Genomic DNA, 125,944 nt, shown 5'->3' with positions numbered 1-125,944 from the left:
AACCTTTGACCACTAACCTTGCTTTGTTCCTTATGATTGTTGCATGTTCATCTTTCTTGTTCCGGAACACCCATTTCAGCCCTATCACCTTCTGGTGCTTTGGTTTGGGTTCCAAGTGCCATACCTTGTTTCTTTTGAATTCATTTAATTCTTCTTGCATGGCTATGATCCAGTCAGCATCCTCCAGAGCCTCAGTGTGATTTCTTGGCTCAAATATGGAGAGGAACGCGTGGAATGCGCAAAAGTTCCTTAGTTGTGCCCTTGTCTGAGTTCCTTTTCTGATGTCACTCACAATGAGTTCCATTGGGTGGGACTTTTGATGCTTCCAAGGTTTAGGTTGAAATTGAGCTACTGGTGTTGTGGCATTTTCGTCAGTTCCTTCTATGACCTGAGTTTCCTGTTGGTCATTGTGGGGTTCCTCTGGTGTTGTTTCTGGATCTTCTTGGTTTTCTGCTTGTTCCTCTAGTACGGGAACTTCTTGATTTTGTTGAGCAGTTCCTCTGGCTGTGTGTTTGCTTGGTTGGAACTCCTCATCATTTTCTGCAGCACGAGATAAACCAATCTCGAAAAATTCTTGTTCCTGTACTGTATCAGTTTTGTTAGATTCATCAAATATTATATGTACACTTTCCTCAACACACATAGATCTTTTGTTATAAACTCTATAAGCCTTGCTATTCAAGGCATATCCTAGGAACACTGCCTCATCGCTTCTTTCATCAAACTTCCCCAAGTTCCTTTTTCCATTGTTGTGGACAAAACATTTGCTACCAAAGGCTCTAAAGTAAGAGATGTTGGGTTTTATACCTTTTAGTAGCTCATAGGGGGTTTTGTTTAGGATTGCTCGAATCATAACTCTATTTATAATATAACAAGCAGTATTGACTGCTTCAGCCCAGAAGTTCCTAGGCAGGGAACTGGCTATTAACATGGTTCTTGCCATGTCCTCTAAGGTTCTATTTTTCCTCTCAACAACTCCATTTTGTTGTGGAGTTCTGGGAGCTGAGAAATTGTGGTCCATACCTTGTTCCTTGCAGTATTCATCGAATTTGTAATTTTCAAATTCTGTTCCATGATCTGATCTTATATGGATCAGTTGATGACCTGTGGTTTTCTGAATTTTCTTTGAAAATGTAACAAACTCATCAAACGTTTCATCCTTGCTTGTTAGAAATATGACCCAAGTAAAGCGAGAGTAATCATCAACAATAACTAATACATATTTTTTCCCACTTCTGCTTTGAATTCTCATTGGTCCACATAAGTCCATATGGATGAGTTCCAATGGTTTTGTGGTGCTTACCAATTTCTTAGATTTAAAGGAACTTCGGACATGCTTGCCTTTTGCACATGCATCACACACTTTATCAGTTAGGAACTTGATTGAGGGGAGTCCTCGAACCAGTTCCTTTGATCTTAGTTTGTCAAGCAGAGAGAAACTAGCATGTCCAAACCTCCTGTGCCATAGTAGGGAATTTTCTTCAAGGGCACTGAGGCAGGTTAGATTGTTCCTGGGAACTGTATTGAGATCCACAGAATATGTGTTCCCTTTACGAGTTCCTTCCAAAATAACCTTCCCAGTGTTATTGTTTATGATTTGACAGTTTTCAGAAGTAAAACTTACAGAGTTTCCTTTGTCACAGAATTGAGAGATGCTTAGTAGACTGTGCATCAAACCCTCGACTAAAAATACATTTTCAATGGCGTAGGAACTTGACCTTCCAACTTTTCCAATTCCAACAATTTCTCCTTTCATGTTGTCTCCAAAGGTCACAGTTCCTCCATTGTAGGCTTCTAGTGAGAGGAATTTAGATTTGTCTCCTGTCATGTGTTTGGAACACCCGCTGTCGAGATACCACGAGTTGTTCCCCTTCACTAGAATCTGTAAAGAGATCAAAGGTTAGTTACAGGAACTCGGGTTTCCTCGAGTTCCTTTTCAACTATAACTTCAGACTTCTTGACCCATTTTTGCTTTACATAATTTATGTTTCTTTGATCCTGTTCCTTCATCTTGGAACACTCAGTACTTATATGACTTCCACTTCCACATGAGAAACAGACTTTTACACTAGGAAGATCCACATACTTTTTCTTATGACTAGTTTTATGGTTAAAGCCCAATCCTTCTGTTTTCTTAGATTGAGCATTCTCAATCCATTTGGGAGGAACTTTAGGTGGTTGTCTCTGTGCCCTGGCCATGGATAGTTCCCTTTCCAGTTTCTCTTTTTGTTCCTTTGTGGTGATCAGATCTTTGTTTAAATTTTCTAAGTCGATGTTAAAAACTCCCATGTTGATCTCCAAGGATTTTGTAGGATCTAAACTTAGATTAAACATCTTATATTGACTGAGTTGAGCTTGTAGAAGGATGTTTTCATTTCTAATTTTTTCGAATGACTCATTAATAGAGGTATTTCTATCTAGTAATTCAAAGAACCTGCCTTGGACATCAGATCTAATATTGTTCAGATAATTTATGTGGTCTTTACTGAGTTCCAAGGCTCTATCACTTTGTGCTTTTAATATACTTAGCTTTTTGTAATCATCTAGAGTTTCTAGCAACAGTTCAATTAGTTTTGACTTTGAGAGACACTGAAGAGTGGAGGAACTTACTTCTTCTGATGGAACTTGATCAGTTCCTTCTGTTCTAGCCATAAGGCAGAGATTTGCAGTTTCTTCATTTGGTTGTTCCTCATCGTCTTCTGAGTCTGTTGCTTCGCCCCATGCAGCTATCATGGCCTTCTTGAAGTTTGGTCTGTTGAAGGTAGACTTGTTAAAGCGATCTTTGACCTGTTCCTTCCCTTTTCCTCTGGTCTTGTCGTTCTCCCACAGAGGGCATTCACGAATTTGATGATCAGTTTCTCCACATTTGAAGCAACCTTGCTCAGTTTTGGAACTAGTGATTTTCTTGGCAAAGTTCCTTCCTTTCTGGTTTCCTGGTTTGAAGTTCCTATAGAGCTTTCTCATTCTTCTGACCAGCATGGCAGCCTCTTCTTCATCTGGTTCAGATTCATCGAGTTCCTCAGCCTTTAGAGCAAGTCCTCGACTTCTTGAGCTCTCAGGAACAGCAGCTCCAAGATGCAATTCGTGTGTCATCAAGGAACCAGCAAGTTGTTCAATGTTGAACTTGGTAAAGTCCTTGGTCTCAAACAGTGCAGTGACCTTTGTTCTCCAACGATCATCTTGTGGCATGCTTCTTAGTATTTTTCTTACCTGTTCATCTGTGGGAATGATTCTACCAAGAGAAACTAATTCATTGGTTATGTTAGTAAATCTAGTGAACATTTCTTGAATAGTTTCTTTTGGAAGCATTTCAAATCTTTCATATTTAGACATCAAAAGGTCAATTTTGGAACGCTTAACTTCATTAGTTCCTTCGTGGGTTACTTGAAGTAGTTCCCAAATCTGTTTTGCGTTCTTGCACCCCATGACTCTGTTGTGTTCATGAGGTCCAAGCCCACAATGCAAGATTTTTACAGCCATGGCATTCATCTCATATTTATCAAAGTCTTCTTTAGAAAATTCAGACATTGGTTTAGGAACTACCTCGTTTTCAGCATTGGTCTTTGTTACCTCGAAGTCTCCAACTTCAATTACACGCCAAACTTGGTAATTTTCAGCTTTGATGAATATCTCCATTCTATTCTTCCAGTATGAGTAGAACTTGCCATTGAACATAGGTGGCCTTTGTGTCGAGTAACCTTCTTCCAGTTTCTCTTGTGAGTTCATACTTTCAGGAACTTGACTCAAACAGGGTTTCCTGTGTTTTAGTGAGTACTGGCTCTGATACCAACTGTTATTCCAGTAGGAACACGCACAAGAGGGGGGGGGTGAATTGTAATTAGAACTTTGATAAAGTTTCTTGCGGAACTTAAGAAACAATCAAGGAACTGAGAATAGAGAAGACAATAACAACAATTGTGAAAACTTCTTGACACTAATCAAGAAGAGAATTCTTTTATTATAGTAATGCCTCGATTACAATAATCTCTCCAACACAAGTTCCTCTCAAACTTGTGTTCCTCACAGTAATCTACTCTGATTACAGCTCTTTCACTTCTCTCTCTCAGACTTAAACTCTAAGTCTCAACAAGATAACTCTATCCTTACTAATACCAAATACAATTCGTGTTTGGATAACTCTAGATATTAATGATGCTTTGGTGTATATATGTCACTTAGGAACTTAGGATTAACTAGGACACAAACTGTTTTTAGAAAAATCTTTGACAATGCGTTTTTAGGAAAGCAAGAACTCTTAGAAAGTTTGTGTATTTTTTTTCAGAAAACTTCTTGGCGTTATATAGAGTTTTGTCCTTAGGGTTTGTTCCCTTCAAAAACTCAACTGCCAACAACTGACACTTTGATTTTCACGTCCCTAGACTTGAGGAACAAGGGGAGACCACTTCCCACACAACTTCCTCAACTGCTGGACGTGTTTAAGACTATGTCAATCACTGAAAAATGTTTATTTATTTTGTCAAAATATTTAGGAGAAGTTTTAGGAAGATAAAAACTGTTTTTATTTAAGTAACAGAATGTGATGAAAATCTTATTTTTATTAAACAGGAAAAGATATTTTATTTAAAGTATTTTCCTTAAAACTGTGTTGCTTGATATTTTGACAAAAACACACGAGTAATCCAAGTTCCTCTAGTTCCTTATATACTACTTAACATATTAACATATTACATATAATCTAAGCAAGATAAACTACCTAGACATATATGTCTTTCCTTTGGTGAGGCATTCAACTCTGAAGCTTCACTTGTTCCAGCTCAGGAACATTAATGAGTTCCTCTTATGTTTAAATAGGAACTCGTGGCCATGAGTCTGTAATAGTTCTTGTGAATATTCGGAACTCTTGTTATGTAACTGTGTTGCTCCTCTTGTAACTTCAAACTGGAACAAATACAACTTCCAGCTCTAGAACTCCAGTGACTGTTCCAAGTGTACATCAGGAACTTCACCATCTGATTCAAGTTCCTATCCTAATAGAAACTTGGGCATTTACCTGTTCAAAGTCATTTAGCAACCATAATCAGGAAGTTTGCAATATGTGTGTGTCATCAACCAAAACTTAGGAACAACACTAAAGTTACATGAATAGAATTCAATTGGGAATTATTCTGCAAAAGAATTTATCATGTATGATATAATATGAGGATCGCCAAAAACGTATCGTATGGCTTTAGGCATAACGAACATATACCAATCTCTATTGATCTAAGTGAAGATCAACTAGATTGAGATCAAGAATACTTATGGTACTTGAAAAGGTACATAGGAATAGTTCTTGATTCAAGGAAATAAAGATATGCTAAATATTGATGCTACACGCATAAACACTGGCAAAGGATCAAGCAAGACCCTTAGGAGTTAACCATTGATAAGGACGAGCTATAAAGCATCGTGTTTTGAAAATGGCAACATGGATTGGAGACCATGAGTTGTTGCGTGGGAAATTAAAATAATAATTTCTATGTTCTAAGATATAGTTGGAGAGTCTTCCACATATCTGTGAACTGCTTGGATAAGTAGATCCAAACAAAGCATCACTAGCAACCTATACAGTTGAAGTAAAAGTAATTATTGCCTAAGAAGCAATAAAATAGAGTTGTTTATATGAGTTCTTCATTGAACTTGGGAAGATCACATGTCTGTTGACTTAATGTTTCTTCATTGCAAAATGCGTAGAACCACTAATGTAGCAAGAAAGACTAGATCACAAAATAAACATACTCAAAAATTCTTATCATCATATCTCGAAGAACATTCGATGAAAAGGATGTTAAGATTGGCAAAGCGTGATAACTAAACCTATGCAACAAGTGAGAAGCAACACTCACGTTGTAGCACTGAAAATCAAGCATAGCTTTGAATTCCATGAACTGTTTTAGAAGATGGGTTTGAGGCCCATGGTTGTAAAACAATGGGGTTGAACATTTATCATATATGAAATGTATTTTCATATTCCATTTAATCTTGGTTTAGTATTAAATGATGAGTCCCTTCAATTTGACAATATATTCAAGATAGACTGTCAGGACCAGTCCTGTGACTAAGAAATGTCTATCAAGTGAACTTGAATGTCAAAGGTTGAAAGTGGTCCCTAGTCGGAGTTTTCTATAAAATTGGACGCATAGAAAACGTTAGACGACTAGAATGCAAGATGACTAGTAGTTCTGTTTCTTGAACTATGTGGACATGGCAAAGTCATAATCATTTGCATAGATACTTACTTTGGGAAGACTAGTATCGGACAAGACCTATGAAACTTTACTGTAAGAGATGAAAATCTGTCATAAGTAAATTTCATTAAAATTATTAGACACTAAATCCTCAATACCTGCGTGATTTGAGATTACTTGTTTGAGAACTAGTTGCTTTGACGTTGACCAACCGTCGCACCGTAAAAGGAGGCTATAAAGGCAACCCTCAGGTAATCACCTATCAAACGAAGTCTAATCTCAAGATCGCAAGATTGGGATTGTCCTCCCATAAATCGGGATGAGATGCTTAAAAGTTGTACAAGGCCACTCGGAGAGCTAGAAATTGTGAAATGCATGGCCGTGCTCGGATGAATCATAGGCTATGATTATCTGTTTATTTGATCAGTTGAACTCTGAAACCGAGGAACACCTCTGGACATAATAAGGATGACAACTCTTACCTTATGTTCAAGAGCAAGCATCGAGCGACAAAGGAATTAGGAAATGCACACTTGTCCCTAAGGACAAGTGGGAGACTGAAGGAAATAGTGCCCTTGGTCCAAGTATGCATATAATATTAAGTCTAATAAATGCGGTTCAGTATTAATTAACAAGTTAATAATTCAGTGAGATCAAGTGAGCTGAATGCCTGACTAGAGGCCGCTTCAGTTCAAGTGGAATTAATTATATTAATCCACGGCTTACTCTTGACTGAACCCGTAGGGTCACACAAATAGTACGTAAACGGATCAAGTATTTAATGGCATTAAATACTCCATCTATGGATATTCGGAATCGACGGATCTTGGTTTCAGTGGGAGCTGAGATCGTCACAGGCAAGAAATGAATACTCCGGAAACGATGATATTGCCGGAAATGGAAATATGGATCGTATCGGAAATATAAATATTATCCAAGTCGTAGATGTTGCCGGAAACGGAAACATGGTATGTATCGGAAAATATTATCGGAAATGGAAATATTGCCGGAATCGGAAATATTGCCGGAAACGGAAATATTGTCAGAATCGGAAATATTATCGGAATCGGAAAATAATTCCGGAAACGGAAATATTAAATATTTGTTCGAAACGGAAATTAATTCCGGAATCGGAAATATTAAATGTTGTTCGTATCGGAAATGAATTCCGGAATCAGGAATTTAATCGGAAGCGTATCGTACGAATTAGCATCGGACGAGGCTCGCTAGACGAAGGCCCAGCACGAAGCCAGGCCATCGCCCAGCGAGCCGCATGCAGCAACACACGCCTCGACCAGGCCCAGCGCAAGGCCAGGCCCAGCCAAGGGCGCGCGGGCGCGCAGCACCGCACATGGGCTGTGCGCTTGTCGTGGGCCGCAAGGCCTGCGCGGGTGCACGGCTTGTACGATGCGTGTGCGGGAAATCCTAATCCTATTAGGATTCGTGCGAAGATTAAAATCCTAATCCTATTAGATTTGCTTTGTTATTTAGAGTCCTAATAAAGTTCTAATTAACAAATCCACATCCTAGTAGGATTACAATTCCTTTTCCATACCTCTATAAATAAGGGCCTAGGGTCATTTTTTTGTATATACGATTCAAGTATTCAAAGTGATTTTTGAGAGCAAAAATTCAGTCATATAATTTCCTATAATAGCCGAAAATTCTAAGTACCTTAAGGGCGATCCTAGTTGGTGAAGCTTAAGGCGGATCCGGACGTGCTGTGGACTATCTACGGAGGGACGACATTTGGAGTCCTAAAGACTTGTTCTTGTTCGGTTCGGGCGCAGCTAGGGAAGGCACGCAACAAAGTGTATGCATCTAAACTATGCTAAATGATTATGTGTAAATAATATGCTTTCCTGGCTTTATGGTTTTTCCGCATGATTTATGAATTGTCATATGTATCATAACCTAACATGAACATGTGGTATTAAAAGTTGGACATGATGCATCAAAAGTTGAACATATTGAACATATTAAAAGTATGAATCAAAATATGCAATCATTGAACATTAAACATTAGAACATGTTGAATTCAAAGTTGAACATATTAAATTAAAAGTTGCACATGAGTATGAAAAACAACATGCAATCATTGAACATAAAAATAATTGAACATGATGAATTAAAAGTTTAATTTCATGTATTAAACATTGAATTAAAAAGTACTTAACATTATTGGTTAAATGTTGAATACCTGTAAGAAAGGCAATGGTCCTTTGAAAAATCCTGTCTTGTTCTGTTTCCAGTCTTCCACTGTAGTATCCAAACTCGATAGGACATATTCACACCAATCCAAATTTCTGATCTCATTACGATCCATCATGGATAGCAGAAATCTGTAGTTTGCTTGTGTACTTTGACTGGACTTCATGAATATATTCACTGCAACCACTAAGAAGTCAGTCATGAAGTTATCATGCGGTTCACAACCTATGAATCCAACTTCTGTTGTGTATCGCTTGATTATCTTTGAAACACTAGGTACTCCAGTTCTGATATTCCAGGTTCTCCTCCATTCTGTGAGAAATTTTTTGTATTCCTTGGTATCATGGTCAAACTTGGACTCAATGATTCTGCGACCACCCATATGAAGACCGTACACAATGTGTACATCATCCACCTCCAATCGGATTGTGTTACCACGCGGTAAGTACAGTGTTGAAGAATTTTCTTCATACTGATCAAGAAGCCAATAACAAAATGCCTGCATTCATATTTAAAATTTAAATAAGTTTTGAACATATTTCTTTATATATTGAACATGCTACATTAAGAATATTAACATCAACCTAAACAAAACTGTGTTTTTTACTTTTTAACATTTTTAAAAACTAAAAATTACCTAATCATTTTGGGGCAGATTAACAGTGAGCAATGGTCCTAACCCGATTTCTTGAATAGCGTTTCTTTGATTTTCGGTTAGTTTAGGAACCCATTCCATGAAAGCTGTATGATTAACCCTCACCCCTGTCTTTTTGATATCCTTTTTCTTCTGATCCTCCTCCTTGCCAGCTTTACGAACTGGAGTTTCTGTCTTTTGTATGACTTGTTTTTGTGTATTCCTTTTCTTTGACGGGTTATTGTCATCGTCTCTATCACTATCAGAATGTTCTGACAACTGTGTAATGTTGACATCCTCATCATCTTCATCATCATCTTCAGATGAGGTCACATTCTCACTTCCCTCCCTATCATTTTCTTCAGGCTCCATATCATTCTCCATATCATTTGCAGATGTTCTTGTCATTCTCTTTTCGAAAGAGAAATTCGTCACATTTTTCTCCTTTTGCTTCCTATTAGCAATACGCTTTCTTTTCGATGGAGGTTCATCTTCAACTTCAGCCTGCTTTGCTTTCTCCTTCTCTATCCTTGCAACCTCCAATTCAGCCTTCTTCTTTTCGGCTGCCAATTCAGCTTTCTTTTTTTCTGCTGCCAATTTTGCAGCTTCCCTCTCGGCCTTCCTTCTTTCAGCTAACTCTTTTAAAGCTAATTTCTTTCTTTCAGCTTCTTCTTTCGCAGCTAATTTTTTTGCTTCGGCAACTTCCTTTCTCTTTTTATCAGCTTCCTCTTTTTCAGCTTTTTTCCTTTCAGTTTCCGCTTTTTTCCTTTCAGCTTCCTCTTTCTTCTTAATATCAGCTTCCTCTTTCTTCTTCCTCTCAGCTTCCTTTATCAACCTCTCATCTTCCTCTTTTTTCTTCCTCTCATCTTCTTGTTTTCTTTTTCTTTCAGCTTCTTCTTCAGCTATAGCAGCCTCTCTCATCTTCTCCATTTCAAAATTATCTTTTTTCTTTTGTTGCTGCTTCTTTATTTTTAATGCTATTGCTTCTGGACTTGCCATTTCATTCCTACACCACATATGGTGAATATGAACATTAGTTTTTGGAAGTTGAACATAGGTTGTAGTAAGTTGAACATAGGTTGTACTAGGTTATTATAGGTTTAACATTGTTATCAAATTGTTGAACATGAACCCTAAAAAACTGAATACCACAATTTATCCAACAAATATAGTTATTATTTACAAATTGATCAATATTTTTTAAAATATGAACATGAGATTTTAAAAGTTGAACATGAGTTTTGATAACAATGATCCTTTAAAAACATTTGAACTTGAGATTTCAAACATTGAACATGATCCTTTAGAAACTGAACATCCCAAAACTAAAGACAATAACAATAGAATATTTATTCAGAACGTAATAAGATCAAATTATTACCTTCCAGGGGACATACTTATCCTGCGATTATTATGCTGAATATGCTTTTGTGTTTAGAAAACTTCAATACATTACGCAGAATCCTTGTCCTAGCAGCATGCATACCATCGTCATTGTCTTCCTCCTGAACCGTAGCAGCTTGAACCACAGCAGCTTGAACCGGAGCAGCTTGAACCGGAGCAGTTTGAACTGGATCAATAACTTTTTCAGCTGGAGCTTTTACTGTGAATGTGATTTTGGACTTTTTCTGATTCTTTGGTTGAGGGTTCCTATATAAACAACAACTTTTTAAAATTATAAACCATATAGGAACAAAATTCCTGTATTCATATTTTAAAAAAATTAACGTTTTGAACATGATTCATTGTATGTTGAACATTATAAGTTAAGAATTTGAACATCAACCTAAACAAAAGTGAATAGCACACTGAACAATTTTAAACATCAATTGAACATTACTGATAATATATTGAACACGATGAATTAGGAAATGAACATATAAAATGCATGAAATCAAAAAAGCAGCAACTCCAACAACAACACCACAAACCACAACAACATTTGATAATATTTATATTCTAATTATAAAAGTGAATATAAACAGTTACATACGCATCATTCACGGTTTCCTCCGTATATGATTCATTTATGTTTTTCAGCAGTATTGGATCCACCACTTTTGAAGTTGTTGCAGGTTCTCGTTGCTTTCTCTTCTGTAGGATTGCTAATGGAATATGTTCTTCTGCATCGATCATCCTGAGGCTGCAAATATAACTATTAGCTTCTTATAATGATCAACTGCCAAACAGTTTTGAACATAAAAATTCACTCACGTTTCAGAATCAGATTCATCTGCTGTCACTGGTTTCACAGAATTCAACGGTTTTGGATTTCTGCACAGACAAATCAAACCAAAAAAAAATTTACAACATATTTGAACATGTTATTTCATAATTTGAACAAGTTGTTTTACATTTTGAACATGTTGTTTCATATTTTGAACATGAATATTTCAAAAGGTAATCTAACCAAATTTTTTATTATATCCTATTTGAACAAGTTATTTGACATTTTTAACATTATGTTTCACATTTTGAACATCAATATTTCAACAGCTAATATAACCAAAAAATTTATTATAATCTATTTGAACAAGTTGTTTGACATTTTGAACATTTTGTTTCACATTTTGAACATGTTGTTTCATATTTTGAACACGAATATTTGAACAGCTAATTAAACCAAAAATATTATTATAACCTATTTGAACATGATGTCTCACATTTTCAACATTTTTTTTCATATTTTGAACATGAATATTTCATGCTTCCACACGCTCTAGATCAATGATAATATTTAGACAGGGACACTTCAGATCTTATAGTAAATGATAATGAACATTTGGTCCAAAACTATGAACATGGTCAATTTCAAAACGTAAATTCACATACAACTTCTAAATTGAGTAAAAAATGTTTAGAACGCTTAAATTCACTTACAACACAGCATCTGCAGTACTCGATTCCACTCGATTGTTCTTTTTTCTGGAAAATGCAAAAAATTATGAACAAAAATCAAATTAAAAATGTTCAAACGCGAAAAATTATGAAAAAAAATCAAATTAAAATCTGGAAAACGCGATAAATTATGTACATTACTTACTTTTGCGTTTTTCCTCTATTAAATGTAATTTTTGTTCTACTGAGCTTCACTTCATCACGGATATCCATTTTAGGGTTTCGAATTTTCCGAAACTGCCTCAATGTTCAGTTTTGTCACTGAATTGCGCTTTTGAACTGCAACTCGAGGTTTTATAGAGCGAAATCGACTGTTTGAAGTGAGAGAGTGGGCGGTTTGATGAGAGAGAGTGGGAGGTTTGATGAGAGAGAAAATGGCGTGATGTTGAGGAGAGAGAAAATGTCGAATTCTCTTCCAAATGACGTCAGGAGCAGTTTTATACGTGTTGCTGGTAAGAAGCATGTGCTTCGCGCGTGCCAATTAAATGATGAAACGACGCTGTATTGTTGCATATGCATATATAGATAGGTGGATACCTATCTATATATTAATAATTACACTCTGAATAATCAAATGAGCCCAAACCTTAAAGTTGGACTTTTTACAACGAAACCCATTGGCCCAACTTCCTGCCAAAAGAGTAATAATTAATGGCTTCATACCTATCCAGCCAGTAATAACTGCATACGCACACAAACGACGCGTATCATTGGCTTTTTTGCTCTAAACGCAAAACCCGCAGCAAATCCACAAGCTCTCTCTCTCATCTTTCAAGTTGATTTTTCATTGAAACACCGTCAAATTTATGAGATTTCTCTCTCATGACCGACCAAATTGTGATTAAATCATCATCTACGGCGATAAATCGCCATCAACCAGTCCTCAATCAAACCCTAACTCCGTCGCAATAACCTCCGTCAAAGTCTTCATCAAAATGTTGGAGAAGTCGGCGGCGAAAGATGATGATGAAAAAGAGGAGAAATCATGGAGTTCTTGGAGGAGATAAGGTGGGGAGATCTGGTGGGAGCGAGGTATACTATAAGGCTGGGTTTGTTGATGGATTGACAGATAAACATCGAAAGGAGTTTAAGATGATCAAGATTTCAGTTGAATGTTTATTCATTCTTTTGATAAAGGAGTTTTCTTTTTCTATAATTTTTTTTGGGGTTAAAAGTTTTTTCTATTCATAATTTATAAGGCCCTCCCTTAGTAATTTCTGAATATTGATTCAGAATTTGTTATGTTCAGTTTATAATTCATCATGTTCAACTTATAAAAGATGATGTTCAATGTTCAATGTTCAATGTTCAATGTTCAATTTATAACACAAAAAATTCAACTTTATAAAACTATGATATGTTCATAAATAAGAACACTTTTGTGTGATGTTCAGTTTCTCAAGTCTTATGTTCAAATTATACCGAATTATGTTCAACTAGTTAAAAATATTATGATTTTCCGGTAGGAAGGAAAAGGTTAGTTTGAGGCAATTTATGTGTTATATTTTTATCATTATAGCACATACGATTCACCTTATGTTCAATGTATTAGATCATATGTTCATTTAATCATTACATATGTTCAATAATGAACTTTGAACTAACCATTCTCCAATCTAAACAGAAATACAATGAAACTTAAACGCCAAGTACTTAAGAAAGTGACGTAAGATATTACTCGTAAATAAGATGTTCAAATGTATTACATATTGATATTCGACGAATAAAATATCTATAATCGTTATATCAAACTATTTATCAAAAATGGCCATAATCTCATCATAGAGCGATACACGAACATCAAGAGAAGTAGACAATCCCGCTATTGAGAGTACCTTCAAAAGGAACCACATGAAATTAATAAAGATAATGGATAATATATTAAGACAAAAAAAATCTTCAAATATACCTTATTAGCATAATTTAGAGCATACATCGAATATATTACTTTCTTTTTCTTAGATTGAGATCCAAATCCACCCTAAAATGTACTAAAACACAAATTGAAGTGAAATGTTCAAAACATGACACACAATGTTCATAATTAAGACAATACATGTTCAAATACTTACACAAAATATTACAAAGGATTAACAACACCCGGTAATGCTCTCTTACCACATATTTCTTTCTAGATATTACAAAAATAGAAATGTTCAGTTTCTCAAGTGTAATTTTCTTGACCACTATTACTTCTTTGCATACTGTTAAAAACAAAGGTAAAAAGGATGTTCAGTTATAATTGTACATTGTACATATATTAACATCACATGTTTATTATCTGAAAATAAAATAGGTTTATACTAATAACTTAATAGCAACAACAAAAATGTTCACATATAATATAATAATGTTCATACCTTAACACTTTATGTTCAAAGACGAATAAAATTAGTTTCGTATAAATTTAAAACAAAGGCATTCATGTTCAGAATATAAGTGATTCATGTTCAGAATATAAGTGAGATATGTTCAGAATTATTGTAAACAGATTTTACCTAAAACATGCCTGGCCATCCACAACTTCTACTTCCTCAATATCCATCATCTTCGCATCATCACTATTTCCAAAACTCACCTCTTCATTACTCCTAAACAAGAACAAGAGAACACATCAAACATCAGACACATTTCAATCCCCAATTTCGTCCTCCGCCACAAAACCCAACCTCAACAATGCATAATTATGATAGGAATCTCATATTAACAACAAAAATAAAAAGGAAAATCAAAAAATTATCCCCAAAACAAGATAATCTAGGAAATGATTACAAACCAGGGGCAATTTAACGAAGCACAGTTAAACACCCATCATTATAAACTAAAATCATATTAAAAAAAAGGGTAATAGCAATACTAAGAAAACAAAATGCGGATTTACTCCACTTAATTAGCTAGAAATTAAAGTTTTCAGACTAGCAAATTGAATAAGAAGAGAAGATTAAAAGGAAAATTAGCGAAAAGATAAACGGAACTGAACAAAAATACCTTGGGGTGATTAATTGCTGCAAAATTATCATAAACAAATCTGAAAAGGGAAGAGGAGAGGGGATGATTTGAAAACAAGCTTGATAAAAGAGAAAAGGGAAAAAAAAAGAACACGGAGTCAGGCGCTAAAAAAGGAAGGGGAAATTGCCTCTAAAACTGCATAAACGGCGTCGTTGAAGGTAGTATGCACGCTGAGCTGCGTGCATACCTATCCAGCCAAAAATTTAGGGCCAAAAGAGTACTGTATTTTTTATATTCTCAAAACCAAATCCGTACCTTTCCAAGAAAACCGGAAATCCGACAACGCCGCCAAAACCACCGTAAAAACGACGACAATTGAATAACCATCAATCAGAAACCACCGTCGTGGCATCGTTTAGCGCCTTCTGTTTTTATTAAAACGAAGAAAAAACTTTCCATTTTTTTTCCATCTATCCCTCAAAAGATCTTTCCGAGGAGAGAGTAAATGGCGGCACTTCTCCCTCTTCCTTCAACTGCAGCAGCAACGGTGGTTAAGTCATCTAGAATTTCTGGAAATTCCGCCATTTTCAGCTCCTTGATTCCTTTACGCCGCTTCAATTCATTCTCCTCCTTCAATTCCACTCATCCTTCTTCTCCTCGGTTGATTTCTAGGTAAAACAAATTTCTTCAGAACTATCAATTTTGCATTTCATTTCTGTAAATTTAAGTGGATATTTTTGGTGTTAAATTGAATTTGTGATTGTTTCTTGTCGTATTGTTTGTTCTGGTGTTTTAATTTTGTTATTGATTATAAAAGATAAATTTGAATATTCTATTGTGAATATTTGTCCGAAACTTCAGTTGAAATGTTAATGTAAAGCAGATGTTTCGTATGGAATTGCTTCCGGATTGTTTGTTGTGACCTATTTTTTTTTATTGTGTTGCAATTTTTTTCATTTATTTTAAAGGATCAGCTTAAAAATGTTCACAATAGGCTAAAACTGTTAGGCGGAATTGTGATTAACTTTCGTAGTTTCCATTATAAGGTTTTGATTTCTTCATTTTGATGATGGTAATTGCGACAATAAGAGGAATTTTTTTAAAAGGAAATATATCATGAATGCTACTAGTGAGTGATGCAGATCAGGAAGTTATCTTTACTGGTTTTGTTGGTTTGCTTTTCCTCATGTGTATATTTTTTTTGGTCTTGTGGCATGGTTGGTCGCTTGTTTGCTACTTTTGTTGGAGTAAGTGTTTTTCTTGGGATGTCTGTTGGTACTGATTTATTGAAGAAGGAATGACTTAGGTTCCCTAGTCAGTTATAGCTCTTTCAGTTTGATAACTAGTCTGAGAGGACTTCGCCGAATTGCTTCATTTAGGAAGGACCTGGTACCAGGTTGAAAGCAGTAGCTCTTGGTGCTATAGTTATAGCTTAACCGTGAATCAGGTTCATTGGTTTCTAAGTGAAGGTTCAAACAAGGATTATATTTGACATATTACACTTTCTGATATGAAATTCGTTATGCTTGGTTGTGTTTTAATTAGTTTGAGATATTTGGCACAATTTGTCTTTAGTTTTGTTCCCCACTGTCTGGAGTTCCTGATCTTAGAACTTATATTAGGTTTGTGGCAAGTCAGGTTAGGAATTCCCAACTCCCTGACACGATCCTCATCGAAACATCTTCCCATTCATTGAGCTGCCCAATCTTTCAATTAGAAACACAAGCTCTCATGGACTGGTCCATTGCCAAAAAAATCCTTGTTCGTTTTTTTTTTAACTAAAGGATTCACGCTGTAAGCCACTTAATTATCTGATTTGTGAGATTAATGGTTTATTAACCCATCTTCGATGTGCTGGCGTCTTGTTTTGTCTTTACAGTCCCCGCCACTCTGGCTCCTCGTCTTTCTTATCTGTGTGCAGTGTTAACAATATGTGAAATGTTGTTTTGATCAATGTACTCAATACTGGAGGGGTGTATTTTCGATAACTTATTTCACCTGGCTCCTCGTCTTGTTTTTTTTCCTTAAAGTTTCTGGAGGGGTGTATTTTCGATAACTTATTTCACCTGTCGTGTAGCTTCCTCCCACCTTTTTTTTTCTCCTATAACATGGTAGTTTTGATATCACTAGCAAGTTTATTCAATTCCGAGTCCAAGCAACAATTTTGCAAGATGATAAGGAGAAAGTAGAAGTGGAGGAGTCATTTCAACCAAAGACCTTAGCAGATGACAAAGGGAAAGGAAACGGAGAAGCAATGCCGTTGGGGGACTCAACAGAGTCAACACCCAATGGTTTTGAGAGATGGGTCATCAAGGTAGAGCAGTCTATCAATATCACCCTCACGGTATTCTTCTTACCCTGTTAATTTCTTTATCTAACTACCATTTTATTCAAGAGATTTTGTAGTTGTTTTGCAACTGTTCTTTTCTGCTTGTTTATATTTATGTTACTGCCGTTTGAGTACAAAGTTCTCTAGCGCCTATGGTCTTTAATTTTCTTGGATATGTTGACATTTGACAGCCTTGCCCAAATGTTTTTAAGTACTAGTGTACAACTTTTGCTGAGAGGAAAAGGATAGTAAGTGATAACTCACTGATACGAAACCTTGCTGGATTTATTCTATGTTGTAGGCCCTATGGGTGCATATAACAGCAATGAATAGACATTATGTTGCATACTAAATGTCCAAATATGTATCCACTTCAGTTGTTCTCATTATAAATATAATGGTTGTCAAATGTCAACTGATATACATTCATGCTAATAATGCACAGCGTTAACATTATTACTTAGAATCAACCTCCCTGTTTCCTTAGTCTGTGTTTCACAATTAGTGTGACACCTTTGAACATCTTTTCTTGTTATAGTATTTTGGATCTTTAAATAGTTGGAGGAGACAGTTCAAACATTTTAATGTTGTAACTCAAATTCGTTAATTGTTGCAGGACTCAGTGATAACTATACTAGATAGTTTGTATCGTGACAGAAACTATGCAAGGTTCTTTGTCCTGGAAACCGTTGCCAGAGTTCCATATTTTGGTGAGGCTTTTTGTTACTTTGCGTAATTGTTACTGTATTGTTTTTGTGCCAAGAGATTTAGGATTTCTACATCTTTTGAAACTGAGAAGTCAATTATTAGGAGTGTGTAACTTGCTAGCTCATTGTTTTTTTAGTGTTGAATGATGAATAAATATGGAAGTCACTTTGCCATTGACTTTTTTTTTTTTGAGAACTCGCTTGACCATTGCTAGCATATGTTGAAGATAATAATTAATACCCCTGACATATTTTTGCAAAGCAATGATAGAAATATTGAGAATGTCTTCTCATATGAAGTTCTTCTGCCAAGAGGAGAACATGCCTAAAATACCTAGCCATGTATGCACAGACTAATAAAAATAGGTGGAGAGGCAGAGTTGTGACATAGCACTACAAGGAGGGAGCAAAGAAGTGAAGAACTAAATCTGTTTTTGAGATTTCATTATCCTATTAATAGGATCCCAGCCTTCAGGCCTCTTTTTAAATATTCTTTTTCACTTATTTTTAGAAGTTGATGATGAGGTCAATTATATAATATTTTCCAGAATTTCTACATTGCCTTGAAGCTGTTGTTTTACATTAATGGAAGATATGATTCTTTGTCCTTCTCCTGATTACTGACATGGGTGTAGAAACACTTTTTAACTGTTACAACTCATAAGTCATCTTTCTAACTGTAAAAACTACAATTACAATTCTCTATTTGATGTAAAAAATGACTGTTCTTGTCAGCATTTATATCTGTGCTGCATTTGTATGAGAGCTTTGGCTGGTGGAGAAGAGCTGATTACTTGAAAGTCCATTTTGCTGAGAGCTGGAACGAGATGCACCATCTTCTGATCATGGAGGTAGGCGCTTTCTGGGATTTTTCTTGCTTAGACTCACAGTTATTGGCTGTTAGTTCGTACATCTGCTATCCTTCTTATCTTCACTTCTAAATTAGTGCACTGGTCTGTGGGTACATGATCTAGCTTTTATGTTAAACTTTGGGGTTAACTACTAAAAATTTGAAAGAGACAGGTAGGAGGTATTGTGGGCCTTTGTGGCAGTCTCACAGTCAGGCTTTTGTTTCACTTCCTTCCCGGAAATAATCTGATCTAGTAATCTGTATCATCTTTATATAGTGTAGTGTGGACTTTGTTTTTGGATATCGAAAAGTTATCTTGAATGTCTTTATGCTATTTATCACCCCAAGTGGTTGGTGTTACTAAATAAAGGTGTTACATAAACGGCCTGGACTCCTGAAGCTGTCTGTCCAGTTCCAATCATTAAGGTAGTTGGTGAGATTATGTGGGAGCACGATAAAGCTTCTCAGTCAGTCAGTCATATCAATTTTGTGCATAATAACTGATCCATGAAGCTCAGTTCTGTCTTTAGATGAGTTCTTATCCTTATACTTAACCTCATTTTTGCAAGGATAGTTGTACTACAATGATTTGCTAGGTGACTGAACTACAAACTTGGATGAAAATAGGGGAGGAGGTTTAGGTGGAAAAAGCTAAAATTTTGAAGATGATGCAGAGGACATGCTAGTGTCATCTCTATTTCCTATGGGAACTGAGAGATTGGTTATTGTCTTAATAGCTTTATCAGCTTAGTCGATATCTTTTAATTGGAATTTATTCTTATCTGGAAATCGTCCTTGTTAATGGGTTGTCTTATGTTATTGCAGGAATTAGGGGGAAATGCTTTATGGTTTGACCGTTTTCTTGCTCAGCATATTGCGGTCTTTTATTATTTTATGACGGTTTTCATGTATGCAATCAGTCCGAGAATGGCTTGTAAGTATTGATGTCCTTGCACGCTGCTGCTTTTTTGTTCATGTATCAATCTCACTGTGACTTCTTGTTGGTTCTTCATAATTGGTGGCTGTGGTGATAAGCTTAGGGGCTAAGGGCTCAGAGATTTTACTATATCTCCTAAAAAGTACTTCTTTCTGAATGTGAAAGAATTTCAACTAAAATATGAGTATAAGTTTGGACATATATTTGAAAGTTGATTTTTGTAACAACTTATGCATCCAATTTTGATATACTATGCAGATCATTTCTCTGAATGTGTCGAAAATCATGCATTTGAAACTTATGACAAGTTTATCAAGGCCCAAGGAGGTGAGTTTGTTACTTTGCGTTTCAAGTTTTGGTTGTTGCGAACTTGTGATGATTGTTTTCTGCTTTTTCCCTTGTGCCTATACCTTATTATCCATCTGTGTTATTTGATGATTTCAAAATTTGTAATGATGACACCATGAACAACCTTGTTTACTCATTTACTCCCTTCATTTATACACAAAACCATGAGTTTTTATATTTTTGAAGCTGATGTTATCCTCATTCTCCTCATGTTCTATATAGATGAACTAAAAAAGCTGCCTGCACCGGATGTGGCTGTGAAATACTACACTGGAGGTGACTTGTACTTGTTCGGTAAGTTAGTTGATTCCATATCGCTTGAGTTGGCCAAAAAATTAATAGTTTATTGATAATTGAAGCTGTTTTTATACTCAGATGAATTTCAAACCTCCAGAGTTCCCTGTACCCGTAGGCCAATAATAGGTAACTTTTGGATTTGCCTCTTTTCTTGCATTACACTTGTCTTTCAACAACTATTTCTATTGCATTTTTTCAAAACGTATAAAAACTGGTTGGTCAAGTTATCGTAAAGGCATTAAACATGTGACCATGACCACCGTGTACCCTTGTCCATTTATTAAATTTTGAACATTTATCATTTGTGTATGTGTATCGTTCAGATTAGCATTTTTTGTGTTAGACTCTTAGATCTATTTCAAGTTTGAAGCCGGTATCAAGGTCATAACTTTTATGTATATGAGTGGAAAGTACAAATACTACTGCATGTTCATCAATGAAATGGGAAAAACTTGTTTTAGATTTTCTAAAAATTAATAAATTTCAACATTTTTCTGCATCCATTGTCAATCTCTTGGCAACTGCACTTGTTGGATTGGAATCTCCTTCATATCTTGTACTTGTATAATTAGAGGTAAAATATGGGTGTTGAGCCTGGTACAAAGTGCAAAATTTAGCTAGACAAACTCTATTGAAAGGGAATTCATTGCAAGCCATTCCTTTTTAACATATTTACTAGGAGTAACACTGTACGGGGCAAAATTTAGCTAGAGAAACTCTATTGAAAGGGAATTCATCGTAAGCCATTCCTTTTTAAAATATTTACTAGGAGTAACACTGTACGGGGTTTTCTTTTGAAAATGATAAATGTTGTCTTAAGGGTTAGAGTGAGTTTATCCCCAGACTCACCAGTCACCACCAATCTTCAGACTCTGCCACATCAGCTTTCCACTAACTTTTTTATTATTCAGACTCACATAAAACTCTCCTTGTTTTTACACATTATCCTCAGACTCACCTAACTCCTAAAATAATATTTTATGTATATTTTTTTGGGTACGTTTTCTAAATTATATTGAAATTATGTTTTCTTATATACAACAAAGTATATACATGGGATGTCGGAAGTGGATTCGACACTAACGGGTATAATGAAAGGATGATCGATATTTTGACTAGTATGAGTAGATTGAGAATTTGATATTTGGAGAAATTGGGGTAAATTTTTCACTTGCTCGTTTCTCATATTCTGGGATTGATTTTTTATTTTTTGAATAAAAATATAATTAGTTCTTTTTGGGTGAAATAAGATAAATTAAGTTTGAAGCAAAAGTGAATAAAAATATAATTAGTTTTTCTTGGGTGAAATAAGATAAATTAAGTTTGATGATGTGGCATGATTTGATTGGGGGGAGAAAAAAGTTGGGTGTTAAATGAGTCTTTAGTGAGTCTTGGATTTTCAAACTCACTTCAAGACTTGGTGTAGTCTTTTACCACATTATCCCAAGACTTAGACTCGAGACTCACCTCAATACTCCCTTCAAGACTAGGGATAAACTCACCCTTATGGATAGGAAAGTAGGAAACTCAAATTAGAAATACCAAGTGATTAAATTGTACCAAACGAAGCATATTTGTCATAAAATTCCAACCTCATTCCATTTTGGGAATTATGTATAATGCTTGTGGATTCTTTGTAGCCTGGGGGTTATGTTTACGAAAATTCTTAGGAATCTATAACCTTGAAGATTTTCAAACTTGAATATGTTGCTGCAATATATGCCTATTGGTGTGTCTTCCTTACCTTAACGGGGAAAAAAATTGGTGGTTGTGTTTCCATAGTCTATGTCACCTGAAATTTTGACTAGAGCGAATTTTCTGCATTCCAGCCTGCTTATAATACGGTATACTAAACATCCATGATTATGATTTGCCAAAAAAAAAAAACGACATCGATGATTATGTGTAGTCTAATTAGTGGCTGTCGTTGCAGAAAACTTGTATGATGTGTTCCTAAATATCAGAGATGATGAAGCTGAACATTGCAAGACAATGAAAGCTTGTCAGACTCATGGGAACCTCCGCTCTCCTCACTCGTCTATAGAAGATATTGATGATTCGGAATGCGTTGTGTCTCAAGATTGTGAAGGTGTAGTTGATTGTATAAAGAAATCAGTTGCTACTTCTCCTGCAAAAAGTAAGTAATACATGACACAAGATAATATACATATAATCATATATACCAGAAATCAATACAGTGGTAACTTAATGCAATAAAAAAGTATATTTTGTTGGAAAGGTTACTTGTAGATGTAGCGAAGTGCTATAGACTTTGCTGTTCCTACTTCTTACCCTGGATGCTTACCTTTTGTAAATACTAAATAGCTGTTGCAGTTTTTGTAATTAGGGTCGAATCTATAAATGTTCAAACACACTAAGAATGTTAATATGCTGCAGTTTTTAATGAGAAGTTGACCATATTGTCAGTTATGAGCTTATGAGTATTGACTGTTGAGCATATATATGCAGCACTTGAAGAATGATTTAAAGTATAATTAGATAAAGTCCTCCTTGCCGTTACTAGGGGAATCCTTGTAAGTTTCCTCTCCTCCGCTTGGGTTTGCATCAGAACCTTATCGTGTGTTCACTGCCTTGGTTTGCATTTTAATACCGGCCTATTATATCTCACCTAGGTGTTGGTTGATTTTCCATTAAACTTACTAGTTATGATAACTTGTGCATGTTGTCGTGTTATAATCGGTGTCCCAGTTTTAATTGGGTTTGTCATATAGCGTAAGGATTGAATCGATTACGCAGTATTATCTAGGTATTTTGGTAAATTTATTTGTCAAGCAGTATTGATACAGGTCCTGCTATGAGATTTAGACTCAACACATACATATTGGCATATTGCCAATCAATGTTAGATATATTTTCCTTTTCCCCTTTTTTTCTGGAGTTCTTTTAAACCTCCTGGAGGTTGTAGTTTTCTAGAGGAACTTTTGTGTGTGGCTGCTGTGTTAATGTGATGCAGGACAAAGTATTTATCAGATAAGGGATCATCTGTTATGTTGAAGGGCTTTCCCTGGACCACATGAGCAGATATTTTCAGCTGCTTCTGTAAATGTTTCTTGTGGGCTCAAATAAATAGAGAGGTAGTACAAAGTTTAGAGAGAATGCCAACAGATTTTCATTGATTCGACGATAATGGTAGTTGTGAGATTATGGTCCATTATGAATGGCGTTTGTTGGCCAGTCGCACTGATGCAGATGGTTCACGGTGTACTTTTAGCTGAACTGTCTGAGCTCTTCTTTTTTCGATTTTTCTTTGAATTTCTTTTATGAATTTCTTCTTGGTAAGTTCAATTATACTAGTTGAGAAGTCATTTCATCCATAACCAAAGATTTATTTTAAACCAAATCCTGTTAAAATAGCAGAGGGAAACAAGATTAGTTTGTGAGAAGTTTCTGTATAAGTGGGTGCACAAAACTAGTGGAGGGAGCGAGAGTAACTAAACCTTTTAAGGATATTGTGTGGATTTACCTACTTAAGAATTAAAGGTAAACACCAACTTTGGGTTGATTTACCCTTGTCGAGACTTGAACTCGAGACCGACTTTCTGATACCACAAGATAGTTGCCGACTAATAAGTTATCATAAGTCCCCAACTGTAAACCGCGGTATAGTGGGCCATTAGATGATGCTTGATTGATGATGCAGATGTAATGATAATGCGACTGTGTTTTTGGAGCTAAAAGAAGGTATTTTGTATTGCACTTTAACCTAATTTCATTTTTCTAAGTGTCAAGCTGACTAGTAATGTTTCCTCGATTTCGTCCAATATTGTACATGGAAAGGAATTAAAATTTTCCTGTATTGAGAAAGGATCTGCTAATGTACGTTTACAACTTTATAGAATGCATAATTTGAAGTTGACAAACATCATACTTTTGTACTAGACTTGATCGATTATGAGGTTTGGTCGTACATTTCTGCCATGAAATGTGACCTTGGCTTGAAGCTTCATGTCGAAGTTGACTTTTTCCTTTAAAATGAATCGACCCAAAATCAGTTGTATATATACGTAATACATTTTTAATTGCGAGAATTGACAATTTTCAAATGACATATTAAAGCAATGTAGAGGACCATGAGATCCATGCTCTATTATGAAATGACTAGTTTTTTATGCATGCGATGTGTGCTTGTCGTTTTAAAATGCACATACTGGCATGCAATAGTACTTAATTGGTTAATTACTTACGGAGTACTCCATTTTTTTTTCTTTTAGCCAATTTAAGCTATTCTGTAATTTGGCCTTGTATATTTTGGTAATCGTAATTGATTAAGTTTTTCTCCCCTTAATATGTTCTACTGTTCTACACGTTATTTTATTATGTAACATAATTTGGTTAGTAGATTCAATTATTTGTGAGCGAGAGTAATATAGATTTTTGTATAAGGGAAACTAAAAGGTCATTTACCATAATGATCTAATGAGTTCCCTTATATAATAGACATTGACGTGTGTTGTGCTATTTAGCTACATACGGTGTATGGAAGTACTCATAGCATGTACCACTTTAATGTGGTTAAGGCATTTTTGAAATATTGTCACCTAAATCTGTAATACTAGTATGATTTAGCAGTATATGCATAAGCTGATAACGAAGAGGTTGAACCACTCCTGGCTAATGCATAATCTTACATTTCTGTGCGAGATTTGTGGCCTATCATCTTGCATGTCAAATTAGTAATTCACCACTTTCCTTTTAATGTCGACCAATGATATTACTTGTATCATAGGTGGTTGGATCTCGTTGATGGGAAGATAATTACTCTTATTTCATGCTTGTCTTGTCCATTCAATCATTAATGTATTCATGAATAAGTTAATAACAACATAATTATGCCCTTTTATTTTTTTTTTCCGCCCCCAAAATTAAATTTATGGTTCCGCTTTTAATAACAACTGGGAAAAAAATCCTCGATATTTAGGTCATGTAAAACATATTACATGCACCCAGGTGCACGGTGCACCTTCTTACATTTTTTTCTTACATGTGAAGAGAAAATGTGATGAAGACCATCAATAGGCATAAAAATACCTAATAATTTTAATAGGTCATGTTCCTTTAGAGTTAATTTTACTATTTTTTAGTTCAATGCAGTTCCATTCAACCCAGTCCAGTCAATGTACATTAAATAAGTCTAATTCAATTCATTTCAACTCCATTCAATTAGCTATCCAGCTTAGCCAAATCTTGTACTCCTCCCGTTTCTTTAGGTACCATTTTCCCAAAAGTCGTGTTTTTCAATGTATTCATTTCTACTTTATTTTATTTTTGGCAATCATTTTTAACGATCTTACCCCTTTCTTTCACAATAATTACACTTTTTCATCATCTCTCACCTATTTTACCCATTAATTTATTAAATATTTCTTACGTTTCCACATTTATTTTACATCCAAACACCACTCCTAGAAACAATAGCGCAATTTAGATTATACACCCGGGTGCACAATGTTCACTGTGCACTCCGATGAACATTTATTTAATATCTAATAAACATGAAGAATGATTTTAAAGTACGCGCACATGTGAATCATTTCAATATATATATTCTCTGGATTTAAACTATATGTTCATTTACTGCACGTCTTTTGTGTATGACAATATGTTTTTTGAATTTGAACTATATGTTCATTACTTCATTTAAAAATAGGTGCATAATGAGCATTATGCACATGAGTGCATAAACCATATTTTATACTACGCGATTTAGAAATGAGAACCTAAAAATAAAAAATAAAAGAGTAAAAAAAAATAGGGTGTTAACTTAAGTTTCCTAATTTCTTACCCGAACTACTCCCTCCGTCTCTTTTTATTTTTTACGTTTGCCATTTTGCACGTTTATTAACGACTAATTAATATACATTGAGATTCCTCTGTTTTTTATTTAAATAAGAAAAATTATGTTTATTTATAATGTTTTTTACTTTTATCAAAATTATGATATTGGGAATATGAGAAAAATTTAATGTCCTAATAGAAAGGTGTGAGAAATTAACTAACCAATGAATTTAATTGGTTAAAAAATCATTTGACATAAATTTTAATAAAATATTAAATCATTAATGTGATGATATAAAAGGAAATGTAAAGAACATTTTGAAACAACAAAAAAGACAACGTAAAAAATAAAAAGAGACGGAGGGAGTAATAAATACACCAAATAAGACTATAAAAATTTGAAAAGAAAAAAGAAACTATCTGGAAAAGTCCATCTTCCTCCCACCCCAAAAAAATCTTCGATCATTCAATATAGTTCAAGGACAAAGCCACCCGCCATAATAACGTGGTCCGTTTCTACCCTCATATTCCCACTCTCTCTCTCCTTTCTTCTCTGACACGTCAACCATCTTTCACACTCTTCTTCTCAGGCTTTCTCCCCCTAAATTCTGCAACACTCTCTCTCTCTCTCCTCACTCCACCTTCGAAGAAATCAACAATGCCGGAAATCTCCATTGGAGAAGGAGCTCTTGTTCCTTACATGAAGTCCGATTCTCCGCCGAATGAGACACCAGATGGCGGTGGAGAATCCGTTTCCGGCGACAAGGATTTTCTATGCCCTATTTGCATGCAGATTATCAAGGACGCTTTTCTCACTGCTTGCGGCCATAGCTACTGCTATATGTGTATCTTCACTCATCTTCGCAACAAGAATGATTGCCCTTGCTGTTCTCGTTTTCTCACTCCTAAGCTTATTTTTCCTAATTTTGCCCTCAATAAGGTTCGTCTTTGCGTTATTTTCTCTGCTTTCCGTGTCTAATTTTTCTTTTTTGTCTTCTGAATTCCATTGTTTATCGGTGCATTGTCTCTTGACTGTTAAGGTTTTGAGTTCGTTTAATATTTGACGGAAAAATGCGCTGATAATTCTTAGAATTTTGTTGTTTAGAATTTTACTTTTTTGGCATTGGACTGCTATTCTCTAGGTTTTAGGCACGGAATTGCGATTATTTTGTGAGATTTGGATGTATTTGGGAGAAATGTGTTATGATTTTGATTGTTGTTTAAATTAATTTTGAGCTTTGTTCTTGGCTGTTGAAGAGATTTTTTGGAATTTTCGGTGTCGGATCTGTTTTCCTTGTGTAGAATTTGCATGGTTGAGTAAGATTTGTGTTGTTGACTGTGTTATTCTGATCCGATTTGAGACCTTTGGGACATAATGTTGGACATTGGAGTATTAAATTGGGTACTGAGACAGTTCCAGGTCAAAGGAATAAAATTACAGAATATTTCTTTCACTTTTTGTTTCCGCTTCTTTGAGGGGTAGGGGAAATCAAAACTTTTGGTGCATGTCTTATTTTTGTGGAATGTATGTGGTTGTGGACTTTGTGGGACTTACTTTTGCAGAAACATGGTTTTAAATAATTCTGTATGTGTCTTTAGGGGGATACTGCCCCGAGCTTTCTCCTTGTCTTATGTGAATTAAAGTAGTTAAAGCCTCAATTCTATGTAATGTTATGTTGGACAGATCAAAATGTCAATGTTGACTTGTATTTTATGGAATTATGGTACAAATGACCGTTTCTTTCGCTTCTTTTGAGAGTCTGCTATAGTAACAATGGACTTAACTCAAATGTCTGGGTGAACTGTCCTATACTTACGATATGTAGAAGAATACTGCGAAGTCTCTGCCTTTCCCCCTTCAAGGTTCTATGTTGAACAGTGCATTTGCAATTGCAGAATTAACTATTTAATTCCCCACTCCTCACGTAGCGCTTTATAGGTGCGAGGCGTGTGGAGACTAGTGGGTAACGAATGTAATGTTAGTGTATATTCTTGCATCAATATGTTGTGGATCAAACAATGTGCACTTTGTTTCTACTCTTGCCCCCTCTCTTCAATTTGGTAGTATTGTTAACACTGGATCCTTGAGCAAGGCTGGATGTTATACTGAGTAGTGTATTTAGATTAGGAAATTTGGAGGGCATTGGAGGGGAGCAAGAGTGAGGGAACAATTTTCACTTATTTGAATGTGGAATGGTAAGAGGGAAGGAAAGGGAATCGGAGGGTTCCATTTTCCTTTCTCGTTTAAGAGACGATATCTTTTCACTGCTGGAGAATATTTTAAAGGAAAATGCAAGCACACCCCTTCCTTCCCCTCGCGTCCATTTTCTTTCCTTCAATGATTACTAACCAAACATACTGCTAGTATTTAATGTTGAAAATCTATCTGTAACCAACAATGTGTCTCATTCCTGCAGATATTGAAGAAGATGTCTAATTATCAATTTGGAAAAAGTGCCTCTTTGAGTGAACAACTTCGCCGAACTCTGCAGCAGGTTAGTTGACTTCCGTAAGAAATAGCTGCAAACTGTTGTCATCTCACCCCATCTCCAGGGTATATAGTTGACTTTATCATATTGTGTTAGGAAGTTATCATTTATCTTTATGTCCTTACCCAGAGAGCTTCTAAAATGAGTATGTTTCTGGTCATATGTATGATAAATTCCTAAAAGGAATACATAAAGACAATTCACTAACGTAATCCTACAATTAAATAAGTGATATGCAGAATGCAACCCCATCTAGAAAATTGCACTCCACTTCTAGCTTTTCAATATTTTAGACTCATAATCCTATATTGCTTTTGTAGGGAGAGTACAAAAATGGAAGATTTCACCACAAATTAATGTAATCAATTATAAAAAAAATGTTTTCATCGACAACACAAAACATAGGCAAAAAGAACTTTGTACGGAATACCCTTATTTCCGTATAGTATTGGTCTTCTGACTTGTATTGGTCTGGTTTCCTAAAAAAATCAAAATGTTGAGAGTGAAGTGCAATTTCTCTTGCTGGCAATATATTTTTCATATCTTCAAAGGTTGGGATAATATTAATGCAATTTGCCAAATTCTGTTGCTCTCATTTTTGTACTTAATGTTTTAATTGGGAACTTGTGGAGAAACCCTTTCGTAGGCATTATTTTTCTTTATTTTCCTTTTAGGTAAAGAGCTTCACTATTATTTGCTGTTATGTTAAATACTAGATGTTGTTAAGGTCCCGTAAGGAACTTTAAGTTGTTGCCGCAGAAGCTGTTTGGTAATATGTGCTTGAATATACCTATACTACCTCCGTAGATGCACCTCCGTAGATGCTGAAGATAACATACTAGAGTTGTTTGGTGTTAGGTGTAGAAGCAATCCCAGATTGACAGAGATTTCCTCTAGTTCAGTTGGCTTCTCCTTTTTGTGGTCTTGTTTATTTTTATTTTCTTCAAATTTTGTAAAGACTTAACAAAAGATAGTTGTGGAAGATTTGCATATCATCGCAATGAACATGTTCCAAAACTGTAATTTTCAATTGCTGTTGGTAATTAGATCATGAAGCTGGTGATTTCGCAATTAGGCATGTAACCAATGTATAAATTTCATAGTTATGAAGTGGATTCGTAGCAGTTGTCTTGGCATATATTCTTTTTTGTGATTAAAATTTTCTACACGACCCTTCTTTTTGTGGCAATTTGGAATTACTTATTAGTTACAACCGTTGTCAGAAACTCCGTGGAGTTGGATGGGTTAATAGTGATTTATCGCTTTTTAAATTGGAGTTCACTCTTTGAATAATCTATAATCTGTAGACAGGGTTGTGACGTGTCTGTGAAGGATCTTGACTGCCTTTTGTCTCTACTCGGGGAAAAGAAGAGAAAGATGGAGCAAGAAGAAGCTGAGACAAATTTGCAAGTTCTTCTTGAGTTTTTGGTTTGCTTAAGAAAAGGAAAGTTGGAAGAGCTTAGTCAGGTGTGCTTAACTAAACTGAATTTTTTAGTGTGGTGTTTGATATACCAAATCTCTTGTTAGAGCTAGTGCTTTGTAGGTGAAACATCCTAATATTGTGTTAATACAAATATACAATTGAAGTTGGGTTAAAGTTGTGTAGGAAATGATTTCCACCATAATAAAATCTGGTTATGGCCTTTAATCTATAGCATGTATTGCACAAGAAACTAGTAAGTCATCTTAGTAAACTCCGTGTTATTCTGTTAATGATGTAAATCATTATTGGAATTCTCTTCTTTTTCTTTTCCCATTGATCTCTCTCCTTGTTCTCTACCGATGTACTCCATACTACTTAATCATTTATGTGTACTGATAGAATAAAATCTTTCTTTATTTTTTAAAAAAGGTCAATTGCGTATACGATAATAAAGTGTCTTAACTTACTGATTGTGCCATTATGGAAAGAAAATACAATGAAATGTTTTTTACACTCTTTCGTGACAGGGTGGGTTACAGTTAGTGCCTCTATTGATATTGTTTCTTCATAGGGTGTCTTTTAATTACGACGACAAAGCCCAAAGAAAGTTAAATGTTACCTAAATTGCTGAATTTTTAACTAAAATATTCTTTATTTCTTTTAATGTCCAAGTAATTAGACCTGTAGCATCACCCAGAAAAAAATGTTCCTTTCTAAGCTTATTCAATGTACTATATCTAATGCTAAGGCTCGACTAACCATCCTTCTCTTCATCACTTGTGAGTTGCATTCATTAAGCTTCAACTCTATGGATGGATAATAATTTTAACAGTATCTTGTGGTGTTTGTAATTATAGATACAAAATGATCTCCAGTACATCAAAGAGGATATAGATGCTGTTCAAAAGCACAAAACAGAATTGTGGAATGTAAACAAGAGTCGTACAGTTAGATTGAGAATGAGAGGGGATGACTTTGACACAAAAGGTTCTGGTCATACGATACTGAGGCCCATGGTTGATGGTTCTGGTACACAAGTGACGATTTCAGGAAGTTTACCATGTGGAGAAGTCAATGTAGGTGCTCCAGTCTCTCAAGAATGTTTGGAAAATGATGTTCGTGCAGGCTCAAAATTGCAGCAGCAGGCTCCAACAGAAAAATATAAAGCAAGAAAACGGCAGGTCGAGGCGCAGGTTTGCAACTTAGACATTCTGAATAACTCAATTGTTTATATGCATTAGATTGTATTCAAACAAGTATGGGAGCATTGCTATTACACAGTTTACATGTGACAGTTGTGATGGTTTGTTGAAGAAGTCGGGTTTTACTGATCAGCCTACTTCCACAATCCACATTCAGCTGTCATGGATATCATGAACTCATGATGCATGTTAGGTCTTGCAACTTCTTAGCGCATGTTCAGTAGTTAACTTTAGTCCCTTTAATCCACCTGAAGTCTGTGCTTATATGAAAGATGAATGTCAGAAATAGTATTATAGCTGCATTATGAAGTTAGGCTTAGTGATTATTAATCAATTAGGTCGAACAGCTGAGTAAAATAAAGCTTCATTGTAATGTAGAGCAATTAAGAACCAAAATGTCTTCATGTGTAATCAATTATTTTCTGCAGTTCACTGACCTGCAAGAATGTTACCTGCAAAAAAGGAGACACCGGGCAAAACAAAAACAAGCAGCAGAAGGGCGGAATCTGAATAATATGAATAACCTAGGCTATCATGCTGGACTTGAAGATTTCTGGTCTGTGCTCACTTCCTGTACTCGATACAGGTATATACCTTATCTGCTATCTGCAATCATTGCTTTAAGCTCTCAATCTCTCATAGTTGGTTTATTACACTGTTATCTGTTTTTTTTTTCTTCTTTTACATAGCCAATTGAAGGCTATTTCAGAGTTGAGGCTTGGCAATGTTTTTCACTCAGCCAATATTATTTCCAGGTTGGTCGATTTCTTCAATTTGAACTTCTTTTTTAATCCGTAATTCTTTGGACTGATATAGACATACTCTTGTGCGTTCTATGTCTCCGAAACACATATATTTTAAATGCTATTTTGATAATTATAATTGTTGGCAGGCTCACTTGGACCTGTATGTACGTTAAGCATGAATTGTATATTTTCTTTGATTAAGGTCACTGGCCACTAAGCTAGAAGCTGCTTCTGTTCCAGGACTTGCACTTCACAATGCCATATTTTTTCTGGCTTTACAGTATAATCTGCTAGAGATGTATTCTAAATATTTATCTTATACTCCGATGTTATGAGTTGAGTTACTGATAGGCGTGCTGTAGTCGCACCATTATGCTTCAGAGTGTGTAGCTTCTTATGGAAACTTCTGTGTAAGACATGAGATTGGATGCTTTCTCTCTCCCTTTAGCTAATAAACTATCAATATTTTCTTCTTTATCTGTCCTTTCATTCTATCTATCTGCATGTCTATGTGTTAGCTAAAGAAGCAGTATGTTCGTTCTGTATAATTTTTGTCTTGATAAATTCTAACCATCCTGAAAGTAAATAGTTTGTTGTGTATGGTTTTCCACTGAAACTTCCTTCACTGTGGTGGTAGAGAGGTCTGGACCATAATGTTTTTTCTGTCAGTAGAACTCGCTTTGACATCAGCATCAAGCTGCCCATTCTTCCGTTTTGGTTGTTATTTCATGCTATTCTTATGTACAACATTTTTTATTACTTGATTGCCTCTTTACAAATTTTGATTTGTGCTTTTCCATTTGCAGCATAGAATTTGATAGAGACCATGAATTGTTTGCAACTGCCGGTGTCTCCAAGCGGATTAAAGTTTTCGAATTTTCCTCTGTAAGGCATTTTATGCTCAAGGGAAGGATGTGCACTACTTCGAGTAATGTGCTATTTGTTTTGTTAGCAACATTGTGTTCCCAGATCACTATTTTCCATTATACTCCCTCTGTGCCTAAAAGATTACCCTTATTCCTCTTTGGAGTGGCCCTTAAGTTTGCCCATACCTTTAATGGTAAACTTTCCCACTTGCTCTCTCTCTCTATCTCTCTCCTCTTGGCCCCACTTTACCATCTCATACACACATTTTACACTCAACTCCGTCTTCCGAACATCTCCACCCGCAAAAATAAAGAAAAAAAAGAAAGAAAAGGAACAAGTGTTGAAAGGGAATGTGGGTGGCTTTGTTCCTGTGCACACATCTTACCACTTGTTTTTATTGTAGTTTTGCCTTGACATGCTCATTTTCATAAGATCTGTTTCTGTAACAAACCCGGCTTTGCTGCATTCATTTGGAAGTTCATTTTGAGTTGGACTATTATTGCTCACCTGTAGGTGCTTTAACTTGAGTGCTGAAACTAGGAATTAATTGATCTGCAGGTGGTTGAGGAGCCAGCAGAAGTGCACTGTGCTGTTGTTGACATTGCTACACGATCCAAACTAAGTTGTTTGAGTTGGAATAAGTATACAAAACATTATATTGCTAGCAGTGACTATGAGGGGATTGTAACTGTTTGGGATGTTGCTACTAATCAGGTGGTACCAATAGTAATCATATGATGTTCTGTTCCATCAAGTTTTCTATATTCTTAGGGTACTGGTTATTGGTGTACTTTGACTTATGTGAATTATGTTAATTTCCGTTGTTAGAGTGTTGGAGAATACGAGGAGCATGAAAAACGGGCTTGGAGTGTGGATTTTTCGCGCACTGAACCTTCGCTGTTGGTATCTGGCGGGGATGACTGCAAGGTATTTGGAGCTTATCTGCTTTTAAGCTATAGTTTTCTAGGAAAAGTGGTGGGAGTTTATCTAACCTAAAGGTCATATGACTCGTATATATTCTCTTTCAGGTCGAAGTGAATTTTGTACATCCTACTTTACATCTAATAAATTAAATTGCTATATTATATTATATGAGCTTTTGGACCTGTCTCTTCAGTCCCTCAGTCAGTGACATTCTGTATCATGGTGAGGTTGTCATCGATGAACACCCACCTTTTCTTAAAGTTATAAGGGGTGAGGCTGCATATTATTTACCACCAGGCACCAGTCGAACCCACCTGCAGTGAGATCTTTATTGAGTGATGATGGTTAAAGTTTTTAAGTCTTGCATACCTTATTGCCTTATTGGGAATCCCATGGGGACAAGATCTAAGATACGCTGAGTTAGATGCTTGCATATCTTTCAGAGGCAATTACCATGGTAAATGGAATATTCTAAACCACTGAATCTAAGCTCATTTTGGGTGTTTGTCAACAGGTTAAAGTTTGGTGCACCAAACAGGAAAAGAGTGCTCTTAATATCGACTTGAATGCAAATATATGTTCCGTGAAGTGTAATCCTGGATCTAGCATGCATGTGGCGGTATGTATCCCTTCTGTGCATATCTGATTTTGTAATTGTTGAATGTCTCTGAGATATACATATGCGATTATGTGTTTCTTCTAGTTTATTTCAATGAATCTCTAGGATAATCTATTCTGAAGTGCTCCCTCCATTTGGAATTAGTAATCACATGCTTAAGATATCCGAAAAAGTAGTCATCTTTTTATAATACGCAGTATAGTGTTAGTTTATGTTTAATAAGCTACCAGTACCACTTTAATTAAGTGACGGAATGATAGGAGAAGATAGAAATATTTCAACTATGATAAATGGTTTTCTTTGTTAAATCATTTCATATCCTTGGTTAATTCCAGAGGGAGTGAGTATTATTGTATTTGTCTTCTTCATGCTTTTATTTCGTCAGTTTGACCTTAGATGCTGGCTGGGTATTGTACAGGTGGGGTCTGCAGATCATAATGTTCACTACTATGACTTGAGAAACATTAGCCAGCCTGTTCACGTCTTCTCTGGTCACAGAAAAGCTGTTTCATATGTTCATTTCTTGTCTGCCAACGAGCTTGCTTCTGCATCAACTGATAGCACTTTGCGTTTGTGGGATGTCAAGGAAAATAAGCCGGTAATAACTAAAGTATATCTATTTTGTGCTAACGAGTTACACTTACTCATGGGGAAATTAGAACTTAATAAAAGCTTATTAAGTTCATTTTGCCAAAAAATACTCTGATCAATTACACTCATTTGCTTCTTTCCACTGTGTTGCTTGCAGCTACAGGTGTATAGAGGTCATACGAACGAGAAGAATTTTGTAGGCCTCACAGCTAACAGTGAATACATTTCTTGTGGCAGCGAAACAAACGAGGTGTTTGTTTATCACAAGGTAATTAATTCATATGACCCCCAAAAAAATCGTTATAACTTTAGCCATTTTGTGGGCCAATTCAATTTTCCTGTCACTTGCAGGCAATCTCAAAGCCCGTTGCTCGGTACAAGTTCAATGCATCAGAAATGCATGATGGTGACGAGGATCGGGGGTCGCACTTTATTAGTGCAGTTTGTTGGAAGAGTGATAGCCCAGTGATAATGGCTGCTAACAGTCAAGGAAACGTCAAACTATTTTCTCTAGCTGCCTAATTAAGATTAGTTACAACGGTAGATAGGACATTGAAAATCCAGTATCTGTCTTTAACCTTTTGTGTATATAAATCAGTTAGTAATTTCTCCGTTCTCAATTTGTAGAGACAGAATTTGATCACAGACAGTTTGACAGAACAATATGACGCTTTGAGGGTCGCAAGTTCTATGTTGTACACTCTTTTTATTGCTGCAATTACTTCCTCGTAAGCAATGTAGTTGTCTAATACTCCCTCCGTCCCGGAATACTTGACCTGTTTTCCTTATCGGGCCGTCCCTTAATACTTGACCTGTTTCTAAAAATGGAAATATTCTAACAATATTATATTATTTCTCACTCCACCCCTATTAACCCACCTACCCCCTACTCCATACAAAAACTAATTAAAAATTCAACCCCTACTCTCCCCCAACCCCACCTCTTAACCCACCTCCCACTAACTACATCAAAATAATACCCCACTATCAACTACTACCTATTAAATTAAATAAGTCAATTCAAGTCCCTTAAACTCTGTGTCGGTCAAACCGGGTCGAGTATTCCGGGACGGATGGAGTATAAATCAGAAATCGGTTTAATTCAAGTGGTTTCAAAACTCGCAATTTGACCTCCTTAACGGGGCCATAGAGTTTGTAAAAATCAAGAAAACCTTGAAGTATATTAAAAAGCGTTTCTAATAATGTATACGTGCCACATGGAACTCTTTTATTCACTTGAACATGTTATGTCATGGGACTTGTCATTATGCATATTGGATGTCTTACCATCTTATGTGATATTTTTTTTTGCACGCAAATATATATAACTTGAAATATCAAATTGCATAGTCTATACTAACATTTCATGTAGACACACTATTCAAAGTAGTAACTCAGGGCATCATCCAGATCAAACACTAATTATTTTTTTCTAAATAGCAGTTACATGTTAGTTGTATCATTTCTTTTTACGACATATTTTCAAACAAGTTATAATAAGACAAAAGGTCTTGCGCGCACAAGGTGTACAATAAATTTATCGTACACTAAAGTAACTTTTACCTAATTTTTTGTAACTTTTACTATGTTTTGGTTAACTTTTATATTACGAAAAAAAATAGATGGATTAACATTTTAAAAGGTTAGATGATTATTTTTTATACATTATTAATGATTTTAAATAAATTTTTTTATTAAAATGAAAAAACAATTATCAATAAAAAATAGATAACTTTTACGTATATAAGAGTAACTTTTATGTACTTTAAGTTAATTTTTACTTTGGTGTACAATATTTATTGTACACCCCTTGTAAATAAGAACTTGTGAATAAGATCTTTTACAGTCCTATAAATTTGGTCTAATATTGAAGTGAAAACCTAACTCTAATTTATTTTATTTTTTTTAATTGCTTGCTTTCCACGATTCCACCTATATATGTGAAGTCTCTGGTCATCCTGGACTTTTTCTCCTCCTCCTCTTTTAATAATCTAACACAAACCCCAGAAATCCAACCATAATAAAAGTAGAGATCGATTATCAAAAATTCTCCATGATTCATTGATTCTCTCTCTTTCTCTCTCTTCCTATCTCTTCCACCTCACAAACTTCTGCGTAACACTGTAAGTAATTAATTAATTCCACGATAATTCCTCTTCTCTTCTTGTTCGCTCAATTTTGGCGCGAAAAAATCATGAAAAACGATGATGATGATGTTTCATTCTCCTTCATCTCAACAATTAGCGGAGCTAATGGCGGTGAAGAAATCGTATATGTTCCGCCGTTAAATTTTGCAATGGTTGATCACGGTATCTTCAGGTCTGGATTTCCAGACACTTCTAATTTGCAGTTTTTGCAAACCCTAGGACTCCGATCACTCATGTTAGTTCTTCTCTCCATCTTTTTTTTTTTTTTTTTCTCCTTAGATTTATTTTATCAAAAACAAATTGAGATTTTATTGGTGTGAATTTTGTAGCTGTTTGTGTCCAGAGCCATATCCGGAGGCGATCGCAGAGTTCTTGAAAGAAAATGGGATTCATCTCTTTCAATTCGGCATAGAGATGTGCAAGGTTTGATTTTAATTTTTGGATAATAAATTTTGTTCAATTTTTAATAATTTAATAAGCTTTGAAATTTTGAATTGGTCAAATTAGTCTTAATTATTTTGAATTGATCATGAAGTCAATGGGAATATGGAGTGAGTCGAGTGACATATATTGTATGCTTGGATACCTTTTTATTCGGATTGTAAAGTTTACAAAGACAAATTCTTATAAAAGATGGTCCACCTTAATCCATATTCGCCATACCTAGTGTAAATGAAACAAAAAACATACCTTGTTAAATGACTAAAGGTTGAATTCTAACTTGGTATGAGTATGACCAGAGCATTAGAAGACCTACCGAGTGAATTTACTTCCTAGAGATGCATGTGTTTATGCCAAGAATACATGTGTTTGTGCCAAGAATAGGGACGAAAACCGTGGGTGGAAAAGAGTCCACCAATCAACTAGTAGAATGACCTACTTAGAAACTAATAACTGGAAAGTGTTGAAGTAAATAACGATTAGAATGATTGCTTAGAACAATGTAGAATGATTGAGAGGTTAACAAGAGAGTTTGAATAGTGTGTAACTTATGTCTATTAGTTGCTGATGCCTCTTCCGTTTATATAATGACTAATTTGGTTAGCAATGATAAGATAGAATATATCCCTCGACTATAAGGTGTTTGTAGAGGAATGGACTCTAGGTCATGCATATCTTCTTTGACGTATTCTCCTTTGCTTTTAAGGCTCCGTTTGGTTTGGCAGATGACAATTAACTCATGCATGACGTTAGTACAGAAAAGCAGCATAACAGCATGCCAATTGGCATCCAAGTCTTTTCAATCTTGTGGTCATATGGAAAATGAGAAAGTTGGACTCCTAAATAGTTAGATACCTTGTTTAAATTCCATGAGTATGTGCTAGGAAATTTGTAGAGTCAATGTTTTGCATTCACTTCTAATTGAACTTGCTAAGGATAACAATAGGGTAACAAAACTCTGATTATATTAGCATTTTCCTTACAGACAAGTTCCTAACCCAAAATGAGACACCTTCCTTACAGGCAATGGGTTCTGTTCCGGTATGATTTGGGAACGGTTGGAGATGTCTTGCTGGTTGAGTGCTGCTGTTATCCTGATGATATCATGCGCAGATAACAAAGATGAACTAGCCTCGAGGGTGATTCGAGGATCCCCCTCCGATGCTAAAGTCAGATATGATGAGTGATAAGTATTTTGGTTTTTGTGGAAATGATAGTGTTTTGCGTACCTTTTGTCATAAATGAAGCCCATATATATAGGCGCGGGTCGGGCGTACGGACAAATGGGTCCTACCCGATTGATAGCGACCCGTTGACCTCTTGGTTTGGTCACGTGCCTCCTCCCTACCGGCTTGTAAGAGATGCTGGTAGGGAATAATATCTGCCGTTAAGGATTATTTGCCTTTATCCTTAACAGTTTGGCGATGCTACCAGCCAGCTGGTAGCATACCCGTACAACTAGCCCCCTCAGAGTGAGCATATCTGTCTTGACTGATGTGCTTGCTCTGAAAATAGTGCTCTCCCTACAACTAGCCCCCTCAGACTGCGCGCTTTCCGCGAAATGCTGGTGTGTTTATGCGTTAAGTGCTGATTAGCTTTCTCGTAGTGAATACCACCTGTAATTTCGCTGAAACTAAGCAGATAGGGTGTCCTGCTCCCTCTTACCGATATGCTCCTTTGGGGATGCTTGGACGCTGACTAGTCCCCTTGAGATTTTGGATGCTGACTAGCCCCCTTGAGATTTTGGATGTTGACTGGCCCCCTTGAGGTTTTGGATGCTGACTAGCCCCCTTGAGATTTTGGATGCTGACTGGCCCCCTTGAGGTTTTGGAATTTTTTAGGAAGTATTTTGAATTTGTACCGCTTAAATTTATTCCACGTGTGATGCATCTGCGTGCTATGCGACGCGTGTCGCTTTATCATTTTATTTCAATGGCTGAGATTTGCTCTGTCCTTTCAACTGCCTTTAACTGTCAAATCGCCCGTTTTCCTCGATTTTTGACTATTTAACTTTCTTTTCTTAAAACGTCAAAACACTTTCGCTCTTTTCTTCAAACTTTTCTCTCTCTTTCTCAAATCTTCTCCTTTGTTCCTGTGAGTTATTTTTTCGGCGCTGTTTCTGTTGCTGACTGTGGTGCTTGCGGAAGTGTTGTACCTCGGTTCTGGGCTGCTAAATTTCCGTTGTGCGAGAAGGTATAGTCTTTTTTGTTTTTGTTTCTTCCTTCGTATAGGTTTATATTTGGGTGTAATGTCGAGTGAGCGAGATAGTGATAATGTGTTGAGTGGGGCTGGGTATGACGATGCTGACCCTGCGTCTACCTCTGAGGATGTCAATTTTGAGGATGATGATAAACCGTCTGCCTCTGACTATTTTGAGCCGTCTTACGAGGATGCTGCAAAGGAATTACAGGCTCATATGCGCAAACAGGTACGAGCCGACATTCGTCATGATTTGAATTTAGTAGATAACTGCGAAACAATCCCGGCAGTGGATGCTCCCTCTATTGCCCTTGAGTACGAACTTCGATCATGGACGCAATTTATGGACCCTGCCGGTAAAGGATATGGTGACTATGGCACTAATTTTGGCAATGTTGTTGTGTCTTTTAACCAGGATGCCGTCAGGGGTGCCCATCTAGAGGACGTGGCTGGTGGGAGCCGTCAGATGGATGAAGGGGAGGTTAGCAGTCGTGCTAACGATGCTGCGGGGTCCGATAACTCCGCCGGTAGCGGTGGGGGAGAGGATGAGGATATAGGGGATTCAATTTTGGAGTCTGATGATGATATTGGCCAGTTGTGGGATGATGGTGAAGACGTGACCTCTCTATATGAGCAGGTTTTGAGAGAAGGGGATCTGGATGTGGAACCAGATTCCGATACGGAGGAGATGAGCTACAGGGTTGAGAGTCCTCCTCCTGCTGGTAGTGCCGTTTACAAAGCTAAAATAATCAAATCTTTCCGTGATAGGGCTATCAAAGACGACCATCCGCGCTGGGCCAAAGAGTATTTGAAACTGCCCAAAGGGTACCGTCTCGTGATTCCTGCTGAGGGGAGTGTGATTTTGGATTGTCCTCCTGATCATATCGGCGTGTATGCCCATCATCTAGATTTCGGCCTCCGATTTCCTCTTCATCCTTTTATAGAGAAGGTATTCCGGGGCTTGGAATGTATGTTTGGCGCAGGTAACGCCTCAGGTAGTGAGGAATGTTGTGGCTTTTACCTGGCTGCTATCTTTTAAACAATGGCCCCAAACCATTAACCTGTTTAGGCGGCTGATTTGGTTGAAAAAGTACAAGAAGAAGTCTGGATGGTGGTCTTTTTACACCAAGGCAAGTAAAATGACAGTCAACCCCAAGCTGTCTAGCTGTAAAGATTGGGAAAAGAAGTTCTACTGGCTGAGAGTGCCTTCTGATTTCCCCATTCGGACTCGCTTTCATCTCCCCCGTCCTCATATGAACCATTACCCCATTCGGGAGTTGGGTTTCAGGGAGAAAAGGGCCCATCAGTTTGTGTCATGTTTGCATGTTGACACCGGTTTGCAGAAGTCTGTGACCGTTCCTAAATACTGGTTGCCTCCTGCTAAGTATATTTTGGGAAATGGGCCGCTGTCTGCAGTTGGCTTGTGCCACACCCATACTCTTGGTATGGTCTTGGGGCTGATAGCTATATCCCCCTCTTATATTGTTTAAAGTATGCTTTTCTTGTTTTGTATGTAATGTTGTTTGTCTGTTTTTAAAAAAAAAATTTGCTTGTTTTTTCTTACCAGGCCTGCATACTCTCAACTTTGCTATTCTTGGCTTGGGTAAAGACGGTCGCCCTACTACCAACAACCCTCCCAATCCGAAGGGTGTGTTTTCTACTCTGTCGACCTACGCGACCCAAGCCAACAAAAAGCGTGGCTCGATTCGGGAGGAGGTTGTGAGTGAGTCTCCTGCTAAGAAGACAAAGAGGTTAAGCTCCATACCAGCTCCCAAACCGCTTTCCATCCGTGCACCTACTGGAGTTGTTTTCAAAACCATTCATACTGCTCCCGATAATCCTTCTCCAAAACCTGTCTTCAAAACCGTTCATACTGCTCCTGATATGGCCGGTGGTTTTAAAAGTTTGGATTGCGGTCGCGGTGCTGCCCTTACTGGCAGGCGTCCTCGTGATCGTAACCAACCCTTCACTCGGGTGAATCGGTCTCGAGTGGATGGTACTGCGCAGCCTGCCCCTGACAAGTCTCAGCAGAAGTCTCCTGAGAAGGGTTTTGAATCAGCTGCCGATGTGAACATCGCAGGCCAAGGGGGTGATGCTGTTGCGGATGTTGAGCCGATAGCCCAACCAGACTTGATGGTTGTGGATCTTATGACTCCAACCCGCCAGAACCAAGAGCAAGAGGTAAATGACACTGATGTTGCTGGTATGGGCCAGAAGACTCCTCCTCTCATGCCTCCTACTCTTCATACTTCTTCTGGGTATGTTCGCCCTAGCTAGAGTGCTGGTACCAGCTCTGGTCTGAACATGGGTGTCTTTGTCCGTCCTGGGGAGTGGATTGAGAAGACTCCGATTTGCCTATCCCCCAAGAAGATGAAGTACTTTGAGGTTCCTCCTGGTGAGCCTGATGAACCCTGGAACCCTAAAATCGATCTTCTTCGTGGTGAGTCGATACTCACCGACGACTGCAAAGGGGGTGGTTGTATGGGTTGGAGGGCTTTGAAGGATCTGGCTACTCCTCGCGACAATCCTGCTGCTGAGATTGACGCGCCGGCTGCCCAACATATGAATGATATGCTCAAGGTATGCAATCGGTGTTATTTTTATGGTATGCTTTTCGTATATATATATGGTATGCAATCGGTGCTGTTTTTAACGAACTGTCTTTTGTAGGCTTGCAACTCTGCAGTGGAGCTTGTGAAGCTGTACCTTTGCTACCAGGAGCAGAATGAGGCCCTGCAGAAGAGGCAAGCTGATTTGGACCAACAATTGGGTGATACCAAACGTGATCTGGATCAGAAATCCTCTGAGCTGGAGAGGTTGAAAAAGCGAAACAAAGAGCTGGAGAGTGTTGCGAGCCAGTTGACTGCAGAGGAGATTAAGAATAAAGAGTTGTCTGAGAAGCTGCAGGAGGCAGATGAAAATGCCAAGACTGCCTACAGAACCGGTGCTCGAGATGGTGCCTTGCGTTTCACCCGTAGTCAGACTTATAGCAAACGCATTACTGATAGTCACAACGGTGGCTGGTTTGCGGCTCATCGTTGTGGTGTGCATGGCATTGGTCTGACACAGGAGGATTGCCAGGATATTGAGTATGCATTCTTGGTGGAGCAGAAGCACAAGGAACCTACTGGTTGGGAGACACAGATCATTCCTGAAGAGATTATTCAAAATGCTGATCCTTTGACTCTCCCTCCCATTGAGCTGAAGGAAGAAGACTACCTGGATCCTGCCCTGCTGTCTTCCAGCACCAACCAGACGGATCATCAACAAGTTTGAAGGTGCGGGCAGTCATCACCGGTATCATCCTGTGGTTCATCTGGCGTTGCTGCTTTTAAAGATTAGGTTATTTTTTTTAAACGCACTTTTGGTATCAGCTGTTTGTGGCACTTTTTGCCCTGGGATATTTTATGCTTGTTTTTTGTAAACTTTACCTTGTGCCATTTTTAATCAGCTAACAAATGTCAGTTTTGGTGTTGGCTGTCGAATTTGCTTTATTCAGATGGTGTTGCTCTTATGTTTATGATATTGTGTTGTTTGCTTTATTTTTCCATTTTATGCTTGCCCTCATTTATGCAATTGTGCTGCTTGAATCTGGTACTTTACCCCGAGTCAGCAAGCTGATAGTAGCCTTGCTGACCTACTTTAAGGGTTTGATTCATGATATTTGACTATACATTACCCCGAGTCAGCAAGCTGATAGTAGCCTTGCTGACCTACTTTAAGGGTTTGGTTCGTATCACCCCGAGTCAGCAAGCTGATAGTAGCCTTGCTGACCTACTTTAAGGGTTTGAATCACGATTTTTGATTATACATTACCCCGAGTCAGCAAGCTGGTAGTAGCCTTGCTGACCTACTTTAAGGGTTTGATTCGTATCACCCCGAGTCAGCAAGCTGATAGTAGCCTTGCTGACCTACTTTAAGGGTTTGAATCACGATTTTTGATTATACATTACCCCGAGTCAGCAAGCTGATAGTAGCCTTGCTGACCTACTTTAAGGGTTTGATTCGTATCACCCCGAGTCAGCAAGCTGATAGTAGCCTTGCTGACCTACTTTAAGGGTTTGAATCACGATTTTTGATTATACATTACCCCGAGTCAGCAAGCTGATAGTAGCCTTGCTGACCTACTTTAAGGGTTTGATTCGTATCACCCCGAGTCAGCAAGCTGATAGTAGCCTTGCTGACCTACTTTAAGGGTTTGAATCACGATTTTTGATTATATATTACCCCGAGTCAGCAAGCTGATAGTAGCCTTGCTGACCTACTTTAAGGGTTTGATTCTTCTGCTTTGAATTCCTCGACTTTCTTTCATTTCATGGACCATAACAGGCCTGGCTCAATCGGCCTTTTTGGGTTAGTGACTACACATAAAACTTTCTAAGGACGCTGGCGTTCCATGAATTTTTTAGTGCTGTTCCACCCATATCCATCAGCCTAAAAGCTCCTGGTACGATTTCTTCCCATATCTGATAAGGCCCCTCCCAGTTTGGGGTTAACTTCCCTTGGACCTTTGCCTTGCCTGTAGCTGCAGTTCTGCGGAGCACCAGGTCTCCTACTTCAAGCTGTCTGTGTTTTACTCTTTTGTTGTAGGCATTACTTATGCGCTGCTTGTAAGCCGCCGACCTGATTTCTGCTCTGAGTCTGATTTCTGGTAGAAGATCCAGCTCCTGCTTTAACAGTTGATCGTTCTTGTTTTCTTCATAATGCTGGATCCTGAATGTAGGTAACCCTACTTCTGCTGGTATCACTGCTTCTGATCCGAAACATAGACGGAATGGGCTCTCTCCCGTTGCTTCCTTAACGGTGGTTCTATTTCCCCAAAGTATCTCTGGAACAATATCGGCCCAACCAGCCTTATAGTCGTCTAGCTTCTTTCTCATTGCTGCCAGTATCTGCTTGTTGGCAGCTTCTGCCTGTCCATTGCTTTGGGGATGAAAAACAGAAGAGTAGGCAAACTTGACTTTGTACGTACTCAAAAAACTTTGAACTGGCGAGCAATCAAACTGTACCCCATGGTCCATCACGATTGCCATCGGTAATCCGAACCTGGTGATTATATCTTTCCATATGAACTTTTTGACCTGATTTGCAGTTATCTTTGCCACCGGTTCTGCTTCTATCCATTTGGTGAAATAATCGACTGCCACTATCAGAAATTTTCTTCCACCGGATGCCGTTGTGAATGGTCCCAGAATGTCCATTCCCCACTGGGCGAACGGTATTGGATTTAGGATTGGCATGAGATCGTTTGCGGGACGATTGATGACTGCTGAAAAAACTTGACATTTTTCACATTTCTTGACGTACTCCTGTGCGTCTGTTAGCATTGTCGGCCAGTAGTATCCTTGCCTTTGGCATTTCAGTGCAAGGGTTTTTCCTCCCTGATGATTTCCACACACTCCTTCATGTATTTCTTCTATCAGTCGTGCCGATTCGTATGCTGATATGCATCGTAACAGAGGCAAGCTAAAACCCCGTTTGTAGAGTTGGCCTCTGATGATTACAAACCAGCATGAGTTTCTAATCAACCTTCTTGCTTCCGTTTTTTCTGCAGGCAGGGTTCCATCTCTCTTGTATGCCCACAAGGTGTCATACCATTCAGGTTGGCTCGTGATTACCATGACCTGATTTCCCAATACTTCAGTGCTCCTTCGATGCATGACTTCCATCATTACTGATTTTACCAGAGCACTTGAGCTGGCCAGTTTTGACAGGGAGTCTGCCAACATGTTCTCTGATCGGGGTACTAATTTTATTTCGAAGCTTTCCAACTGTGCCACTGACTGTTTAAGCTTTTCGGCGTATCGTTTCATGGATTCTTCCTTCGTTTCATATTCTCCTGAGAACTGGTTTGCTACCAGTTGTGAGTCGGTTGTAAACCTGAGCCTACGAGCACCAGCTGCCGTGCAGATCTGTATGCCAGCGATTGCGGCCTCGTATTCTGCCTCGTTGTTTGATGTCTGGAAAGAGAACTTAATAGCATACTCGAACTGGTCTCCTTCCGGTGAGGTAACTATTACCCCTGCTCCTGACCCTGATTTGGTGACCGAGCCGTCTACTGCTACTTCCCATATTCCTTCCTTTATTTCCTCCTCCTGGTATGATGCTTCGACTATGAAGTCAGACAGTGCTTGGGCCTTTATAGCCATTCTGGGCCGATATTCCATGTGAAACTCTGATAGTTCAATTGCCCATTTTAGGAGTCTACCTGATGTGTCCATTTTTTGCATTGCTTTTTCCAGTGGGTAGTTTGTGAGGACTTGGATCCCGTGTGCATCAAAGTAAGGTCTCAGCTTTCTGGCTGCAATCAATACTGCCAACCCCAATTTTTCTATCAAGGAGTACCTCGTTTCTGCTTCTTGCAGGATGTGGCTGACAAAGTACACCGGTATCTGTGTTTTATCTTTCTCTATGATCAGAACTGCTGCTACTGTGTGTTGAGAAGCAGATATGTATAGCTGCAGCGTGTCCCCTTCCTCTGGTCGAGCTATTGTGGGTAGGACTTGCAGGTGCCGTTTTACTGCCTCAAAGGCTGCTCTTTCTGTTTCTCCCCACTTGAATTTTTTGTTTTGTTTTAGCACGTTGAAAAGGGGCAACGCCCTATCTGCTGATTTGCTAATGAACCGAGTCAATGCGGCCATTCTTCCTGTTAACTTTTGCACGTCTTTTATGCAACCGGGTTCTGGTAGATTCATAATTGCATCTACCTTATCTGGATTGGCATCGATTCCCCTTTCGCTTACTAGGAAACCTAGGAACTTTCCTGATCGGACCCCGAATACACATTTCTTGGGGTTTAACTTCATCCTGAACCTCCTCAGAGTTTCGAAGGTTTCTCTCAAGTCGTCGATGTGGTCGCTGGCCAATCGGCTTTTAACTATTGAGTCATCCACATATACCTCTATGTTCCTCCCTTTCTGGGAAGCAAATACCCTATCCACCAACTTCTGGTAGGTTGCTCCCGCATTCTTCAGCCCAAATGGCATTGCCTTATAGCTGTATACCCCTGAATCTGTGATGAAGGCGGCCTTCTTTCTATCGGCTTTACACAAGCTGACTTGGTGATACCCTGAGAAGGCATCCAGGAAACTCAAAAGAGCGTGGCCACTTGTTGAATCTACCAGCCTATCGATTCGTGGCAATGGATAGCAGTCCTTGGGGCACGCCCCATTCAGATTTGTAAAGTCTACGCACATTCGCCAACTGCCATTTGACTTTTTTACCATGACTACGTTGGCCAACCATTCGGGGTAATCACAAACTTCTATGAACCCTGCTTCCAGCAGCTTTTCCACTTCTTCTTTTATTGCAGCATTTTTTTCACTGGAGAAATTTCTCTTCTTTTGCTTTACCGGCCTGACTGACTTGTCTACATTCAGACGGTGCACTATGATGTCTGGGCTGATACCGGGCATTTCATCTGCAGAGAAGGCAAAGACATCTGCATTTTCTCGTAACAGGCCGATGAGATTGACCTGCTGATCTGCCTCCATATCGGCACCTATTCGTACCGTTCTTTCTGGAACTCCTTCTACTAATTCAATTTCCCGAGTTTCTCCATCTGCAGCTGGCCTTGGGATGCAAACCGGCCTTTCATCAAAATTTTCCATGCTCAAATCGCCCCTCTTTCTTTTGGTTGGCATGTTTGCTTCTCGGGCAAGGTTGGTTTTCGGCACCATCCTTCCTGGTGCCTTTATCGCTGTCAGATAACACGATCTGGCAGTCTCCTGACTGCCATGTACCCTTTCTGTTCTTTCCAGATTTGAGAGATATATCATGGTCAAATGATATGTGGACACCACCGCCTGTGCGTCATGAATGAATGGTCGACCAATTATTACGTTATACGCTGCTGGTACTTTTATCACCAAAAAGTCGACCATTAAGTCCCTGGCTGATGATCCTCTACCTACTTGAACCGGTAGACGGATACTGCCTTCTGGATAGACGCTGGCTCCAGAGAAACCGATAACAGGATAGCTCACCCTTGTTAACTCTCCGTGATCTATGTTCAGCTGGGTGAAAGCTTCCCAGAATATGATGTTCGCAGAGCTGCCTCCATCAATCAGGCATCTCTTGACGGGGAAGTTTGCTATCTCGAGTTCCAATACCAGCGGGTCATCATGGGGATATATAATGCCGCGACAATCGTCCGAGGTGAACGTGATGACCGGTAGGGGGATTGGTTCCGGCCATTTCCTTGCGCTATGGTAGCTCACCAAATGCCTGTGCTCCTCTAGATTTCTTATTGCCCCGCTGACTGTACCTCCGTGCACGGGCCCTCCAGAGATCACCCAAACCGTGGGTCTCTTTCCCCTATCGGCCCCATCTTTGCCTGCTTCCGGTAATGACCGGATTTCTTGCCGGGATGGTGGTGCCTGTTCAATCCTACCAGTGGGCTGTGAATACCCTGGCTGAGTAGGTGTATATGGGGCATGACTATGCGAACTGCCCTGCCTGTTATTTCCTCCCTGGCCTTCCTGTCGAACCCTGTACTGGGATAGGTTATCCCCTTCTTACCAGCTCTTCGATGTTATCCTTGAGCTCTTTGCAATGCTCCGTGTAATGACCATGATCATTATGAAAAGCACAAAAGTTCTTATCGTTACCTGGGGCATCCATTGGTAACGGTTTTCTCCATGCTGCCGATTTATTTATTGCGTAGATCGTGGCTCTGGCGGTGTTCAGGGGAGTGTACATCTGGTAAGCCCCTACCGGCTGTTGTCTGTTCGGATATCCTCCTCTCTGCTGATGGCCCTCCTTTCTACCGTTATCTTTCCGGTAATTGTGTTGCTGTATGGGAACATGATCCTTCTTGGCCGATTGTACTGCCTGATTTCCCCCCATGGGTGATATTAGCATCAGCTCATCACTCCTGATATACTCATTTGCTTTTCTCAAGGCCTCCCCCAGCGAGGTAAATGACTTTCTTCCCAGGTACCTTTTGAACTCGCATTCCTGCATCCCTCTCAACAGAGCCAAGACGGCTATTTCTTGCTGTAAATCTGGTATTGTGATGGATTCGTTGTTAAAACGAGTAAGGTATTCTCTCAGTGGCTCCTTCGGCCTTTGTGAGATTGACATCAGCTCTCCAGATGTTTTCTTTCGTTCAACCTTGCTAATGAACCGCCTCACAAAGTCCTCTTGGATCTGCCGAAAACTGAATATTGATCCGGCCGGCAACTTCTTGTACCAATCGGCTGCCACCCCTGATAATGTGGTTTGGAACACTTTGCACCACATGGCATCTGAGTCAGAATACAGCATCATGTGTTGTTCGAAAGCGGTGGAGTGATTTTCGGGGTCTGTGGTTCCGTTGTATTTGCACGTCGGCATCTTTACTTTCTCCATAGGTTGCTCCAGTATACCCCTGCAGAGTGGGGAGTCTTTGGGGTGTATGGTTCGCCTCATCGGCTCCTGATGAGGTAGATATCCTTCATATCTATTCCAACCTGGCTGTGGAGACTGTACGATGTACTCTTCATGATACGGTGTCGATTCCCTACCAGCAGGAAACGACCCTTCTTGCTCTGACACCGACCCCCGGCGTCTAGTGGACCTTTCTCTGCGCCGAGAGTTATGCCTTTTCCTTCTACCCGGATTTTCACTCTGTACAAGTATTGGTTCAGGTTGTGCTGGCAGTACCACTTCATGCTCTAGGGTTTCGTAGAGGTTTCTAACCGGCATCACACCCGGGCGATTGCCGGTAACCACGATCTGATTTCCCTCCGTCCTCCTTGAGGACAGTTCAGTCATTGCTTTCATGACGGCCGACGCCGTCAGCAGCTGTTGTGGTGTGAACCTTTGGGACAACGCCGAGAGGTTGCTCTGAATCTGTGGGGGTGATGGGGAATCTTGTGCCCTTTCTTCCATGGACGTTTCGTCCTCTATGATCACGTCGTTCGGGTCTTCAAAACCTGGGGGGGCAATGCTTATCTGTGACTTGAGTGTTTTTGGGGGAGGATCGGTAAGTGGTGTGACTTGGCTGGTTGAGACAGGTAAGAGAGAAGGTTTGACTGCGGGTTGTGCTACTGATGTTGGTGTGATCACTGCTGATTGTGGGAGATTGTTGTTTTTTCTAGGTTTTTTGTTGTTGGTATCCATGATGGCTGATTTACTTGACAAGGTTGGGAGATCCCCTCCTTCTAGCGCCAATTGTTCCGGTATGATTTGGGAACGGTTGGAGATGTCTTGCTGGTTGGGTGCTGCTGTTATCCTGATGATATCCTGCGCAGATAACAAAGATGAACTAGCCTCGAGGGTGATTCGAGGATCCCCCTCCGATGCTAAAGTCAGATATGATGAGTGATAAGTATTTTGGTTTTTGTGGAAATGATAGTGTTTTGCGTACCTTTTGTCATAAATGAAGCCCATATATATAGGCGCGGGTCGGGCGTACGGACAAATGGGTCCTACCCGATTGATAGCGACCCGTTGACCTCTTGGTTTGGTCACGTGCCTCCTCCCTACCGGCTTGTAAGAGATGTTGGTAGGGAATAATATCTGCCGTTAAGGATTATTTGCCTTTATCCTTAACAGTTTGGCGATGCTACCAGCCAGCTGGTAGCATACCCGTACAGGTTCCTCAATGAAGATTTGTATGACATATATACCTTTACCTAAATAAAGCTTGTAGGTTACAAAATTGTGAGTGGAGTAGTGATTTTGAGAAAGTTTTTTGGGGTCCATGACTCCATTCATGGCCAAGCTTGCAGCTAAGTAGCATAAAATCTACCATTCTTTTGATATAGTTTTGTTTGAGTATTCTCCTAATTGAGCTGTTGAAATTTTCAAAGTTATTACAAATTGCTGAAAATGTGGAGGAATGAGAGTTTGGAAGCACCATCTCCATTGTATAAGTTACATCATCTTTGTTGCAGACTGCCACTAGAGAGTAGAGACCATTTCTGTCTCGAGCAACCTTGCATTGAATTATCAGGGACTCAAGGTTGTTTCCTTGTTGGTTTTATGATGTATAGAACTTGGTTGAAAAGTTTCGGCAGATGTAAAGAAAAGTAGAAAACTGATGGCATTTTCAGGATTTGAAGCTCTTTATGTTGTTGTTTAATCCTGGTATTAAATGCTATACGTGAGTCGGGTGTTCCTTGTTAGATTTGATATAACCAATATGCAATTCTTAATTGAGCATCAAAGTTTGAAGTGAAAATGTATATAGCACTTGAATGTTTGTCAACTTTATACAGGAACCTTTTGTGAATATTCCTGAAGAAAGGGTACGTGAAGCTCTAAAGGCTGCACTGGGTATGTTGAACATACATATTCAACTATAAATCATGATTTGCATATTACAAGTATGAAATCTTACATGTATTTTCTGACTTATATGCGACATAGATAAGAAAAATCAGCCGGTTCTTATACACTGCAAGCGTGGGAAGGTACGTACATTTATCAGTTTTTCCTATTTCCTGAACTTACATGAATGATACGGAGTACTTCGCTGCTGTTAACATTGTCCTGGACTTTGGACTTATCTATGTTATGTAAATATGTAATGTATTATGTAATTATGTATGCAGCACCGAACAGGGTGTCTTGTAGGATGCGTAAGGAAGCTGCAGAAATGGTGCCTGTCCTCAATCTTTGACGAATACCAGAGATTTGCTGGTGTCAAATCTAGGATTTCGGATCAGAGGTTTGTCGAGATGTTTGACATTTCAAACTTCAAAATGCAATTTTCATCTTCAAACTAAACATAACCTCCCATTCTTAACAATGGATAATGCATATATATACTAATCCCTCCGTATTTTAAAAAATAGACTGGTACGATTAAAATAAGATGAAGTGGTGGTAATGAGTAAATTATAGTAAAAAATGATGTGAGTAAGTGTAGGGACCACAAAAAAAAATGTTTATATAATTGGAAGTGGCGACCAAAACATGTCAAAAGGGAAAGTATATTTTTTTTTAAATATGGCAGTTTAAGGAACGTGTATCTCTTTTTAAAATACAGAAAATTCAAACTTGAGTACCAATTAAAGTAAATAAATTAATTCTGCATCCCATCACAGACTCTTTTTCTCTCTACCTTTCCTCCCAAGCAAAACCCCAAAAAAACTCTCAAAAACCTCATAAATCTTTAACAAAACTTTATTGAACATGTATGATGATGAAATATAAGGGTAAATACTGGCAAACATAAAACCAGATAAATTTATGTTGCAAAGCGGCTCCCTTAAAATCTATATTGCACAATTTAATTATACAAACAACCATGACTACTTAAATTAGTCACTGTGCCTTTCAGTATGTGCTAATTTCTATAATATGTTCAAAGTCAACTAAATAGATGGTTAAAATGAGTCATTGTAAAGTTGTATTTCCTCTTAATTTTCTACTCTTTCCCAAAGACTAAGTTTTGCAGATTAAAAAATCCAAAAACAAAAATAAGAAAAAAGAACCCTCAGCTAATCAATAGTGAAAGTTATCGATCATGGGTTTATCAGAATTAGCATGGTATAAAATTGCATCACTGGGATTTGGGAATTTATAAGATCGATAAAAATAACTAAATTTTGAAAGATCAATTCAATTTTTAAAAAAAAAAACTCAGATAAATATTGGATAAAGTTCAATTCCCCGATCTCCACAAAGGAAATCTCGTAATGAGCTGGGATTAATAAGCATTTATCATCATTGCTAATCTATTTATTTTCAATATAAAAAAAAAATTAATCAAAATAAAAGGAAAATGTTCCAGAACATGAGAAGGAAGAAGGATGAGTGTAGATTTTATTTTCAAAAATAGGAACGCATCAGCATCAGCAACATAGAAGTGTCCACAAGGAAAAGATTCAAGTTTTCCATTCGTGTCAAATTTCTGCAATGAATAAAACACCATCATTTGCGCTTTATCTTTCGTATTTTCTAAAATACAGCACAAATTACATTAATATTCAAAATAAAACAAAATAAATGTAGGCGAGTCAACAATCGAATCGTCAATTGAGAAAAAAAATGTACAAGATGACGACTGAAACGATAGCTCGTCTTTGTTTTTGCCTTCTCTTTCGATTGATTGAAGATAATTGTGAATTTATCTTCCCTCAATATAAATAAAAAGAGGCGTAAATTAACAAATCCCTCACACAAATGTTTGGACGAAGATTTTAAAGAATTAAAACAGTACCAGTACTACTACTAAGAAGGGAGATTAAAAAAAAAACGCAGATGTTGGCGCTGAGTATTGGATACAAGTTCAAAGCTTGATTTTATAGGAGGGCGGTTTGTTGGAGAAGCAGTCATATTCTAACCCTAGATTGAATTCCGTTATTTACTAATATACCCTCGTCATTTTTTATTTTCTTTTTAAATGACTAGTTGAACAACCGCGTGCGTATGTATTTTGAAAAAAATATACGGAGTATTACTTAGTATATTTCTTTTGAGTTAAATTTTTTGTTTCTTTTATGTTCCTTACTAGAGTTGGTTATAATTTATATTTTTTCAATATACGAAGTACTACTTATATTTCTTTTAAGTTAATTTTTTTTTATCTTTTAATGTTCCTTGGAGTTGGTTATGCTTTATTTTTTAAAATTTTTGTAATAATAAAACTTGTATTAGTTTTTGTACCTGATTGAAGTTGATTTTTTTTATAAGGTTTAGATTTATTATATTTAATCAATGTATATAAAAATTCTTTAATCTATTATCAAAATCTTGTTTGGTACATTTATACTCATTTCATCCCTTTTATTCTTTACATATACATATTCTCTTTTTGATGTCCCAATTTAATCTTTAAATTTAAATATTTCCTTTATTATCAAATAATTGACCATAATATTTTGTTAAAAATTGTGTCAAGTGATTATTTTAATCAATTAAATTTATTGGGGAATTTAATCGCTCACACTTTCCATTGGAACATTAAATCTCTCACAATTTCTCAATGTCGGATTTTAGATAAAAGTGATAAAAATATAAATAAACGTAATTTGTATTGTTCAAATAAAAAAAATAGAAGAAATTTCAATCCACATTAATTAGTCGTTAAATCGTGTGCATGATACCTAACGTAAAGAACAAAACGGGAAGGAAGGAGTACTACATGTATATACTTAGCGTTCAATTATCCATAGGTTTTCCAAGGGTGCATCATTTTTACAAGAATTATACATAATTTATCTATTCCCTTTGTTCTGGTTTTATTAGTCCCTCATGGAATATTAAACAAACCACTAAAAGGACACATTGCATGTGAATTAATAAAAAAAATTCACCCATGTGGGTAGGAGAGAGAAAAAATTAAGAAAATATAGGTAGGTGGAGTGTTTAATGTTGTTAAATTAGAAAATAAATGGACTACTTGCATATTTATTTGGGACGAAAAGGGAATTACAATTGTAATATAAGGATAAAAGTGAAATAATTATTGAACAAATAAGGAAATATTCTAAAAGAAACTAATAAAAAAACATCGCAATACAGAAAGAGACTAAAAAACAATAACGGAGGGTGTATTCGAATTTAAGAATATATCTTAACTTATTGAAACTTTTAGCAGTTATGAATTGAACTTAGTGAGCCCCTGTTTTATGAGGTTAACTCGATCATTTTCCAAAACTTGGCTTACTTATTTGAATTTATATTTTTTAAACCATGTTATTTCAAACTATCTAAAACTAAATTTTCTTTAGTTTAAATACTTAATCCTTTTCCCTCGAATTCTTTCATATTAGGATCAGTTCTCTTCACCTTAAAAAATAAAGTCAGTAAGCAAAATTAAGTTAATTTTATAAACGTTGTGACTGTACATTGTTGAAGTAAATCTCAAACATAAATAAAGTCTCGATGGAGAAAAAAATCAAGTATATACAAATAGGAATATAAGTAATAATCATATATTCCGTATGACTAATAAAATTAAATACCGAGAAATAACTGTATATAATTTATATTTAAATAGAATTTTTGTCTGCCCTACAACCATAATCCAATGCTTACAAAAACATTGATATTTACCATAGTTATCTTATATTTCTCCTTGTTTGTAATATAAGGACATTTTAAAAAAAACAATTAGAGTTACCCCCTTTTTTTTTGTGCCCAACCTAGTAATGCAATTAGAATAAAATCGGACCATGTAAGGTTTATATTAGCCTATCTTTGGTAAAAATAAGGGGACAAGCCCAAATTTAAAAAGAAATCTAAATAACCTTAACCATAATAAACAAAAAAGAAAATGAAAAATAAGTTGAGAAATACCTGTAGGAGTTAGGACCAATGTTTATAATATGTATGAGGTACGGAGAACATTGATATGGAATATTATACTCCCTTCGTTTTCTTTATCATATTTATCATATTGGTATGTCCTAAAAGATTGTCCCGATATCAAAAATCATCACGGGGATCATAGTTTTACTCTTACATAAGATACATTTGACTCCATGATTTTTTGTACCCATCAATTTTGTATGTCATCAATTTCACACAACTAATATTAACCGAAGAAAACAAAAGTTTGAGGAAAAACAATTAGAGACGGAGCGAGAGAGTATATTGTACTCCCTCCGTATTTTTTTATGAGTCACATGTACTACTTCCGACCAACTTTTTTTTAGGGGTCACATTTTCGTTTTTAGTAACTTTTCTACCTCACATCCTAATTTTTAATATATCTAATTTTTTATATGGACCACCTATAATAAATTTCATTTTTACTTTGACTAGTTGTTGGCCGACGCGCTATCGCGCGTCGTCCCCCAAGATAGTCAAAAATTAATAGTGTAATTATTTTTAGTAAAGTATCTCAATTATGGTTAATAAATGTTTGTTTGGAGAAAAAAAACATATAGCTTAGGAACTACCAACACTTGTATTTGTCGAGATTACATATGCTATCTTGTTCAACACTTAATACTCACGAGGATTCGAAATGATAAAGTTAAAGTAATATTATTCAAACATAATAACTAAGTTCTAAGAAATATATAGTCATTAACTTTGTATTGGGAAACACACTAATTACGTTCCATATTATATTTTCACGGATAGAAGCAAAGCTTTTTTGTTGATGGGGAATCCAATAACAAGTACTTAATCAATCCTTAAAATAGAAAGATGATGAGCAAAACTAAAAACTACTACTTCCTCTTCCTCTTCCTCACCCTTCGCGTCTTACCTACGAGTATTATTATGCATATGGTTCGTCATTTGCTTATCTTCAGAACTGTTATTCAGACTAATTTAGCCATTTATTTATTGAAATGCACTAAGAATTATACAACCATCATAAACGATATCCATAATAAGATGACAACAAGTACTTCATTAATGTTCCACTGCAAGTAGCTTTAACTTTCATTGCAAAAGAACGAACAAGATCTTACTATCAATACAATTAGCTTTCATTAAAAAAAAACTATTACAATTAGCAACTTCATATAACATCAACATTCACTTACATAAAACAGAAGATAAAAAAAACCAGAAAGGACCGGTGCTTCTTGATCACCATATCAAGTCTGCAAACTGCTTGATCACCATGTCAAGTCTGCACATTGAAATTCTTCACTTTGCCAAAAACAAAAAATTATTTCTGCAGTAAGACAATAAAATAAATTAGAAAAAAAATTATCAGGCCAACCAACCAAAAATCGCGAGAGAAGTATTTGTGATTTATGATCAAAATACACAATCAAGTATTCTAAAACATCATAATCAGTTTCCAAAAAAACCCGAGCATCGGGGTTAAACATACTCCGTATATTGTAAATTGTGAGCATAAAAAAAGTTGTCTACATCACTATCAAACATATAATGCTGAACTATTTTAACTTAATTAATGGACATAAAGAAGATTAACGAAAAGACACTTTATAAGGGCAACATTCATTTTACTGTAACCGAGCTTTTAAATGACCAATCAGTTTGACTTAAAATAATAGGCTCCACTAAAACAGTAAAAAAACCTGTAACCGAGCATTTAGATGCCACAAAAACTGAAACCGAGCATTTAGATGACAATAACATAATAAAAAGATAACAATAAGAACCAACGAATGAAGTAGATAGGACAAACCAGAGGGATTCAAAAATATATCCCAACGAAATCCATGAAAGGAACGCATGAAGTGTAGACAGAGTTGCCTGTATCAACTAAGTCCTCTGGGATGCTAATAGTACATACAAACATAACTCATGAATAAGTTGAAACTCGTTGCACGTCCAAGAAAAAAACAAAAGGAAAGAACACATGAGATAGTGATAGAACATAAAGGTACACTCATGCGCAAGCTTAAGCTCGTAGTATATCAGTTGATAGTTCATTCTTCCAGGTTTTACCTATACGGGACATAAGGCCATAATTCTTACAAGTCCATAGTCCAATATTGAGGCTGCTGAAATTTTGTCTAATTCTAAGATTGAGGCTGTTGAAACATAACATTGCCAGGGTCAAAAGTTAAAATAAAACATATTATTTGAGGCAACACGAGCTTTGGAAATCACAAAATAATTAATATTTCAACAGCCTTAATATTATTAGATAACATAGTCAGGGTCAATATTGTCCAATATTAAGGCTGTTGAAACATTGACAACTAATGTTAAAATAAAAGTTAAAATAAAACATATTATTTGGTCAATATTGTCCAATATTAGATAACATAGTCCATAGTCCAATATTAAGGCTATTGAAACATAACATTGTCAGGGTCAAAAGTTAAAATAAAACATATTATTTGAGGCAACACGAGCTTTGGAAATCACAAAATAATTCATTAAGCACTTTGAAGAGACAATAGCCTTCTCACTGTGATAAAGCGAAATTTTCAAGCAAATAAATCAACTATATTCTTCCGAATGAAGACTACAAAGTTATTCAAATTTGCAGGCATTTCTTCATCTGTTGTTAGTTGGTGGAGGGAAGGGAGATTAAAGTAAAGTATTGACTCACTGGTAATTGAAGTCAGGTACTGAAGGACATCGATTTCACGGTTATGTAAGAAGGAACATGCATTGCCATCTCCTGTAGCATTTTCTGCTGCTTAAGATATGCTTCAATCAATTTCTGCATATTTCAACAACATAATTCTTCAATTTTCTTCAATGGCTAATTGTTTAATTCTGTCAATTAGAGTGCTTAAATCGCTAATTACACACATCTACATTATTAAATTCGAAAACGTTTGTCTATGTCAACTCAAATACCCAATCAAACAAAACCCTATCTTCAAAATTGATATCATAAACCCTAAAAAACGTAATCCGCAGAGGAGAAAGGGAGAGAGTGAAGGAGAGAAACCTTGGATTGGGGAGAGCGATGAAGGAAATAATGCCCTTGGTCCAAATATGCATTCAATGTTAAGTCTAATAAATGCGGTTCAGTATTAATTAACAAGTTAATAATTCAGTGAGATCAAGTGAGCTGAATGCCTAGCTAGAGGCCGCTTCAGTTCAAGTGGAATTAATGATATTAATCCACAGCTTACTCTTGACTGAACCCGTAGGGTCACACAATTAGTACGTAAACGGATCAAGTATTTAATGGCATTAAATACTCCATCTATGGATATTCGGAATCGACGGATCTTGGTTTCAGTAGGAGCTGAGATCGTCACAGGCAAGAAATGAATACTCCGGAAACGATGATATTGCCGGAAACGGAAATATGGATCGTATCGGAAATATAAATATTATCCAAGTCGTAGATGTTGTCGGAAACGGAAACATGGTACGTATCGGAAAATATTATCGGAAACGGAAATATTAAATATTTGTTCGAAACGGAAATTGATTCCGGAATCGGAAATATTGAATATTGTTCGTATCGGAAATGAATTCCGGAATCGGGAAATTAATCGGAAGCGTATCGTACGAATTAGCATCGGACGAGGCTTGCCAGACGAAGGCCCAGCACGAAGCCGGGCCATCGCCCAGCAAGCCAGCGCGCCACAAACGCACCAGCCAAGGCTGCGCCAGGCCCACCGCAAGGCAGGCCCAGCGCGCGCCAAGGCTACGGCAGCGTGTGGGCTTGCGGCAATGGGCTGCGAACTCGCGGGCTGCGCGCGCGCGCATGGCGCCCCTCGTGGGCTGCTGTGCGTGCGTGTGTGTTTGTGTGCTACTCGAATCCTAAAGCTACCGGGATTTGTCATATGATTAAATCTAATCCTAAAAGATTTAGTTTATTTAATTAGAGTCCTAGTAGGATTATAATTAAATAAATTAGTATCCTAATAGGATTCCAAATCCTTTTCCATAACTCTATAAATAGGTGCCTAGGGTCACACATTTACATAGAGCATTTCAAGTATTCAAAGTGAGTTTTTGAGAGAAAAATTCAGTCATACAATTGCCTATAAAGTGCCGAAAATTCTAAGTACCTTAAGGGCGATTCTAGTTGGTCAATCTTAAGGCGGATCCGGACGTGCTGTGGACTATCTACGGAGGGACGACACTTGGAGTCCTAAAGACTTGTTCTTGTTCGGTTCGGGCGCAGCTAGGGAGGGCACGCAACAAAGAGTATGCATCTAAACTATGCTAAATGATTATGTGTAAATAATATGTTTTCCTGGCTTTATGGTTTTTCCGCATGATTTATGAATTGTCATATGTATCATAACCTAACAGTGGTATCACGAGCCTCTTATTATTTTCATAATCTAAAATTGCATGAACATGGTTAAATATTACAAATTTGCAAGAATTAAAAGGGGTGATTAATTTTCGTAATTGTTAATTAATTGCAAATTGCGTTTATTTAATTATACGTACGCAATTTTTCGGCAGTTTCTTCGTTACTCATCCAAATCGAGTGATTTTTGTGTCAATTCCGCATGTAAAAGGCATTCTAAAATTTTGACAAAAATAGTATTTTTCTGCCGAACCCAGAATTCTCAAATTCGAAGCCTAACTATGACTTTTCGGAGGTTTTAGTTTTTCGAATGCAAAATTTCGTAAATTTAAGATGTTAAATTAAATATTTGCGATTCTTGTTGATAAATCTGGAATTTTTGATTGACCTACTGTATATGTTTAACAAGTTTGAATGCCTAGCCTTGTTAATTATGCAATCTAATTTGTAATTATGATTAATTTGTTGAAAATTAGAATAATTTAGAATTAATTTGATTTTCATAATTAATTATAATTTAATTAGATACCTATGATTAAAAACCACCATAAAAATTGTAAATTTATGTTAAATTTTAAATTTTATGACCTAGACTTGAATCCATGTTAATCGGAAATCAATTGAATAATAAATTTTCGATTTTTCGCCCTAAAATTATGAAATTAATATTATTTATTAATTTGTCATTAATTTTAAATATAAATTTTTTAAATTTTATGCGATTCGCTCATATAACTTGCACGCACAAAGCAATGGACGCTACGTGTTACCCTTAAGGGGTGTTGTATAGTGCGGGCATGTGACGACGAGCAAGGGAGCTCGTCGCCCATGCGGCACGAATGCAATGAGCAAGGCCATGGTGCACGAGCACAAGGCAGCAGCCCTGCCTTGTGTCGTGGGCTGTGAGCAATGGACGAATGGGCGAGGGCGAAAGCAAGGCACAGCAGTCGCGTGTGGGCAGCAAGCGAGCTGCGCCACAGCGCGCACTGCCTCGCGCAAGCGTGCGGAGCCTCGCGCGCAGCGAGCGCAAGCTCGCGTGCCACCAGTGCTACGCCCAGCGTCGATGCCTTGCGCAGCGAGCGAGGCTCGCAGGATCGAGCGCTGGCAAGCGCGCGCAGCGAGCAATGGCCCGCATAAAGCGAGCGCTGGCGAGCGCAGTGCAGCGAGCGATGGCTCGCGTGCATTGAGTGCTGGCGCGCGCAGCGAGCACCAGCTCGCGTGATGCCTTGCGAAGGAGAGCAGCAGCAGCGATGCGACGCAGCGCATGGGCTGCGCGCACATGGCCAGCGATGGCTGTGTGCGTGTGGCCCATGGGCGTGCGTTGCGTGGGGTTGTTGCGTTGCGATTGGATCGTTTTGGAATTTTAATTTGAAATTTCCAGTTTACGTAATTTTAATTAATTTTAAAATTAATAATTTAAATTATTTTCTTGGATTTTAATTTTGAATATTGTAATTATAATAAATTTGATTTATTCTAATTATTTTACTAAAATTAAAATCATGAATTAATTTAAATACGATTGAAATTAAATTAAACTTTTTGGATTCAATTATAAATTTATATGAGCTTTAAATTTTAATTAAATTTGTATGTTTCCGGTTAGACTAGAAATACATTTTTATGTTTAAAATTAGTAAAGCATATGAATTTATTGGTTTAAGTGGGAGCCCTTTTAGTCATAAACTCTTGATTAGGTCTACAAATCCTTAAGGTTAAAACAACTTGATTTGAATTAATAAGGACTGAATAATTGGTAGATTATTGGTGCCCTTGATTAATTGCTGCAAATGTTTACGTGATGCATAATGTGTTTTACTAACCAGCTATGTGGGCCATTCATGATAATGAATGGGTGAATGGTATATATTGTATATGTACTGTTTTGCAGGTTATGAAGTGACTAGTATGGCCCAAATAGGATAGAAAATATGGTCTGCGTACCATTAATTTGAATGTAATTGGTCTAAAGTACCAAAGTTGTTTTTCAATTCAAATATGGTCTGCGTACCATCAAATAGTTGTAATTAGTTTTAATTATAGCTTATCCTATTTGAAGAAAATGATGCCTCCCACGGAGATTTTCAAGACGAACTTTGAAGTTAAAGCTTCAAGATGAAGTCGGGCCATACTAGATCACATTTATCTTATGCATGTTTTAAGTTATTTATTGCTTTTAAATATGTCTTAAAATGCATGAGATTGTGGCTTGATTATGTTGCATGATTAAGGATTTTAGTTCACTTAAAATCTAACCAACATAGTAAGAGCCTTAAGTTCCAAACTTAAAAATTGAGTTAAAAGGTGCCATGCCAAAATATACACTTGCTTGGATATCCTTTACATCAATCTAGTAATAGTTTTCGCTCAGCGAGGTGTTACTTATTGGTCCTAAAGGGGCAAGGTACACAAATAATTGTGAGTACATGTTAGTTTTGGTGAAACTCAACGATATAAGTAAGGAGTCCTTTTATGTCGTGGCAAAATCGATAGGTTTACCTAATAAGTTCTTAGACGTACCTATCAACCAAGAATAGTTTCTAGACTATTAGCAAAAGGCTTTTGCTTACCTAAGATGTTTTAGGATTAAGTCGACAAACTGTGCTTAGTTCTTCAATGATTTTAGGATCTTGGAATCATTTTATTCACACCTGCCGGAACACATAACTTGAATAAAATGCTTAATAAACATTGAATTATGCATGTATGCTAGAATTTAAGTTTATTAAGAGAAACTGTGAATGGTTATTTATTTGTTTATTCTTTTCAATTGTAGTTTTAAATATGGCAAACAACAATTCATTCAACATTCGATCAATTCTCGAAAAGGAGAAGTTGAACGGGAAGAACTTCCTTGACTGGAAAAGGAACTTGCAAATAGTTCTTATACAGGAAGAAAAGTAGTATGTCCTAGAAGAGGCGATGCCCGAAGCCGCAGGCGACGGGGTCACTCAGGCAGCCCTCAATCGTTGGATTGATGCCAACAAGGATGTGAAATTTCTAATGCTCGCCACCATGAGTGCGGATCTGCAGAAAACGTTCATCAACTCAGATGCTTTCACAATCATCAGTGAGTTGAAGAACATGTTCCAAGATCTGGCTCGAGTCGAAAGATTCGAGACTCATAGGCAAATTCTTGAGACCAAGCTTAAGAAAGGCGAGCCCGTAAGTCCACATGTTCTCAAATGATTGGACTCATTGAGAATATGAGTCGGCTGGATCAGCAATTTTCTCAGGAAATGGTTATAGACACCATCCTCCATTCTCTTCATAGCGGGTATAATCAGTTCAAACTGAACTACAGTATGAATAGTCTGGACAAAACGCTCACTGAGCTTCACGGTATGTTGAAGACCGCTGAAAAGACGCTCAAAAGTGATAAGCAGGATGTGCTTATGGTGCGTGGGGGCAAGTTCAAGAAATCTGGAAAGAAGAGGAATGCTAAGAAAGGTGGCAACAAGGCCAGCCCAACTAAGCAAACTGGCGCCAAATCTGTAAAGAGGAAGGTCAGTCAACCCACTTCTGAATCCGAATGCTTCTACTGCAAGAAGAAGGGGCATTGGAAGAGAGATTGCTTGAAGCTAAAGGAAGATCAGAAGAACGGAACAGTCGTTCCATCTTCAGGTATTTTCGTTATAGACTGTATACTTGCTAATTCAACTTCTTGGGTATTAGATACAGGTTGTGGCTCACACTTATGTTCCAATCCACAGGGACTAAGAAGAAGTAGAAAGTTAAGCAAGGGTGAAGTCGACCTACGAGTGGGAAATGGAGCACGGATTGCTGCATTAGCTGTAGGAACTTACTATTTGTCATTGCCCTCTGGGCTAGTTTTGGAACTGGAAGAATGTTTCCATGTTCCAAGTCTTACTAAAAACATCATTTCAGTTTCTTGCTTAGATGCTAAGGGATTTTCCTTTTTAATAAAAGACAATAGTTGTTCGTTTTATTTTAAAGAGATGTTTTATGGATCTGCTAGATTAGTCAATGGACTTTATTTATTAGATCACGACAAACAAGTATATAACATAAATACCAAAAGGGCCAAAAAGGATGATTCAGATCTCACCTATCTGTGGCATTGTTGATTAGGCCATATAAACTTGAAACGCTTAGAAAGACTTCAAAAGGAAGGAATTCTAGAACCATTTGACTTAGAGGATTATGGTAAATGCGAATCATGTTTACTTGGCAAAATGACAAAGCAACCTTTCTCTAAAATTGGAGAAAGAGCAAATGAACTATTGGGTTTAATCCATACAGATGTATGTGGACCAATGAGTACAAATGCTAGAGGTGGTTTCAGCTACTTTATCACTTTCACTGATGACTTCAGTAGATATGGTTATGTCTACCTAATGAAGCATAAGTCTGAAGGAATTTCAGAGTGAAGTAGAGAATCAATTAGGCAAGAAGATTAAGGCACTGCGGTCTGATAGGGGCGGTGAATATCTGAGCTATGAATTTGATGACCATCTGAAAGAATGTGGAATTCTATCAGAATTGACTCCTCCTGGAACACCACAATGGAACGGTGTGTCGGAACGGAGGAACAGAACCTTGCTAGACATGGTCAGGTCAATGATGGGTCAGGCCAAACTTCCATTAGAATTTTGGGGACATGCACTAAATACAGTTGCACTCACTATAAATAGAGCTCCGTCTAAAGCTGTCGAAAAGACTCCATATGAATTATGGTTTGGAAAGCCTCCAAATGTGTCTTTTCTGAAGATTTGGGGATGTGAAGTATACGTCAAACGATTGATTTCAGACAAACTTCATCCAAAATCTGACAAATGTATCCTTGTGGGCTATCCAAAGGAAACAAAGGGGTATTACTTCTACAATACATCTGAGAACAAGGTGTTTGTTGCTCGAGATGGTGTCTTTTTGGAGAAAGATCACATTTCCAAAATGACAAGTGGGAGAAAAGTAGACCTCGAAGAAATTCGAGTCTAACAACAAACTCTAGAGAATGCTCAAGATGACATTCAGGATGAAACTCAGAGATCTTTAGAAGAATCTGGTGAGAATCATGGTCAAACTAGAAATGTTACCCCGCGTAGATCGCAAAGATATAGATCTCAACCGGAAAGGTACTTAGGTATTTTGACGAACGAGAGCTATGACGTTCTATTACTTGAAAGTGATGAACCTGCGACTTACAAACAAGCTATGACGAGCCCTAGCTCCAAGCAATGGCAAGAAGCCATGCAATCTGAATTAGACTCCATGTCTGAAAACCAAGTATGGGATTTGGTCGATTTGCCATATGGCTACCAAGCCATTGGAAGCAAATGGGTTTTCAAACTGAAAAAGGACAAAGATGGGAAACTTGAAGTTTTCAAAGCTAGATTGGTTGCAAAAGGTTACAGGCAAGTCCACGGTGTGGATTACGATGAAACCTTTTCACCAGTTGCAATGCTAAAGTCTATTCGGATAATGTTAGCAATCGCTGCATATTCGATTACGAAATATGGCAGATGGATGTCAAAACTGCTTTCTTAAACGGCGTTTTAACAGAAACTGTGTTTATGACACAGCCTGAAGGTTTTGAGGATCCAAAGAATGCTAAAAAGGTATGCAAGCTAAAGAAGTCAATCTACGGATTGAAGCAGGCATCCAGGAGCTGGAATATACGTTTTGATGAAGCAGTCAGTGACTTTGGTTTCATCAAGAACGCAGACGAATCTTGTGTATACAAGAAGGTCAGTGGGAGAAAAATTTCTTTCCTAGTATTATATGTCGACGACATATTACTTATCGGAAATGACATTCCTATGTTGAACTCTGTCAAGATTTGGCTTGGGAAATGTTTTTCGATGAAAGATCTAGGAGAAGCATAGTACATATTGGGAATCAAGATTTACAGAGATAGATCTAAAAGGATGATTGGACTTAGTCAAAGCACTTATATCAATAAGGTGCTTGATAGGTTCAAGATGGCGGACTCCAAGCGAGGCTACCTACCCATGTCTCATGGAATGACTCTAAGCAAGAATCAGTGCCCAAAAACACTTGATGATCGTAGACGAATGAATGGGGTTCCATATGCATCATTGATTGGTTCAATAATGTATGCTATGATATGTACACGCCCGGATGTTGCGTACGCACTCAGTGCTACGAGCAGATACCAGTCAGACCAAGGAGAGGCCACTCGGAGAATCGAAAATATTAAATATTGTACAACTTTTAAGCATCTCATCCCGATTTATGGGAGGACAATCCCAATCTTGCGATCTTGAGATTAGACTTCGTTTGATAGGTGATTACCTGAGCGTTGCCTTTATAGCCTCCTTTTACGGTGCGACGGTTGGTCAACGTCAAAGCAACCAGTTCTCAAACAAGTAATCTCAAATCACTCAGGTATTGAGGATTTAGTGTCTAATAATTTTAATGAAATTTACTTATGACAGATTTTCATCTCTTACAGTAAAGTTTCATAGGTCTTGTCCGATACTGGTCTTCCCAAAGTAAGTATCTATGCAAATGATTATGACATTGCTATGTCCACATAGTTCAAGAAACAGAACTAGTAGTCATCTTGCATTCTAATCGTCTAACGTTTTCTATGCGTCCAATTTTATAGAAAACTCCGACTAGGGACCATTTTCAACCTTTGACATTCAAGTTCACTTGATAGACATTTCTTAGTCACATGAATGGTCCTGACAGTCTATCTTGAATATATCGTCAAGTTGAAGGGACTCATCATTTAATAAACCACAAATTAAATGGAAAAATGAATTCTTTTCATTTATTGTGAATGATTAACCAATAATGTTTTACAAAGATTTAAACTCTAAAACTTTAAAACATTAAACAGAGACATCAAAGCCATTCTCCAATATGCTTGATTCCCATAGCTGCAGTGTGCGAGTTGTGCTTCGCCTGCGGCAGAGGTTTAGTTAATGGATCTGATATGTTGTCATCAGTACCAATTTTGCTTATCTCGACTTCTTTTCTTTCAACGAACTCTCGTAGAAGGTGAAATCTACGAAGTACATGCTTGACTCTCTGGTGGTGTCTAGGCTCCTTTGCCTGTGCAATAGCTCCGTTATTATCACAATACAGGGCTATTGGTCCTTTAATGGAGGGGACTACACCGAGTTCACCTATGAACTTCCTTAGCCATATAGCTTCCTTTGCTGCTTCATGTGCAGCAATGTACTCCGCTTTATTTGTAGAATCCGCAATGGTGCTTTGCTTAGCACTTTTCCAGCTTACTGCTCCTCCGTTGAGGCAGAAGACAAACCCAGACTGTGATCTGAAATCATCTTTGTCGGTTTGGAAACTTGCGTCCGTATAGCCTTTAACAATTAATTCATCATCTCCACCATAGACCAGGAAGTCATCTTTGTGCCTTTTCAGGTACTTCAGAATATTCTTGGCAGCAGTCCAATGCGCCTCTCCTGGGTCTGACTGGTATCTGCTCGTAGCACTGAGTGCGTACGCAACATCCGGGCGTGTACATATCATAGCATACATTATCGAACCAATCAATGATGCATATGGAATCCCATTCATTCGTCTACGCTCATCAAGTGTTTTTGGGCACTGAGTCTTGCTTAGAGTCATTCCATGAGACATGGGTAGGTAGCCTCGCTTGGAGTCCGCCATCTTGAACCTATCAAGCACTTTATTGATATAAGTGCTTTGACTAAGTCCAATCATCTTTTTAGATCTATCTCTGTAAATCTTGATGCCCAATATGTACTGTGCTTCTCCTAGATCTTTCATCGAAAAACATTTCCCAAGCCAAATCTTGACAGAGTTCAACATAGGAATGTCATTTCCGATAAGTAATATGTCGTCGACATATAATACTAGGAAAGCAATTTTGCTCCCACTGACCTTCTTGTATACACAAGATTCGTCTGCGTTCTTGATGAAACCAAAGTCACTGACTGCTTCATCAAAACGTATATTCCAGCTCCTGGATGCCTGCTTCAATCCGTAGATTGATTTCTTTAGCTTGCATACCTTTTTAGCATTCTTTGGATCCTCAAAACCTTCAGGCTGTGTCATAAACACAGTTTCTGTTAAAACGCCGTTTAAGAAAGCAGTTTTGACATCCATCTGCCATATTTCGTAATCGTAATATGCAACGATTGCTAACATTATCCGAATAGACTTTAGCATTGCAGCTGGTGAAAAGGTTTCATCGTAATCCACACCGTGGACTTGCCTGTAACCTTTTGCAACCAATCTAGCTTTGAAAACTTCAAGTTTCCCATCCTTGTCCTTTTTCAGTTTGAAAACCCATTTGCTTCCAATGGCTTGGTAGCCATCTGGCAAATCGACCAAATCCCATACTTGGTTTTCAGACATGGAGTCTAATTCAGATTGCATGGCTTCTTGCCATTGCTTGGAGCTAGGGCTCGTCATAGCTTGTTTGTAAGTCGCAGGTTCATCACTTTCAAGTAATAGAACGTCATAGCTTTCGTTCGTCAAAATACCTAAGTACCTTTCCGGTTGAGATCTATATCTTTGCGATCTACGCGGGGTAACATTTCTAGATTGACCATGATTCTCACCAGATTCTTCTAAAGATCTCTGAGTTTCATCCTGAATGTCATCTTGAGCATTCTCTAGAGTTTGTTGTTCGACTCGAATTTCTTCGAGGTCTACTTTTCTCCCACTTGTCATTTTGGAAATGTGATCTTTCTCCAAAAAGACACCATCTCGAGCAACAAACACCTTGTTCTCGGATGTATTGTAGAAGTAATACCCCTTTGTTTCCTTTGGATAGCCCACAAGGATACATTTGTCAGATTTTGGATGAAGTTTGTCTGAAATTAATCGTTTGACGTATACTTCACATCCCCAAATCTTAAGAAAAGACACATTTGGAGGCTTTCCAAACCATAATTCGTATGGAGTCTTTTCGACAGCTTTAGACGGAGCTCTATTTATAGTGAGTGCAGCTGTATTTAGTGCATGTCCCCAAAATTCTAATGGAAGTTCGGCCTGACCCATCATTGACCTGACCATGTCTAGCAAGGTTCTGTTCCTCCGTTCCGACACACCGTTCCATTGTGGTGTTCCAGGAGGAGTCAATTCTGATAGAATTCCACATTCTTTCAGATGGTCATCAAATTCATAGCTCAGATATTCACCGCCTCTATCAGACCGCAGTGCCTTAATCTTCTTGCCTAATTGATTCTCTATTTCACTCTGAAATTCCTTGAATTTGTCAAAGGATTCAGACTTATGCTGCATTAGGTAGACATAACCATATCTACTGAAGTCATCAGTGAAAGTGATAAAGTAGCTGAAACCACCTCTAGCATTTGTACTCATTGGTCCACATACATCTGTATAGATTAAACCCAATAGTTCATTTGCTCTTTCTCCAACTTTAGAGAAAGGTTGCTTTGTCATTTTGATGATTCGCATTTACCATAATCCTCTAAGTCAAATGGTTCTAGAATTCCTTCCTTTTGAAGTCTTTCTAAGCGTTTCAAGTTTATATGGCCTAATCGACAATGCCACAGATAGGTGAGATCTGAATCATCCTTTTTGGCCTTTTTGGTATTTATGTTATATACTTGTTTGTCGTGATCTAATAAATAAAGTCCATTGACTAATCTAGCAGATCCATAAAACATCTCTTTAAAATAAAACGAACAACTATTGTCTTTTATTAAAAAGGAAAATCCCTTAGCATCTAAGCAAGAAACTGAAATGATGTTTTTAGTAAGACTTGGACACATGGAAACACTCTTCCAGTTCCAAAACTAGCCCGGAGGGCAACGACAAATAGTAAGTTCCTACAGCTAATGCAGCAATCCGTGCTCCATTTCCCACTCGTAGGTCGACTTCACCCTTGCTTAACTTTCTACTTCTTCTTAGTCCCTGTGGATTGGAACATAAGTGTGAGCCACAACCTGTATCTAATACCCAAGAAGTTGAATTAGCAAGTATACAGTCTATAACAAAAATACCTGAAGATGGAACGACTGTTCCGTTCTTCTGATCTTCCTTTAGCTTCAAGCAATCTCTCTTCCAATGCCCCTTCTTCTTGCAGTAGAAGCATTCGGATTCAGAAGTGGGTTGACTGACCTTCCTCTTTACAGATTTGGCGCCAGTTTGCTTAGTTGGGCTGGCCTTGTTGCCACCTTTCTTAGCATTCCTCTTCTTTCCAGATTTCTTGAACTTGCCCCCACGCACCATAAGCACATCCTGCTTATCACTTTTGAGCGTCTTTTCAGCGGTCTTCAGCATACCGTGAAGCTCAGTGAGCGTTTTGTCCAGACTATTCATACTGTAGTTCAGTTTGAACTGATCATACCCGCTATGAAGAGAATGGAGGATGGTGTCTATAGCCATTTCCTGAGAAAATTGCTGATCCAGCCGACTCATATTCTCAATGAGTCCAATCATTTTGAGAACATGTGGACTTACGGGCTCGCCTTTCTTAAGCTTGGTCTCAAGAATTTGCCTATGAGTCTCGAATCTTTCGACTCGAGCCAGATCTTGGAACATGTTCTTCAACTCACTGATGATTGTGAAAGCATCTGAGTTGATGAACGTTTTCTGCAGATCCGCACTCATGGTGGCGAGCATTAGACATTTCACATCCTTGTTGGTATCAATCCAACGATTGAGGGCTGCCTGAGTGACCCCGTCGCCTGCGGCTTCGGGCATCGCCTCATCTAGGACATACTCCTTTTCTTCCTGCATAAGAACTATTTGCAAGTTCCTTTGCCAGTCAAGGAAGTTTTTCCCGTTCAACTTCTCCTTTTCGAGAATTGATCGAATGTTGAATGAATTGTTGTTTGCCATATTAAAAACTACAATTGAAAAGAATAAACAAATAAATAACCATTCACAGTTTCTCTTAATAAACTTAAATTCTAGCATACATGCATAATTCAATGTTTATTAAGCATTTTATTCAAGTTATGTGTTCCGGCAGGTGTGAATAAAATGATTCCAAGATCCTAAAATCATTGAAGAACTAAGCACAGTTTGTCGACTTAATCCTAAAACATCTTAGGTAAGCAAAAGCCTTTTGCTAATAGTCTAGAAACTATTCTTGGTTGATAGGTACGTCTAAGAACTTATTAGGTAAACCTATCGATTTTGCCACGACATAAAAGGACTCCTTACTTACATCGTTGAGTTTCACCAAAACTAACATGTACTCACAATTAATTGTGTACCTTGCCCCTTTAGGACCAATAAGTAACACCTCGCTCAGCGAAAACTATTACTAGATTGATGTAAAGGATATCCAAGCAAGTGTATATTTTGGCATGGCACCTTTTAACTCAATTTTTAAGTTTGGAACTTAAGGCTCTTACTATGTTGGTTAGATTTTAAGTGAACTAAAATCCTTAATCATGCAACATAATCAAGCCACAATCTTATGCATAATTAAGACATATTTAAAGCAATAAATAACTTAAAGCATGCATAAGATAAATGTGATCTAGTATGGCCCGACTTCATCTTGAAGCTTTAACTTCAAAGTCCGTCTCGAAAATCTCCGTGGGAGGCACCATTTTCTTCAAATAGGATAAGCTATAATTAAAACTAATTACAACTATTTGATGGTACGCAGACCATATTTGAATTGAAAAACAACTTTGGTACTTTAGACCAATTACATTCAAATTAATGGTACGCAGACCATATTTTCTATCCTATTTGGGCCATACTAGTCATTTCATAACCTGCAAAACAGTACATATACAATATATACCATTCACCCATTCATTATCATGAATGGCCCACATAGCTGGTTAGTAAAACACATTATGCACCACGTAAACATTTGCAGCAATTAATCAAGGGCACCAATAATCTACCAATTATTCAGTCCTTATTAATTCTAATCAAGTTGTTTTAACCTTAAGGATTTGTAGACCTAATCAAGAGTTTATGACTAAAAAGCGCCCCCACTTAAACCAATAAATTCATATGCTTTACTAATTTTAAACATAAAAATGTATTTCAAGTCTAACCGGAAACATACAAATTTAATTAAAATTTAAAGCTCATATAAATTTATAATTGAATCCAAAAATTTGATTTCAGTCGTATTTAAATTAATTCATGATTTTAATTTTAGTAAAATAATTAGAATAAATAAAATTTATTATAATTACAATATTCAAAATTAAAATCCAAGAAAATAATTTAAATTATTAATTTTAAAATTAATTAAAATTACGTAAACTGAAAATTTCAAATTAAACATTCAAAACGATCTAATCGCAATGCAAACACCCTACGCATCGCACGCCCATGGGCCACACGCACACAGCCATCGCTGGCCATGTGCGCGCAGCCCATGCGCTCGTCGCATAGCTGCTGCATCTACCCATCGCAAGCCATCGCACAAGCTGGTGCTCGCTGCGCGCGCGCCAGCGCTCGATGCACGCGAGCCATCGCTCGCTGTGCGCGCTCGCCAGCGCTTGCTGCGCGCGCTCCAGCGCTCGATGCACGCGAGCCATCGCTCGCTGTGCGTGAGCCATCGCTCGCTGTGCGCGAGCAATTGCTTGCTGCGCGCGATCGAAGCTGGGCGCAGCGCTCATGGCACGCGAGCTTGCGCTCGCTGCGCGCGCTTGCGCGAGGCAGTGCGCGTTGTGGCGCAGCTCGCTTGCTGCCCACACGCGACTGCCGTGCCTTGCCTTCGCCCATGCCCATTCGTCCATAGCTCGTGGCCCACGACACAAGGCAGGGCTGCTGCCTTGTGCTCGTGCACCATGCCCTTGCTCATTGCATTCGTGCCGCATGGGCGACGAGCTCCCTTGCTCGTCGTCGCATGCCCGCACTATACAACACCCCTTAAGGGTAACACGTAGCGTCCATTGCTTTGTGCGTGCAAGTTATATGAACGAATCGCATAAAATTTAAAATTTATATTTAAAATTAATGACAAATTAATAAATTAATATTAATTTCATAATTTTAGGGCGAAAAATCGAAAATTTATTATTCAATTGATTTCCGATTATCATGGATTCAAGCCTAGGTCATAAAAATTTAAAATTTATCATAAATTTACAATTTTTTTATGGTTGTTTTTAATCATAGGTTTCTAATTAAATTATAACTAATTATGAAAATCAAATTAATTCTAAATTATTCCAATTTTCAGCAAATTAATCATAATTACAAATTAGATTGCATAATTAACAAGGCTAGGCATTCAAACTTGTTAAACATATATAGTAGGTCAATCAAAAATTCAAGATTTATCAGCAAGAATCGCAAATATTTAATTTAACATTTTAAATTTACGAAATTTTGCATTCGAAAAACTAAAACCTTCGAAAAGTCATAGTTAGGCTTCGAATTTGAGAATTCTGGGTTCGGCAGAAAAATACTACTTTTGTCAAAATTTTAGAATGCCTTTTACATGCGGAATTGACACAAAAATCACTCGATTTGGATGAGTAACGAAGAAACTGCCGAAAAACTGCGTACGTATAATTAAATATACGCAATTTGCAATTAATTAACAATTACGAAAATTAATCACCCCTTTTAATTCTTGCAAATTTGTAATATTTAACCATGTTCATGCAATTTAGATTATGAAAATAATAAGAGGCTCGTGATACCACTGTTAGGTTATGATACATATGACAATTCATAAATCATGCGGAAACAACCATTAAGCCAGGAATACATATTATTTACACATAATCATATAGCATAATTTAGATGCATACTCTTTGTTGCGTGCCTTCCCTAGCTGCGCCCGAACCGAACAAGTCTTTAGGACTCCAAGTGTCGTCCCTCCGTAGATAGTCCACAGCACGTCCGGATCCGCCTTAAGATTGACCAACTAGAATCGCCCCTAAGGTACTATAAATTTTCGGCACTTTTGAGCAAGATGTGTGACTGAATTTTTCTCTCAAAAACTCACTTTGAATACTTGAATAACTCGTTATTAATTGTGAACCCAGGCCACATATTTATAGGGGTATGGAAAGAGAATTGGAATCATATTAGGATACGAATTAATTAAATTAGAATTATAATAAAACTCTTATTTAATTAATTTATCAAATAGAATTAGGAATTTAATCATTAAACGAATTCTGCACGTTTTAGGTTTCGAATGCGAACACAAACACTTACGCGAGCATGACCCGCAAGCGTGCAGGCCATGCCCGCGCACAGCCCACACGGCCGCACGGCCCACGCGAGCTACAAGCCCACGCGAGCTGCAGCAATGCTCGCAGCCCACTGCCGCAGCTGCGCGCGCTGCGTGGGCTGTGCGCGCTGCCACGGCCTGCTGGGCCTGGCCTTGCGCTGGGCCTGGCGTGGCCTTGGCTGTTCGTGTGGCGCGCTTGGCTTGCTGGGCGATGGCCTGGCTTCGTGCTGGGCCCTCGTCCGGCAGGCCTCGTCCGATGCTTATTTGTACGATACGCTTCCGATTAAATTCCCGATTCCGGAATTTATTTCCGATACGAACAATATTTAATATTTTCGATTCCGGAATTAATTTCCGTTTCGAACAAATATTTAATATTTCCGTTTCCGGAATTATTTTCCGATTCCGATAATATTTCCGATTCTGACAATATTTCCGTTTCCGGCAATATTTCCGATTCCGGCAATATTTCCATTTCCGATAATATTTCCCGATACGTACCATGTTTCCGTTTCCGGCAACATCTACGACTTGGATAATATTTATATTTCCGATACGATCCATATTTCCGTTTCCGGCAATATCATCGTTTCCGGAGTATTCATTTCTTGCATGTGACGATCTCAGCTCCCACTGAAACCAAGATCCGTCGATTCCGAATATCCATAGTTGGAGTATTTAATGCCATTAAATACTTGATCCGTTTACGTACTATTTGTGTGACCCTACGGGTTCAGTCAAGAGTAAGCTGTGGATTAATATCATTAATTCCACTTGAACTGAAGCGGCCTCTAGCTAGGCATTCAGCTCACTTGATCTCACTGAATTATTAACTTGTTAATTAATACTGAACCGCATTTATTAGACTTAACATAGAATGCATACTTGGATCAAGGGCATTATTTCCTTCACTAGAAACTGTGAAATGCATGGCCGTGCTCGGATGAATCATAGGCTATGATTATCTGTTTATTTGATCAGTTGAACTCTGAAACCGAGAAACACCTCTGGACATAATAAGGATGACAACTCTTACCTTATGTTCAAGAGCAAGCATCGAGCGACAAAGGAATTAGGAAATGCACACTTGTCCCTAAGGACAAGTGGGAGACTGAAGGAAATAATGCCCTTGGTCCAAATATGCATTCAATGTTAAGTCTAATAAATGCGGTTCAGTATTAATTAACAAGTTAATAATTCAGTGAGATCAAGTGAGCTGAATGCCTAGCTAGAGGCCGCTTCAGTTCAAGTGGAATTAATGATATTAATCCACAGCTTACTCTTGACTGAACCCGTAGGGTCACACAAATAGTACGTAAACGGATCAAATATTTAATGGCATTAAATACTCCATCTATGGATATTCGGAATCGACGGATCTTGGTTTCAGTGGGAGCTGAGATCGTCACAGGCAAGAAATGAATACTCCGGAAACGATAATATTGCCGGAAACGGAAATATGGATCGTATTGGAAATATAAATATTATCCAAGTCGTAGATGTTGCCGGAAACGGAAACATGGTACGTATCGGAAAATATTATCGAAAACGGAAATATTAAATATTTGTTCGAAACGGAAATTGATTCTGGAATCGGAAATATTGAATATTGTTCGTATCGGAAATGAATTCCGGAATGGGGAAATTAATCGGAAGCGTATCGTACGAATTAGCATCGGACGAGGTCTGCCAGACGAAGGCCCAGCACGAAGCTGGGCCATCGCCCAGCAAGCCAGCGCGCCACAAACGCACCAGCCAAGGCTGCGCCAGGCCCAGCGCGCGCCAAGGCTACGGCAGCGTGTGGGCTTGCGGCAATGGGCTGCGAGCTCGCGGGCTGCGCGCGCGCGCATGGCGCCCCTCGTGGGCTGCTGTGCGTGCGTGTGTTTTTGTGTGCTACTCGAATCCTAAAGCTATCGGGATTTGTCATATGATTAAATCTAATCCTAAAAGATTTAGTTTATTTAATTAGAGTCCTAGTAGGATTATAATTAAATAAATTAGTATCCTAATAGGATTCCAAATCCTTTTCCATAACTCTATAAATAGGTGCCTAGGGTCACACATTTACATAGAGCATTTCAAGTATTCAAAGTGAGTTTTTGAGAGCAAAATTCAGTCATACAATTGCCTATAAAGTGCCGAAAATTCTAAGTACCTTAAGGGCGATTCTAGTTGGTCAATCTTAAGGCGGATCCGGACGTGCTGTGGACTATCTACGGAGGGACGACACTTGGAGTCCTAAAGACTTGTTCTTGTTCGGTTCGGGCGCAGCTAGGGAGGGCACGCAACAAAGAGTATGCATCTAAACTATGCTAAATGATTATGTGTAAATAATATGTTTTCCTGGCTTTATGGTTTTTCCGCATGATTTATGAATTGTCATATGTATCATAACCTAACAAGCGAGGGTTTATTCGTGTAATTTATCCTACTGAACTTGAAGCAACTTGGATCTCTGTTTGCTTTCACCGCCGCATCAACCAATCAAAAGATCTAGAAGGAGAAACCCTACAAAATGCAACCGAGATCAAATTCAAGCTCAACAGATCCACAAACAGATTGCAAACACAACATTAACCTTGAAACACCAAGAAATTTCCAAAAATGAGAAAAATAACTACAATTACGAAAAACAAAAAGAGGAGAGAGAAAGAGAGACCTCGAGAGGAAGAAAAACCAGAATTCAGATTAACACTTTAATCAAAACCAAATTAAACAAATATATCGAAGAAAAAACTGGTAAATCTTCTAAAACAATTGAAAATGATGAAACTGAATAGGTTGTCAAAAGTATAGAGGCCATAGAATGAGAGGAAAAAAGTTACACTACACCTGCAGATGACCAAAGTAAACAAATTTCATTCAGAAACGACTAAGAAACGTGACATCCAGGGCAGCATACTTGAGAGTAAATTCAGATATACAAAATGTACTACTACGAGAAGTAACTGCACCAGTTTGTCAAGCCCCTTCGACAGTGTTTTCTGCTACTGCAGTATTATGTAAAAATGAAATGAGGATGACTTCAGCAAACTAAAGTTCAGGAAAGCTTTTAACATTTTCAGATTAGTAATTATCAGGTGTAACACATTTCTTACCTTTACCGAACCAACATCTTCCTTTCCATTTATATGATCTGCTACCTTTGAAGGAGGTTGTGCGAACTTGTGTAAATATATCATGAAAAATTATAGGAGAGATATCACCAATATCAATTACATAGAGACATATTAGTCGTCACCATAAAAAGAATAATACCATACAGAAGAGTATAAATGATAAAGAACCTGACCTGAGTGCCCATGCTTTCTTTTTGTCTTCTTCAAGAGTGTCTGTCTTGGTGTCTGTCTTTGTTTCTGCCTTTGTTTCTGCCTTTGTGTCTGTCTTAGCGTCTGTGTTAGTGTCAGAACCGAATCTGGCAAGACGAGCTTTCTTTTTTACTTCTTCGTCAGGTGACACAGGAAATCCAAACCTGAGCCAAGTTTCACACACCATATAAGGTTCGGAGCAGCAATGAAAGCATATAGGGTAATGGTTGATATTGGACATTTGGAACCACCAAACTGGAATAAAAAATGGAAAGGTAGGCAGCCATCCTGGAAAATATTTTGATAAACAAACCAAAGCACTGATGACAGCTTGAGCCGCACCTCTCTGCTCTAGCCTTTCTCTTCTGATCCTCAGATGTCTTAGACGCTTCTGCTCCAACATAGGCATCAGATGTCTTAGAAGCTTCTGATCCAGCACCCATGCCAAACCTGTTATGTGCAAAACAGACAAAGGCAACGAGTACAACAAAATGTCAAATAATCTCACGTTGTATCCATTTTCTTAATATTATAAAATGGTTGCTTTAGCGATAATCTTAACATAGTCTGTTGCAGCATTGGTTGCCACAAATAATAATATGAGTTCTCAAGAAACTTTGTTGGAGGCGTATTAGTCAAGAGTATAACTACTTCTTTATATATCAATTAGATATCAGGTATCTGAACAAATCCTTTTAAATTTGGAACTAATCTCATAAGTCAAAGTCTGTTCGCAATTTTGATAAGAGTCTGTTCTGATAAATTGAATCAAAGAGTACATTGGATCGTGACAATCAAAGTAAATTCAAAAGCCACCCCCCACCCCCAATCACTTAGGTGCAATACTCAAAAGTGGCAAAAATCAATTTGACATTAGAACTGATTTTATGCATTAATCTAAACTCAACCAACGGCGTACAAAAGCCATAAATTCAATAACCTGTAATTAATTTCTATGAAATCCCTAATTCTCAAAGAGAATGCTCACCAGCCGAGATTGGATCACGAAAACAACCTGAACTGGAGCCGCAAAGAATCGAACCCTATAATTGAATCATTCATCCCCACGTTGAGAAATAGCGTGAATACCACCGGAAACTACGTAGAAGACGAAAACATTTGATTAAATGACAAAAACAATCCACGAGAAATAAATAAATACAATCAACATAAGGAGGTAAATAGGAAATAGCTGCTGCAAAATCATTTCTTTTCCAAAAAGAAATTTAGGATCAAACCCTAACTTCAGATCGAGATTGACAATAATATACTCACCTCATTCGAACCCAGGGAACTGCAAAAATCAACAACAAAAATTGAATAGTTAGGATAGTTGTTGATGTTGGAGAAAGAGAGGAGAAACACTATCAGATTGCAAACACAACATTAACCTTGAAACACCAAGAAATTTTCGGAAATGAGAAAAACAATTACGAAGAACAAAAAGAGGAGAGAGAAAGAGAGACCTCGAGAGGAAGAAAAACCATAATTCAGATTAACACTTTAATCAAAACCAAATTAAACAAATATATCGAAGAAAAAACTGGTAAATCTTCTAAAACAATTGAAAATGATAACAATTTCTGAAGAGCTTACCATTCAAAGGCAGAGAATCTTCGGTAGGAGATGGGGGATGAGATTATACCAAGAAGAGAAGCAGGAGGAAAGAGAAAGGGGAAGCTCGAGCAAGCAAAAGGAAGAAGAAGAAAGACCTAGGTCAGGGCTGAACGTAAAGAAAGGGTCTGAGGCTGAAGCAACGTGGAGGAGCAAGATGGTACGACGTGTCCATATATCTGAGAAAGAGGGCAAAAACGATAAATTGGAAGAAGTTGAAGGGCATTTCAGGGTCCAGTGACATATAAATCGACATAGACATGACATTTAACACACCTATGTTTGTAATAAACGGTAAACATGGTCCCAGAGTTGATTGCATGCAGTGCTGTTGCCAGAACCCCAAGATTCATACTATGGCTTGATATGACGGATGACGGTACAACACCTTACTGCCTCATGGCACGCCTCACTCCAACGTAAAGTTCGCCATTCTCACCTCTACAATATTCAGGAAAAGGAAAAGAACAGTTCAGCCTCAAACTGTCACATATTGCAAAACACATTACAAGAGATGAAGAGAAGATAACAAACCTTAGAAAAATAAATGCATCACCAGCTACAAGTCTCTTTGAGCTAACAAACACACTCCAACCACTTTGAAGCAGATGCCTCCTGGGTTGACCTGGCATTCAAGAAATCAAGTCAGAATGGTTTTATTAACCACAAATACTATATACAAGCTAAATTACAAAATAAGTCTCACGATGCAGCTTTAAACGAGTACAAAGACTGATCTACAAATGCCAGCAACACTAAATGATCATGCTATCCATGGACAAAAGACAAAAACATCCAAGGACCCATCAATCACATATATTAGTGAATATGTGATCCTTGTTAGTTGTTACTGATGGTTCAGCTGAGTGATCTGATGATCCAAGTATCCAACAACCGTAAGATGCAACTGTAATATCCCTAATATTTTATGTCGCAAAAGTTTGTTATAATTTATTTATTCTTTGTAAAAAAAAAAAAAAAAAAAAAAAAACAAAAAAAAAAATTAGTCTTTAACATTTGAAACTAAAGTAACAAAGTTTTTCTAAATTAAGTTTCGGGACAATATTTCTTTTAAGGAGGGTAGATTATAATACCTTATATTTTTAACTTTAAGTTTCGGGAGAAAACTTCTTTTAAGGAGGGTAGATTGTAATACCCTGTATTTTTTTTGACTTTAAGTTTCGGGACGAAACTTCTTTTAAGGGGGATAGATTATAATACCCCAATATTTCATGATTTCGTAAAATATATTTTATAGCAAAAAAAAAATTAAAAATATTATTATTAAATGATTTTTCGCTTTTAGTTAGTCTTTTTTTTAATATTTTTGGAAAATTTAAAAATGCTATTTTAAATTTAGTAGGACTCTTATTATAAGTACTATATATTCCATAATTCTGTTAGCCCTAAATATTTTCTAATAGGTTTAGCCGTCCTGTGTTGTTTCTCTTGGTCGAGAGTAACTTGAGCCGTGAGAAAATAAAAACAACTTACCTCCATTATCAAAATCCTTACTTTGGGCAACAAGCAAGAAGAAACCATCCAATTCATTTTATCCAGGATCATGTGTTTAATATTCCTTAGCAAACCAAAACAAATTGTTCATCGATCACTATTGAGCAATGAGCAGCAGCAACGCCCTTTAATTTGTCTCGATCTCAATAAGTGTGGAATTGCATTTAATTATGGAATTATTATCTCGGAAGGTAATCACGCTTAGTCCCTTCCAATTACTTGTGTATATTATTAGTTGTAATCACGCTTAGTCCCTTCTAATCGTTCGTGTAAATTATTAGTTGTAATCACGCGCACTTAGCCTTCCGAATTATTCGTGTATAGTCTGTTTGTTTTCCCTACGAGTGTTTAATTGTATTAGGAGTAGTTATTATGTGAAATTATATTTTACCGATTTGATGTGTTGTGTTTTCTTTATATGTATGCTTGTATAGTAATCCCAAGTTTTTGGAGTTATTGTTGCTAATCTAGCTCTACTTGCGTGCTATCAGGAAAAATTGTTCTAGTGGCACTTTTGTTTGGCTTATTATGGTTATAGTTTACATAGATTTGTTAGGTTATTCCAAGGCAGATTAAATTTGGCTAAATAATGATTAGCGTATATATAGTACCAATGTACTAATATTTTGGGATTGATTAAGAAATTGTTATTGGTATTAGTTTTATTGACCTAGATGAGTTGAAGAGCAACTTGCATACTTATGTAAATGATATTATATGATTTTGGGATCATGTGCCATTAATGAGAAACATATATACTTTAACCCTAAATGAGTATTGAGCAGATTATGGGATAACGAGAAAAAGGTTGAGAAATTATATATTCTTGGTTAGAGGCTCGACGTTATAGACCTTAGTCCTTGGCATGTTGGTGAGGAGATGATAACCATTAGTAGAAGAGCAAGATACAATCTTTATTTTTCTTCATATCTCCAAAAGTGGGATTTGGTCCAAAAGTGGCCTTGACTCAGAGAGTCTTTCTAGTAGCTATTGAGAGTTTCAAGTTTTTATACTTGTTGGTTTATTATTCAAATTACCCATGTCCAAGGCTAGGTATAGAACAAAGAGCAAATATGGCACCTATTGGTTTAAGTAAGTTTAGTAGAGGAAAAAGATTATATCAATATATTGAGGTTCAGTTGAAAGGAAGATCTAGAGTATCTATAGGCTATGGAGCTAAGTATTCTTTTGGGACTATACTTGAAATGTAGTTTCATACTACATTGTTTAAATGAGCATTTATTATTCTATATTGGTATGTTTTTATTTCAGGTGATTACTCAGCCTTTTGCTGACGTGTGTGTTTATTTGCTATGTGTGTTTGCGGCCATGTCTTTTTCTTATGGTGGCCCTGCGACGATCCTTTTGGAATTTGTCCACTATGGTGAGCAGTCAAGATTGACTGGAGCAGATCGATCGTGAAAGATGCAATTACAAGTTGAAGGAGCTCAATATTATCGTTTAGTCTTTTATGACAGTTTAATATTTTTCAGTTGTACAGTTTAAATAGACCACTTAGTAATTGAGTTGTAATAGTTTGAGTATTGTAAGCCTTAGCACTTGACAATGTGATCAAGTGTGGCGGTGATACCTCCGATTTAGGTGTAAGCTTCCGCAAATTTATTATAAAGTATTTTATATTCTTATTTATTTCTAGTTAGTAAATCGGGGGTGTTACAGCAACTTCCTTGTTGGATTACTTGTGCTAACATTTTCAAAAAGCACAGACAATACTTGGTAACTACAGTTCTAGCTCATCGAGTAATAATACCCTCAACGAGGCAATGAGCAAAAAGAAGGAATGAAGAAAAAAGTAAAGAGAATGTAACTTTCATCTGCATAGAACTAATATTTCATCAATAACTTAACAGGAGAAAATAAAATATAAAAAATCAATGAAAGAAAAATTAAATTTGACACTTCACATGATTGGTGTAAAGAGTTACATTGCAAGAAAAGATATCAACACTAAAATGGAAGGCCTCACTCATGTGTGAAAAAATAGCTCTACAAACATCATCACGACACAAAATTGTACGGAGTACATGATAGAGAAGACTTGTAATGGAGTGAGAATTTACCCCGAAAAATATGGCTGAAACACCACTCATTTGAATGTAGATCCTTGGCCACCAACTCTTGTGTAGGTGGTTGTCGAGACATATCCTATAAAATAAAACATAGATGCATACAAATAAATTAAAATCTCAAAAAGCCAATCATCACCATGGCGCATAAGAAAACCCTATTAAGAGTATTAACACTCACCAAAGGTGGAAGGCATTTATCAGCATGTCGCCTAAGCACGGAGAACCCTCCGTGAGTACTCATGCCTGAAGCAGTCAATGTCTTACAAAAAGAGTGTACATGAAAATACGGTTGTGGAGGCGGTGGAGGTTCCTTCTCAATGGAGCTCTCTTCTCGCTACCATCAATAACAACCACAAAACTTTATAAAATAAACAACCATTTCCTCCAAAAGTCCAAACCAAACTTTCCATAAAAAGTAGCTCGCTTACTTGAGGTTGAGGAAGCCACATCACTTGTGCATACACCTCGTCGTATCTGCTTCAGCCTATATAGTTTCCATTGCAAGATAAATGCAACAATATTAAACATCCTTATTTTACTTGTATACGTTATTATATGCTCAAAACATTCCCCGAAATTACGACAAAATAAATCCCAACCTTCAATTGCACGTCGATTACACGACACAAGATCTTCCATGGAAGACTGTAATTAGGCATTTGCTTATCAGCAGCTTGATTAGTAGAAGCTTCCACCTAATTAAACCCCAAAAATTCAAAGAATTAATCAATTGCTTCAACTTTCCCCAAAATTGACCAAGTAAACTACTGTAGCAACCCAAATTGACCGGAAAAAATCCAAGAACAACAACAATTTAAACCCAGATCCACAACATCAAATTTATTCTATTCTAACAACAACAATTAAGAAGAACAAAAAGAGGAGAGATAAAGAGAGACCTCGGGAGGAAGAAAACCCATAATTCAGATTAACACTTTAATCAAAACCAAATTAAACAAATATATCGAAGAAAAAACTGGTAAATCTTCTAAAACAATTCAAAATGATAACAATTTCTGAAGAGCTTACCATTCAAAGGCAGAGAATCTTCAGTTGGAGATGGGGGATGAGATTATACCAAGAAGAGAAGCAGGAGGAAAGAGAAAGGGGAAGCTCGAGCAAGCAAAAGGAAGAAGAAGAAAGACCTAGGTCAGGGGGACGATGGACGTGATGCGCCGACGCCATGGGAGGTGGGGCGGATCTTGAGAGAGAAAAGAATGGAGGGGGAAGAGAGGCAAGGGCGAGAGGAAAGGCAATGGAAAGAGGAAAGCAGTTCTTTAAGTCGAAGGAACGTGGCATTAGGTGTGACGAAGGGCATAATCGATAATTGGTAGGAATACAAGGGCATTTTGGTCAGGGGACTATTGCATGAATAGTGAAGTTCAACTCCACACTTTTAAAAGGTTGTAGATTAAAATATTTTTCAATGATCTTTTTTCTATTTGTCTATTACTCCTTCCCCCCACTTGCTTTATTATTTTTATTAGATCTCACTCTCCTTCCTTAATACTCTTGCCGGTCAACATGTGACTTCTAATAAAATACGGATGGAGTAATTGTCATAAAAAATTGGAATAAGTTGAAATTAAATATTATTCCCCTCCCTCTCTTTTTGTTCTTTACGTTTTCCTTTTTGGGTGTCCCAAAATGTTTTTTGCATTACCTTTTATATTATCACATAAATTTGTGATAATGATTATTATAACCACTTAAATCTATTGGGTCATTTAATCTCTCACACTTTTCCATCGACACATTAAAATTTTCTCATTTATCAATATCAGAATTTTGATAAAAGTGAAAACATTATAAATAAACGTATTTTGCCTTATTTAAATAAAAAAAATGGAGGAATTGCAATGCACGTTAATTAATCGTTAAAATGCGAGAAAAGTGCCCTATTATCTTGCTTCAAATTGGTTGAGAGTTCTCGCTCTTCAGTCTTCCTTTGTTGCCAAAAGACAATTGAAATGTTGCGTCTACATTGTGATTTTATATCTACCTATTTATAGGCACTTTAATTTAAATTTGGATAACAATTAATAAAGGGACAATCAAGTACACGCTACGTGTCTTCTTACGGAGCTGGTGAGTGTAGGTAATAATAGTAATGTTAAATGTAAGCAAGGGTAAAATAGGTATTTCATATACACACACCAACAAGCATATGATATGTATCCAAGAATGAGTCAATCTTTGTCAAACACGGAGGGGCACTAACCGTAACACCCTAATAATTCCTTGCTTTTATAAAACCATTTTCCAACTTAAAATAAAGGAATTACTAAAGTATTACCGCCACCGTGATAACGGCTAAGGCTATTACCAGAATTACGCAGCGGAATTTAATGTCAACTAACTTTTAAAAACATAGTAAATTTAATATTGAGGCCTCCTACAATTTGGAACCATAATGGCCCAAAACCCAAAATATAAATAATTCAAACATTTCAAACATAATTAAAATATTAAATAAAATAGTTTCAAAGAACGAAAACATGCAACTCTCTCAATCATCCCAAGCCACATGATTTCGATCGTACTTGATCTACCAACCTGCTATATTATTCTACTCCCCAACAATGCAAATGCAAATGATGGATCATCATAGGGTCATTAAGGCAAAGGCCATGACCAGAAACACACAAAGAACGTAGTCAGCAAAAGCTGAGTACTTAAAGCATAGAGTAATGAAACTAAAGCATGCATCACTCACTAAATACTAATCAACATGCAAAAGCCATATAGTAACAAATCAGACAATCATGAGATACAAGACTCGACTCTTGACTCACAATTTAATTAGAATAAGCTTCGAACGGGCCAAAAGAATAATCCACAAAGGGAAAAGGTGATGGGAGCCAACCATACACCAAATATATAATAATAAAATCGGGCCATACCGAGTGTTGGGCCATACCGACAGAATTCCTGCGTATAATATAAATGAAACAACGTCTTGTATCATTAGTAGGAGTACGAGCTTTCCGGCAAGACTCCCCCCATTGTTCATACTCAAGGTATATACGTTCCAAGAGTTTTGAAGCTTGTTCTGGTTGCACTTTACGTTTATTAATATTTTATTAAAGGTGAACTCAAGACTCAACAATGTACATTCATACAATTAATAAACAACAACCAAAACAATCTTATTTTAATGCTTCAAGACTTGTGATCAACCAAGCAAGACTCTTGTGAAATTACTACCATGTTCCTCCTCACCAAAGTGATACTCCACATCATGCACATTAACATGAGGGTTGTGTTAGGTTATGATACATATGATATTACATAAATCATGCGGAAACAACCATTAACCCAGGATTACATATTATTTACACATAATCATATAGCATAATTTAGATGCATACTCTTTGTTGCGTGCCCTCCCTAGCTGCGCCCGAACCGAACAAGAACAAGTCTTTAGGACTCCAAGTGTCGTCCCTCCGTAGATAGTCCACAGCACGTCCGGATCCGCCTTAAGATTGACCAACTAGAATCGCCCTTAAGGTACTAGAAAATTTCGGCACTTTATGAGCAAGATGTGTGTTTTAATTTTCTCTCAAAAAACTCACTTTTGAATACTTTGAAACTTGTTATAAATTGTGAGCCCTAGCCTCATATTTATAGGGGTATGGAAAGGGAATCGAAATCCTATTCAGATACAAATTAATTAAACCTAGAATCCTACAAGAACTCTAATTTAATTAATTTATCAAATAGAATTAGGAATTTAATCATTAACCGAACTCTGCATGTTTTAGGAAACGTGCACGAACACAAACACTTGCACACACACGCACGGCAGCCACGATGGGCCCCCATGCGTGCGCGCGAGCAGCAGCCCACGCAGCGCCCGCGCGCGCTGCGCGTGCTGTGCGCGTTGTGCGCGCTGCGCAGCCTGCTGGGCCTGGCCTTGCGCTGGGCCTGGCCTTGCGCTGGGCCTGGCGTGGCTGTTTGTGCGGCGCGCTTGGCTTGCACGGCGATGGCCTGGCTTCGTGCTGGGCCTCGTCCGGCAGGCCTCGTCCGATGCTTATTCGTACGATGCGCTTCCGATTAAATTTTCCGATTCCGGAATTCATTTCCGATACGAACAATATTTAACATTTCCGATTCCGGAATTAATTTCCGTTTCGAACAAATATTTAATATTTCCGTTTCCGGAATTATTTTCCGATTCCGGTAATATTTCCGATTCTGACAATATTTCCGTTTCCGGCAATATTTCCGATTCTGGTAATATTTCCATTTCCGATAATATTTTCCGATACGTACCATGTTTCCGTTTCCGGCAACATCTACGACTTGGATAATATTTATATTTCCGATACGATCCATATTTCCGTTTCCGGCAATATCATCGTTTCCGGAGTATTCATTTCTTGCCTGTGACGATCTTAGCTCCCACTGAAACCAAGATCCGTCGGTTCCGAATATTCATAGATGGAGTATTTAATGCCATTAAATACTTGATCCGTTTACGTACTATTTGTGTGACCCTACGGGTTCAGTCAAGAGTAAGCTGTGGATTAATATCATTAATTCCACTTGAACTGAAGCGGCCTCTAGCTAGGCATTCAGCTCACTTGATCTCACTGAATTATTAACTTGTTAATTAATACTGAACCGCATTTATTAGACTTAACATAGAATGCATACTTGGACCAAGGGCATTATTTCCTTCAGTCTCCCACTTGTCCTTAGGGACAAGTGTGCATTTCCTAATTCCTTTGTCGCTCGATGCTTGCTCTTGAGCATAAGGTAAGAGTTGTCATCCTTATTATGTCCATAGGTGTTCCTCGGTTTCAGAGTTCAACTGATCAAATAAACAGATAATCATAGCCTATGATTCATCCGAGCACGGCCATGCATTTCACAGTTTCTAGCTCTCCGAGTGGCCTTGTACAACTTTTAAGCATCTCATCCCGATTTATGGGAGGACAATCCCAATCTTGCGATCTTGAGATTAGACTTCGTTTGATAGGTGATTACCTGAGCGTTGCCTTTATAGCCTCCTTTTACGGTGCGACGGTTGGTCAACGTCAAAGCAACCAGTTCTCAAACAAGTAATCTCAAATCACTCAGGTATTGAGGATTTAGTGTCTAATAATTTAATGAAATTTACTTATGACAGACTTTCATCTCTTACAGTAAAGTTTCATAGGTCTTGTCCGATACTAGTCTTCCCAAAGTAAGTATCTATGCAAATGATTATGACATTGCCATGTCCACATAGTTCAAGAAACAGAACTACTAGTCATCTTGCATTCTAATCGTCTAACGTTTTCTATGCGTCCAATTTTATAGAAAACTCCGAATAGGGACCATTTTCAACCTTTGACTTTCAAGTTCACTTGATAGACATTTCTTAGTCACAGGACTGGTCCTGACAGTCTATCTTGAATATATCGTCAAATTTGAAGGGACTCATCATTTAATACTAAACCAAGATTAAATGGAATATGAAAATACATTTCATATATGATAAATGTTCAACCCCAATGTTTTATAACCATGGGCCTCAAACCCATCTTCTAAAACAATTCATGGAATTCAAAGCTATGCTTGATTTCCAGTGCGACAATGTGAGTGTTGCTTCTCACTTGTTGCATAGGTTTAGTTATCATTCTTTGCCAATCTTAATATCCTTTTTCATCGAATGTTCTTCGAGATATGATGAATAAGATCTTTTGAGTTTGTTTATTATGCGATCTAGTCTTTCTTACTTCGATGGTGGTTTTACTCATTTTGCAATGAAGAACCATCAAGTTAGCAGACGTTTTTCTTGCTTCAAGAGTGGTTCTACGCATTTTTCAATGAAGAACCATCAAGCCAGCAGATAGGTGATCTACCCAAGTTCAGTGAAGAACTTTAAACAACCCTGTTTTATTGCTTCTTAGGCAACAATCACTTTTACTTCAACTGTATAGGTTGCTAGTGATGCTTTGTTTGGATTTACCTATCCAAGCAGTTCATAGATATGTGGAAGACTCTCCAACTATATCTTAGAACATAGAAATTAATATTTTAATTTCCCACGCAACAACTCATGGTCTCCAATCCATGTTGCCATTTCAAAACACGATGCTCTATAGCTCGTCCTTATCAATGGTTAACTCCAAAGGGTCTTGCTTGATCCTTTGCCAATGTTTATGCGTGTAGCATCAATATTTAGCATATCTTTATTTCCTTGAATCAAGAACTATTCCTATGTACTTTTGAAGGAAATAATGCCCTTGGTCCAAGTATGCATTCTATGTTAAGTCTAATAAATGCGGTTCAGTATTAATTGACAAGTTAATAATTCAGTGAGATCAAGTGAGCTGAATGCCTAGCTAGAGGCCGCTTCAGTTCAAGTGGAATTAATGATATTAATCCACAGCTGACTCTTGACTGAACCCGTAGGGTCACACAAATAGTACGTAAACGGATCAAGTATTTAATAGCATTAAATACTCCATCTATGAATATTCGGAACCGACGGATCTTGGTTTCAGTGGGAGCTAAGATCGTCACAGGCAAGAAATGAATACTCCGGAAACGATGATATTGCCGGAAACGGAAATATGGATCGTATCGGAAATATAAATATTATCCAAGTCGTAGATGTTGCCGGAAACGGAAACATGGTACGTATCGGAAAATATTATCGGAAATGGAAATATTGCCAGAATCGGAAATATTGCCGGAAACGGAAATATTGTCAGAATCGGAAATATTACCGGAATCGGAAAATAATTCCGGAAACAGAAATATTAAATATTTGTTCGAAACGGAAATTAATTCCGGAATCGGAAATATTAAATATTGTTCGTATCGGAAATGAATTCCGGAATCGGAAAATTTAATCGGAAAGCGCATCGTACGAATAAGCATCGGACGAGGCCTACCGGACGAGGCCCAGCACGAAGCCAGGCCATCGCCCAGCAAGCCAAGCCCGCCGCACAAACAGCAAGGCCAGGCCCAGCAGGCTGCGCGCAGCGCGCAGCGCGCACAGCGCGCACAGCACGCGCAGCGCACAGCGCGCACAGCGCGCGCAGCGCGCAGCGCGCGCGGGCGCTGAGTGGGCTGCTGCTCGCGCGCACGCATGAGGCCCATCGTGGCTGTCGTGCGTGTGTGTGCAAGTGTTTGTGTTCGTGCACGTTTCCTAAAACATGCAGAGTTCGGTTAATGATTAAATTCCTAATTCTAATTGATAAATTAATTAAATTAGAGTTCTTGTAGGATTCTAGGTTTGATTAATTTGTATCTGAATAGGATTTCGATTCCCTTTCCATACCGCTATAAATATGAGGCTAGGGCTCACAATTTATAACACAAGTTTCAAAGTATTCAAAGTGAGTTTTTGAGAGAAAATTCAAACACACATCTTGCTCAAATTGCCAAAATTTCTAGTACCTTAAGGGCGATTCTAGTTGGTCAATCTTAAGGCGGATCCGGACGTGCTGTGGACTATCTACGGAGGGACGACACTTGGAGTCCTAAAGACTTGTTCTTGTTCGGTTCGGGCGCAGCTAGGGAAGGCACGCAACAAAGAGTATGCATCTATTCTATGCTAAATGATTATGTGTAAATAATATGTTTTCCTGGGTATATGGTTTTTCCGCATGATTTATGAATTGTCATATGTATCATAACCTAACAGTGGTATCACGAGCCCCTTATTATTTTCATAATCTAAATTGCATGAACATGGTTAAATATTACAAATTTGCAAGAATTAAAAGGGGTGATTAATTTTCGTAATTGTTAATTAATTGCAAATTGCGTTTATTTAATTATACGTACGCAGTTTTTTCGGCAGTTTCTTCGTTACTCATCCGAATTGAGTGATTTTTGTGTCAATTCCGCATGTAAAAGGCATTCTAAAATTTTGACAATAATAGTATTTTTCTGCCGAACCCAGAATTCTCAAATTCGAAGCCTAACTATGACTTTTCGAAGGTTTTAGTTTTTCGAATGCAAAATTTCGTAAATTTAAGATGTTAAATTAAATATTTGCGATTCTTGTTGATAAATCTTGAATTTTTGATTGACCTACTGCATATGTTTAACAAGTTTGAATGCCTAGTCTTGTTAATTATGCAATCTAATTTGTAATTATGATTAATTTGTTGAAAATTAGAATAATTTAGAATTAATTTGATTTTCATAATTAATTGTAATTTAATTAGAAACCTATGATTAAAAACCACCATAAAAATTGTAAATTTATGATAAATTTTAAATTTTTATGACCTAGACTTGAATCCATATCAATCGGAAATCAATTGGATAATAAATTTTCGATTTTTCGCCCTAAAATTATGAAATTAATATTATTTATTAATTTGTCATTAATTTTTAAATATAAATTTTAAATTTTATGCGATTCGTTCATAAAACTTGCACGCACGAAGCAATGGACGCTTCGTGTTACCCTTAAGGGGTGTTGTATAATGCGGGCATGCGACGACGAGCAAGGGAGCTCGTCGCCCGTGCGGCACGAATGCAATGAGCAAGGGCGTAGTGCACGAGCACAAGGCAGCAGCCCTGCCTTGTGTCGTGTGCCACGAGCAATGAACGAATGGGCATGGGCGAACAGCGAGCCAAGGCAGTCGCGTGTGGGCAGCAAGCGAGCTGCGCCACAACGCGCGCTGCCTCGCACAAGAGCGCGCAGCCTCGCGCGCAGCGAGCGCAAGCTCGCGTGCCACGAGCGCTGCGCCCAGCATTACTCGCGCGCACAGCGAGCGATGTCGCCCGCCCAGCGAGCGATGTCGCGCCCCAGCGAGCGATGGCTCGCGCGCACAGCGAGCGATGTCGCGCGCCCAGCGAGCGATGTCGCGCGCCCAGCGAGCGATGGCTCGCGCGCCCAGCGAGCGATGTCGCGCGCCCAGCGAGCGATGTCGCGCGCGCGCACTGCGAGCGATAGCTCGCGTGCGATGAGCGCTGGCGCGCGCAGCGAGCAGCATGGTATCAGATGCGTGCGGAGGCTTGCGATAGGGAAGCAGCAGCTATGCGACGAGCGCATGGGCTGCGCGCACATGGCCAGCAGTGGCTGTGTGCGTACGGCCCATGGGCGTGCAACGCGTAGGGTGTTTGCGTTACGATTAGATCGTTTTGAATGTTTAATTTGAAAATTTCAGTTCACGTAATTTTAATTAATTTTAAAATTAATAATTTGAATTATTTTCTTGGATTTTAATTTTGAATATTATAATTATAATAAATGTTATTTATTCTAATTATTTTACTAAAATTAAAATCATGAATTAATTTAAATACGACTGAAATTAAATTAAATTTTTGGATTCAATTATAAATTGATATGAGCTTTAAATTTTAATTAAATTTGTATGTTTCCGGTTAGACTAGAAATACATTTTTATGTTTAAAATTGGTAAAGCATATGAATTTATTGGTTTAAGTGGGAGCGCTTTTTAGTCATAAACTCTTGATTAGGTCTACAAATCCTTAAGGTTAAAACAACTTGATTAGAATTAATAAGGACTGAATAATTGGTAGATTATTGGTGCCCTTGATTAATTGCTGCAAATGTTTACGTGATGCATAATGTGTTTTACTAACCAGCTATGTGGGCCATTCATGATAATGAATGGGTGAATGGTATATATTGTATATGTACTGTTTTGCAGGTTATGAAGTGACTAGTATGGCCCAAATAGGATAGAAAATATGGTCTGCGTACCATTAATTTGAATGTAATTGGTCTAAAGTACCAAAGTTATTTTTCAATTCAAATATGGTCTGCGAACCATCAAATAGTTGTAATTAATTATAGCTTATCCTATTTGAAGAAAATGGTGCCTCCCACGGAGATTTTCAAGACGGACTTTGAAGTCAAAGCTTCAAGATGAAGTCGGGCCATACTAGATCACAAATATCTTATGCATGTTTTAAGTTATTTATTGTTTTAAATATGTCTTAAAATGCATGAGATCAAAAGCTTGATTATGTTGCATGATTAAGGATTTTAGTTCACTTAAAATCTAACCAACATAGTAAGAGCCTTAAGTTCCAAACTTAAAAATTGAGTTAAAAGGTGCCATGCCAAAATATACACTTGCTTGGATATCCTTTACATCAATCTAGTAATAGTTTTCGCTCAGCGAGGTGTTACTTATTGGTCCTAAAGGGGCAAGGTACACAAATAATTGTGAGTACATGTTAGTTTTGGTGAAACTCAACGATATAAGTAAGGAGTCCTTTTATGTCGTGGCAAATTCGATAGGTTTACCTAATAAGTTCTTAGACGTACCTATCAACCAAGAATAGTTTCTAGACTATTAGCAAAAGGCTTTTGCTTACCTAAGATGTTCTAGGATTAAGTCGACAAACTGTGCTTAGTTCTTCAATGATTTTAGGATCTTGGAATCATTTTATTCACACCTGCCGGAACACATAACTTGAATAAAATGCTTAATAAACATTGAATTATGCATGTATGCTAGAATTTAAGTTTATTAAGAGAAACTGTGAATGGTTATTTATTTGTTTATTCTTTTCAATTGTAGTTTTTAATATGGCAAACAACAATCAAAACATCATCATGGGTTCTGAGCTTATGGTCAAGCTGAACCTGACAAATTTTCTTGAATGGGAAGCTAAGCTAGTTGAAATAGTCAAACTCAATGGACTTGAGTATGTACTGTCACATCCCATGCCAAGCTACTATGCCAGAGACATGACCCCTGAGAGGTTTTACGCCTGGGATGCGGATCTCAAAAAGGTTATGAGTCTCATGCTGAACAATATCCCTGATGATTGGGCTAGAAGGTTTGTAGCCTATGAACCTTTTACGCTCATCAAGAATCTGAGGGATATCTGTCGTGGAAGTACGGAGGACAGGGACCTGAACGTCCATGAGTTGATTGAATCAATGTCTGGTCTAAAGGTTAGTTCTCCCAACAGGTGTTATAGGATGGAGGTCCAAGAAACACATGTTCAGCTCCTTCGCACTAAACAAAGGGTAGGCGTCCCACTGAGGTTCCATGTGGATCTTATGTGTTCATATTTTGATCGCCTAAGTCTACTAGGAACACCAATAAGCGAAAGGATGGCAGTCTCTGTCTTGCTCAATTCACTACACAGTGGGTTTGGTCGCTTCAAGCAACTATACCTAAGTGAACCAAGAGAAGAAACAGTTGCAGAATTTATTCACCTTGTCAGAAAGGCTGAAATAGTACTGGACTGTGAAGCCAAAGATTTACTCAAGGCTAGAAAGAGACCATTCAAGAAAGGTGGAAAGTCCAAGGGCAATGCTAAATCAAAGCAGGACAAGTCCACATCAAGCTGTCTTTATTGTGATGGAATAGGCCATTACAAAAGAGAATGTCCAAAGCTAAAGGAAGATCAGAAGAACGGAACAGTCGTTCCATCTTCAGGTATTTTCGTTATAGACTGTATACTTGCTAATTCAACTTCTTGGGTATTAGATACAGGTTGTGGCTCACACTTATGTTCCAATCCACAGGGACTAAGAAGAAGTAGAAAGTTAAGCAAGGGTGAAGTCGACCTACGAGTGGGAAATGGAGCACGGATTGCTGCATTAGCTGTAGGAACTTACTATTTGTCGTTGCCCTCCGGGCTAGTTTTGGAACTGGAAGAATGTTTCCATGTTCCAAGTCTTACTAAAAACATCATTTCAGTTTCTTGCTTAGATGCTAAGGGATTTTCCTTTATAATAAAAGACAATAGTTGTTCGTTTTATTTTAAAGAGATGTTTTATGGATCTGCTAGATTAGTTAATGGACTTTATTTATTAGATCACGACAAACAAGTATATAACATAAATACCAAAAAGGCCAAAAAGGATGATTCAGATCTCACCTATCTGTGGCATTGTCGATTAGGCCATATAAACTTGAAACGCTTAGAAAGACTTCAAAGGGAAGGAATTCTAGAACCATTTGACTTAGAGGATTATGGTAAATGCGAATCATGTTTACTTGGCAAAATGACAAAGCAACCTTTCTCTAAAGTTGGAGAAAGAGCAAATGAACTATTGGGTTTAATCCATACAGATGTATGTGGACCAATGAGTACAAATGCTAGAGGTGGTTTCAGCTACTTTATCACTTTCACTGATGACTTCAGTAGGTATGGTTATGTCTACCTAATGAAGCATAAGTCTGAATCCTTTAACAAATTCAAGGAATTTCAGAGTGAAGTAGAGAATCAATTAGGCAAGAAGATCAAGGCACTGCGGTCTGATAGAGGCGGTGAATATCTGAGCTATGAATTTGATGACCATCTGAAAGAATGTGGAATTCTATCAGAATTGACTCCTCCTGGAACACCACAATGGAACGGTGTGTCGGAACGGAGGAACAGAACCTTGCTAGACATGGTCAGGTCAATGATGGGTCAGGCCGAACTTCCATTAGAATTTTGGGGACATGCACTAAATACAGCTGCACTCACTATAAATAGAGCTCCGTCTAAAGCTGTCGAAAAGACTCCATACGAATTATGGTTTGGAAAGCCTCCAAATGTGTCTTTTCTTAAGATTTGGGGATGTGAAGTATACGTCAAACGATTAATTTCAGACAAACTTCATCCAAAATCTGACAAATGTATCCTTGTGGGCTATCCAAAGGAAACAAAGGGGTATTACTTCTACAATACATCTGAGAACAAAGTGTTTGTTGCTCGAGATGGTGTCTTTTTGGAGAAGGATCACATTTCCAAAATGACAAGTGGGAGAAAAGTAGACCTCGAAGAAATTCGAGTCGAACAACAAACTCTAGAGAATGCTCAAGATGACATTCAAGATGAAACTCAGAGATCTTTAGAAGAATCTGGTGAGAATCATGGTCAATCTAGAAATGTTACCCCGCGTAGATCGCAAAGATATAGATCTCAACCGGAAAGGTACTTAGGTATTTTGACGAACGAGAGCTATGACGTTCTATTACTTGAAAGTGATGAACCTGCGACTTACAAGCAAGCTATGACGAGCCCTAGCTCCAAGCAATGGCAAGAAGCCATGCAATCTGAATTAGACTCCATGTCTGAAAACCAAGTATGGGATTTGGTCGATTTGCCAGATGGCTACCAAGCCATTGGAAGCAAATGGGTTTTCAAACTGAAAAAGGACAAGGATGGGAAACTTGAAGTTTTCAAAGCTAGATTGGTTGCAAAAGGTTACAGGCAAGTCCACGGTGTGGATTACGATGAAACCTTTTCACCAGTTGCAATGCTAAAGTCTATTCGAATAATGTTAGCAATCGCTGCATATTACGATTACGAAATATGGCAGATGGATGTCAAAACTGCTTTCTTAAACGGCGTTTTAACAGAAACTGTGTTTATGACACAGCCTGAAGGTTTTGAGGATCCAAAGAATGCTAAAAAGGTATGCAAGCTAAAGAAATCAATCTACGGATTGAAGCAGGCATCCAGGAGCTGGAATATACGTTTTGATGAAGCAGTCAGTGACTTTGGTTTCATCAAGAACGCGGACGAATCTTGTGTATACAAGAAGGTCAGTGGGAGCAAAATTGCTTTCCTAGTATTATATGTCGACGACATATTGCTTATCGGAAATGACATTTCTATGTTGAACTCTGTCAAGATTTGGCTTGGGAAATGTTTTTCGATGAAGGATCTAGGAGAAGCACAGTACATATTGGGCATCAAGATTTACAGAGATAGATCTAAAAAGATGATTGGACTTAGTCAAAGCACTTATATCAATAAGGTGCTTGATAGGTTCAAGATGGCGGACTCCAAGCGAGGCTACCTACCCATGTCTCATGGAATGACTCTAAGCAAGACTCAGTGCCCAAAAACACTTGACGAGCGTAGACGAATGAATGGGATTCCATATGCATCATTGATTGGTTCAATAATGTATGCTATGATATGTACACGCCCGGATGTTGCGTACGCACTCAGTGCTACGAGCAGATACCAGTCAGACCCAGGAGAGGCGCATTGGACTGCTGCCAAGAATATTCTGAAGTACCTGAAAAGGCACAAAGATGACTTCCTGGTCTATGGTGGAGATGATGAATTAATTGTTAAAGGCTATACGGACGCAAGTTTCCAAACCGACAAAGATGATTTCAGATCACAGTCTGGGTTTGTCTTCTGCCTCAACGGAGGAGCAGTAAGCTGGAAAAGTGCTAAGCAAAGCACCATTGCGGATTCTACAACTGAAGCGGAGTACATTGCTGCACATGAAGCAGCAAAGGAAGCTATATGGCTAAGGAAGTTCATAGGAGAACTTGGTGTAGTCCCCTCCATTAAAGGACCAATAGCCCTGTATTGTGATAATAACGGAGCTATTGCACAGGCAAAAGAGCCTAGACACCACCAGAGAGTCAAGCATGTACTTCGTAGATTTCACCTTCTACGAGAGTTCGTTGAAAGAAAAGAAGTCGAGATAAGCAAAATTGGAACTGATGACAACATATCAGATCCATTAACTAAACCTCTGCCGCAAGCGAAGCACAACTCGCACACTGCAGCTATGGGAATCAAGCATATTGGAGAATGGCTTTGATGTCTCTGTTTAATGTTTTAAAGTTTTAGAGTTTAAATCTTTGTAAAACATTATTGGTTAATCATTCACAATAAATGAAAGGAATTCATTTTTCCATTTAATTTGTGGTTTATTAAATGATGAGTCCCTTCAACTTGACGATATATTCAAGATAGACTGTCAGGACCAGTCCTGTGACTAAGAAATGTCTATCAAGTGAACTTGAATGTCAAAGGTTGAAAATGGTCCCTAATCGGAGTTTTCTATAAAATTGGACGCATAGAAAACGTTAGACGATTAGAATGCAAGATGACTAGTAGTTCTGTTTCTTGAACTATGTGGACATGGCAATGTCATAATCATTTGCATAGATACTTACTTTGGGAAGACTAGTATCGGACAAGACCTATGAAACTTTACTGTAAGAGGTGAAAATCTGTCATAAGTAAGTTTCATTAAATTATTAGACACTAAATCCTCAATACCTGAGTGATTTGAGATTACTTGTTTGAGAACTGGTTGCTTTGACGTTGACCAACCGTCGCACCGTAAAAGGAGGCTATAAAGGCAACGCTCAGGTAATCACCTATCAAACGAAGTCTAATCTCAAGATCGCAAGATTGGGATTGTCCTCCCATAAATCGGGATGAGATGCTTAAAAGTTGTACAAGGCCACTCGGAGAGCTAGAAACTGTGAAATGCATGGCCGTGCTCGGATGAATCATAGGCTATGATTATCTGTTTATTTGATCAGTTGAACTCTGAAACCGAGGAACACCTCTGGACATAATAAGGATGACAACTCTTACCTTATGTTCAAGAGCAAGCATCGAGCGACAAAGGAATTAGGAAATGCACACTTGTCCCTAAGGACAAGTGGGAGACTGAAGGAAATAATGCCCTTGGTCCAAGTATGCATTCTATGTTAAGTCTAATAAATGCGGTTCAGTATTAATTGACAAGTTAATAATTCAGTGAGATCAAGTGAGCTGAATGCCTAGCTAGAGGCCGCTTCAGTTCAAGTGGAATTAATGATATTAATCCACAGCTTACTCTTGACTGAACCCGTAGGGTCACACAAATAGTACGTAAACGGATCAAGTATTTAATAGCATTAAATACTCCATCTATGAATATTCGGAACCGACGGATCTTGGTTTCAGTGGGAGCTAAGATCGTCACAGGCAAGAAATGAATACTCCAGAAACGATGATATTGCCGGAAACGGAAATATGGATCGTATCGGAAATATAAATATTATCCAAGTCGTAGATGTTGCCGGAAACGGAAACATGGTACGTATCGGAAAATATTATCGGAAATGGAAATATTGCCAGAATCGGAAATATTGCCGGAAACGGAAATATTGTCAGAATCGGAAATATTACCGGAATCGGAAAATAATTCCGGAAACAGAAATATTAAATATTTGTTCGAAACGGAAATTAATTCCGGAATCGGAAATATTAAATATTGTTCGTATCGGAAATGAATTCCGGAATCGGAAAATTTAATCGGAAAGCGCATCGTACGAATAAGCATCGGACGAGGCCTACCGGACGAGGCCCAGCACGAAGCCAGGCCATCGCCCAGCAAGCCAAGCCCGCCGCACAAACAGCAAGGCCAGGCCCAGCAGGCTGCGCGCAGCGCGCAGCGCGCACAGCGCGCACAGCACGCGCAGCGCACAGCGCGCGCAGCGCGCAGCGCGCGCGGGCGCTGAGTGGGCTGCTGCTCGCGCGCACGCATGAGGCCCATCGTGGCTGTCGTGCGTGTGTGTGCAAGTGTTTGTGTTCGTGCACGTTTCCTAAAACATGCAGAGTTCGGTTAATGATTAAATTCCTAATTCTAATTGATAAATTAATTAAATTAGAGTTCTTGTAGGATTCTAGGTTTGATTAATTTGTATCTGAATAGGATTTCGATTCCCTTTCCATACCGCTATAAATATGAGGCTAGGGCTCACAATTTATAACACAAGTTTCAAAGTATTCAAAGTGAGTTTTTGAGAGAAAATTCAAACACACATCTTGCTCAAATTGCCGAAATTTCTAGTACCTTAAGGGCGATTCTAGTTGGTCAATCTTAAGGCGGATCCGGACGTGCTGTGGACTATCTACGGAGGGACGACACTTGGAGTCCTAAAGACTTGTTCTTGTTCGGTTCGGGCGCAGCTAGGGAAGGCACGCAACAAAGAGTATGCATCTATTCTATGCTAAATGATTATGTGTAAATAATATGTTTTCCTGGGTATATGGTTTTTCCGCATGATTTATGAATTGTCATATGTATCATAACCTAACAACTTTTTCAAGTACCATAAGTATTCTTGATCTCAACCTAGTTGATCTTCACTTAGATCAATAGAGATTGGTATATGTTCGTCATGCCTAAAGTCATACGATACGTTTTTGGCGATCCTCATATTATATCATACATGATAAATTCTTTTTCAGAATAATTCCCAATTGAATTCTATTCATGTAATTTTAGCTCATTCAATTTCAGCAGATACTGAATCCAGCTAAATTCTTTGACATATAATATAGGTTTAAGAATCTCATTTAGACTCTTTGATGTTTAACTTAGTAAATGCTTATACATAGTTCAAACATCCTTTACTTAGATTTATTCACATGGGTCGAATATCTCCAATGGAGACTTTCGTGTTTGATTTAGTAAATGCCATTACTTAATCCAAAACAATATCATAAGATCTTTGTAAATAGATCTTAATACCCAGTATGTACTAAGTTTCGCCATGGTCCATCATTGATGAATAATTTCAAATCTAAGTCATTAGCATTTGAATGTTATTTTACAATAGAGAGATATGTGTGTGATACACATAGGACCAATTAAGTTTTATGTACTCCCACTAAACTTCTTATATATCTATAAGAATCATGTACATTTTTATGAAACTAAAATACTTATTAGCTTCACTAAAATACATTTCTAATTCCCAATTGCTTGCTTAAATCTGTACTTAGATTTCATAAGCTAGCTTTCCTTTTTAAGCATTTATTTGGATCCACAAATTCTATGACATACCATGTACATATTATATTCCAACATTTGATTGAGGAATACGTTTTGTCATCCAATTGCCATATGTACCAATATGCAATCATTGCTTGAATTATAGACTTAAGCATTACGATTTTGCATGAGGTTTCAACACAATCCACGCCGTGAATTTGCTTGTAACCTTTAGCAACTAATCTAGCTTTGTGTGTGAACACAATTTCATGTTTGATGGTTTTTATCCTTAAAACAAACTTGCAACTAATAGGTGTGAAACTATTCTTGCAAATCAACAAAATTTCAATTTTGTCATCAAAACATTGAGTATGTTTTATGGCCTCTAACCATTTAAAACATTTGAGTCTATATATGGCCTCTAACCATTTTAGGGAATCTGGGTTTCGTCATAGCTTTCTTACAAGTCACAAACTCATTAATCTACATGATAATAGTTTGACTGCAAGTTGTAGGTTTCTTCACTATTTAATAGAAGAATCTCATAGTTTCATTGACCTGATCTCTATGTTTCTTTACTATCTAATAGAAGAATCTCATAGTTTCAGTGACTTGAATTCTATGCCTACTTGGGTATAGAACATCAAACATTAGAATATCAATATCCACTTAAAGTCCTTTGAATATTCTGTTCTCCTTGAAGCACTTGTAAAGTCTTCTAAGAGATGTCTATTCTTTAAAGCCACTTCTAAAGTCTTAAAGAATAAGTTCGGATTTTCTGAAGCACTTCGAAAAGCCTCCGGAATGTCCGTTTATGTTTGTTGTTCGCCTCGAAAACTTTCGAGGTCTATTTTCTCCCACTTGTCATTTTGGAAACGAATCTCCAAAAGGACATCATTTCGAGCAAACAAACATTATGTTCTCAAAAATTCGTGGTAGAAACAATACCCTTGTGTCTCATTTGAATAAATCACAATGAAACATATATCTATACTTGGGCCTTAGTTTGTCGAATGACAAACACTAAGCTCCCACTGAGTTTTACAACTCTCTAGATATATTTTATGAAAAGTTATTCTGAATTTACTTTTCAATAGCTTTGACGAATTTTGGTTTAGTTTGGTGGTAGTTGAGCATTTTGTTTTAGAAATTATAGGAAAAGTCTTTATGATTCATCATTAATCGAATCAAGTACTAATTGACTTCGATTATTCCAACTAAGATATGCCATATCTTATGGACCTAGATTGTGAAATTACACCACACAATCATTGATGATCATATTTGGTCTCAAGTAATCATCAACATGATCTAACCTAGATCTTTATGATTTCTTGCCAAGTGGATTTTATACTTCTGAATCTTTGAACTAGCCAAACAGATTCAACTTATATCACATTTGAGTAAATAAACCTATATTCACTCAAATCCATGTGAAATAATAAAGTCATAAAACCTTTCTTTAGCTTTGAACTCTATCGTCTAGGCGTTCTAACAATAGTTCATATTCTTTGTTACTTTCAACAAGTAAGACTAGCTTGTCTTAAGTTGATCTAGAAATCAACCAACTTTCAAAAGTCCATTTAAAATAGAGCTTGTGAATGTTAACTTGTTGATATGGTCTAAGCAACAATGCCAAAGATTAGTGGAACTCAAATCAAGGGTTTGATTTGAACCTAGTAAAGTTTTTATTGTTAAAGAGTTGTTTGTTTTAATCAAGCATATTGACTCATCCCGTAAATGACCATTTCATTCAAATAAACAAACAAACAAGCATTGTTTTTGTTCTTCTGAATGTGAGTCTTTCTGTGTTTGAAGCAGAAATTTAGGTATGCTGGTTATGGAACAAAATAGCCATTTAGTTCCAGCCTTTAAAACAAACTAGATGACCCTACAACTAATGTAGCATTACCATGCTTCATTTCCCACTTGTAGCCCATTAGTGTAGCCTAGCTTCCATTTTTTTTGAGTTATTACCGAAGTAAGAACCTCAAGCGGTATATGATACCAAGGAAGTTTGATTGCTAGGTCACTTCTCTTTAATCATAAACTTATAGGTAGAAACGGAATCGTAAATTCCTTTCATTTGTTCCTCGTTTTCCTATTTCTTGTACCCTTTCTTATAGTCTTAAGAATTGAATTCTTTAGTGTTGACTTTTATACTTTGTTAGACATGTCCAATGTCACCAACAAGGTTCTTTACCATTTTAATTTATGTTGAATATTTTGTTTCAACTAGATGATCTTACCAGAAGCTTCTAAAGTTCTCTAAGCATCGATCTATTCGAATGTCTAGGGACTAGACTCATTCGAGAATTAAATGGACAAAGATATTAGGTTGTTAACCATTGGTAAAGCTGAGCGTATTAAACTCAATGCTTTATGATCTCAAAACTACATTGTATTTTGAATTCACAAGCACCAATTGGTTTGCCATTCGATTTTGATATTCGAAAACAACCATAAAAGTCGCTAAAAGAAACGTACATTTTAAATTGCTCACTTTCTCTCATTTCCGTGAATCGTTCTTGGATTCACTACCAATCGAGGAAATTTACTGTTACCTTTCTAAAAGGATTTATTGCAGTGCAAGATATTTAATTATAAACAATAATTAAAACATACATTGAAGCATGCAAAGTCTAAACATTTATCATGAATAATAACTTAAAATTAAAGCAACCATGCAATTCAAACAAGTTATTAGCATTTTATTCGATTTTATTGTTCCGGCAGGTGTGAATAAAATGATTCCAAGATCCTAAAATCATTGAAGAACTAAGCACAGTTTGTCGACTTAATCCTAAAACATCTTAGGTAAGCAAAAGCCTTTTGCTAATAGTCTAGAAACTATTCTTGGTTGATAGGTACGTCTAAGAACTTATTAGGTAAACCTATCGATTTTGCCACGACATAAAAGGACTCCTTACTTATATCGTTGAGTTTCACCAAAACTAACGTGTACTCACAATTATTTGTGTACCTTTCCCCTTTAGGACCAATAAGTAACACCTCGCTGAGCGAAAACTATTACTAGATTGATGTAAAGGATATCCAAGCAAGTGTATATTTTGGCATGGCACCTTTTAACTCAATTTTTAAGTTTGGAACTTAAGGCTCTTACTATGTTGGTTAGATTTTAAGTGAACTAAAATCCTTAATCATGCAACATAATCAAGCTTTTAATCTCATGCATTTTAAGACATATTTAAAAGCAATAAATAACTTAAAACATGCATAAGATAAATGTGATCTAGTATGGCCCGACTTCATCTTGAAGCTTTGACTTCAAAGTCCGTCTTGAAAATCTCCGTGGGAGGCACCATTTTCTTCAAATAGGATAAGCTATAATTAAAACTAATTACAACTATTTGATGGTACGCAGACCATTTTTGAATTGAAAAACAACTTTGGTACTTTAGACCAATTACATTCACATTAATGGTACGCAGACCATATTTTCTATCCTATTTGGGCCATACTAGTCACTTCATAACCTGCAAAACAGTACATATACAATATATACCATTCACCCATTCATTATCATGAATGGCCCACATAGCTGGTTAGTAAAACACATTATGCATCACGTAAACATTTGCAGCAATTAATCAAGGGCACCAATAATCTACCAATTATTCAGTCCTTATTAATTCTAATCAAGTTGTTTTAACCTTAAGGATTTGTAGACCTAATCAAGAGTTTATGACTAAAAAACGCTCCCACTTAAACCAATAAATTTATATGCTTTACTAATTTTAAACATAAAAATGTATTTCTAGTCTAACCGGAAACATACAAATTTAATTAAAATTTAAAGCTCATATAAATTTATAATTGAATCCAAAAAGTTTAATTTAATTTCAGTCGTATTTAAATTAATTCATGATTTTAATTTTAGTAAAATAATTAGAATAAATAAAATTTATTATAATTACAATATTCAAAATTAAAATCCAAGAAAATAATTTAAATTATTAATTTTAAAATTAATTAAAATTACGTGAACTGAAATTTTCAAATTAAACATTCAAAACGATCTTTAATCGTAACGCAAACACCCTACGCGTTGCACGCCCATGGGCCGCACGCACACAGCCATTGCTGGCCATGTGCGCGCTGCCCATGCGCTCGTCGCATAGCTGCTGCATCCCCATCGCAAGCCTCCGCACGCATTGGTGCTCGCTGCGCGCGCCAGCGCTCATCGCACGCGAGCTATCGCTCGCATTGCGCGCGCGACATCGCTCGCTGGGCGCGCGACATCGCTTGCTGGGCGCGCGAGCCATCGCTCGCTGGGCGCGCGACATCGCTCGCTGGGCGGGCGACATCGCTCGCTGTGCGCGCGAGCAATGCTGGGCGCAGCGCTCGTGGCACGCGAGCTTGCGCTCGCTGCGCGCGAGGCTGCGCGCTCTTGTGCGAGGCAGCGCGCGTTGTGGCGCAGCTCGCTTGCTGCCCACACGCGACTGCCTTGGCTCGCCCTTCGCCCATGCCCATTCGTCCATTGCTCGTGGCACACGACACAAGGCAGGGCTGCTGCCTTGTGCTCGTGCACTACGCCCTTGCTCATTGCATTCGTGCCGCACGGGCGACGAGCTCCCTTGCTCGTCGTCGCATGCCCGCATTATACAACACCCCTTAAGGGTCACACGAAGCGTCCATTGCTTCGTGCGTGCAAGTTTTATGAACGAATCGCATAAAAATTTAAAATTTATATTTAAAATTAATGACAAATTAATAAATAATATTAATTTCATAATTTTAGGGCGAAAAATCGAAAATTTATTATCCAATTGATTTCCGATTGTTATGGATTCAAGTCTAGGTCATAAAAATTTAAAATTTATCATAAATTTACAATTTTTATGGTGGTTTTTAATCATAGGTTTCTAATTAAATTACAATTAATTATGAAAATCAAATTAATTCTAAATTATTCTAATTTTCAACAAATTAATCATAATTACAAATTAGATTGCATAATTAACAAGACTAGGCATTCAAACTTGTTAAACATATGCAGTAGGTCAATCAAAAATTCAAGATTTATCAACAAGAATCGCAAATATTTAATTTAACATCTTAAATTTACGAAATTTTGCATTCGAAAAACTAAAACCTTCGAAAAGTCATAGTTAGGCTTCGAATTTGAGAATTCTGGGTTCGGCAGAAAAATACTAGTTTTGTCAAAATTTTAGAATGCCTTTTACATGCGGAATTGACACAAAAATCACTCAATTCGGATGAGTAACGAAGAAACTGCCGAAAAACTGCGAACGTATAATTAAATAAACGCAATTTGCAATTAATTAACAATTACGAAAATTAATCACCCCTTTTAATTCTTGCAAATTTGTAATATTTAACCATGTTCATGCAATTTAGATTATGAAAAAAATAAGGGGCTCGTGATACCACTATTAGGTTATGATACATATGATATTACATAAATCATGCGGAAACAACCATTAACCCAGGATTACATATTATTTACACATAATCATATAGCATAATTTAGATGCATACTCTTTGTTGCGTGCCCTCCCTAGCTGCGCCCGAACCGAACAAGAACAAGTCTTTAGGACTCCAAGTGTCGTCCCTCCGTAGATAGTCCACAGCACGTCCGGATCCGCCTTAAGATTGACCAACTAGAATCGCCCTTAAGGTACTAGAAAATTTCGGCACTTTATGAGCAAGATGTGTGTTTTAATTTTCTCTCAAAAAACTCACTTTTGAATACTTTGAAACTTGTTATAAATTGTGAGCCCTAGCCTCATATTTATAGGGGTATGGAAAGGGAATCGAAATCCTATTCAGATACAAATTAATTAAACCTAGAATCCTACAAGAACTCTAATTTAATTAATTTATCAAATAGAATTAGGAATTTAATCATTAACCGAACTCTGCATGTTTTAGGAAACGTGCACGAACACAAACACTTGCACACACACGCACGGCAGCCACGATGGGCCCCCATGCGTGCGCGCGAGCAGCAGCCCACGCAGCGCCCGCGCGCGCTGCGCGCTGCGCGTGCTGTGCGCGTTGTGCGCGCTGCGCAGCCTGCTGGGCCTGGCCTTGCGCTGGGCCTGGCGTGGCTGTTTGTGCGGCGCGCTTGGCTTGCTGGGCGATGGCCTGGCTTCGTGCTGGGCCTCGTCCGGCAGGCCTCGTCCGATGCTTATTCGTACGATGCGCTTCCGATTAAATTTTCCGATTCCGGAATTCATTTCCGATACGAACAATATTTAACATTTCCGATTCCGGAATTAATTTCCGTTTCGAACAAATATTTAATATTTCCGTTTCCGGAATTATTTTCCGATTCCGGTAATATTTCCGATTCTGACAATATTTCCGTTTCCGGCAATATTTCCGATTCTGGTAATATTTCCATTTCCGATAATATTTTCCGATACGTACCATGTTTCCGTTTCCGGCAACATCTACGACTTGGATAATATTTATATTTCCGATACGATCCATATTTCCGTTTCCGGCAATATCATCGTTTCCGGAGTATTCATTTCTTGCCTGTGACGATCTTAGCTCCCACTGAAACCAAGATCCGTCGGTTCCGAATATTCATAGATGGAGTATTTAATGCCATTAAATACTTGATCCGTTTACGTACTATTTGTGTGACCCTACGGGTTCAGTCAAGAGTAAGCTGTGGATTAATATCATTAATTCCACTTGAACTGAAGCGGCCTCTAGCTAGGCATTCAGCTCACTTGATCTCACTGAATTATTAACTTGTTAATTAATACTGAACCGCATTTATTAGACTTAACATAGAATGCATACTTGGACCAAGGGCATTATTTCCTTCAGGTTGTGCCCTTGCACGACAAATCATAGTTCATTTCATACAAAATATTCCCAACTGAACCCTACATGTGCGGTGTCTTACGTGAGCTAACCCTTCACATGTGGTAAAATAAATAGTACGACGAGGTACAGATAAATGGCTCAAAGTATGCTAGACATCCCGTACAATAGCATACAAATAAATAATCCATCCCTTGCATGTGAATTGAACCATACATGTAGAGCTGTCAAAAATCGACCCGACCCGAAAACCGACCCGAACCCGACCCGAAAATACTGGGTCCTGAACAAGATTTTGTGACCCATAACCCGATTTTATCCGAACCCGAACAACCCGAAAAGGAATGGGTCAAAACCCGACCGAACCCGTTTTAGACCCGACCGATTGAAAATCATTGTATTTATAGTAATAAATGAGATTATGAGAAAATTTAAGCATAAAAGACACGTTGTTTTTACTATTGTTCTGTGTAATATGATTTTAATTTGAATTATACGCCATTTTATGATTGAATTTGACAAAATATAAACTTTCGTAGGAAAATTTGTTAACTTGTGCCAATATTTTGTATATTTTTCACCTAAATTAATGAAAATATAATGCGCATTTTAAAATCTTTCAACCCGTTGGGTCGACCCGAACCCGAAAGTTCTGGGTCTTGAACAAGCATTTGTAAACCCGAACCCGAAAGTGACCGACCCGATTCAACCCGAAAGTAAATTTTTACAACCCGACCCGACCGACCCGTTTGACAGGTCTGATACATGCATAAATATTGAACAACATGATTGACAATGAAATCCATACTCATAATAATTTCAACATGCTTGTTCAACAATTAACCCAACAAATCCAACATCACAAATCACATGCTCGTTCATCAAAATAAACATGATTCCACATAATGTAATTCACATCATCACCAATCATGTAATGTCATTGACAAAAGGTGTGGTCGCCCTAGACTTGTACGTACCTTGAATACCTAAGCGCTAGGCCACTTTGCAATAACGAGCACTCAACTAGAAATCACCTCCTATCATCAAAATAATGAAACTTAAATTATTTCCATGTTCATTAAATTTCCAGCAACTTTATAAAAATTAAAACTTCCTTTAGACTTTATAATTCAATCGTTTTTCAATAATAAAGTCGTCTCAATTTGCAAAATCAATCCCTAGTACAAAAACATGCTTTTTCCGCCTTTAAAATCAATAAAAATCAACACTTTAAACCTTTATTCAAATCTGAAAATATAATTGATTATCATAATTAAAATCATCACCTAATTATGCTAATCAATTGACTCATTAGGTCTAGGTTAAAACCCTAACTTGAAAATCCCAATAACACTAGTTTAATATCATAAAAATCCATGCTTTATTAAATAAACAAATCTGAAAATTCATTCTTTAATAATTAAAACAAACCTAATGAATCACAACACACAAATCCTCAAACCACGGTATTCATAACCGGTTCCCAGCATTTTAATTACTCAAAACAATATTAATATAATAATTTAAAATACGGAATTTAAATAGAATAGGTAAGGAAGAAGAGAATTATACCAATCCGGCCTATAGCACGGAACAATCACGAATTAGGGTGATTGGGCGAAAAAGGAATTGAATTACGAACACGAACAACACACACACACACACACACACACACACACACACACACACACACACACACACACACACACACACACACACACACACACACACACACACACACACACGTCGTGTGTGTGCGCGCGCGGGCGAGAGGGGCGACGAGCAGGGCTGCGCGTAGGGGCTGGCGCGAGGGCGCGAGGGCTGCAGGGGCGCGCGCTGTGCGCGAGGAGAGAGCAAGAGAAGGCGAGTGTGGGCGCTGGCGCGCGAGGGCGAGAGAGGGAGTGTGGGTGTGGCTGGCGCAAGCAACGCACACAGCAGCAACAACAACAGCACAACAACAACGCAAGGGCGCGCTGGTTGGGCTCGAGCAAGAGGGAGGGGCGAGCAACAAGGGCGAGCAGCACACGAGGCACGACCGTGCTCGTGTTGTGCGTGCGGGCGGACCGAACCAAAGAGGAGAGAGAGAGAGGAGTGTTGGGCAAGAAATCAAAAAGGGGCTTTATGAAATTTTAGGGGTTTATTTAATGATGGGGGAGTCTATTTATAGGCTCCATAATCCCTTGATGGGCTAGGCTTAGGATATTTGAGTTGGGCTTAGGAAACAAATGATTGGGCTAGCTTAGGATTTAATTTAAACTCTTTTGATTGGGCTCGTTTAATAAAACGAATTGGACTTTTTATTTAAAACCCGAAGCACATAAAAATCATTTGCAACTAATTTAATTTCCCGACTCAAGAATTAAATTCGTAATTAATTAAAATAATAAATATTCTAATTAATTAAAATACATTAAATAAATACATTTAAATATTATTTAAATGTTAATAAATCGTAAAATGCTTTATAAATATAATAAAATATATTTATAAATATTATAAAAATACGAGGTATTACAGTCTACCCTCCTTAAAAGAAGTTTCGTCCCGAAACTTGGGTTCGGAAATCAAAATTCAACTCAAAACTTGAGACTTTCTGAGACTTTCAATACGTTCATTTACAAAAGTTTTAAGTTGCTGTACTCTTTACATGATTAAACAGGACAATAATAAGTGCAAATTCAATAGAAAGCACTAAATTAAGCATAAAATAGGGGAAAACAAAGTAAAAAGCGCGAAATTCTACCGCACTCTACCCCCCTTAAAAGACACGAGTTACGACCCCGTAACTCAACTAACCTCGGGAAAAAGCTCTGGATATTTCTTTCTCATTTCCTCCTCCGCTTCCCAAGTGGCTTCCTCAGATTCTTGATTAGACCACAACACTTTGACAACTTTCACATCTTTAGTACGCGTACTACGCACTTTGCTATCAAGGATTTTGACAGGTCTTTCCTCAAAGGTTAGACTTTGGTCTAATTCTATGGTCTCCGGTTGCAACACATGCGATTTATCCGGGATATATTTCCTTAACTGAGATATGTGGAACACATTATGCACTCTATGCAAATCCATAGGCAAGGCTAGTCTATAAGCTACCTTTCCGATTCTTTCTAAGATCTCATATGGGCCTATGTACTTAGGGCTTAACTTCCCTTTCTTCCCAAATCTCATGACACCTTTCATTGGTGACACTTTGAGCAACACTTTATCACCTATGTTGAACTCTTCATCCCTACGTTTCAAGTCTACATAACTCTTTTGGCGATCCTGCGCCGCTTGAATCTTTGATTGGATGGTTCGGATTTGGTTCATGGTGTCCTCTATCATTTAAGGTCCCAACACTACGGTTTCACTAATATCGTTCCAACAAAGTGGACTTCTACACTTTCGTCCATACAAAGCCTCAAATGGTGCCATTCCAATGCTAGCATGATAGCTATTGTTATAGGAAAACTCAATCAAATCTAGGCTATCTTCCCAACTTCCTTGGAAATCCATAACGCATGCCCGAAGCATGTCCTCCAGGGTTTGGATCCTTTCAGTTTGGCCATCCGTGGCTGGGTGGAAGGCTGTACTCATTTTCAATGTCGTACCAAAGCTCTTCTGTACACTTTTCCAGAAATTCGAAAGAAACCTTGAATCTCTATCTGATACGATATCCTTAGGAACTCCATCCAACCTCACCACATTCTTAATGTAGGCTTTAGCAAGTTGTTCCATTTTCCAGGTTTCCTTCATTGGTATAAACACTGCTGACTTGGTCAACCTATCTACCACAACCCAAATTGTATCATTCCCAGTCTTTGACTTAGGTAAACAAGTGACAAAGTCCATAGAAATACAGACCCATTTCCAGCTTGGAATCTCTAAAGGTTGGACCTTCCCTTGAGGTCTCCTATGCTCAATTTAAACCTTCTGACAAGTCAAACATCTAGCCACAAATTCAGCCACTTCGTTCTTCATCCTTGGCCACCAATAGACCTTTTTCAAGTCCTTATACAACTTGTCACCCCCTGGGTGCACAGAATATGGCGTATTATGCCCTTCTTTCATCAATCTCTCTTTCAGTTCTCCACACTTTTGAGTAGACCTGTCAAAAATGGACCCGACCCGAAAACCGACCCGAACCCCGACCCGAAAAAAGGGTCTTGAACAAGATTTTCCAACCCGTAACCCGTTTTTATCCGAACCCGATGAACCCGAACTTTCCGGGTCAAAATCGGGTCGGGTCGGGTCCGACCATCGGGTTCAGTGATAAAATTAAAGAAATTTAATTTTTATTTTTAAAAATTGGAAAATACCAACCTAAATCTAAAGTCAGTTATTCAGTTTAGCCGCCTCCTCTCAAGTCTCAAATACTCTATTCTCTCTCATCCTCTCAAGCTTTCTGATTTACCGAAGAAGTCGGGTATAGGTCGACCGTCGAGATTTCTAAGATTATGAAGCCGAGATCTACGGAGAAGGAATTGAAGAGCACTGTGAAGAAGGTTCTCGGTACTTGTATTTCTGTTTAGTGTACTGTTTGATGGCAAGGATCCTAACTCCTAAGGATTTGCGGCCGAACTTGTGGCGCCGTCAACGGTGTCAACTTTGAACATTTTCCTGGTGGTTAACTGGACGACGAGGAGGTAGCGTTTGGTGTTACATAAACAACGCCGTTGAGCCCACAGTAGGAGTACAGTGAGGTGAAACCCACTGGATAATGTGTGAAGAGAGGCGATTTTGAGAAGACTGAGAGTTTGAGACGGTGCCGTTTTGGTAGACTTTTCAGGCGATGTCTTCTTCTTGAGTATACGAAAGGACTCCTACTTGTTTTAATTGTTCTCATTTATTTAACTTTTATTTATAGTTTTGTCACTTTGTGAGGGTTGTAAAGTGAATGTGTTAGAAAAATGGTGGCTTGTCAAGTTCTTATTTTCTTTAGAAAGCTTTAGTTTTCTTCTCTGATATATTTTCTTCTGGTTCTATCAAATTGTCACTTTACTTCGAATAATTTTTTTTCTTTTGGGTGCCAACTTCGTATAAATTAAGTGAACTGGAAATAAACAATAATGGTAGTGTTCTATTCACTTTAGTTTTACTCAAGTCAAAACTTATACTCGAGTTTGTGTTTGGTATGGTAGAGTTTTTTTTAGGTGGGTGTTTTGTGGTAGTTTTATTGTCACATACGAAGTATATATATACATATATTTTGGTTATGACTTGTTAATACACGTCTATATACCAAAACAAACAATAAAAAAAAATTAGAAAAAAGGCGTTATAAAAGCTCTAAACCCGTTGGGTCAACCCGAACCCGAACACTCTGGGTCTTGAACAAGCATTTGTCAACCCGAACCCGAAAGTGACCGACCCGATAAAACCCGAACCCGAAGTTGACCGACTCTAACCCGACCCGACCAGACCCGTTTGACAGGTCTACTTTTGAGGCACGCACCACCTGCCTTTGTACCTCAAGCTTCCATCATCACGGATTCGGAAATCTACCTCCTTACCTTGCGAAATCTTTTCCTTGATTCGCTCCAACTTCACATCACCAGCTTGATTCTCTCTAATCTCATCAAATATTGACGGTTGGATGGTTAAGGCATTCATTATTCCCACAAGGCTTTCACCACTTACTATTTCAAGGTTCAAACGATGCATGTCCTTACACAGCTCGTTAGCAATTACTAACGCATTAACACTATGACTTGATTTCCTACTCAAGGCATCCGCAACTACATTGGCTTTTCCCTCATGGTACTGGATATCCAAATCATAGTCCTTAATTAACTCCAACCACCTTCGTTGGCGCATATTCAGATCCTTCTGTGTGAAGATGTACTTCAAACTCTTGTGGTCCGTAAATATCCTACACTTCACACCATATAGATAGTGTCTCCATATCTTCAATGCAAATACTATAGCCGCTAGCTCTAAATCATGGGTAGGGTAATTGGATTCATATGGCTTCAATTGCCTTGACGCATACGCAATAACTTTCCCGTTTTACATCAATACACACCCCAAACCATTCTTAGAGGCATCACTATACACATCGTATGCACCACTCTCATCTGGTAAGGTTAACACTGGCGCGGTTGTCAATCGCGTCTTTAAGGCTTGGAATGCTTCCTCACACTGGTCACTCCATTCAAACTTGGTTTCCTTCTTCATCAAGGTAGTCATGGGCTTGGCTATCCTAGAGAAGTCTTGAACAAATCGTCTGTAGTAGCCAGCTAATCCCAGAAAACTACGAATGTCAGTCACACTCTTGGGCGTAGGCCATTCACTAACAACTTTGATCTTAGCAGGGTCGACTGCCACTCCTTCTTTTGACACAAAATGTCCCAAAAATGCAACTCTTTCCAACCAAAACTCACACTTTGAGAACTTGGCATACAACTGGTTATCTCTCAAGGTACTCAACACCGATCTCAAGTGTTCCGCGTGATCTTCTTCACTCTTTGAATACACTAGGATGTCATCTATGAAAACCACTACAAACTTGTCCAAATAGGCATGGAATACACGGTTCATTAAGTCCATAAATATTGCAGGGGCATTGGTTAACCCAAAAGGCATAACAGTGAACTCATAATGTCCGTATCTAGTTCTGAATGCGGTCTTTGGTATGTCATGGTCAGCGATTCTCAATTGATGATAACCCGAACGCAAATCGATCTTTGAAAAGATTCCTGCTCCTTTTAGTTGGTCAAATAGGTCTTCTATCCTAGGTAATGAATATTTGTTCTTGATTGTGACCTTATTGAGTTCCCTGTAGTCTATACAGAGCCTCATACTTCCATCCTTTTTCTTCACAAACAACACTGGTGCTCCCTAAGGCGATGCACTTGGCCTAATATAACCTTTCTCCAATAGATCCTCTAGTTGGCTTTTTAATTCATTCATTTCTGCTGGAGCCATTCGATAAGGTGCTTTTGAAATAGGGGCGGTTCCAGGCACTAAATCTATGCTAAGGTCACTAGGTCGATTGGGAGGCATCCCCGGGATCTCTTCTGGAAATACATCAAGGAATTCATTGACTACTGCAATATCCTCAGGCTGATCCTTGATCACATGCTCTAAGTTCCTCACATTACATAAGAAGGTTGGGTTCCCTCTACTGACTAGCTTCACGAGTTCCATTGCCGTGATGATTCCTATGTTCTTAGGTTTACCAAAACGACGATATGACACCACTTTTCCTAGGCTAGACCTCAAGTGAACCTTCTGCTTCTCACAATCTATTTTGGCTTTGAACTTGGCCAACCAATCCATCCCTAGAATTACATCTAGCTCTCCTAACTCGAATTCGATTAGGTTAGATAAGAATACGGTCTTGGCTATGGTCATAGGCACATCTCTATGGATTTTGGTACACTTCACTATACTACCAGTAGGCATGACTATAGGTACTTCAATCGATTCAGGCTCTTTCAACCCTAATTTCCCCAAAGCATCTACTGATATAAAAGAATAAATTCCCGATTCCGGAATATATTTCCGATTCTGACAATATTTCCGTTTCCGGCAATATTTCCGATTCCGGCAATATTTCCATTTCCGATAATATTTCCCGATACGTACATGTTTCCGTTTCCGGCAACATCTACGACTTGGATAATATTTATATTTCCGATACGATCCATATTTCCGTTTCCGGCAATATCATCGTTTCCGGAGTATTCATTTCTTGCCTGTGACGATCTCAGCTCCCACTGAAACCAAGATCTGTCGATTCCGAATATCCATAGTTGGAGTATTTAATGCCATTAAATACTTGATCCGTTTACGTACTATTTGTGTGACCCTACGGGTTCAGTCAAGAGTAAGCTGTGGATTAATATCATTAATTCCACTTGAACTGAAGCGGCCTCTAGCTAGGCATTCAGCTCACTTGATCTCACTGAATTATTAACTTGTTAATTAATACTGAACCGCATTTATTAGACTTAACATAGAATGCATACTTGGACCAAGGGCATTATTTCCTTCAGTCTCCCACTTGTCCTTAGGGACAAGTGTGCATTTTCTAATTCCTTTGTCGCTCGATGCTTGCTCTTGAACATAAGGTAAGAGTTGTCATCCTTATTATGTCCAGAGGTGTTCCTCGGTTTCAGAGTTCAACTGATCAAATAAACAGATAATCATAGCCTATGATTCATCCGAGCACGGCCATGCATTTCACAGTTTCTAGCTCTCCGAGTGGCCTTGTACAACTTTTAAGCATCTCATCCCGATTTATGGGAGGACAATCCCAATCTTGCGATCTTGAGATTAGACTTCGTTTGATAGGTGATTACCTGAGCGTTGCCTTTATAGCCTCCTTTTACGGTGCGACGGTTGGTCAACGTCAAAGCAACCAGTTCTCAAACAAGTAATCTCAAATCACTCAGGTATTGAGGATTTAGTGTCTAATAATTTTAATGAAATTTACTTATGACAGATTTTCATCTCTTACAGTAAAGTTTCATAGGTCTTGTCCGATACTAGTCTTCCCAAAGTAAGTATCTATGCAAATGATTATGACATTGCCATGTCCACATAGTTCAAGAAACAGAACTACTAGTCATCTTGCATTCTAATCGTCTAACGTTTTCTATGCGTCCAATTTTATAGAAAACTCCGACTAGGGACCATTTTCAACCTTTGACATTCAAGTTCACTTGATAGACATTTCTTAGTCACAGGACTGGTCCTGACAGTCTATCTTGAATATATCGTCAAATTTGAAGGGACTCATCATTTAATACTAAACCAAGATTAAATGGAATATGAAAATACATTTCATATATGATAAATGTTCAACCCCAATGTTTTATAACCATGGGCCTCAAACCCATCTTCTAAAACAATTCATGGAATTTAAAGCTATGCTTGATTTCCAGTGCTACAACGTGAGTGTTGCTTCTCACTTGTTGCATAGGTTTAGTCATCATGCTTTGCCAATCTTAATATCCTTTTCATCGAATGTTCTTCGAGATATGATGATAAGATCTTTTCGAGTTTGTTTATTATGTGATCTAGTCTTTCTTACTTCGATGGTGGTTTTACTCATTTTGCAATGAAGAACCATCAAGTTAGCAGACGTTTTTCTTGCTTCAAGAGTGGTTCTACGCATTTTTCAATGAAGAACCATCAAGCCAGCAGATAGGTGATCTACCCAAGTTCAGTGAAGAACTTTAAACAACCCTGTTTTATTGCTTCTTAGGCAATAATTACTTTTACTTCAACTGTATAGGTTGCTAGTGATGCTTTGTTTGGATTTACCTATCCAGGCAGTTCATAGATATGTGGAAGATTCTCCAACTATATCTTAGAACATAGAAATTATTATTTTAATTTCCCACGCAACAACTCATGGTCTCCAACCCATGTTGCCATTTTCAAAACACGATGCTCTATAGCTCGTCCTTATCAATGGTTAACTCCAAAGGGTCTTGCTTGATCCTTTGCCAGTGTTTATGCGTGTAGCATCAATATTTAGCATATCTTTATTTCCTTGAATCAAGAACTATTCTTATGTACCTTTTCAAGTACCATAAGTATTCTTGATCTCAATCTAGTTGATCTTTACTTAGATCAATAGAGATTGGTATATGTTCGTCATGGCTAAAGTCATACGATACGTTTTTTTTTTTGGCGATCCTCATATTATATCATACATGATAAATTCTTTTGCAGAATAATTCCCAATTGAATTCTATTCATGTAACTTTAGGTTATCTAGTTTCAGTAGATACTAAATCCAGCTAAATTCTTTGACATATAATATAGGTTAAGAATCTTATTTAGATCCTTTGATGTTTAACTTAGTAAATGCTTATACATAGTTCAAACATCCTTTACTTAGATTTATTCACATGGGTCGAATATCTCCAATGGAGACTTCCGTGTTTGATTTAGTAAATGCCATTACTTAATCCAAAATAATATCATAAGATCTTTGTAAATAGATCTTAATACCCAGTATGTACTAAGTTTCGCCATGGTCCATCATTGATGAATAATTTCAAATCTAAGTCATTAGCATTTGAATGTTGTTTCATAATAGAGAGATATGTGTGTAATACACATAGGACCAATTAAGTTTTAAGTACTCCCACTAAACTTCTTATATATTTATAAGAATCATGTATATTTTATGAAACTAAAATGCTTATTAGCTTCGCTTAAAATACAGTTTCAATTCCCAATTGCTTGCTTAAATCTGTACTTAGATTTTATAAGCTAGCTTTCCTTTTCAAGCATTTATTTGGATCCACAAATTCTATGTCATACCATGTACATATTATATTCCAACATTTGATTGAGGAATACGTTTTGTCATCCAATTGCCATATGTACCAATATGCAATCATTGCTTGAATTATAGACTTAAGCATTACGATTTTGCATGAGGTTTCAACACAATCCATGCCATGAATTTGCCTTTAACCTTTAGCAACTAATCTAGCTTTGTGTGTGAACACAATTCCATGTTTGATGGTTTTTATCCTTAAAACAAACTTGCAACCAATAGGTGTGAAACTATTCTTGCAAATCAACAAAATTTCAATTTTGTCATCAAAACATTGAGTATGTTTTATGGCCTCTAACCATTTAAAACATTTGAGTCTATATATGGCCTCTAACCATTTTAGGGAATCTGGGTTTCGTCATAGCTTTCTTACAAGTCACAAACTCATTAATCTACATGATAATAGTTTGACTGCAAGTTGTAGGTTTCTTCACTATCTAATAGAAGAATCGCATAGCTTCAGTGACCTGAAATCCATGATTCTTCACTATTTAATAGAAGAATCTCATAGTTTCAGTGACTTGAACTCTATGCCTACTTGGGTATAGAACATCAAACAATAGAATATCAATAGCTACTTGAAAGTCCTTTGAATATTCTGTTCTCCTTGAAGCACTTGTAAATTCTTCTAAGAGATGTTTAGTCTTTAAAGCCACTTCTAAAGTCTTTAAAGGATAAGTTCGGATTTTCTGAAGCACTTCGAAAAGCCTCCGGAATGTCCGTTTATGTTTGTTGTTCGCCTCGAAGACTTTCGAGGTCTATTTTCTCCCACTTGTCATTTTGGAAATGAATCTCCAAAAGGACATCATTTCGAGCAAACAAACATTATGTTCTCAAAAATTCGTGGTAGAAACAATACCCTTGTGTTTCATTTGAATAAATCACAATGAAACATATATCTAGACTTGGGGCCTTAGTTTGTTGAATAACAAACACTAAGCTCCCACTGAGTTTAGGAACTCTTTAGATATATTATGAAAAGATATTCTGAAATTACTTTTCAATAGCTTTGACGAATTTGGTTTAGTTTGGTGGTAGTTGAGCATTTTGTTTTAGAAATTATAGGAAAAGTCTTTATGATTCATCATTGATCGAATCAAGTACTAATTGACTTCGATCATTCCAACGTAGATATGTCATATCTTATGGAGCCACTACTACAAATCCCGTCATTTAGAGACGATTTTTAAGCCTGTTTTCGACGCCTAAAAGCGTCGAGAATTCTGGCCTCGACGCCTTTCAAAAGCGTCGTCAAAATGTTAGTCGAGAATTTCTCGAAGCTTATAGGCGTCCTTAAGGTCGACGCTTTTCTCCGACTAGGTGTTGAGGCGTCGAAAATTGCGACGCTTTAGGGCGTCGAGAAATGTATACATCGGCGTCGATAATATCTACTTTTCCCGCCATACTTGGCAACATCCTAATTAACTTCTAGACGCTTTTGGTAGTCGGCTAAGAGAATTATGGCAGAAATTTTAAATCTATATATAAATGAGCACTATATCACGACATCAAAAAGCATTCAAATTTATTTGTATAAGATTTTTTTTCACCTATATACGTACATGCACAAGAATAAATTTATAATTATAAAATTAAAGCAACGAGATCAATAATGGAACCTGAATTTTGAATAATTGGTCTTCAATAAAATTAGCTTAACTATAAAAATTTAGATATAGCTAGTTAATATCTATAGTACATACATGTTACTAGCCAAAATCCATAGTACATAAATGTCACTAACCAAAATCCTAACCAAAACATCATCAGGATATAGAAATCATATCTACTAAACCAAAGAACTAAAGCCTAGAAAAACTAGGATCTAACTATATATATTATAATAGTAGCTTAGAAGCTAAGTGTCCTTGCCTTCATTCTCGTCTTGCACCTTATCAAGTTGGACGACCTTCAAAGAAAAATAAAAAATGTAATAAGTACACTATATATATTTGCTATGAAAGTAATCAAGCTAGTCATTGTGATCACTATATATATATATAGCAATGCATTAAAAAAATAAGATAACTAAATTCTGTACAAGGTGGGAATGAGTCGGTTATCTAGTATTTGCATGAAGCTATCTGGTAAGAAGTACTAACCATTGTACACTAAATACTACAGTACAATACTAAATACACAAGTTCAAGTCACCGATTATTACTCCTTTGGACAATGTCAGAACTTCAAAACTAAGAGTGCAAATAAAGAATACAACAAAGCTCTTATTTCATTGACTGGAGTACAAATTAAACAAAATGTAGAACTTCCAGCTATAACTTGAGTGTTGAGTGTGATCACAACTTGGGTGTGAAATCTGTTTGGAAAGTTCTACTAAACTTCCAGCCTTCGTTAGTATAGAAAAAGTGAACCTATCAAGAGTTGAAGACACATTCTGCCACCCTCGTACATTGGTTGTTGGAGAAACTCACTAGATTACCACTAACATTCATGAATAACAGAAAAATTCTAAAATTCTAAAGACATTGAAGCTGCCTCCACAACTCACCTAACATAACATACACCAGTTATTGTAACTAGTTTACGGGACTCCAAAGAAAGTGTAAATGCATTCTTTCTCTGGAATGTGTTAGTAATTGATCTTGGCTGCCTAAGGCAACTACTAACCTGTAGGGAAAATCTTTTAGGCTTTAAATAAAAAAGGCAACTGTCTTATCATTAGACGAGTGCATGCATTATTATAATAAGGGGTTCTTAATGGTGATATCTAGGAAATTAGGACTAGCTAGAAAGGCACAAAGCAAGAAACTTTATTTAAAGTGGCTGCCTCGGCATCAGAAACTATCCGTTGTTCTCATCCCTTGTTCCATATTTGACCTGACTACATAAAAGAAATTGACAGGTTTCTCTTTCTTAAGTAGTAATTCTTTTAACACAAATAACAAAGCTATGACACAGTGAGGCAGTAGCTAATCTATTCTTGCTGTCCTATATTCCTGTAGTCCTATGAGGGGCTATGACTCCATCCCAGACAGTTCCTACCATTCGTTCATGATTGTGAGTTTCACTGGCACTTTAAGCTCATAGCTTTTGGAGCATCATGAGCATGAATTCACTTCATATCATATTGAAGCTATGCAAAACGGTTTGCACGAATGATTAAAAACAACACAATTCAGAGAAAGGCCTTGTTTTAGAATCACCAACTAAATACAACAAGAAGCAAATAGTGAAACCAGAACACTGAAACAAAACCAGCATAGAATGGGTTTGGAAATGGTCTCAAAATATTAGATTGCTTTGTTTTCAGAGGTTAATCAAGTACAATCAGTAATAGGACCCAACAAAACTGATCAGGAATAACAAAGAAACAGCTATAAAGTGATCAGTCTAGAAAATTCTCAACGGGATGATTTTTCACCCAGCGCTTACACCCAGGCGTTGAGCTAACCGCGCCTAGAAACAATGCGTTTTGTAGTAGTGCATGTGTAGGACAAAGTGACAAACTCCCCACATCATTTTAACACCAAGAAGTTCACGTAAAAAATAAGAACACCAAGATTCTAGAGTGCATAGAAAATATTTACACAAGGATTGTATTACCTTGTCTCACTATTCTGAACTTTTTGTGCAATATGGTGGAGAACTTTAGGGAGATAAGTCACCAAGATATCACATATTCACATGAACCCCAACCTCAATTGTTCTGTATTTCTCTCTTGTTCATCAATTTTTTTTGACACCCTAGGTAATTAGCCTTACAAGGGACCACTCTAAACCCATTCTGGATTTTGGTTTGTAAAAGTATTACCATGCTCCACTAAAACATAGAACAAATAACCTTATAAGCTCTTGGTTCCATTATAACACGAACAAATAACCTTATAAGCTTAGAACACCAAAACTGCTAAGCCCTTATAGAGAGATATATAGAACGAAGTTTATAGCCTTTCCTCACGGCAAAGCAAAGCAAATGTATAATAAAAAGAAAAAATGCAAAGAATACCGTAATCTGGAAGATGACAAATTTCCGAGAAGTTAACATATCAGTTATTGCAGTTTTTTATTACATAGTGACCAATTCTCATTATGATGAGTATTTGTTAGGTTGCTAGCTTATCCTCAGGAAGAAAAGTGAGTTATTTGTTTAAGAAAAAGAAAAACAAACTTCAATCCAATATAAATTTGTATAACAATGATTTACTATTACTACTACTGGAATCTTCTTTAACCCCTTTTGATTCCATTATAACATTCAACTAGACAGTTAACGATAAAAAGGCCAAATATAAATCTGAAGGCCTAGATAAATTACCAATACCAATCTAGATAGTTAATGATAATAAGGCGTACATAAATTAGCTACTCAAAATTTACAAAAAGAGTGCAACTTTGTGAGATTTATATAACTCAGGTATGGTGTTTTATTGCATGGAATAGACTATCTCTTCCCATACATTGTTTCATAGAATGGCTGAGTAGTTCAAACAGACTACAAAAATTCCTATGGTAATGTTTGTTTACTGATGGCCTAATGATTTAAGAAGTTTGACAGAAATATGGACTAGTAACAGGCTAACACGAAGTAGTAAGAAAATCACCTTTCCGGCAGCACCAGACACACGGAGACAAATACCTATATCCTTATGAGAAGATCCAACCTCATAGAAACCAGTATATTGATCATCTACTAAAATAATAGGGACATGGATTGCAACATTATTAGCCTTTAAGGGAAATATGGTTATCGATCGAACTAGAAGAGGCAAAGTTGCTTAGTAGTAATCTGTTTTATAACCAATGAAGTATTAGCAATAGTTGATGACAAGGATACTTCATATTATTATGTATTTTCGGATATTAGGCTTATAAGATAATACCTGCATTTTTAACAAAACAGAAACTAAAGAGACAAGAGGAAGAGATAATGTACCTAATTGCCACACAATAGCAAATCTCGCCAAAAAAGTCTCAAATGTTGCCAAGTACTGGTCATTCACACGCATTTTCACACACTAATGAAATATATGCAATTCTAAAAACTCAAAAGTACCGTCTAAAAGAGGGCATGAAGCTCAATACCCTTGATACGATGGTTAAAGCATATATCTCCAGCTATACCTGAAATTTGCAAAATGAAAATGACAAATGACAGGTCTGCCTGTATCTATCTACAATAAGCACGTAAACATGACCACTTGAATCCTATATAAAGGGCTTAAGAGATATGATTGAGAAAGACAGACATGTAATTATTCAAGCGGGAATATGAAATTTAGCTAACTAGTAAAACAAAGAATGTGATCCCAGAAAAAAATGAAGGATCAAGCCACAAAAGATTTTGTAGCATAACATGTAAAACCCAAACGAAAAATATTAAAATTCAAGTATACAATAAAAATACTCCATGTAACATCTGCATTTGATATTTTTATGTACTCAAAAGTCAAAATGATCCCTGAGAAGTATATTTTTATGACCTAACTTATTTCATAACTTCACAGCCACACATGTATGCTAAAATACATGAAAAATCATCATTAAGTTTGTATCCAGCAAAAATAGTCAAAAAATCTAAGAGAAAGGATGCCATCAATTCCCATGATACCCTTAAACTGGATTCACTACATTAGATATTACACCGAAAACCTAAATCAGATGTCTAATGCTCAAATTATCTAACGAATTAAATATGGACATTCGACCAAAAACAAAATAAAATTCCATTATGAAAACCCTGAATCAAAATCTAAGTTATAGACCAAAAAATCCCAATTGACATATAGTTAGGGGTGTTCAAAATCTGAAACTCAATTAAAAGTGGATGCCAAACCGGTAGCAAAGTAAAGAGAATTGACAAAGTATAGAAGATTTATCATTTCAGCAATTGACACAAGAGAGAATATAGAAACTAACGCATAAAACCAAAGAATTCTGAACTTGAGAGAAATTTCATACCTTAAAATCGAGATGGAATTTTCGGCAAAGAATTTTGTTTTGTTAGATCGATCTGGAACAAAAATTCATTAACTAGAACAAGATATGGAACAAAAAATTTAACTTGAGGAAAAAACCTAATATATTCAACAAATTCAGAACATGGGAGACAATTAATACCTCAAAGTGTTTGAATTTTGTTTACAGCTTGTTGTAATTCTTATAATTGCAGCAATTCTTCGAGCGCGGAGTAGATCGAGAACTTTTGAGGCTGAGGAGGGAGAGAGTTGTTGGGGGTTAGGGTTGAGAGATGAGTAGAAGATGATTAAGAGAGAGAAAGAGGCGTGGGGCGGGTTTCTTTTCCTTGGCCACGTGTAGAGCAGGTGGTATTTGGCTGAATTGTCGACGCCAAAAGTAGACGACAATTAGGTGGACATCAAACGACGTCGAGAAAACACGGATACGGTAATCTTTGCCTAACGCTATATGGTAGGTGTCGAGGCCTAGGCGTCTAGATAACACTCATTTTGTAGTAGTGAGCTAGATTGTGAAATTACAACACACAATCATTGATGATCATATTTGGTCTCAAGTAATCATTAACATGATCTAACCTAGATCTTTATGATTTCTTGCCAAGTGGATTTTATACTTCTGAATCTTTGAACTAGCCAAACAGATTCAACTTATATCACATTTGAGTCAATAAACCTATATTCACTCAAATCCATGTGAAATAATAAAGTCATAAAATCTTTCTTTAGCTTTGAACTCTATCGTCTAGGCGTTCTAACAATAGTTCATATCTTTTGTTACTTTCAACAAGTAAGACTAGCTTGTCTTAAGTTGATCTAGAAATCAACCAACTTTCAAAAGTCCATTAAAATAGAGCTTTTGAATGTTAGCTTGTTGCCATTCGATTTTGATACTCGAAAACAACCATAAAAGTCGCTAAAAGAAACGTACATTTTAAATCGCTCATTCTCTCTCATTTCCGTGAATCGTTCTTGGATTCACTACCAATCGAGGAAATTTACTGTTACCTTTCTAAAAGGATTTACTGCAGTGCAAGATATTTAATTATAAACAATAATTAAAACATACATTGAAGCATGCAAAGTCTAAACATTTATCATGAATAATAACTTGAAATTTAAGCAACCATGCAATTCAAACAAGTTATTAGCATTTTATTCGATTTTATTGTTCCGGCAGGTGTGAATAAAATGATTCCAAGACCCTAAAATCATTGAAGAACTAAGCACAATTTGTCGACTTAATCCTAAAACATCTTAGGTAAGCAAAAGCCTTTTGCTAATAGTCTAGAAACTATTCTTGGTTGATAGGTACGTCTAAGAACTTATTAGGTAAACCTATCGATTTTGCCACGACATAAAAGGACTCCTTACTTATATCGTTGAGTTTCACCAAAACTAACGTGTACTCACAATTATTTGTATACCTTGCCCCTTTAGGACCAATAAGTAACACCTCGCTGAGCGAAAACTATTACTAGATTGATGTAAAGGATATCCAAGCAAGTGTATATTTTGGCATGGCACCTTTTAACTCAATTTTTAAGTTTGGAACTTAAGGCTCTTACTATGTTGGTTAGATTTTAAGTGAACTAAAATCCTTAATCATGCAACATAATCAAGCTTTTAATCTCATGCATTTTAAGACATATTTAAAAGCAATAAATAACTTAAAACATGCATAAGATAAATGTGATCTAGTATGGCCCGACTTCATCTTGAAGCTTTGACTTCAAAGTCCGTCTTGAAAATCTCCGTGGGAGGCACCATTTTCTTCAAATAGGATAAGCTATAATTAAAACTAATTACAACTATTTGATGGTACGCAGACCATTTTTGAATTGAAAAACAACTTTGGTACTTTAGACCAATTACATTCACATTAATGGTACGCAGACCATATTTTCTATCCTATTTGGGCCATACTAGTCACTTCATAACCTGCAAAACAGTACATATACAATATATACCATTCACCCATTCATTATCATGAATGGCCCACATAGCTGGTTAGTAAAACACATTATGCATCATGTAAACATTTGCAGCAATTAATCAAGGGCACCAATAATCTACCAATTATTCAGTCCTTATTAATTCTAATCAAGTTGTTTTAACCTTAAGGATTTGTAGACCTAATCAAGAGTTTATGACTAAAAAGGGCTCCCACTCAAACCAATAAATTCATATGCTTTACTAATTTTAAACATAAAAATGTATTTCTAGTCTAACCGGAAACATACAAATTTAATTAAAATTTAAAGCTCATATAATAAATTTATAATTGAATCCAAAAAAAGTTTAATTTAATTTCAGTCGTATTTAAATTAATTCATGATTTTAATTTTAGTAAAATAATTAGAATAAATAAAATTTATTATAATTACAATATTCAAAATTAAAATCCAAGAAAATAATTTAAATTATTAATTTTAAAATTAATTAAAATTACGTAAACTGAAAATTTCAAATTAAACATTCAAAACGATCTAATCGCAACGCAAACACCCTACGCATCGCACGCCCATGGGCCACACGCACACAGCCATCGCTGGCCATGTGCGCGCAGCCCATGCGCTCGTCGCATAGCTGCTGCATCTACCCATCGCAAGCCATCGCACAAGCTGGTGCTCGCTGCGCGCGCGCCAGCGCTCGATCCACGCGAGCCATCGCTCGCTGTGCGCGCTCGCCAGCGCTCGATGCACTCGAGCCATCGCTCGCTGTGCGCGCTATTAATTTAAATTTTAATTAAATTTGTATGTTTCCGGTTAGACTAGAAATACATTTTTATGTTTAAAATTAATAAAGCATGTGAATTTATTGGTTTAAGTGGGAGCCCTTTTAGTCATAAACTCTTGATTAGGTCTACAAATCCTTAAGGTTAAAACAACTTGATTAGAATTAATAAGGACTGAATAATTTGTAGATTATTGGTGCCCTTGATTAATTGCTGCAAATATTTATGTGATGCATAACGTGTTTTACTAACCAGCTATGTGGGCCATTCATGATAATGAATGGGTGAATGGTATATATTGTATATGTACTGTTTTGCAGGTTATGAAGTGACTAGTATGGCCCAAATAGGATAGAAAATATGGTCTGCGTACCATTAATTTGAATGTAATTGGTCTAAAGTAACAAAATTGTTTTTCAATTCAAATATGGTCTGCGTACCATCAAATAGTTGTAATTAGTTTAATTATAGCTTATCCTATTTGAAGAAAATGGTGCCTCCCACGGAGATTTTCGAGACGGACTTTGAAGTTGAAGCTTCAAGATGAAGTCGGGCCATACTAGATCACATTTATCTTATGCATGATTTAAGTTATTTAGTGCTTTAAATATGTCTTAATTATGCATGAGATTGTGGCTTGATTATGTTACATG

General features: G+C 37.5%; 4 protein-coding genes, 2 long non-coding RNA genes, 2 other non-coding genes and 1 pseudogene across 19 annotated transcripts; 4 read left to right on the top strand and 5 right to left on the bottom strand.

Annotated features, from left to right (window-relative positions):
* Positions 1-13,591: 13,591 nt before the first annotated feature.
* On the bottom strand, positions 13,592-15,027 carry LOC130462381 (uncharacterized). Its single transcript, XR_008922473.1, has 3 exons — positions 14,920-15,027; positions 14,430-14,522; positions 13,592-13,766 (listed from the first exon to the last, which is right to left on the bottom strand). It is a non-coding gene; the product is annotated as an uncharacterized lncRNA (long non-coding RNA).
* Positions 15,028-15,205: 178 nt separating this feature from the next.
* Positions 15,206-22,786, top strand: LOC110777271 (ubiquinol oxidase 4, chloroplastic/chromoplastic). The gene is made up of 9 exons (XM_021981875.2): positions 15,206-15,552; positions 17,011-17,224; positions 17,826-17,919; positions 18,652-18,767; positions 19,592-19,700; positions 19,962-20,030; positions 20,274-20,345; positions 20,427-20,474; positions 22,282-22,786. The coding sequence occupies exons 1-9, from the start codon at positions 15,386-15,388 to the stop codon at positions 22,491-22,493; spliced, it is 1,101 nt and encodes a 366-aa protein (XP_021837567.1). The 5' UTR covers positions 15,206-15,385; the 3' UTR covers positions 22,494-22,786.
* A 3,794-nt stretch (positions 22,787-26,580) lies between these two features.
* LOC110777269 (E3 ubiquitin-protein ligase COP1) lies at positions 26,581-35,723 on the top strand. Its single transcript, XM_021981872.2, has 13 exons — positions 26,581-27,084; positions 28,562-28,639; positions 29,945-30,100; positions 30,914-31,249; positions 31,687-31,844; positions 31,948-32,013; positions 32,811-32,889; positions 33,430-33,585; positions 33,700-33,798; positions 34,310-34,414; positions 34,833-35,012; positions 35,163-35,273; positions 35,357-35,723. Exons 1-13 carry the CDS (start codon positions 26,803-26,805, stop codon positions 35,525-35,527), a joined length of 1,977 nt encoding a protein of 658 aa, XP_021837564.1. The 5' UTR covers positions 26,581-26,802; the 3' UTR covers positions 35,528-35,723.
* Positions 35,724-36,815: 1,092 nt separating this feature from the next.
* LOC110777272 (tyrosine-protein phosphatase DSP1) lies at positions 36,816-53,403 on the top strand. 3 transcript variants are annotated; one of them, XM_021981876.2, is made up of 5 exons: positions 36,816-37,387; positions 37,482-37,575; positions 50,997-51,054; positions 51,148-51,191; positions 51,333-53,403. In XM_021981876.2, the coding sequence occupies exons 1-5, from the start codon at positions 37,200-37,202 to the stop codon at positions 51,504-51,506; spliced, it is 558 nt and encodes a 185-aa protein (XP_021837568.2). In that variant the 5' UTR covers positions 36,816-37,199; the 3' UTR covers positions 51,507-53,403. The 3 variants fall into 3 exon arrangements, with proteins under 3 accessions (XP_021837568.2, XP_056686498.1, XP_056686497.1); XM_056830520.1 differs by lacking the exons at positions 50,997-51,054; positions 51,148-51,191; positions 51,333-53,403 and adding exons at positions 38,617-40,021; positions 40,208-40,843 and having other exon boundaries at positions 37,344-37,387; XM_056830519.1 differs by lacking the exons at positions 50,997-51,054; positions 51,148-51,191; positions 51,333-53,403 and adding an exon at positions 38,617-40,843 and having other exon boundaries at positions 37,344-37,387.
* LOC110780052 (uncharacterized) lies at positions 42,083-51,057 on the top strand. Its single transcript, XM_056830521.1, has 2 exons — positions 42,083-42,372; positions 42,463-51,057. The coding sequence occupies exons 1-2, from the start codon at positions 42,097-42,099 to the stop codon at positions 43,066-43,068; spliced, it is 882 nt and encodes a 293-aa protein (XP_056686499.1). The 5' UTR covers positions 42,083-42,096; the 3' UTR covers positions 43,069-51,057.
* On the bottom strand, positions 52,213-52,296 carry LOC130464737 (small nucleolar RNA snoR53Y). Its single transcript, XR_008925089.1, has one exon. It is a non-coding gene; the product is annotated as a small nucleolar RNA snoR53Y (small nucleolar RNA).
* Positions 52,358-52,463, bottom strand: LOC130464732 (uncharacterized; annotated as a pseudogene).
* On the bottom strand, positions 52,732-52,870 carry LOC130464735 (small nucleolar RNA snoR111). The gene has a single exon (XR_008925087.1). It is a non-coding gene; the product is annotated as a small nucleolar RNA snoR111 (small nucleolar RNA).
* Positions 53,404-75,814: 22,411 nt separating the features above from the next.
* On the bottom strand, positions 75,815-83,308 carry LOC110777274 (uncharacterized). 10 transcript variants are annotated; one of them, XR_008923653.1, is made up of 15 exons: positions 83,074-83,308; positions 82,644-82,739; positions 82,473-82,528; positions 82,223-82,378; positions 82,036-82,120; positions 78,974-79,064; positions 78,716-78,880; positions 78,422-78,618; positions 78,101-78,119; positions 77,814-77,923; positions 77,168-77,275; positions 76,810-76,989; positions 76,616-76,681; positions 76,472-76,507; positions 75,815-76,025 (listed from the first exon to the last, which is right to left on the bottom strand). It is a non-coding gene; the product is annotated as an uncharacterized lncRNA (long non-coding RNA). The 10 variants fall into 10 exon arrangements; XR_008923647.1 differs by having other exon boundaries at positions 76,350-76,507; positions 76,616-76,989; XR_008923651.1 differs by having other exon boundaries at positions 76,616-76,989.
* Positions 83,309-125,944: the final 42,636 nt, after the last annotated feature.

This window comes from Spinacia oleracea, chromosome 6, assembly GCF_020520425.1.
Source record: "Spinacia oleracea cultivar Varoflay chromosome 6, BTI_SOV_V1, whole genome shotgun sequence".
Lineage (NCBI taxonomy): Eukaryota > Viridiplantae > Streptophyta > Magnoliopsida > Caryophyllales > Amaranthaceae > Spinacia > Spinacia oleracea.
This window is presented reverse-complemented; position numbering and strand designations above follow the sequence as displayed.

Excerpts from the sequence above, each read along its gene's own strand:
- LOC110777271 (XM_021981875.2), top strand. The coding sequence starts at position 15,386 with ATGGCGGCACTTCTCCCTCTTCCTTCAACTGCAGCAGCAACGGTGGTT. Across the intron at positions 20,031-20,273 it reads GTTTATCAAGGCCCAAGGAG|ATGAACTAAAAAAGCTGCCT; the intron begins GTGAGTTTGTTA and ends TGTTCTATATAG. Across the intron at positions 20,346-20,426 it reads AGGTGACTTGTACTTGTTCG|ATGAATTTCAAACCTCCAGA; the intron begins GTAAGTTAGTTG and ends TTTTATACTCAG.
- LOC110777269 (XM_021981872.2), top strand. The coding sequence starts at position 26,803 with ATGCCGGAAATCTCCATTGGAGAAGGAGCTCTTGTTCCTTACATGAAG. Across the intron at positions 27,085-28,561 it reads CTAATTTTGCCCTCAATAAG|ATATTGAAGAAGATGTCTAA; the intron begins GTTCGTCTTTGC and ends TCATTCCTGCAG. Across the intron at positions 33,586-33,699 it reads GGGATGTTGCTACTAATCAG|AGTGTTGGAGAATACGAGGA; the intron begins GTGGTACCAATA and ends TTCCGTTGTTAG.
- LOC110777272 (XM_056830519.1), top strand. The coding sequence starts at position 39,842 with ATGTCGAGTGAGCGAGATAGTGATAATGTGTTGAGTGGGGCTGGGTAT.
- LOC110780052 (XM_056830521.1), top strand. The coding sequence starts at position 42,097 with ATGGGTGTCTTTGTCCGTCCTGGGGAGTGGATTGAGAAGACTCCGATT. Across the intron at positions 42,373-42,462 it reads ATATGAATGATATGCTCAAG|GCTTGCAACTCTGCAGTGGA; the intron begins GTATGCAATCGG and ends TGTCTTTTGTAG.